The sequence below is a fragment of the Mytilus trossulus genome, chromosome 14 (genome assembly GCF_036588685.1).
Source record: "Mytilus trossulus isolate FHL-02 chromosome 14, PNRI_Mtr1.1.1.hap1, whole genome shotgun sequence".
Classification (NCBI taxonomy): domain Eukaryota; kingdom Metazoa; phylum Mollusca; class Bivalvia; order Mytilida; family Mytilidae; genus Mytilus; species Mytilus trossulus.
The window spans coordinates 16,968,845-17,108,869 of NC_086386.1; the positions used below are offsets into that span (position 1 = coordinate 16,968,845).

Below are 140,025 nucleotides of genomic sequence, written 5' to 3' on the forward strand. Positions count from 1 at the left end.
TCAAGATATAAGCCATTGAAAATTTGGCGGGAATTTTTTCTCTCTAGACTTTTCATATATTTAACATTGCACCTTATTTGTTTCAAATACTATGAAAAAATAACTAGAATTTTATAAAATTTTGAAATATGGCTTTTTTAACTTTATGTAATAAAATTATAAAAAGAAAAGTAGGGGTTAGTGGGCATTTTTTTTTAATGACAATATATGGATAAAACCAGAGGATTCCGAAGATCTGTCAAAAAGTCCAAAAAGTGGAGGAGCAAACATCCTTAATACTCAGCTATCCAAAAATGAATTTTATTGCACACTAGCTCTCATATTTAAAAAAATCCACAGGGGCCAAAATGCGAAACTACACACCTAACTGTGGAGTGCTACCTTATCACATGCAACTTCGTGCACTTCCGGAAATTTGTTCGAAAACGACAAAACAGTGCGGAAAACCGCAAGTGATTGAATACTTTTTACAAAATAGTTGAGGAGCAAATATATGTTGTGACAAGATAAATAAAATGCTTGTAATATCAATAAAAACAATTAAATTAAAAAAACTTTTAATCAATAGTTTTTGTCTGTATTTCTTCTGCTGAAGTATATGATAAAAAGATCATTACATGTCATTGTTCATATCAGACCCTTTATCGGCCCTCGTTCATGGTATCATTCCTCGAGCCTGCGGCTCTTGGGCCGATATCATGACCTAGGGCCGATAAAGGGTCTTATATGAAAAATGCCATGTAATAATCTATACTTATCTAACGTCATTTTCTATACAAATAATGAAATATATCATGCTTACAAGGTGTATTTGCCAAAAATACCGGTTGAGAGGTTCAAATTTCCAGAGCCGTTAGGCGATGGAAATTTGGTTACCTCGAAACCGGTATTTTTGGCAAATACCCCTTGTAAGCATGATATAATTGTTTAATTCCACCGAATGTTCCACCTCAGAAAGTTTATTATAATCAGGTATCATATGTAATTTCGACTTGAATGTAATTTTTGTATACACTGCAGCTGTGATATTTGCGCAGTCAAATTGCATTGACCGTTTAATAATTTCTTTTCTATTTTTTTTTTTGTACAGTCACTGACTGTATATATCTCTCCCTTTTTATGATAATCAGCTGACTACTACACGTTGTTCATCAGTTTAGATGAAGCGTAATACAAGTTGATTCCAGTTTTATGTGAACGATTGACAATTCGTTTTCATTGAGTTTTAATTATAACGTCATTCCCAGTATTTTTATGCCATTTGCTTCAAATTCAATAATAATGCTTTTTATCATAAATATTTCATCTGGAACCATATATCTAGAATGACCATGACTTTGTCATATTAGAATAGAAATAATTCATTGAGTTATTTTTAGACATGGTATTCCCCATCTGCCATGGTATTTGCTAGGTTATTTCCCATCTGCCATGGTATCTGGCACATGGAATTCCCTGATGGCAAATACCCCGGCAGAGAAAAGAAACTCTCAATATATAGAAATTAATGAAAAGTATCATGTTTCTCATCCAATCAAAATACACCATTATTACATTGAAGGTGGAATTATACATAAAATAGGTCAAAAACAATGTTGATACCCAACTATCTCTCCTTTCAGAACAAGGAATTGCAATTTACGACCTTGACTGCAGCATGAATGCGAGTTAAACTCGTATGGAAACTACTCCTTTCTTATAAATCATAGAGGAAATCATTATGTAACCTTGTGTTGATTCAATGCGAAACGTATGGAAATTTTATAGAAAAGTCACAGTCTTTATTCTTGCACCCTCGTATTTGGCAATTTGATGACTGATAGATGTAGGATTATTGCATGCAGTGCTATTTATATCACTCTCCCAGGTTATGAGGAGGGTTGGGATCCCGCTAACATGTTTAACCCCGTTTAACATTTTCTATGAATGTGTCTGTCCCAAGTTAGGAGCTTGTAATTCAGTGGTTGTCCTTTGTGTATGTGTTACATATTTGTTTTTTCGTTTCCTTTTTTATATAAATAAGGCCGTTAGTTTCCTCGTTTGATTTTTTTAACATTGTCATATTGGGGCCTTTTATTGCCGACTATGCGGTATGGATTTTGCTCATTGTTGAAGGCCGTACAGTGACCTATAGTTGTTAATGTCTGTGTCGTTTGGTCTCTTGTGGACAGTTGTCTCATTGGCAATCATACCACATCTTCTTTATGATAGCATTGATTTCCTTAAAACAAGTTTATTTTAGTAGTTATTGGTTAAAACACATAAAAATATGAACCAAATCAAGTACATCTTTAAGGGTGCGCTCTACTTTAGTGACTCAGCACGTTTTTTTGGAAATTTACAGGTTGGTTTGAATTTTTTGTAACAGATCATAGAAAAGCAAGTGAGTAATCTATATTTCAAAATTTTTAACAAAAATATGTATATTAAAGGCTGTGGATTTTCTATTAAAATCTTGATTTATTTGTCACAAAGTACTCTTTTTCTATTAAGTGAAATAAAACAGAAAATAATAATGCTTTTCATCAAGTTTCCCCTTGGTGTATGTACAAAATGGCCTATCTCTATTATTCGATATATTTGTAGTTTTGTTACAATTGAAGTTTGAAAAATTCGTACAAAAATGGCTACAGAAGGGGAAAGGAGACCGTTTGATTTCGTATTCCCATTGTCCGTTCTTCCAAAAGACTATTAATTTAGCTCGGGTATCTGTGTCCTTTGATTGAAATTGACCTTCGTGAGAAACATCACGGTCGGTTGTCTTGCAAGACACAGGACCTGCTTAGCCTTCTTAAGAACTGGAGATCGTCACCTTTTTTTTTTGGTGAGTCAGAGGGGGGGCGTGTTTTTCATCTGCATTTAGTTTTCATTGTCACGGTCAATGTTTTTGTTTGTCTTGTTGTGTCTTATGCGTATCCAGAATAGTCATGCCTTTCTATTTACGCTTAGGTTGTCGAATCTTCATGATCTTTCCATTTTTTAAATTTATTTTATGTTCTAAAATAACCATGTTTATAAAATAAATAGCAAAGTACGGAACTCACTAACATTTTACTATCGTTTCATGAAATCTGGTAAGAAACAGACTGGAGTTTCCGGGGTATTCGCTTCCCTGGTCAACGTCTAGGGTACTGCCATATGATCCTCAACTAGGTTGCGTCATTTTTTGTCCGACGATTTTCAACAATTTTGCATTCCGCCAGTTACGGAATCAATATATTGACCTTACTAGTTTGCCGTCCAACTGGTTTTTTTTTTTTGTTTTTTTTTTAGACTAGTGGCATATCAAAGTGATTTTTTTTTTTAAATACTTAGTATTAAAAACCTACTTATTTTGTCAATACTTACAACTTGTTTGCTTTAAATGTGTTTTATGATCATCATCATCAATTTCTTCGTCTGTTGAAGCCTGTCAGATTTTTCCTCAACACCTTAATTGTTGTTTTTGTTTGGGCTATTTTTGTAAAGGGACGGAACACCCCTACTTACTTGGCCATGTATTGAAATAAGCCCCGCCTACTAACCTAACATGAAATATACACGGTCTCCGCGCGGTTGTTCAAGTTATAGCCAAACTTTTTCCTAGAAATGTATAGAAGGGAAGATAAAAGTTCCATATTTCCTGCCCAAAGATATACATTTAACTAACCTGTACTTGTGTACATAAGATCCATTTGTTTCTTGTTGATAATGCTATAGTAAAAAAGATTATCAATTTTTTTTCTGTTTGTGGTTAATATGCTTGACAGTGACGCTGCTGGGAAATGATGATCGAACTTATCCCTTACTGCTTTTGGTGCAATATTGCTAATCAATTTAAACATTCGAAGGAAATTATCCTCTTCTTCAGGTAAAGAACCCATGGTACGTTTATCTGCTTTGGTTAATGAATCTCTGTTACTTTTCTCTTCTTCGGTCAAAGAACCTGAAGTCGACCATTTACGGATTTGTTTTCATTGTTGTTACTGGATTATACTGTTAAAATAAAAGACCTCATGAACAGGTAGAATAAGGTAGCAATGATAATAATAATATGTTTAAGTTATGCACGGTGCTGCTTGGGAATATCTGACAAGTTTCTGGAAGCGGTACACTTATCGTGTAATTAACTCCTCTAACAGTTGTCAAACTAATACTCTTATTAAACATAACAGCGAAATTGTATGGAACGCCATGACTGCCTTATGTTAATGATCAGCATTATATGCAGTGCTTACACCATTATATGCAGTGCTCACACCATTATATGCAGTGCTCACACCATTATATGCAGTGCTCACAACATTATATTAAGTGCTCACAACATTATATTAAGTCCTCACAACATTACATTAAGTGCTCACAACATTATATGCAGTGGTCCAAACATTATATGCAGTGGTCACAATACATTAAGTGCTCACAACATTATATGCAGTGGTCCAAACATTATATGCAGTGGTCACAACATTATATGAAGTGGTCAAAACATTATATGAAGTGCTCACAACATTATACGTTTTTTGTTGTATGATGAGATTGTTGTAAAATGAGATTGATGTATGATGAGATCATTCGGTAAACTTCGTATATTAGCGGAAATTACCGAATCCATAATTGGTAAATTACGGTAATGCCCAGCAAACAAATTAAAAAAGTTATTAAAGTCATGTTATCATAAGGCAGTATACAATATTTAAAACTGATTGAAATAAGTAAGGAAAAGATGAAACTAAGAGGTGAATGATTGAAGTTGTTCTGTTCGTCGTAAGAAATACGAATGGCAAAATGTAAGTTAAATAATAAAAAGTTTATTTAATGAAATATTGAAGGAAACTTTGTATGATATATTCCTCGAGTTCATTTCCTACTGTAGAACTCAAGGTGCCACTTTATAGTCCGTACTCAGTTTTTAAAAGCTTAATTTATAACCTTTTAAATAAAACAGTCAGCTTTCTATAACATATAAGTGCCATATTACGCTAGCTTATATATGTCATGATAGAGTCATTTTTGGCATCGATTTTTCAGAATTTGTCATTTTTACATGAATAAGTATGTAACAGATATAGAAAATGCAGTTTGAAGCATTTCATTGTAGGTGCTTAAATTAACTTCACATCAAGTATTCCAAATTTTTTTACAAGCTTTTTAGCACGCCAAGTAGATTGTCTTCTTAATATGATCAGCAGTCTTATATAGAAATATAAACTTTCATAAGAAAAATTTTCCCTTTAAAGACCCAGTTTCACATTTTCATTTAAAGTTATCATCTTTTATGAAAACTGAGTTTATGGGGTGAATAAAACGTTAACTACGTTTGTTCGTCAGTTTGCACGGTTGATATATATTAAAAAAAACCTGGTATGCTTGCCAATGAAACAACTGTCCACAAGAGACAAAATGACATCACATAAATTAACAACTAAACGGCCACAGTACGACCTTCAACAATGAACAAAGCCCATACCGCATAGTCAGCTATAGAAGGCACCGACATGATGAACGTAAAACATTCCTAATTTATGTACAAACAAAAGATCGAAAAACTAACATGTATATAACACATCAACAAACGACAACCACTGAAATAAAGGCTCCTCCTGACTTGGTACAGCCACATATATACAAAATGTGGCGGGTTTTAACATGTTAGCGGGATAACAACCCTCCCTCTAACCTGGGACAGTGGCGTAACAGAACAACATAAGAACGAACTATGAAAATCAGTTGTAAAAGGCTTAACTCATCAGATGGGTACAAATATGAATACATCTAACTAGAAAATAAAGTGAACGTGGGCGGGTACTTTTATATCCGAACAACAAAAATACACTATAAGTACTGATCTGAAAGTACTCGCAGTTACTGACAGCTAGTTCAAAGCTTCTAACAACTTATAAAGAAAACATGCATCTAAGTTTTGCACTTAGGTAAAGATTGAAACAAACTGTGAGTAAAAAAGAATGATTTACTATTGTTGGATAGTAACGATTGTCCATGAAAAAAGAGTCATTTTCAATGCTCTTCAATTTTGTACTTGTTTGGATTTATAAATATTTTGATATGAGCGTCACTGATGAGACTTATGTAGACGAAACAAGCATCTGGCGTACTAAATTATAATCCTGGTTCCTTTGATAACTACTTGACCTTAATACATTCTAGTTAAGGTACATCATGGAAGTAATATTGAAAGGAATAACATCGTCGTCACTTCAAAGGTTTCATCTGCGTTACCGCCCATCTTTCAATAACTCGTTAATTGGTTCAATATCTGGCATGGAAGTTTATTCTCCGCATGTGATCGATCAAATCACTGACACTTATCGGTCATTTTCGTGTTCACGGAGAACTACGAACAGACAAGTTTTTGTCGAATATACATGCGAAGTAACCCGAATAGTCCATTCGTTACATTCCGTTGATGTACGCTGCCGAAATGAGTCATTCGTTTAATTTTTATTTTAGTCCAATTTTTCCCTATTTTTGGTTAGTTTGAACTTAATAGTTAAAACCGACAGTTATCACATACGAAATTGGAGAACAAAGTTGTATCATTTCAATTTTAAAATTTACAGACAATTAAAAAATCATTTCCGTATAAAGTTAAGAAGATGACTGTACAAAAAATACGTTTGGACACCCTTTATCGAATACGAAAAATCTAAATATCTCGTGTATTTATAGTCAATTAAATTATTAACAATTCTAAACGGTTCTATCCTTCAATTGAAGTTCTTGATACATAAACTAATTTGTGTAAAAATGAATTTACCGTAAGACAGATAGATTCAAGCCCATTTCGTCGGTTTGTTATATTTTCTGCTGTATAGCTTATTATATGAATACAAGCATTCCACAATAAACACTTTTTAAATATATATTTACGAAAATATTATCCCCGTTTTAGTTGTCCAGTTTCAATAATGCAATCAATGACATTTATGACATATACATAAATTTAGAAGACTTGAAAGTAAATATTATTTCATTCAATCTCGATAAACTTTGCACATTTCAACAGTAAAAAAATCTATGCCTACATTTGCCTACATTATTTTGTTAAACATCATGTGAAACCTGATCGATTCATCGGTATTTAACTGTTTAACTCGGGTTTCGCTTTTAACCGGAAAATACTTTTAGAACAGTTTAAAACAAACGGTAAAGAGCAAAAATATGCTAAATTAAATACAATTTTCCATGTTAAACTGCTGTAGTTTGAACAATTCTCGTCAGTTTTTCAAGTTTTTTTCACCATTCGATTTCTTTCTAAAGGTAGATATTCTATGTGATACAGCGCTACCTTGTTATTAATAAACTAGGGATTTCCCACTGGTGCGCTATAATTACCGGACTCGATAAAACCACGTGACTGATAAGAAATTCCAGATGCCTTTTACAACCGCGGTAACGCAGATAGTAACCAAAGTGGTCTTACCGCTGAGACTATAATTGGATGAAATCGTATGACTTTAGTACAGAGCTCAGCATGCTATAAATACATGCTAATTAGTCGTTGTTAATCCTTTTAAATATTACTTCCATGGGTACATTAAGATACAAAATATAATCAACTACAAGTCTTCTTTTAGATCGCACTTCATTGATAACAATGGACCTCGAAAAAAGATTCAAATTTGTGTTTAGGTCCAGATGATAGCAACAACATCTAAAAGAGGAATGCTTTTTGTTGCTGAGCACTTCTTTGATTTTTTTTTTCCACACAATTTTATTTATTTTTTTTTTTTGTTACAGAAGCACAAAAAAAACGATACTCGTTATTATGTCAATATATAATTGTAATATAATTATATCAATGGAGAACTTCTAGTATTGTTTTACTGTGAATTCTTCTCGTTGTTGTTATTGGCGTTCTAATTCTTCTCACATACAAGCTTGTCTATAGTCTGGGGATTTCTGTTATTTTTGCTACCAATTTTTTCCCCATATCCCATGTTAGGATCAATGTAAAAGGTTGAAAATTTCATATCTGAATATATTTTTCTTATCTGTGAAGTTGCTTTTGACGACGGATCTTGATTGTTTCTGTGAGGCTTCTTTCTCATGGGTATAGATCACTCACGGGAAAATAAATGGAAAATTTTCGAAACTAATTTGACTTTTATGTTTAGCATAGTCTGAATTATATTCTTAAAAGAATTTAAATTCACAAACTAGTTATTTTGCACCAAACATTGCTGTGACATGTCTTTTAAAAATATGATTGAAAATCGTAAATGTAAAATAATAAAATTCTATTTGCAATTGCTGACCAACATTGATAAAAAAAAAATGCAATGAACAGTATACTTCTGATAGATATTTGGTTCTCCTAGAAAAATACTGGGTCATAACATATCTTAATTACAATCCCGAGTAATCTAAATATATGTATTATTCAGAAATGCACAATATATGCGCATAAATCTACATGTTTTAATACGACTGCAAAAAAAAAAAGGAAAACAAAATGGTCGTACATTGCTATGTTTTCCGGATAATAACTGTTGTATAAGTAAATAGAAATCAATTAAATTTTAACACAAGGTTTTTAACCACTAAAGAAAGGTTGGGGTTGATTTGGGGGTTATGGTCTTAACTGTTGAGGAATTAGGGGCCAAAAAGGGGGTCGAAATAAACATTTTTATAGTTTCCAGTCATTAAGTGTATGAATCTCTCTGAAATTATACCACAAGTTTCCAAACTACTAAAGGGATGGTTATGATTTGCTTGGAGGGATGGTTGGGAGAGGTGTTATGCATGGCTCAAACTGTTTAAGAGTAAGAGGCAAAAAAGAGGGAAAAACAAGGGTTTCTTGGTTAATGGTCAATTAAGACAATTTGAAACCAGCAAACAAATTTAAAAAGTTATTAAAGTCATGTTATCATAAGGCAGTATACAATATTTAAAACTGATTGAAATAAGTAAGGAAAAGATGAGACTAAGAGGTGAATGATTGAAGTAGTTCTGTTCGTCGTAAGAAATACGAATGGCAAAATGTAAGTTAAATAATAAAAAGTTTATTTAATGAAATATCGAAGGAAACTTTGTATGATATATTCCTCGAGTTCATTTCCTACTGAAGAACTTTAGCAAGGTGCCACTTTATAGTCCGTACTCAGTTTTAAACAGCTTAATTACCTTTTAAATAAAACAGTCAGCTTTCTATAACACGTTATACTATTACCTTAGCTTATATATGTCATGATAGAGTCTTTTTTGGCATCGATTTTCAGAATTTGTCATTTTTACATGAATAATAAAATTGAGAATGGAAATGGGGAATGTGTCAAAGAGACAACAACCCTACCAAATAAAACTAGAGACTCTAAAGAGCCTGTGTCGCTCACCTTGGTATATGTGAATATTAAACAAAGGAAGCAGATGGATTCATGACAAAATTGTGTTTTGTTGATGGTGATGTGTTTTTAAATCTTACTTTACTAAACAGTCTTGCTGCTTACAATTATCTCTATCTATAATGAACTTGGCCCAGTAGCATCAGTGGAAATGTTATTTAAAAATTTACAAATTTTATGAAAATTGTTAAAAATTGACTATAAAGGACAATAACTCCTTAAAGGGTCAATTGACCATTTTGGTCATGTTGACTTATTTATAGATCCTACTTTGCTGAACATTATTGCTGTTTACAGTTCATCTTTATCTATAATAATATTCAAGATAATAACCAAAAACAGCAAAATTTCCTTAAAATTACAGATTCACGGACAGCAACCCAACAACGGGTTGTCAGATTCATCTGAAAATTACAGGGCAGATAGATATTGATCTGATAAGCAATTTTACCCCACGTCAGAATTGCTTTAAATGCTTTGGTTTTTGAGTTATAAGCCAAAAACTACATTTTACCCCTATGTTCTATTTTTAGCCTTGGTGGCCATCTTGGTTGGTTGACCGGGTCACACCACACATTTTTTAAACTAGATACCCTAAAGATGATTGTTGACAAGTTTGGAATAATTTGGCCCAGTAGTTTCAGAGGAGAAGATTTTTGTAAAGATAACTAAGATTTACGAAAAATGGTTAAAAATTGACTATAAAGGGCAATAACTCCTTAAGGGGTCAACTGACCATTTCGATCATGTTGACTTATTTGTTAAACTTACTTATTTGAACATTATTGCTGTTTACAGTTTATCTCTATCTATAATAATATTCAGGATAATAACCAAATACAGCAAAATTTCCTTAAAATTACCAATTCAGGGGCAGCAACCCAACAATGGGTTGTCCGATTCATCTGAAAATTTCAGGGCAGTTAGATCTTGACCTGATTAACAAATTTATTTCTGTCAGATTTGTTCTTAATGCTTTGGGTTTTGAGTTATAAGCCAAAAACTACATTTTACCCCTATGTTCTATTTTTAGCTGTGGCGGCCATCTTGGTTGTTTGGCCAGCTCACGCCACACATTTTTTAAACTAGATACCCCAAAGATGATTGTGGCCAAGTTTGGATTAATTTGGCCCAGTAGTTACAGAGGAGAAGATTTTTGTAAAAGATTACTAAGATTTACGAAAAATGGTTAAAAAATGACTATAAAGGGCAATAACTCCTAAATGGGTCAACTGACCATTTTGGTCATGTTGACTTATTTGTAGATCTTACTTAGCTGAACATTATTGCGGTTTACAGTTTATCTCAATATATAATAATATTCAAGATAATAACCAAATACAGCAAAATTTCCTCACAATTACCAATTCAGGGGCAGCAACCCGACAACCTATTGACCGATTCATCTGAAAATTTCAGGGCAGATAGATCTTGACCTGAAAAACATTTTTATCCCCGTCAGATTTGCTCTAAATGCTTTGGTTTTTGAGTTATAAGCCAATAACTGCATTTTACCCCTATGTTCTATTTTTAGCCGTGGCGGCCATCTTGGTTGGTTGACCGGGTCACGCCACACATTTTTAAACTAGATACCCCAATGATGATTGTGGCCAAGTTTGGTTTGATTTGGCCCAGTAGTTTCAGAGGAGAAGATTTTTGTAAAAGTTAACGACGACGGACGATGGACGACGGACGCAAAGTGATGAGAAAAGCTCACTTGGCCCTTCGGGCCAGGTGAGCTAAAAACAACAGCAGAAGGTCACCAACAGGTCTTCAATGTAGCGAGAAATTCCCGCACCCGGAGGCGTCCTTCAGCTGGCCCCTAAACAAATATATACTAGTTCAGTGATAATGAACGCCATACTAATTTCCAAATTGTACACAAGAAACTAAAATTAAAATAATACAAGACTAACAAAGGCCAGAGGCTCCTTACTTGGGACATGTATGTAACAGATATGGAAAATGCAGTTTGAAGCATTTCATTGTAGGTGTTTAACTTATCTTTACATCAATTATTCCAAATTTTTTACAAGCTTTTTAGCACGCCAAGTAGATTGTCTTCTAAATATGATCAGCAGTCTTATATAGAAATATAAACTTTCATAAGAAAAATTTACCCTTTAAAGACCCAGTTTCACATTTTCATTTAATGTTATCATCGTTTATGAAAACTGAGTGTATGGGGGGGGGGGGGGGGGGGGGGGTGAATAAAACGTTTACAACGTTTGTTCGTCAGTTTGCACGGCTGATATATATATAAACTAGAGGCTCTAAAGAGCCTGTGTCGCTCACCTTGGTCTATGTGCATATTAAACAAAGGACACAAATGGATTCATGACAAAATTGTATTTTGGTGATGGTGATGTGTTTGAAGTTCTTACTTTACTGAACGATTTTGCTTCTTACAATTATATCTATCATGAACTTTGCCCATTAGTAACAGAGAACTATATTTGGTAAAAATTTACATAAATTTACCAAATTAATGAAAATTGTTAAAAATTGACTATAAAGGGCAATAACTCCTTAAGGGGTCAATTGACCATTTAGGTCATGTTGACTTATTTGTAGATCTTACTTTGCTGAACATTATTGCTGTTTACAGTTTATCGCTATCTATAATAGTATTCAAGATAACCGAAAACGGCAAAATTTCTTTAAAAATTACCAATTGGAGGGCAGCAACCAAACAACCAGTTGTCCAATTCATCTGAAAAATTCAGGGCAGATAGATATTGACTTGATTAACAATTTAACTCCTTGTCAGATTTGTTCTAGATGCTTTGGATTCATAGTTATAAGCAAAAAACTGCATTTTACCCCTATGTTCTATTTTTAGCTGTGGCGGCCATCTTGGTTGAATGGCCAGGTCATCGGACACATTTTTCAAACTAGATACCCCAAAGATGATTGTGGCCTAGTAGTTTCAGTGGAGATTTTGTAAAAGATTACTTAGATTTATGAACTAGAGGCTCTCAAGAGCCTGTGTCGCTCACCTGGTACTGTATTTACTGATGTCGGTCATCTTGGTTGGTAGGTTGGGTCATTAGACACTTTTTTAATAGATACCCTAGTTATTATTGTGGCCAAGTTTGGTTAAAAATAGCCCATAGTTTTAGAAAAGAAATTTTTGTACAAATTACAAAAATGACGAAAAGTTGTTCAATATTGACTATAAAGGGCAATAACTCCTTAAGGGGTCCTCTAACAATTTTGATCATCTGACTTATTTGTAGATCTTATTTTGCTGAACATTATTGCTGTTTACAGTTTATGTCTATTTATAATAGTATTCAAGATAATAACAAAAAACTGCAAAATTTCCTTAAAAGTACCAATTTTAGGGCAGCAACCCAACAACGAGTTGTCAGATTCATCTGAAAATTTGTGAGGGAATAGATCTTTTTCTGATGGACATTTACATCTTGTAAGATTTACCCTAAATGTCTTAGTTTCAAATATATAAATAAAAAACTGCATTTTACCACCATGTTCTAATTTTAGCAATGTCGGCCATTTTGTTTGGAAGGCGGGGTCATCGGACACATTTTTTAAACTAGATACCTCAAGGATGATTGTAACCAAGTTTGGTTTAATTTGGCCCAGTAGTTTCAGAGGAGAAGATTTTTGTACAAGTTACAAAAAATGACGAAAAGTGGTTAAAAATTGACTATAAAGGGCAATAACTCCTTGAGGGGTTGACTGACAATTTCGGTAATGTTGACTTATTTGTAGGTCTTTTTTTGCTGAACATTATTGCTGTTTACAGTTTATCTCTATCTATAATAGTATTCAAGATAATAACCAAAAATTGCAAAATTTCCTTAAAATAACCAATTCAGGGCAGCAACCCAACAACAAGTTGTCATATTCATCTGAAAATTTATGGGCAGATAGATCTTGACCTGAACAACAATTTTACCCTTTGACAAATTGCTCTAAATGCTTTGGTTTTTGAGTTCTAAGCCAAAAACTGCATTTTACCCCTATGTTCTATTTTTAGCCATGGCGGCCATCTTGGTTAGATGACCAGGTCACCGGACACATTTTTTAAACTAGATAACCCAAGGATGATTGTGGCCAAGTTTGGTTAAATTTGGCCCAGTAGTTTCAGAGGAGAAGATTTTTGTAAAAGTTTACGGACGACGGACGACGGACGCGGGACGACGGACGCAGGACGACGGACGACGGACGCCAAGTGATGAGAAAAGCTCACTTGACCTTTCAGGTCAGGTGAGCTAAAAATGGTTAAAGATTGACTATAAAGGGCAATAACTCCTAAAGGGGTCAACTGACCATTTTGGTCATGTTGACTTATTTGTAGATCTTACTTTGCTGAACATTATTGCTGTTTACAATTTATCTCTATCTATAATAATATTCAAGATAATAACCAAAAACAGCAAAATTTCCTCAAAATTACCAATTCAGGGGCAGCAACCCAACAACCGATTGACCGATTCATCTGAAAATTTCAGGGCAGATAGTTCTTGACCTGATAAACATTTTTATCCCATGTCAGATTTCCTCAAAATGCTTTGGTTTTTGAGTTATAAGCCAAAAACTGCATTTTACCCCTATGTTCTATTTTTAGAGGTGGCGGCCATCTTGGTTGGTTGACCAGGTCACGCCACACATTTTTTAAACTAGATACCCCAAAGATGATTGTGGCCAAGTTTGGATTAATTTGGCCAAGCAGTTTCAGAGGAGAAGATTTTTGTAAAAGATTACTTTAATTTACGAAAAATGGTTAAAAATTGACTATAAAGGGCAATAACTCCTAAACGGGTCAATTGACCATTTTGGTCATGTTGACTTATTTGTAGATCCTACTTTGCTGAACATTATTGCTGTTTACAGTTTATCTCTATCTATAATAATATTCAAGATAATAACCAAAAACAGCAAAATTTCCTCAAAATTACCAATTCAGGGGCAACAACCCAACAACCGATTGACCGATTCATCTGAAAATTTTAGGGCAGATAGATCTTGACCTGATAAACATTTTTAACCCATGTCAGATTTCCTCAAAATGCTTTGGTTTTTGAGTTATAAGCCAAAAACTGCATTTTACCCCTTTGTTCTATTTTTAGCCGTGGCGGCCATCTTGGTTGGTTGACCAGGTCACGCCACACATTTTTTTTTAACTAGATACCCCAAAGATGATTGTGGCCAAGTTTGGATTAATTTGGCCCAGTAGTTTCAGAGGAGAAGATTTTTGTAAAAGATTACTTTAATTAACGAAAAATGGTTAAAAATTGACTATAAAGGGCAATAACTCCTAAACGGGTCAACTGACCATTTTGGTCATGTTGACTTATTTGTAGATCTTACTTTGCTGAACATTATTGCTGTTTACAGTTTATCTCTAACTATAATAATATTCAAGATAATAACCAAAAACAGCAAAATTTCTTCAAAATTACCAATTCAGGGGCAGCAACCCAACAACCGATTGACCGATTCATCTGAAAATTTCAGGGCAGATAGATCTTGACCTGATAAACATTTTTACCCCGTCAGATTTGCTCTAAATGCTTTGGTTTTTGAGTTATAAGCCAAAAACTGCATTTTACCCCTATGTTCTATTTTTAGCCGTGGCGGCCATCTTGGTTGGTTGACCGGGTCACGCCACACATTTTTTAAACTAGATACCCCAATTATGATTGTGGCCAAGTTTGGTTTGATTTGGCCCAGTAGTTTCAGAGGAGAAGATTTTTGTAAAAGTTAACGACGACGGACGACGACGACGACGACGGACGACGACGGACGACGGACGCCAAGTGATGAGAAAAGCTCACTTGGCCCTTCGGCCCAGGTGAGCTAAAAAGTGGTATGCTTGCCAATGAAACAACTGTCCACAAGAGACAAAATGACATCACAGAAATTAACAACTTAACGGCCACAGTATGACCTTCAACAATGAGCAAAGCCCATACCGCATAGTCAGCTATAGAAGGCACAGACATGATAAACGTAAAACATTCCTAATTTATGTACAAACAAAAGATCGAAAAACTAACATGTATATAACACATCATCAAACGACAACCACTGAAATAAAGGCTCCTCCTGACTTGGGACAGCCACATATATACAAAATGTGGCGGATTTTAACATGTTAGCGGGATAACAACCCTCCCTTTAACCTAGGACAGTGGCGTAACAGAACAACATAAGAACAAACTATGAAAATCAGTTGTAAAAGGCTTAACTCATCAGATGGGTATAAATATAAATACATCTTACAAGAAAATAGAGTGAACGTGGGCGGGTACTTTTATATATAAGGTACATTAAGATACAAAATATAATCAACTACAAGTCTTCTTTTAGATCGCACTTCTTTGATAACAATGGACCTCGAAAAAAGATTCAAATTTGTGTTTAGGTCCAGATGATAGCAACAACATCTAAAAGAGGAATGCTTTTTGTTGCTGAGCACTTCTTTGATTTTTTTTTCCACACAATTTTATTTTTTTTGTTTTTTGTTACAGAAGCATAAAAAAAACGATACTCGTTATTATGTCAATATATAATTGTAACATAATTATATCAATGGAGAACTTCTAGTATTGTTTTACTGTGAATTCTTCTCGTTGTTGTTATTGGCGTTCTAATTCTTCTCACATACAAGCTTGTCTATAGTCTGGGGATTTCTGTTATTTTTGCTACCAATTTTTTCCCCATATCCCATGTTAGGATCAATGTAAAAGGTTGAAAATTTCATATCTGAATATATTTTTCTTAAAAAACATATGAAAAACCTGAGGACAAAAAATCCGAAGGAATATTGGAAAATTTTAAATAGGGGAGGGAAAAGAAAAAAACCTAATATAGCATTAGATGTATTGTTTGATTTTTTCAAAAATTTAAATAACGCCGAGATTACAAATGACGTCACAACTGAGCCGAATGACATTCAAGGTGTAAATGAAGTTTTGAATTCAGAAATTACCGCAGATGAGATTATTAAGTGTATACGAGACTTGAAAAACGGAAAGGCTAGTGGCGATGATTTAATAATCAACGAATTTATTAAAAGCACATCACACATTTTTATACCCGTTTATGTGAAACTTTTTAATATGATTTTTGATTCTGGTACTTTGCCTGAAATATGGCTTATGGGAAATATTATACCTTTTTATAAAAACAAGGGTGACCAATCTGATCCCCAAAATTATAGACCAATTACTATACTCAGCTGCCTGGGAAAACTTTTCACATCTGTTTTAAATCTTAGATTGAGTTCTTTCTTAGAGGATTATTTATTATTAAATGAAAACCAGGCTGGCTTCAGAAAAGGTTATTCCACAGTAGACAATATATTTGTTATTCACATCTTATTTGAGTTGCTAAAGAGGAAAAAGAAGAAACTATATTGTGCTTTCGTTGACTTTGCGAAAGCTTTCGATACTGTTTGGCGGTCTGGTCTTTGGTCAAAACTTATTAAACATTCGATTAACGGAAAAATGTATAACGTTATTGTCAACATGTACAATAATATCAAATCACGTATTCATTTTGGATCAGATTTTTCTGAATTTTTCCCTTGTTCTATTGGTGTTAGACAGGGAGAGAATCTCTCTCCTTTGCTTTTTTCCATTTATCTTAACGATCTGGAATTGTTTTTACAGAATAATAATATAGAAGGTTTGTGTACTATCTCTGATGAGTTAGAAATAGAGTTAAATGTTTATTTAAAATTGTTTGTCATTTTATATGCTGACGATACTGTCTTAATGGCAGAATCTCAGATAGATTTACAAAGACAACTGGACTCCTTATATGAATATTGTGAGTTATGGAAACTAAGAGTAAATGTGGAAAAAAGTAAGATTGTAATTTTTTCACAAGGTAGACTACCGCAAAATATTGTTTTTAAGTATAATAATATAATACTAGATATTGTGAGTGAATTTACTTATCTTGGTGTATTACTGTCTAGATCAGGAAATTTTTCAAGAGCTAAAAAAAAGCAATGTGAAAAAGCAACACATGCTATGTACGATATTATTCGAAAAGGTAGAATACATAATCTGTCAATTGAATGCCAACTTGATCTATTTGATAAAATTGTTAAACCAATACTTCTGTATGGGTGTGAAGTTTGGGGTTTTGGAAATAATTCAATAATCGAGAGGGTTCATATTAAATTTTGTAAAATATTACTTCGAGTAAAAAAGTCTACTCCTGATTTTATGATTTATGGTGAATTGGGAAGATATCCATTTGATATTTCAATTAAGTTACGAATGATAAATTATTGGTTCAAGTTGGTAACCGGAAAACCTGACAAATTGCCTTTTATTTTGTATAACTTAGCAAATGCCAAATATGGTACAAATATTTTATGGTTAAAACAAGTCAAGTCAATTTTAGACACGTGTGGCTTGTCATATGTATGGGACAATATCTTTTTTGTAAATAAAACATGGCTACATGTAACCATCAAACAGAATTTAATAGATCAATTCAAACAAAAATGGCTAGCAAGCCTACATGAATCACCAAAAGCATTAAATTATCGCTTATTTAAAGATACTTTGGAGTTTGAAAAATATTTTAATATTTTGGATGATAGGCAAATATCCTTATTTTTTAAATTTCGAACTTTGAACATGAAATTTCCAATAGAAACTGGAAGATGGCAAAAAATAGAAAGAGAAAACAGAAAATGTGTATTATGTAATTCAGATGCCATTGGTGATGAATACCATTACATTTTTAATTGTTCAGCTTTTGATAACTGTAGAAAACAATGTATTGCATTTTACTATAGAAATAGTCCAAATACATTGAAGTTTTATGACTTAATGAATTCAAAAAAATGTTCAGAACTGAACGAACTATGTAAACTTATTAAGGAGATCAATAACAAATTGAATTTTTCTGGGTGAACAATTGTGAATGCCTCTATCTACTTTCGTACATTATTTATTTATGTAATTTTGAAATATGTATAATTATCTCTATACCTTTGTAATTTGGTTTGTGAGAATAAAGATATATATATATATAGATAACATCTCGTTGTTGTTATTGGCGTTCTAATTCTTCTCACATACAAGCTTGTCTATAGTCTGGGGATTTCTGTTATTTTTGCTACCAATTTTTTTCCCATATCCCATGTTAGAATCAATGTAAAAGGTTGAAAATTTCATATCTGAATATATTTTTCTTATCTGTAAAGTTGCTTTTGACGACGGATCTTGATTGTTTCTGTGAGGCTTCTTTCTCATGGATATAGATCACTCACGGGAAAATAAATGGAAAATTGTCGAAACTAATTTGACTTTCATGTATAGCATAGTCCGAATTATATTCTTAAAAGAATTTAAATTCACAAACTAGTTATTTTGCACCAAACATTGCTGTGACATGCCTTTTTAAAATATGATTGAAAATCGTAAATGTAAAATAATAAAATTCTATTTGCAATTGCTGACCAACATTGATAAAAAAAAATGCAATGAACAGTATACTTCTGATAGATATTTGGTTCTCCTAGAAAAATACTGGGTCATAACATATCTTAATTACAATCCCGAGTAATCTAAATATATGTATTATTCAGAAATGAACAAAATATGTGCATAAATCTACATGTTTTAATACGACTGCAAAAAAAAAGGAAAAAAAATGGTCGTATATTGCTATGTTTTCCGGATAATAACTGTTGTATAAGTAAATAGAAATCAATTGAATTTTAACACAAGGTTTATAACCACTAAAGAAAGGTTGGGATTGATTTGTGGGGTTATGGTCTTAACTGTTGAGGAATTAGGGGCCAAAAAGGGGGTCGAAATAAACCTTTTTGTAGTTTCCAGTCATTAAGTGTATGAATCTCTCTGAAATTATACCACAAGTTTCCAAACTACTAAAGGGATGGTTATGATTTGCTTGGAGGGATGGGTGGGGGAGGTGTTATGCATGGCTCAAACTGTTTAAGAGTTAGAGGCAAAAAAGAGGGAAAAACAAGGGTTTCTTGGTTAATGGTCAATTAAGACAATTTGAATCCAGTGTAAGTAAGGTAATCCAAATATATTGAGGTAAATGAATCCATACATGTTTGATCATATCAGATTTCAGAAACTAAAAAGAAAAAAAGTGGGGGATACATTTTTCTTTTCTTGAGGTTGGGGTCAGTATTCAACAGCATAGTATATTGCACAAAACAACAAAAAAGGATGTATTTTTTAAAAATATTTTGAGGGGGTGGGACAATTCGCAACAGCGTAATGCAAAAGCAAAAAATTAAGTATACATTCAAATTATATAACCAATTTTTAGTTCTTTGACTACAGTTATTCTTCGTCAAAAACCTATTATGTGTCAAATATTTAATTACATTCCAAATTCAGATCTGAATCAAGCGTGAATAGTGTGTCCTTTTTTGTCCGAACGGTTCAGGATTGGACCTCTGCGGTCGTATCCAACTGCGTTCGGCGAAGCAAGTTAATAAACACTTCTATAATACTAAAATAACGAGGTCCAATTTGTCAGCCGTCATCACGTAAAAACGATGAATCAAAGAATTCAACTTTATATATAACTAATATAGTACAATGCTGTTAATTAAAAATTACACCACTCCAGACCCTTTTGTTTTCCACATATTTTATATTGCCAATAATTAAGAAGTTCCGGGTCGAATCCGATACCGATTCCAATAGTATATTCACCTGTTAATTATTACATTATCTGTACGTTCCGCATCTGACAGGCGCACCACCAAACGCTGTATTTAGATGATTTTGCTATATACACGGGTCGTAATCACAGGGTTGAAACTACTAAATTCAATCATTGTCACATTGTTCCCGATTGTAGTTTTTTAATCAGTATGACTTTCTAAGATGACAATACGAATAATAGAAATCTGGACTTAAAATAAGGCGCATAGGTATAGCATGTACAGTTTTCAATTTTTTAGCCGGATGACGTAAAACAGCGAATCAAAGAATTCAACTTTATTTATAACTCATATATAAGGACAATGCTGTTGATTAAAAAATACTCCTTTCCAGGGACTTTTGTTTTCCAAATAAAATTAATAATACCAATAATTGATAAGTTCCAGGTCAACGCAATCTGTAGTAACGTAGTATAACGAAATCAGAGATCTATATTTTAATTAGATTGAGGTCGACGGGTTCAAACAGAAAGATGTTGAAAGCAGAGAAAACTGTGCATCTTATAATCGGCACGACTTTATCAGATGACAATATCAATATTAAAATAAGGCTTACGCATAGTTATATTCTTTAATTCAGTCACAGACCCGCGATATCATGGGTGTGTTCTTGTAGATATATATACATATTAAGTTGTGAATATGGTGAAACTGATCCTCAAAATAAGTTCAAAATGCCCTGGTGTGGAATACATTTGTGTTAAATTGATCATACTTCTTAATTAACTTATTTCAATCAGTTTTAAATATTGTATACTGCCTTAATGATAAAATATATAATAATAACTGTTTAAATTTGTTTGCTGGGCATTAATTTACCGTAATTTACCAATTGTGGATTCGGTAATTTCCGCTAAAAAACGAAGTTTACCGAATGATCTCGGCATACATCAATCTCATCATACAACAAAAAACGTATAATGTTGTGAGCACTTCATATAATATTGTGAGCACTTCATATAATATTGTGAGCACTTCATATAATGTTGTGACCACTGCATGTTATGTTTGGACCACTGCGTATAATGATGTGAGCACTTAATATAATGTTGTGAGCACTTAATATAATGTTGTGAGTACGGCATATAATGTTGTGAGCACTGCATATAATGTTGTGAGCACTGCATATAATGTTGTGAGCACTTAATATAATATTGTTAGCACTTAATATAATGTTATGAGCCCTTAATATAATGTTGTGGGCACTGCATAAAATGTTGTAAGCACTGCATATAATGATGTGAGCACTGCATATAATGATGTGAGCACTGAATATAATGCTGATCATTAACATAAGGCAGTCATGGCGTTCCATAAAATTGCATATGAGCTGAAGTTGTGCATCTGCAATTATGGAAATGTTTTAGGAATTTCCACATTTTATATTTTGAATATTTTAATGTTCAGTTTAGAGCATTCTCCATTGTTTAAGAAATATTCTGTGAACCCGGCCGTCTTTGATCTTTTTAATTTTATTTTCTTATCTTTATATTAGTAATTAGGCCTCTGGTGGTAATTCGTCTCATTAAAAATCATATACATGTACCACATCATTTTACTTATATAAGCTCACATGAGGAATGTGAACGTTGATTTGTATATGAATTTTGTGTTTGCATCACTATTGTTGTGACAGAAATGAAATATTGCGTTTAATATAAACTGTTATCACAGAGATATGTCTCGCCTTTAAATAATTTTGATTATGCAAATGTTGACATCAAAATAGCAATACTTTTTAAAACATCTTACACAAGTTATGCAAATATTCAATGAACCATGACTGAGTTACATGGCTAAACAATCTCCATGTAAATGAAATGGGCCAATGCTAATACAACTGAATACCAAATACCATTGACTTATTATAAGTCGTTCCCAAACTTAAAACAAACATTTACTTGTATACTATGTAAAAGTTTCAAAATCAATGAACCATGAAGAGGGGGGCTATACGATCTCCATGGAAACGATGACTTGCAAATGCAAATAAATTTGCACACCTACCAAATATCATTGACTTACCATTAGAAGTTCATCTTAAACTCATCTAATCACAAACTAATACATGTAAACTAAGATAAGTTTCAAAGTCATTAGACTGTGACCGAGGAGCGAGGCCAAATATTTTCCATGGATATGAGATGTGCCAATGCTTATACAACTGAATACTAATTAGCATTGGCCTATACCACTTATGGTTCCCATTCAACTGATTTAACCACGAACTAATACATGATAACTTACAAAAAATTTCAAAGTCAATTGACTATGACTAAGGGGGGAAGCCAACTTATCTCCATGGAAATGAGATATGCCAATACTTATTCAACTGCATACCAAATATCATTGACCTTCCACTTGTGGTTCCCTATAAACTGACCTAATCACAAACTAATACATGTAAAATAAGAAAAAGTTAAAGTCAATAGACCCTGACTGAGGGGGCAGGGCTAAATAATCTCCATGGAAATGAGATGTGCCAATGCATATACAACTGCATACCAAATATGATTGACCTAATACTTGTGGTTCACCATAAACTAGACCTAATTACAAACTAATACATTGTTGACGCCATCGCCGCCGACGCCGACAACAGCATACACATGTCTCGCTTTATGGCTCCGTCAAGGCGAGACAATTAGTAAATGCTTAATGTCATCATTATGATATACTCACAAAAAAAAACCTGCTCCACCACCTGAACAAATTCCTTTTCCAGCTAAATTAGCACAGTGCATTTATTATAGCAATTGTAGTAAAGGTACTCCTACAAATAGCGTAGTAGGTTCCATCTTGATGTATTCAGATATAGTGTTTGATCCTACAAAAGAAGTGAATATATCATTGACTATACAAGAATGTGTCCAAAGTACACAGATGCCCCACTGGCACTATCATTGTCCATGTTCCATGGATCGTGAAATTGGAATCAAAAGTCTAATTTGACTTTAAAATTAGAAATATCATATCATAAGCATCAAGTGTACTAAGTTTCAAGTTGATTGGACTTCAGCTTCATCAAAAACAACCTTGACCAAAAACTTTAGCCTGAAAATACCACTTTCATTACGTATGTTCAGTTGACCGTGAAATTGGGGGTCAAAATTCTAATTTGGCTTTAAAATTAGAAAGATCATATCATAAGCAACAAGACTACTAAGTTTCAAGTTGATTGGACTTCATCTTCATCAAAAACTACCTCGACCAAAAACTTTATCCTGGGGACTAACGAACGAACGGACGGACAGACAGACGAACGAACGGAGCCACAGACCAGAAAACATAATGCCACTCTACTATCGTAGGTGGGGCATAAAAAATACCTCTTGAAATTGCAGTTATATGTTTAACTTTAAAAGCAACTTGCATGCATTACCAACATTTATCACTGATAAAGAAAATTTATACTGTCACCAGGAACATATATATTGTTAGGTATACTGTTCCCAGCTGTCACATTGTATTGGATTTTGACATTAAAATTTGTCAAAAAGTAATTGACTATATAATACATAAAGTACAAATTCGGAATCTTAACAGCACAAAAAAAATGATTAAATTCAAATTAGTTCAAATAACTAATAGCATATTGCTGTGTTAACATTTTTTTTCAAAATATGCAATCTTACAAACACCTAATAATGATTTTATTTGAAATGGTGTGCCAGCTGGTGTTCGATTTTGTCCATCCTGTTACTTTTTTAACTGACAGTAAAAGTGATAAGGGGAACGAAAACATCCAATGAAAAGTATGACTCGTACTTATAAAGCAGTGTACATTTGAAATCACATTTACATTTATCATTTATGTACGTAGTTTACTAAAAAAAAAATCAGATATTCTGTACGTTTAAAAAAATCCTCTACACAATTTAAAAGAAATAGTGGAGACACCAAGACAGTGTCAGCGAAAACTTACTAGTATGTCCGTTTTTTACTGCACTTAGGTTTATTGTCGAATTCATTTTACACAATTTGGGGGTTAACAGTAACGAACAAAGGCAGTGACAGAGTGAACAAGGTTGTATCAGTAGAGACAAAACAATAAGGTCACACAAATTAATAACAAAAAACATTTCGGAATTTCCTAGGGATACACAACCCGATTGATAAGTAAGGTAACATTTTAAACGAACTATCCATCCATGTTTTATCCCTGCCCAGGTCAAACAAAGAAAATAAATACAACTGGAACATGTTTTTTCGATAAGAATGAGATAAAATCTGGTTACCCAAAGTCGTACCAATCAGTGTCAATAAGATGACATGACTTTCTGTGAACTAGCGTTGCAAAGATCAAGTTCAGCATGTTGGTCTTTATCTTATCGTCATATTCTCTTTCTGAATATGCTTTTAAGTTTCCACTAAGCGTTACCAGTCTCTCTCTTAGAAAAGGTTAAAAATGTAAGATTAAAAAGGAAACATAATTGCATACGTTTGTAAAAAGACATCAGTAAAGAAATGTTAAAGAACATGACCATACAACTGAACAAAAATTTGAATGGAACATTTTATTGGGAATGATTCCGATATACAGGATTATGTTTCTAGTTTCTGACACTTTTTAACACTGTAATCTTGCCAGTCTTGATTTCTGGATCCACTTCATGATTTCACGAAGAGCCTTTGATTTTGCTTGGTTTTTGATTGCTAGACGATTTTCTGGAAGTTGTTTCAGCAATTATCTATCACTGCCATGATTTTAGCCAATAAAGCACGGGCGGCAAAAAAAGTGGGGGTCAATTCTTATAAAAAGGTATACACAGAGTGCCGCTAGTATGGATAATTTTTTTTCAATCATATCAATGACCTGCAACTTCAATGGGGCAATATAACATATGTCAATTAATAGGTCATACATGTTCACCTACTGTTATATTTTTCTTATCTTTATCTCATAAAATGACCAGCTCTTTGAAAAAGATATCGATGATAGATTTTTGTTCTTGACACCCGTGTGAATCGTTCTGAAACATAAAATGCATTTAACCTTTATATATATCTAGTGGATGCCTTTACTTTTCTACTATACTCATACAGGTGTACAGATAACACGAAGGGTCAAGCGATATGTAATACGTTTTAATGGGATATAGTTTCCGCGTATCCTACTTTTTTTGCGAGCGATCGGTTATGTTAAATTACTGTTTACGTCACAGTTCAATTTGGGGTCCTCTGTGCGGTCCGCGTTTAAGTTTGGTCGACAAATTCAACGATTGGGATGAAAAAATATACAAATTTATTTGCAGAATAAAGACAATATCTGTTTAGAGTCTCTATTGTCTACGAAATTTGGTATCGTCCGGTGGTTTTTTTTCTCGAAAGAATGACGTATCGTTCAGAAAGAAAATAACTCCAAATAGGTAGATGTCAGAGATGTACCTTATAGTACGGTGACAAATAAGGTAAATTTGAAAATATAATGGATCGAAATACCTCACGGATAATTTTGTTCTTATTTTGCAGATAATTATAATACCCTTTGATTAGACTGCTAAAGTGGCGCAGATTTTTGAAAAGTGCGGTCAAAGGTCAAAAGGGGGATTTTATAAAATCGCAAATTTCAAACATTTTGGACAATTTCTCGGTAGTCTCTCGTTTTAACTGAGATTTTGTTTCTGTGGAAGCACGCTCTATGAGTGCTCCACAAATGCAGCTAGTCATATTTATGTCTGATTGTAAGAGATTAGTAATACATACGTTTGCTTGCAACATGTCACTGAGAAAATCGGGGGAAAACAAAACATTTTTATCTACGAGAAATTATCAACAAAAAAATATTCATGGTTAAGATTTAGTTATGCAATAATATATAAGTATGGTCAATTGGTCACATAAAGATATTTTTGGGATTTTTTTTTCAAATGCCATAAAGAACAGAGGAGAAAAAATAACTGTCAAGTTAACACCCGATCCATGATGTAATAAAAAGAAAATAATGAAAATCTTGGCTGTTTATTTAAACTTAAATGAAGGTTATAGCACTAGTCAAAATAATCTTTATTGGTGATATATATTGAGAAATGTAACATTAAACCTTGACAGACGGTAAGATTGAAAAACTCACTCAATTTATATGTTCATATGATATGAAAGTTTGATGTCAAATAATATCAGATTAGCATATACTTAGACTAAATAACATATGATTTTTACTGCATTATTATAACTTTATATTAACGTTAATTCCATATTTTTCGAATTGATGCTTAGCGGGCTGATATGAAAAGTTTTTTTTGTTGATTCGTCAATAATGAAATGTTTTTCTTTTCTGTTGAGGCATATGATAGAAAGATTTACTATCGAATGTACTAAATTTGGGGTCCAACGTTCATGAACTTTCACTCTTTTAACTTCTATTTGGGAAACACGTAAAAGGATTATTTAATATATCAATCTGTTATTTTTTTGCGATATGAAAAATGCCATGTATTTATCTGATATTATTGCATAGCATTTTTAGCTCACCTGGCCCGAAGGGCCAAGTGAGCTTTTCTCATCACTTGGCGTCCGTCGTCCGTCGTCGTCGTCCGTCGTCCGTCGTCGTCCGTCGTCGTTAACTTTTACAAAAATCTTCTCCTCTGAAACTACTGAGCGAAATCAAACCACACTTGGCCACAATCATCATTAGGGTATCTAGTTTAAAAAATGTGTGGCGTGACCCGGTCAACCAACCAAGATGGCCGCCACGGCTAAAAATAGAACATAGGGGTAAAATGCAGTTTTTGGCTTATAACTCAAAAACCAAAGCATTTAGAGCAAATCTGACATGGGGTAAAAATGTTTATCAGGTCAAGATCTATCTGCCCTGAAATTTTCAGATGAATCGGTCAATCGGTTGTTGGGTTGCTGCCCCTGAATTGGTAAATTTGAAGAAATTTTGCTGTTTTTGGTTATTATCTTGAATATTATTATAGTTTGAGATAAACTGTAAACAGCAATAATGTTGAGCAAAGTAAGATCTACAAATAAGTCAACATGATCAAAATGGTCAGTTGACCCGTTTAGGAGTTATTGCCCTTTATAGTCAATTTTTAACCATTTTTCGTTAATTAAAGTAATCTTTTACAAAAATCTTCTCCTCTGAAACTACTTGGCAAAATTAATCCAAACTTGGCCACAATCATCTTTGGGGTATCTAGTTTAAAAAATGTGTGGCGTGACCTGGTCAACCAACCAAGATGGCCGCCACCGCTAAAAATAGAACATAGGGGTAAAATGCATTTTTGACTTATAACTCAAAAAACAAAGCATTTTGAGGAAATCTGACATGGGATAAAAATGTTTATCAGGTCAAGATCTATCTGCCCTGAAATTTTCAGCTGAATCGGTCAATCGGTTGTTGGGTTGCTGCCCCTGAATTGGTAATTTTGAGGAAATTTTGCTGTTTTTGGTTATTATCTTGAATATTATTATAGATAGAGATAAATTGTGAACAGCAATAATGTTCAGCAAAGTAAGATCTACAAATAAGTCAACATGACCAAAATGGTCAGTTGACCCCTTTAGGAGTTATTGCCCTTTATAGTCAATCTTTAACCATTTTTCATAAATCTAAGTAATCTTTTACAAAATCTCCACTGAAACTACTAGGCCACAATCATCTTTGGGGTATCTAGTTTGAAAAATGTTTCCGATGACCTGGCCATTCAACCAAGATGGCCGCCACGGCTAAAAATAGAACATAGGTGTAAAATGCAGTTTTTTGCTTATAACTATGAAACCAAAGCATCTAGAGCAAATCTGACAAGAAGTTAAATTGTTAATCAAGTCAATATCTATCTGCCCTGAATTTTTCAGATGAATTTGACAGCTGGTTGTTGGGTTGCTGCCCTCCAATTGGTAATTTTTAAAGAAATTTTGCCGTTTTTGGTTATCTTGAATACTATTATAGATAGTGATAAACTGTAAACAGCAATAATGTTCAGCAAAGTAAGATCTACAAATAAGTCAACATGACCTAAATGGTCAATTGACCCCTTAAGGAGTTATTGCCCTTTATAGTCAATTTTTAACAATTTTCATTAATTTGGTAAATTTATGTAAATTTTTACCAAATATAGTTCTCTGTTACTAATGGGCAAAGTTCATGATAGATATAATTGTAAGAAGCAAAATCGTTCAGTAAAGTAAGAACTTCAAACACATCACCATCACCAAAATACAATTTTGTCATGAATCCATTTGTGTCCTTTGTTTAATATGCACATAGACCAAGGTGAGCGACACAGGCTCTTTAGAGCCTCTAGTTGGTTATTATCTTGAATACTATTATAGATAGAGATAAACTGTAAACAGCAATAATGTTCAGCAAAGTAAGATCTACAAATAAGTCAACATGACCTAAATGGTCAATTGACCCCTTAAGGAGTTATTGCCCTTTATAGTCAATTTTTAACAATTTTCATTAATTCGGTAAATTGATGTAAATTTTTACCAAATATTTTTCTCTGTTACTAATGGGCAAGGTTCATTATAGATATAATTGTAAGAAGCAAGAACGTTCAGTTAAGTAAGAACTTCAAACACATCACCATCACCAAAATACAATTTTGTCATGAATCCATTTGTGTCCTTTGTTTAATATGCACATAGACCAAGGTGAGCGACACAGGCTCTTGAGAGCCTCTAGTTTGTTATTATCTTGAATATTATTATAGATAGAGATAAACTGTGAACAGCAATAATGTTCAGCAAAGTAAAATCTACAAATAAGTCAACATAACCAAAATGGTCAGTTGACCACTTTAGGAGTTATTGTCCTTTATAGTCAATTTTTAACCATTTTTCGTAAATCTTGGTAATCTTTTACAAAAATTTTCTCTTCTGAAACTACCAGGCCAAATTTAAACAAACTTGGCCGTAATCATCATTGGGGTATCTAGTTTAAAAATTGTGTGGCGTGACCCGGGCAACCAACAAAAATGGCCGCCATGGCTAAAATTGAACATAGGGGTAAAATGCAGTTTTTTGCTTATAACTCAAAAACCAAAGCATTTAGAGCAAATCTAACAGGGAGTCAAATTGTTAATCAGGTCAAGATCTATATGCCATGTAATTTTCAGATGGATTGGACAAACTGCTGTTAGGTTGCTGCCCCTGAATTAGTCATTTTTAGGAAATTTTGCCGTTTTTTGTTATTATCTTGAATATTATTATAGATAGAGATAAACTGTAAAGGGAAACAATGTACAGCAAAGTAACACCTAAAAATAAGTCTACATGACCTAAATGGTCAATTGACCCCATAAGGAGTTAATGCCATTTATAGTAAATTTTTAACAATTTTCATAAAATTTGTAAATTTTATCTAACATTTTCCACTGAAGCTCTTAGGCCAAGTTCAATATAGATAGAATGATTGTAAGCAGCAATAATGTTCAGTTAAGTAAGATATACAAACACATCACCATCACCAAAACACAATTTTGTCATGAATTCAAATGCGTCCTTTGTTTAATATTCACATAGACCAAGGTGAGCGACACAGGCTCTTTGGAGCCTCTAGTTCATATCGCAAGAATTATCAGCCCTAGGTTCAATATCAGACCAAGAGACGCATGGATCGACGGCTGATAATACATGCGATATGAAAAATGACATGTTATGATCCTTTTATCATATGCTTCAACAATGGAGAAAAATAACAGATTGATATATATATATAGAGAAATAGAAAAAAAGCAGTTCAAAGGGTGAAAAGTTTACAGACGTCAAACTTCAAAGGTAGTAAATCCAAAATGAAATGTTTTTATCAAATGCCTCATCAGAGAAAAATAACAGTACGATCTATTCTTATAATAACGATTAAAAAAATAATTAAACAATATACTGTTTGAAAAAGTCATCATATTAAAGTAACTTTTTGCACCCTACTTTGTAATGTTTTTTTCATTGAAAAGTACCATTGACACGCCTGGTAAACCATCTAATCTCAACCAAAATGTCTGAAATTGAAGTCACAATCACTTTTCTCCTACGAATTATCATGTTTACTTTCTTTGAATCCGATAAAACTGCTATGGTTTTAATGACCTAGCAAGAAAATATGTCAATTATTTGTGGGTTTTTTTATGCTTTACGATAACCACGTCTGTTAATTGCAAAAAAATAATTTGTCAAGCCTATTCTAAGCAGGAAAATTCTAAATTCAAAATGGTTGAGATATAAAGGTACTGGTTGAGTCTTTCTGTCACAATGTTGAGTCTTTCTGGTTATTTTGTGTCATAAAGTATATTATTGTTAAAATATGGGCGCTGAGGTTTCAAAGTTCAAATTAACTACGACTAGCAATCCAACACGCGTGCAATATTACTATATAAAGACAAAAACTGCTAAAACAGCTATGCTAAAGTTTAATTAAATAATTAGATGTAATTTCTATTGTAAAAATAAAGTTATTTCCCAAAATGAACAACGAAACTATATCAGTGAACGGTACTATTCTAGTTTACCTTTTTGCGGTTAACCTGATATATGTTTTCTGTATGTGGTAAGTTAAAATCTAAATACTGATACAATTTTTAGAATTGTCGATAGAAAAATGTACTATGCTTTATAAGTATAAATAAGATTATTTTATAATATTTATTTATTATTATGTTTTTATTTAGATGATTTCGATTCCGTAATTATGTGTAACGCTAATTTCAATACTCATGATTGGGATTTGATTAACTGGAAAGATCGGTACGAGATACTCAAAAACCGGCCAACTAACAGTAAGACCATAGACTCAAAACATCGAATTAAGAGTATTTGCAATTACTGGAAGTTTGTTCAAAGCTAGTTGCAACTAGTGCTGAAATAAATTTTGTTCTCCCAGACTGAAGTATCAATCCGTACACAACCAACTGAAGAAATTTATTAAAAAGAAAAGTATAGGAGACGTCTGGTTTACGTTGCATACTAACATATGGATCGATATATAATGAAAGCAATTGAATAGTGGTAGTCCGAAGGCTTTCATCATCGAAATTTTGCATTAGAAAAAATAGTAAGGACCTGCGAAGATTTTCTCTAAGGACCACCAGAAAAAAAAAATGATTTGAGAACTTTCTGAAAGCTTTGCTTTATACAAAAATAATCCAGGTCGGTTACTTTAAAAAAAAAATGAATAAATAGACCAAGGATTTGTATAGTTAGACTATACAAATCCTTGGATAGACTAAGATGTCCTTTTTGTAAATTGATCCGAGTCATATGCCAGACAAATATTAACATCCCAACCCTCCCCTAACATTGGACAGTAGAATAACAGTACAACAGAGGAACAAACTATAAAAATCAGATGGAAAATGCTTAATTCATCAGATTGACAAAAATACAAGTGGACCTATATATATCAATTTCAACATTATTGACTTTCTAGCTTCTGTGCAAAACTGTTTCTCAAACGCTAGACTATTAATCTTCAGAGCTAGACTATTAATCTCCATCGCTAGACTATTAATCTTCAGCGCTAGACTATTCATCTCCAGCGCTAGAACTTTAATACATAAAAAACACAGCTATTAATTATTCACTACCAGTATTTACTTTATTATAACCAAAGGTCTCTTTAGAAGCTGCTGCCATAACTATACAGATACGATAAAAAATGACAGTTGAAAAAGACAAGATTAAAATGACAGTTGAAATGTCAAACAGTATACGGCAAGTTTATGAATTTTGGCGGTTGTTCATTTGTATGTATAATTGATACTAAGCTAGTTGAAAATTTCAATCACCAGAAGATCTCAACATTGTTCCAGAATATCTCAACCGATACCAGAAAATCTCAACATGATCTACTTTATAACATATTAAGGTTAATAAAATTATATTAGTAAAGAAAAGAGCAAACTGTAATTTTATGTTTATAAGGTTTTAGAAAAATACTAATTTACTGATATATACGTTAGTTTTATCAATGATTTCACTGTCATTTTGTCAAAAGCTGAGTGCACTGGCCACATTTACCTGCAGGAGAAAAGTAATTCCGATGTCATTTTAAATCATATTGGTCCGTGTTATACACGAAACAAATCCTAATTCAATTATCTATGGCATGACATTCTCCTATTTTAATAAAAACTCATCGATTTTTAGTATTTTGACGAAAAGTCGACCTACCCTATGTTTATTTTGGATATTTTGAACCAGAAAGACTCAACAGGAAGTGCCAGAATACTTTTTTCGTCTCAACATTTTGGTTGAGATTAGGTAGCACTCCACAGTTAGAAAATGAAATTAAAAATGAGCCACAAAATGTTTTATCATCTCCTATTCCTGGATTTCTAATACATAAACCTAACTGTTTGTGTTGTACATGTGCATATGTATGTAATCAGTATCTTCCATAGATTTGATTTTCAAAAGTGAAAAGGGTGAAAATTAATTCCTTTTTATTTGTATCCATGGCAACATTCTGCATTTATTTCCCATAAAATATTGCAAAAAGGGGGGTGAACATGTCACATTTCACCCAAAAATTTGGATCAAACTAGAATTTTAATGCCTTTGAGTGATAACTTTTCAGAAACTGTTTCCCTAAATCTTCCTAATGATCAAATAAAAAATGGGTGTCTTTCGCCTCATTTTTTCGTAAAATCCAATCACAAAGTTCGTGCGATAAAAAGTTGGAAAAAAACATTGCAATAATTACCGGACCAGTGTATGGTAGGGACATGCAAATACGGACTGTCATACAGAAAACAGCCTATATTACATACATTACATTACCTTGATGTTCATATAAACCCAATACAAAGGTTATTTTAATACTCAGCTATCCAAAAATGAATTTTATTGCACACTAGCTCTCATATTTGAAAAGTTCACAGGGGCCAAAATGCGAAACTACACATCTAACTGTGGAGTGCTACCTTAAGGTGAAATTTTTCCCCTCCTGCCTCAATTTTTGTTATATTTTCTGTGTTCTGCTAGCTGTTACGATGAAAATGGTATCTTAGTTTTAAAAAATGGTTCATTAATAAAGATTTTATGAAGGTAAGCAGTTGATGTTGAAACGCGACAAAAAGTGATTTGAAAATAAATGATGGATCATAGTGAAAAACTGCAAGTCTGTATCAATTTTGGGGTAAATTTCTAAAAACTTCCCCTTTATCTTATTTAAAATCATAAAATTACCTTAAAAGAGGACAAAGTGTACAATTTTTAGGTATTTAAAAGTACTTATAGGTCAATTTTGCTGTAAATAGCATACCTAACCTTGGTTTAGAAGCTCTCAAGCAGGGTATAAATTTCTAGCCATACTGGCATCATTAAATGTAATTAATGCCAAATTATTATATAAAATCCTGCTAAAAATGTTTATTTGACTTATTCGCATTCAAAAATATAAAGCGATACATTCTGAGGATATCATATAAAGCGCAATCTTTGGTTACAAGGGCAAAGCTAAAGGAGTACAAATTTAAGACCGCAACATGTCTAAGTGTCAAAATGTGTATATTTGGTTGCTAAGGAGAGTAAACAATGAAATAAACATAAATTGCTTCCCTAGCAGACATTTTACCTTCAGAACTAAAACAAGAACATAACAGACTAAAGATTTGTGGTAATTTTTATCTTTAAAAGTGCATTTCTGTACTTTCTGATGTGCCATAAGGTAGCACTCCACAGTTAGAAAATAAAATTAAAAATGAGCCACAAAATGTTTTATCATCTCCTATTCCTGGATAATGGATTTCTAATACATTAACCTAACTGTTTGTGTTGTACATGTGCATATGTATGTAATCAGTATCTTCCATAGATTTGATTTTCAAAAGTGAAAAGGGTGAAAATTAATTCCTTTTATGTGTATCCATGGCAACATTCTGCATTTATTTCCCATAAAATATTGCAAAAAGGGGGGTGAACATGTCACATTTCACCCAAAAAATTGGATCAAACTAGACTTTCAATGCCTTTGAGTGATACCTTTTCAGAAACTGTTTCCCTAAATCTTCCTAATGATCAAATAAAAAATGGGTGTCTTTCGCCTCATTTTTTCGTAAAATCCAATCACAAAGTTCGTGCGATAAAAAGTTGGAAAAAAAACATTGCAATAATTGCCGGACCAGTGTATGGTAGGGACATGCAAATACGGACTGTCATACAGAAAACAGCCTATATTACATACATTACATAACCTTGATGTTCATATAAACCCAATACAAAGGTTATTTTAATACTCAGCTATCCAAAAATGAATTTTATTGCACACTAGTTCTCATATTTGAAAAATTCACAGGGGCCAAAATGCAAAACTACACATCTAACTGTGGAGTGCTACCTTAAGGTGAAATTTTTCCCCTCCTGCCTCATTTTTTGTTATATTTTCTGTGTTCTACTAGCCGTTACAATGAAAATGGTACCTTAGTTTATTATTTATTTTAGACTTTTAATAGTTTGGATAAATGTTTTACATTGTTGTAAATAAAATATGAGAATTTGATAAAAATCGGCTGAACCTGAATTTGACAGCCAGTGTCCCTTTAAGAGCATAACATTAATAACAACACTGTGATGTTATATGACATAAACTAACATTAAAGAAAAATAAAACAATAAATGCATGAGGAAAGGGTCAGTGGTCAATTTTGCTATCTTTTAAGAGTATTTAACTTTTTTCTGATTTAGGTGCTTCAATTGTCACAATTGACACTTGACACTCATTCGGGGCCAAAATGCGAAACTACACATCTAACTGTGGAGTGCTACCTTAGATGGTTTACCAGGCGTGATTGATGTGTATTTTCCGAAATTTTCCGAGTATCACCGCAATGACACGCAATAACGTTACGGAAAGGCATGCGATAATATTAGAAGCATGTGATAAATATTTCATATCAGCCCGCTAAGCACCAATTCGAAAAATATGAAATTTGACGATGTTATAATATTAAAAAACAAACTGCACCGTGGGAAAACTATTTTCGCTAGGGCTAAAATCAAAGTATACTGTTTGCTCTAATGTGGATTTTTAGCCGAGGTATTTCGGTCCATTAAACTCTTAAAATAGGCGACTTTTCCCGATTTGTCACTCCACTATTTATATTTAAAAATTAACCTGTATTACTAAACTATTTAAACATAAACACCTGTATTGTATTACATTAGTTAGAGACATTGGCCAACACTTCTAGAATAATTTGTTCAGCCGAAATAATTTCAGAACGATCCTCTTCAATTTTATCAGATTTCAACTGAATAAGTCTTAATTTTTAACGATTAAGGACAAATGCCCTAAAAACTAAAGCTATGTATGACACTTATACGAGGAAGTTTAGAACACCGGTTTTAGATTCGAAACTTCTTTTGAAGAAAACAAAGTAGAATATTTGTCAAATCTATCAGTTCATCTGTTTAGAAACATAGTCGCTTGAGTTTAGGTGATGAAAATAAAAAAAAAGAAGAATATAGCACTAAAATATGTTACTGTGATGCACGAATGCAAGTTGAAAAAGTGTCACGTGATTAAATCAACCATAGACACCTGCAAACAAATATCTTGATACCAAACAAGTTAGAAATCCCAGTGAAATAAGTCAAATAAATCAAAGTAAAAAAAACCGGCTATATATAAAAGATATACTGTACCGGACTTAACTTGTACTGTAAATTTTTTATATAGCATTATTGTGAACATAAGTCCGAGTAATGATTAAATATAGAAATCCATAATTGGATTTAGTAAATTGTGTCTTGAAACAGTATAATCTAATATATATGTTTCTGATTATGCCTACTGTATCTCAACTTCCATGATATCTACGTCATCTGACACCACACAGCTCTGGGCATCTTTAAATACGTTTTAATAGAACAATCCCTAACAAATATCAATGCTTACACCAGTAATTTTCCGACCAAATGAACGTCACTGAAAATTTCCAATTTCTATTTTTAGACGAAGAAAAAAAAAGACGCAATAGATCCGTTGGTCCCTTCAATTTCTATTCGACCTAGAACGGGTGTTCGTCCTGAAATTTCAAAGGATATCAGCAGCGATAATTTCTATTAGATATACAGAAACGTTGAGTGAAAGCTCAACATCAAACTTGTCTGTAATAGAAAATTTAAAGTTAACAGAAACTAAATAAATAACATTTCACAAATTATTTAAATGATTAAATTGTTAACCGATACAAAAATACATGCATATCAATGTTAGTCCGAATACCTATGACGCCTTAATTGAGAGGCTATTTCACTTTATTCTATTTTTTATTTTATTTTGCCTAAAGGGCTTTTACATTTTCAATTCATTTTTTTGTTTGAAAATGAATAAGATTTGAAGACGTCGTAACTTTTTGGACTACCTCCATGTAAAAATTGATATATGTTATTAGTCCCATAAGAAGACAGACTTGGTCACTGTCACGGTGTTCGATAGGTTTGGGACTCGCCGGTACATCTTTAGCTTTATTGATATATATGTACAATATTTTCATTTTTCCAATTTAAAGGGCCCATTTAAGGGACATTTGTTTTTCATCTATAAAATGAAATTAAATAGACCTAGAATAATCCAGCAGCATAAAATGAATTTGACAGCTAGGCTTGATCTATTTATATCTATATTTATGTTTACATCGCGTACTATATGGTCTTCGCATGACTTTAGATGTCAACTCGATAATTAATTACTTTAGATGGCGTCTGGACTAAAATACACACGAAACGAAGCTACGTATTTTCATGTTCGTGCCCTGTTTATTATTTATTTTAGACTTTTAATAGTTTGGATAATGTTTACATTGTTGTAAATAAAATATGAGAATTTGATTAAAATCGGCTGAACATGAATTTGACAGCTAGTGTCCCTTTAAGAGGATAACATTAATAACAACACTGTGATGTTAGATGACATATACTAACATTAAAGAAAAATAAAACAATAAATGCATGAGGAAAGGGTCAGTGGTCAATTTTGCTATCTTTTAAGAGTATTTAACTTTTTTCTGATTTAGGTGCTTCAATTGTCACAATTGACACTTGACACTCATTCGGGGCCAAAATGCGAAACTACACATCTAACTGTGGAGTGCTACCTTAGATGGTTTACCAGGCGTGATTGATGTGTATTTTCCGGAATTTTCCGAGTATCACCGCAATGACACGCAATAACGTTACGGAAAGGCATGCGATAATATTAGAAGCATGTGATAAATATTTCATATCAGCCCGCTAAGCACCAATTCGAAAAATATGAAATTTGACGATGTTATAATATTAAAAAACAAACTGCACCGTGGGAAAACTATTTTCGCTAGGGCTAAAATCAAAGTATACTGTTTGCTCTAATGTGGATTTTGAGCCGAGGTATTTCGGTCCATTAAACTCTTAAAATAGGCGACTTTTCCCGATTTGTCACTCCACTATTTATATTTAAAAATTAACCTGTATTACTAAACTATTTAAACATAAACACCTGTATTGTATTACATTTGTTAGAGACATTGGCCAACACTTCTAGAATAATTTGTTCAGCCGAAATAATTTCAGAACGATCCTCTTCAATTTTATCAGATTTTAACTGAATAAGTCTTTATTTTTAACGATTAAGGACAAATGCCCTAAAAAATAAAGCAATGTATGACACTTATACGAGGAAGTTTAGAACACCGGTTTTAGGTTCGAAACTTCTTTTGAAGAAAACAAAGTAGAATATTTGTCAAATCTATCAGTTCATCTGTTTAGAAACATAGTCGCTTGAGTTTAGGTGATGAAAATAAAAAAAAGAAGAATACAGCACTAAAATATGTTACTGTGATGCACGAATGCAAGTTGAAAAAGTGTCACGTGATTAAATCAACCATAGACACCTGCAAACAAATTTCTTGATACCAAACAAGTTAGAAATCCCAGTGAAATAAGTCAAATAAATCAAAGTAAAAAAAACCGGCTATATATAAAAGATATACTGTACCGGACTTAACTTGTACTGTAAATTTTTTATATAGCATTATTGTGAACATAAGTCCGAGTAATGATTAAATATAGAAATCCATAATTGGATTTAGTAAATTGTGTCTTGAAACACAGTATAATCTAATATATATGTTTCTGATTATGCTTACTGTATCTCAACTTCCATGATATCTACGTCATCTGACACCACACAGCTCTGGGCATCTTTAAATACGTTTTAATAGAACAATCCCTAACAAATATCAATGCTTACACCAGTAATTTTCCGACCAAATGAACGTCACTGAAAATTTCCAATTTCTATTTTTAGACGAAGAAAAAAAAAGACGCAATAGATCCGTTGGTCCCTTCAATTTCTATTCGACCTAGAACGGGTGTTCGTCCTGAAATTTCAAAGGATATCAGCAGCGATAATTTCTATTAGATATACAGAAACGTTGAGTGAAAGCTCAACATCAAACTTGTCTGTAATAGAAAATTTAAAGTTAACAGAAACTAAATAAATAACATTTCACAAATTATTTAAATGATTTAATTGTTAACCGATACAAAAATACATGCTCATCAATGTTAGTCCGAATACCAATGACGCCTTAATTGAGAGGCTATTTCACTTTATTCTATTTTTTATTTTATTTTGCCTAAAGGGCTTTTACATTTCCAATTCATTTTTTTGTTTGAAAATGAATAAGATTTGAAGACGTCGTAACTTTTTGGACTACCTCCATGTAAAAATTGATGTATGTTATTAGTCCCATAAGAAGACAGACTTAGTCACTGTCACGGTGTTCGATAGGTTTGGGACTCGCCGGTACATCTTTATCTTTATTGATCTATATGTACAATATTTTCATTTTTCCAATTTAAAGGGCCCATTTAAGGGACATTTGTTTTTCATCTATAAAATGAAATTAAATAGACCTAGAATAATCCAGCAGCATAAAATGAATTTGACAGCTAGGCTTGATCTATTTATGTTTACATCGCGTACTATATGGTCTTCGCATGACTTTAGATGTCAACTCGATAATTAATTACTTTAGATGGCGTCTGGACTAAAATACACACGAAACGAAGCTACGTATTTTCATGTTCGTGCCCTGTTTATTATTTATTTTAGACTTTTAATAGTTTGGATAAATGTTTTACATTGTTGTAAATAAAATATGAGAATTTGATTAAAATCGGCTGAACATGAATTTGACAGCTAGTGTCCCTTTAAGAGCATAACATTAATAACAACACTGTGATGTTAGATGACATAAACTAACATTAAAGAAAAATAAAACAATAAATGCATGAGGAAAGGGTCAGTGGTCAATTTTGCTATCTTTTAAGAGTATTTAACTTTTTTCTGATTTAGGTGCTTCAATTGTCACAATTGACACTTGACACTCATTCGATGTAGCACCTATCTATTAATTTTCTAAAGCTAGTAGTATAGGTAGTATCTTTGTGTTCTTATATAAAAGCATTAAGTGATGAAGAACTGTCTTTTTTCTAGTAGGTTCATTCCTCCTATGCCCACTTTTTATAAATCTGGTAAGAAAAGTGTGCATCGATGTAAGGAAATACACACTATGATGCATTTCGGATGGCAACTCATTAGTCATTAAGGATAGTCGAAAGCTGAAGTTGAAATTGGTGTTGGCGACATACATCTTGAGGCAGGAACCTTGTGTATACGAGTTCGCTTTGGCTGGAATTATCTGATTTCAAGTGGATACATTGCGCCGTCAATCATTGCATGAAATGTGTATAACGTTTAAAGAATAGCTACTCTGTTTCAAAATAACAAGCTTTTATATATTGATAGCACATAGAAAAAGAAACGAAAAAGCAACAAAAAAGGGGGGCCGTGTGCGTGCTTCCGATATATATAAAGGTAAGGTAACACATGGCCAGCGAAAGCTCTATTATTGTAGAGCCCAGGTGGTCGTGTGGTCTAGCGGGACGGCTGCAGTGAAGGCGATTTGGTGTCACGATATCACAGTAGCATGGGTTCGAATCCCGGCGAGGGAAGAACCAAAAATTTGCGAAAGCAAATTTACAGATCTAACATTGTTGGGTTGATGTTGAGACGAGTTATATATATATATATATATATATGGGTTCGAATCCCGGCGAGGGAAGAACCAAAAATTTGCGAAAGCAAATTTACAGATCTAACATTGTTGGGTTGATGTTTAGACGAGTTGTATGAAAATTTGGCGGGAAATAATTCTCTCTAGACTTTTCATGTATTTAACATTGGATGCATCTTGGCATCTGTTGTCGTTCAAAAACTATGAAAAAATAACACGGATTTAATAAGATTTTCAAAAATGACATTTCAAACATTTTTTATATATGGCATTTTTTATATTGGCACAACATGAATAAAACCAGAGGATTCCGAATATCTGTAAAAAAATCAAAAACATGAGGAGCGAACTTCCTAAAATAACCATCTATGTTGTTTTCATCAACGTTTTTTAGGTAAAACTGGTAGATTCTTCTTGCACATTGAAATCTTGTTAATTTTGATGACATTTTTTTTGGTTTAAACATTAAATGATTTTTTTTATCTTACTTCTATTTATCTGATTAATTCTTTATTCTATGGTAATTTTTGAAGAAGAAAAAACATGATATTTCATATAAAAAGTGTATTGTTAAATTTTGTTATAAATAATATACCTTAACAGTTTAAGAAATATGTTTTCTTTTTAAAAAAAATACATGTAGATCTAAAGTTAATTTTTAGTTAACCTTAATCTTATAATAACAAATTATTTACAAAAAAAACCCATCTATTATTATTTGCATGTGGGAATAATAGGAATAGTGATTTTTAATCAAAGTACTGAAGTACTGAACATCGGATGACCGCAAGTTCTTATGGATGGCAAAAAGCACTTGTCTCAGAAAAAAAAAAACCATCTCTATACCTGAAACTGAGGTTAATGTGCAGAGACTATTTTGTCCTGAGACAAGTTCGTGCGTGGCTGATGAATAAATGACAAGAAATTCAACCTCACCGTATACGTAATAACTATTATATTGTAGTGATACAAATCAGTCACAGGCACTTGTCTCAGAAAAAAAAATTTCCTATATACCTTATTTTTTTTTTCTGAGACAAGTGCCTGTGGATATAGGTTGTGAATCATGTCTTGTGCTAGACTTACATGCAGAGTCAGAAGTTGTACGCACTGGTTCACAATGTAACAGTGCCCATGGAGTCAAGAACCGAACACAGGTCTCACATTAATCTCTGTTGTTGACCATAAATACCGCACGATTATCGGGAATCAGACATATCAATATTTAATGTCTGGTTTAGCCCTAGAAACATGGCCTTTTGCACACGGAGAGATCACAGCCCAATCGTTAAACAGCAATCTGATTGAAATAGCCAAAACTACCTCTGCTAGTGTCACATAGAAGCAAGCTCATTAAACCATGCTTCTTTCTGATTTTAAAAGTGCCCTATTCCCTGTTCAAGCTATCTTTTTGGTATCTGAATATGATTTACTTAACGACATATGGACAGAAGTTGGCAAAGGGTGATGTAGAGCACGTAAATGTTTTAACTGCAACACAATTATTGATATAGGTCCGTGTAACACTTATCATTTCAAAGTTTTAAAAAGTTTTCAGATTTTAGATTGTCGGAATTTTGATCAAAGTTTTAAAATATCAAAAGTTTTGAAATTTAGAAATTTTAACCAAATAATTAGACTTCAATTAATACCGTTTAGATAGTTTAAAAATTGCATCAAACTTTAAAAATACTAAACTTAACGTGCAATTTTGATTATTTCTCTTTTAAAAGTTTGATTTTTATAAAAAAAATTATTAAGATATCAAAAATAGAAAAGGGGCGAACAGAGGGGTACCTGTAAACTTCAAAACGAAATAAAAGCGGAACGAAACGAAACAAAATTAAATAAAACATACTGATACTTAAAAGTTAATGTATAATATAAAACCTTAGGCAGACAGTTATAGGGTGCGAAAAATGGATGACAAAAGAAGAGAATTCAATTTAAAACAAGACGCACAACTCTAATAATGATAATTTTACTTGCTGGTTGTCCCAGCCCCCATTTGTAATTTCTCATTTGATTTTAAATTTTTCTGTTTTGATCTATGACTTTATCTTCAAAAGTGGGAATATGGTTGTTTTGTTGAAGTGGATTTTTTTTTTCAAATTGGGGATCAGAATATTTTTATGTACCACTATTGAAGCCCTCGTGGAAGTATCCATGTAAAAAAACAACTTTCAAAAAGTGAAATAATCAAAATTGCACGTTAGGTTTAGTATTTTTAAAGTTTGATGAAATTTTTAAACTATCAAATTTAAAAACGATATTTAGTACTTTAATATTTTAATTATTAGGTTAAAATTTCAAAATTTCAAAACTTTTACACAATTTGGAATTTTGATATTTTTAAAACTTTGATCAAAATTCCAAAAATTTGAAATTTCAAAACTTTTTAAAACTTTGAATTGATAAGTGTTACACGGACCGATTTAGTGCCGATACCAAGTATGGTTGTCTTTCCGTTGTTGTTTGTCTTTGTTCGTATGTCTGTTGCTCCTTTCAGCGGAGACGGGTCACTATATGTTTCATTGTGAAATACTGTTTTATGATTCCTACTGTGACTAATACACATATTATAGTCATTAAAGATCACAGATTCTTAATTGTTATCAAATATCAACAATATGGATTTAACATCTTAGAATTGAGATGATTATATTAAATCATATCTGTATATCACAGGCACTTGTCTCAGAAAAAAAATCTTATAATAAGGTATATAGGAATTTTTTTTTCTGAGACAAGTGCCAGTGCTGTAGATGATGTATATTAACATTATTGTGTCAATTACCAAAATCATTGTTATAAATTACTTTGCTCTTCATGGACCCTTTAATAGGAATAAAACTATCTTATCTTATCTTATGGATATTTAAAATGATATTTTAGTAAGCTTTATTCGGAAGATACATTTTGTGGAAAATGACTTATGATGATATGTTACAAAAATCCAGAGCGTATTCCAGAACTAACTGACAAATTCATTACTAAAAAATGGAGTTATCTCTCTTTAGTCAAAATGGATGATCTACTTCATTTTTACATTATTATGACTTTTTACAACCAATACAATTATATTCTAATCTCGATTCTAATAGGCTATTATTGTCTGTTTAGTTAATTACTTAAAGATTTGTGAAATATCTGTAAGATTTTCAAGGTATTTCATGAATGTTATCATCCCATTGGCAAAAAAAAATCTTCATTACCGATATCATATTCACGAATTGTGTCGCAGTCTTCTTCTTGTTTTAAACAGACATACAGATAAATAAATTATTACATTACATGTATATCTCAGAAGAAACCGTTATTTTGATTGGATAACAATGCTTGTGCGTCATACTAAAATTCACCTTCATATCCCAATGAAGTTTCACATTCATGATAACAAGTGCTATCACAAAAAAGTGCACATATTCTGCTGTAAAGAGATAAAAAAAATAAAATCGATTTTTTTATGATGATAGCGAAAAAATGTAAATTAAATTATAAGAATTGAATGCATTTTTCAGTAATTTCATAGTTCGGGTTATAAAAGCGTTGACAGTGCCCACATTTTTAGAATGAAGCGCTTCCAAGCTTCGTACAAAATGTACTTCGGTTAACGCTTTTACACCCCAATGAATTTACAAAAAGAAGCATTCGATGACTCTTCAATTTTAAAATACAGAGTTTTCCGAAATGCAATTGAGAACAGATTATGTGTCAAAGAGACAACAGTACCAGAGACCAGAAAACAGCCAAAGCCGCTAATGGGTCATCAACGCAACAAGAAAAGCTCGTTCGGAGGTGGGGTTCAGCTTGCCCCTAAAAAATAACGCAACAATGAAATCATAAATATATAAAACTTAATTTAGAAAACGCACAAGACTAACAAAAGCTTGATGTTCCTAACATGGGACAGGCGCATAATTTAAATGAAAATTGATTAGTTTTTTTTTTACGCTAATGAATATAACCTTATAGTGTAAAAGAGACACGTATACAATATGAATATATTTATAAAAAAGACTCCAATTCATTTTTGAATCCGAAAGTTAAAACATTTCAGATGACCAAAAATGATGCGGTTTATCATCGGACCATGCAACAGGACCTCTGAATGAAGCATAAATGTAACTACAACTTTGGCGGAAATACTGATGCATAATTGTTTAACAGATTATAAATGTAAACGGACAATGATCCCTGTGCTGAAATAAAGCAGAAAATGAATTACACTTTACCAAAAAATAAACTTCTAAAAGAATTCACTTTTTTTGGTTATCTGTCTTTCTATTTGTATCAATCTGCATGGTGAGTTGAGCCTTTTTCAACTCATTTTTTTAGTTCGTTCTTACGTTGTACTTATGTAACATAATATTTGTTCCAGCGTGACATTTGTTCCGCCGGAACAAATTTCATATGAAATATGTTCCACCGGAACTTATGTCACAGAAAATATGTTCCAACACTATAAAATTTGTTCCGGAACTAATTTTTTAAACAAGTATGAAATAAGTTCCGGAACAAAAATTACAGCACCATGAGTTTGTTCCAATACTAAAAGTTAAGAGAAAAGGTGAAATAAGTTCCTGTGATATTAGTTTTGAACAAAGGTATTTTATATTATTATACTTCACGTTAAAATGCCATAATTTGATTGGCTAAGACGAGGGTGTCAATTTACTCTATCACATGGCTGAGAGGGTGACAATTTTTTTGAATGTTACCCTCTCGTCTAGACCAATCAGAAATCGATAATTCAAAGAACAATGAATTGCATTTACATCAAGGAATTAAAAACAATGTTTTGGCTCAGATTTTATTATCGACTGATAAAATAAATGAAATAAAACATTTTGTTTGACTTTTGTTGTTTTTTTCTAATGCCCGTAACGTTGTTATGAACGTGACGTCATAGAAAATACTTTTAAAATAAAAGTAATCTGTAAAAGCCAATATGACAATGTTTTCTCGGGGTACCAATCTGCTCTATCACCTTATTTTATCTGTGAAATTAGGTCCACTGGAACTTTTTTCACAGGAACAAATTTTGGCTCACACTAACATGATCTTACATAACACCACCGTACCAGGTTAGGGGAAGGGTTGGGATCCCTTTAACATGGTTAACCCCGCCACATTCTGTATGTACATGTATGTGCCTGTCACTCAGTGGTTGTTTGTTTCTGTGTTAAATATTCGTCTTTGAACGTTCATTTTTTTTTGTACATCAATTAGGCCGTTAGTTTTCTTGTGTGAATTGTTTTACATTTCTCATTTCGGGACCTTTCATAGCTGAATATACGGTACGGGCTTTGTTCATTGTTGAAGGCGTACGGTGACCTATAGGTGCTCATTTCCGTGTCATTTGGTCTCTTGTAAAGAGTTGTCTCATTGGTAATCACACCACATCATCTTTTTTTTTATATTTACCTGCATATTTAAGGTATTTCACCCTTCAATAGACTTTCAGACCTTGAAATATTCTATCTCATATTTGGAAGTAATGATTATGTTGTCCAAATATGTCCGACGGCCGGCCTGCACATGTCTTGTTGTAATGTATTGCCATGGTGAATGATGTATCAATGGTACTCAGATCGTTATATTTATTTAATTTATTCCACGTCATAGATTATGTCTACAGGATTACAAATATTAAAACTCAGAAACGAGGCTTAATAATCATTTAGGTATCATATATTACAAAGGCACATAACAATATTTAGATTTGTTTCTGTTATTTTGAATTGTATTAGCCTTTTAGCACTAATATCGGTCTGAAGATATGATATATTTATTAATGCAAGGGTCCACGTGCTTAAATTTCTGGCCTGCTTTAGTTTACCATGATTGTTGAAAGTCTATGACAACGTTACCATTGATCTACCTAATGAGATCAAAGCCAGAGGTACCATGCCAAACAGACATATGTTCCGTGCAAACATTCTAGTCAGTCCATTGCTTGCATTGTCTAAGCTGAATACACAATTAACCATTAAAATGAGGGCAAGGTCAGACGAACCTGCCAGACAGACATGTACATTATGCAACTCACTCTAGTAGTTGACCTAATTAATATAGTATCTGAGAAATAGACAACCATAAAAACTTAACCTTGAGTAATGAACCATGAAAATGAGGTAAAGGTCAGATGAAGCCTGCCATTTAGACATGTACAACTTACAATCAATCCATATACCAAATTTAGTTGAAATATTGCTTATAGTATTTAATAAATGCAGAAAAACATGAACATTAGGCCAAGGTTAAATTAAAGTGTTTAATTTACAAATTATGAATACATACACCAAATATAGTTGACTTTTCACTTATAGTATCCGAGATACTGACCTGATCATGAACACTTAACCTTTAAGCTGTAGACTAGCTGTATATCATGATAATGAGGTCAAGGACATGACAAAAATAAACATTTTTTTTCAAGTAGTCCCTTTATGATGATAATGAGGTCAAGGACGATGAAACTATGACAGACAGAATCTGCTTAAAAGGTGTGAAGCACTAAGGTCTTTGAAACATCACCAGGCGTTGTAAATTATGTGTATTGGTATATATACTATATTCTTACACTAAGGTATTCTTCTTTCTGACATAAGCTTTGTTCAGATATCCTCGACTTCATTACCAGACAGATATCACTAGATGTCTCGTTTTACAATATTTGTTGCATGACAGACAAAAACAATCATTTTTTATCCTGTTCTAATGAACAGTCATTTGGTCACCAATATTATGGTACCACAATAGTGTACAGAAATTTTGCATTTAACTAATACCCAATCTATTTCCAACTTGATGATAGATTAATAGTTGCTTACTTAATGTCCAGCAGCAACTATTTCAGACATATTCAGGACGAAAACTATTCACAATTACACAATAGATCATGGAAGGTCGTTAGAAAGCAGGAATGAACAGCTGGAAATTAGGACTGCCTATGGAAAACAATGGTATATTGGACTGGGTTATTTTTGTGAGAAAAAAAATCTAAATGAAGTACAATCATTGTAACTCTTTAAACTGTTAGAGAAGTGCAACAGATAAACCTTCTACTGCGGATTCATTATTTTTCGTTTGAAACCAACTTCCTGGATTTACATATTTGCTGTATGATGTTATACAGATTTTGAAAAACCACAAAATCAAAAATCCACAGAAGTGCAAGTTTCCCATGAAAATAAATGAATCCACAATACCTTACAGGTGAACAGATAAGAACAGATGGACAGATAGAGAGTTGTCTCATTGGCACTCATACCACATCTTCCTATATCTATCTATAGACAAAATGACCAGGGTAAATAAATACCTACCCAATTAAATATAAAGGAGAAGGTCCGGTAAGGACCGATTTTGGCCTCAAATTTCAGTTTCATCTGACGAAAGATTTTGACCACTTTTTAAACACTTAAGTGTCCATTTCATTTGATTCAATTATTTTTTGTGAAAGATTTTAACTCATTTAGTCATAAAAACGATCCGATTCAAGCTAAATATGAAAAATCTACCAAATATGTGAAAAAATGTCACTTTTCAGATGGTTTTTGTCAAAAATGAAAGTGGTTGCATCCGTGTTCATTCTCAATCTTTATATATGTTATGTATAATCATCAAATACAACATCCATTTTAATATTTTGGATGAACACAAATGCGGCCACTTTCGTTTTACACGGAAACCGTCTGAAATTTAACTAAAATGCTTGAATTTTGATGATTTCAGTAATTTAGCATGACTTAATGGTGCTAGTACTCAATATATGTGCATTGTTTTGCCAAAAACAGCCAATATTTATGTAGCAGAACCATTCTACTATCAAATAAATATCTAAAAGTTTACATTTTAACAGTTTTGTAAAACTGCTATATTTTGGGGCCAAAAAGGGCTCTTACCGGACCTACTCCTTTTAGGAAACCAGAAAACATAAACACAACATTCCAACAATGTTGTTTGGTGTGACCTGATCTTTGTTAAATCATTACAATAGAAGGTTCCAAGTTAAAATCGAACAAACTTCATGCATTGTCAAATTCTAATGGTGCAGGATGTGTTGGATTTCAAAATGTAAGTGTATTTTATAATAGGTAATGTATACAATGTGTCACACAATTCTAGATTTTCCAGCTGACTTTTTTTTTTTATACAACCTTACATCATAATACAGAATCCTTCTGAAGATGTATGTACTGGACAATCATCAATCAATCAAACAGGTCCTTTAATTTTTCTTTCGGGCAACAAAAAAAAAAACAACACAATTAAACATGAATTTTTTACTGATAATATTCGAAAATATGAAAATAAATTAAAAATGTTGGAACAAATATGCAATAAAATGAAATGACTAGGTTTGGATTTTTCAATGGAATTCACCAACAATATAACATAACAGCACTAAAAAATAACAATCACATTGATATTCACAACATTTATATTAACAGATGCAAATATGCTGAGAATTAACTCAAATATTTTTCTGAAAGCTGAACAAAAATTTTAATGGTCAAAATATATCAAAGAACCCTATTATTCTCTTCTCTTTTTCTCTTGCACTTGAAATAATTTTCTACTAATCTTTGGTTATTACCACATTATCAATCCTTCAAAAACATAATTGTGCTCTATAAATTTGCAATCTTTTTAACAGAAGTTAGCAACTCTTACAAGAAAAATTGCTGTGATATGGTCTGAGAAATAAAAAAGATGAACTTCGAGAATAAAATGACTGAATCAAGCTTTCAACACATTTTTCAGGATCCTTGTCCCAATTTCAGTGACACTTTATATGAGTTTGTGAAACATAAGTTTGTTCAAACCTTTTGTTCTACCAGAAAAAATATTTACAATTTATACCCAACTGAACATAAGTGAAATAAAACTTCAGTATAAAATCAGTGTTAAATCTTTAAGAGTTAGCTCCCTTATACTAATGAAGTCAAACCTGATACATACAAAATTTACAACATATTCAGCCTAGTTACGAGTTTATGCATAGTTTTGTTATGCTTGCAGCACCAAAATGCTATTTACAAAATTGCACTTGAATTGTTTCACATTAACACAGTAATATCTGCTATATTGACATCCTAGTATATATAAAAATCTGAAATATCATAATGCACACACAACATGAATGTTAATACAATGTGTTTGAATGCTGACAATAATACACATTGTGTGTTGTATGTTGTGTATAAAAATCAAAAGAATAGATGTGTAATATGGAGAAATCAGTATTTTGAATCATCTGTTCTTGGTCTAGGTCTATTAAAATATATTAGTTCCAGCTTTAGAACAATTAGGTTTGGCTATTGATTGTTAGAATTTTATAACTTCCTATATCTTGTAAATGTAATATGTAAATACATGTACAACAAAAATAGCTGTTTTTAACATATGTTGCTATATATGAATTTTATCCTTGAGGCTTCAGAGGAAATGTATGCTACCCTTTCTTAATATATGACAATTAAGATCTACAGGTTAAGGATATTTTGTCTTGATATTAAATATATTATGCAGGCCTAACCATCATTTGTAAGCAACTGATCAATCAGAATTCACTTGAATGTGCCAGAAAATAAACCATTGCTATAAATACACAACACATATATCACAGAATATAAACAGTTTACAAGGTTATGTAATGTGAAAAGTCACATGTCATTGCACTAAATCTTCAATCTTCCCTCTAGCTTGTTTTCAGTCTGAATGATGTGTATCCTAATATCTGAAATAGAAATACAAACTGGTCAAACTAACTCTGATAAAGTAAGGCAAGGCCCATGCAACTAATCTGAGTATATAACAATAAGAGCATAAACATAAGAAGATGTGGTATGAGTGCTAATACAGTCCAGATATTTACTCCAAGTTTCATAACTGCAAAAACTTTTGAACAACTTTTGGATTTCATATAAAATAACAAACAAAAATATTAAAACTATGATTGTTTTGCTTCTGCTTTTCATGTCATATCTAAATATAATCAATGCACACCTCCAGACAGCAGAGTTATTTGTTAATTGTATCCTACTGTATAATAAAGTCTGTATTGCATAATTACGGTAGGCATATGGGGAAATTTATGAGTTGCCAAACATTCTAAAGGCAACATCAAACTCAACAGTGATGTTATCATCTGATTCAGCATGAAGCTTTGTTATTCTGGAGGCCAGTATTGCTGTCTGTCAATATTGACAAGCCAAATACAAGCAACTCATTTCAGAATCTATTGGAAATGTGCAATTTATGTAAAGAACAAATAAAACATGTAACTATAATATTGATTAGCAATGTAAATCAACAAGCCTTACTAGTGACATATCTATACTTGTAAAAATTCATAATATGAAGTCTGATTTCTTAATGAGAAGAGAAACATACCTAAGTTAACTTACAGTGGAGTCTCTTTCTTTAAAGGAAGCCCATTAGGTCTAGGAGGTCCAGAATAGTTTGACCCAGGACCAACACTAATACTCATAGGTCCATGACCATTCATAATCTTCTCCTCTCCAGTTAGGTTAGAAATCTTGTTGAAATGTCCATTCATTGCTCCACTTTTAGTTATTTTAGGATTAGTAACGATCCCATTCCTCTTACGTCTCATTTCAGGGGAACGCATTTCTAAAGCACTTTGTCCCATTATAACATTTGACTGCTCTGTGTTTGTTTTTTGATGAAGTTTTAACTTTTCCAAGTCATTTTTCATACTAATGAAATGTTGTGGATTGATCTGCCAAACAGGTTCATCAGAGAAATCAGGATTAGGATTCGTAATTATATTAATGGTTGCAGAAATTTCTTTATCCTTCAAGTTAGAAAACTTAACTGGAGATTTGGCAAAAATGTTCAAATTCCTTTCTGTAATCGGTGAGAGTTTATTATGTTCATTATGGACCATAACCTCAATACTAGGAGTAATATTTGGAGACTGAACTGGGGACTGAGGCTCGCTAACTGGAGACAAAATTCTACTGACAGGCCTAGCACGGTGCCTAGCCATAGAGCACTGTTGAAGTTGTTGTGTAAATGTCAGACATTCGTTACTATTAGGAGCACTTTGATTACTTTGGCTTGTTGATGATGTCATATTACTTGATGATTTCGACGAGTTATTAGACGCAAAGGATTTTCTTCTATCGAAAGTTGAGTCGGGAGATTCTGATGGCGAACTGTTCAACTGATTACCATTGACAATAACACCAGTGGTGACTGTAGCATGTGTATGTGCAGAACCAGCAGCAGACGTAGGCCTGGTCTCATTACTAGACGTAGAAGAATTGCTTCTACTCTTTGTCATGGGCGTTGCACCATTCTCTTCCAGTAACTTACAAATACCTGAATGACCTGATTTCATGGCAACTTTGATCGGTGTCCTTCCAAACTGGTCAGCATGGTTTGGATTAGCATGATACTGAAGCAATACACGTACACAGTGTTCATGTCCTTCTTGTGCAGCAATACACAAAGCAGTAGCACCTTGATTACATGTATGATCAACATTAGCTCCATTTTCAAGAAGAAGTTTAACAACCTTCTCATGACCTTGCCAAGCTGCTGACTGCAATGAAGTACGATTGTCATTGTCAACAGCATTTACTTTTGCACCAAATTTCAAAAGAAGTGAAACAATTTCGAAATGTCCCTGCCATGCAGAAATGTGAAGGGCAGTACGTCCTTCAAGATCAGTAGATTCTACATCAGCTCCTATTTCCAATAAATATTGCAATATATCTACTTTGTTTTCTAAAGATAACATATAAACTGTTGATCTCCCATCAGCATCTTTGTAGTTAATGTTTGATCCCTGTTCATACAGATATTCCACTACTTTCCTGTGAGATTCCAAAGCAGCCACTCGGAATGCTGTTTTCTGGTCATGTGACCTGTGATCTATTGTTGAACCGTTTTCCACAAGGGAAGTAACAACCTCAAGATGTCCTTCTTGTGCAGCAAGGATGAGTGGATGGCGTCCATCATTATCAACTTCATTTACTTTGGCACAATGTTCTATTAGACAGTTACAGACCTGAAAAGAAAAAAACAAAATTAATTAATTTATAGAAAAAATTAAGTTAAAAAACAATTTTAAGTAAATGTCAAACAAAATTACTAGCAATTAATGTAATCATGTGAATAAACCAAAAAATATCAAAGGCTTTTTACCAATTTTACAATAAAACTAACTTCTAAAGCAGGCTGAAGATTAAAGCAAGATTTTTTTCTGACCCACTGTTATGCCAGTAAGAAAATATAAATGGGAATATAAATATTTTAAAAATTGACAAACTTGGATAATCTCTTATATATACATACAATACATACATGTATATACATGTAAAACAAACGAAGTTAGAAAAATCATGTTTAATTTTGCAAAAACAGGTTAAACACAACTAAAGTATCCCAAAAATAACTTGGTTTACAGCTTATCACTACCCTTGCAGACATTCACATTTGCCAAAATAGCAAGCTCTTTGTACACTCCATCTATGAAAACTTTAGTATCATGTACTTGGCACTATACCTAGATGTCAAGAAACTGTCTTAATTTTGAGTCAAAAATAATAAAGCCTTATTATAGACTCTTTATTTTTTTTTAATCTATGTAAAACATTTGAATAATGTGTCAAATTAAAACATATCAGAACAGTTTCCATAGTTTATTTACATAAAAATAAAAACAAATTTATTCAGGAATCTTAAAGAGATTACACTTATATGTAAATGTTTATTTGACTAATTTTGTTCAATGGCACAGTTTCAAAATGAATCAATTTTACATTGACACATTCTAAGATTGTATAACATAAAACACTTGGTTATACTTTAACAACAACACAAAAAGTTAGATATGAATAGAGTCATTACACAATCAAAACATGGGGTTACACATTTAAAGACCTAAAGGGGATGGTTACTTATAGGGGGCATACTTAGAGCTCAATCAGTTTCAATTGGAAAAATCAGTGTCAAATATAAAAGAAAATCAGAAAGACTCACAATGGATTGAAGAGTTATAAATTTATTTTACAGAATATGGCACTTATTCATTATTGACCATTTAAAGGCGTAATCTAGCTTCTTTTTAGAAGTTTTAACTGAATAAGATAACAATACTCTAAATATCATTGCGGTTACTAGTATGTTGTATTTTGTGTACCGGTAACCCTACATCTTTTTTTATAAAAATTCACAACAGTAGACTGTCTGATATAGAAGGTATCAAACGAAAAGTAAATGTTCAAAAGTACTAGGTGGATATTTTCCATCAATAATAATAATCAGTGTTTCACAGTAACTCATATTTTCCCCTAATTTCTAAATAGCTAAACAGACACATGACAGAGCATTATTTGATTCAACATATATATAAGATGATGTGGTAATGAGTGTCAATGAGGCAACTCTCAATCTGAAGTTAAAAATTATGAATCAATGTACAGTCTTCATTTCACAAAGCTTTAGCTGAGTCCCACCAAACAGCAAGCTATAAAGGGCTTCAAATGTGACTTAGTTTTAAACCATTTAAACAGGTTTACATCTTAAATAAATCATATTAGAAGATCCATTACTCCACTGTTAGTATTAAACTTATAACACTATAAAAACATAAAGCTGACTAATAAACAAATCTAACAAAAGTTGGTCAGGGTTATCAGATGTCTAGGTGAAAAATGACCACAAGTAGTCATTGCCCAAGGGAAGATAACTCTACTAATGAAAACAGAATGGAATGCTTTGTTGTTAATTTTATACACTGAGACCACAAACATTGACAAAATCTTGTTCAAGTGGGAAAATCTGTCTGAAAAACATTACTAATAGAACTATTTATTGTTCATTAATCCTTAAAATAAGCGGTACTTTTCATACATTTAGTGAAAAATGTCAAGCGATTAAATGGATAAAATAGCCTTCATTTGAAAAGCAATTTAAATAACTATATAATACCAGTAAATGCTTTTACATTCAATTGTAAATGTAGGAACATTTAGAAATCACTCCATGCATTAAAGACCTGTGTATGACAGTGTCTGATAAACAAAGTTACTCTTATACTGTATACTGAACAGTTAAAACTATTTCTATCAAGAGAGCGCCTCAAAGATACATTTAAGTTCCAACATGTAAGCAATAAATACACAACTTATAACTCCTTAACATTCTGTTTCTGCTTCAGTCATTATTCTACAGTGAAAATTATCATTTCTTTAGCAGTTTAGTTAACCCTTGCCGCAAAACTTAACTTTGGTACAAGTTTCTGTAATTGACATGACTTCGGAACCAGGTAGTTCACAGTGGCTATATTTTTCCTTCGTTTTATTAATTGGAGGTCAAAATGTGAATATCCGTGAAATTGCATGCTTTAAACTTTTTTGATCTTTTTATGTGCCAAGTTTTTTCTATCCCCATGGTTCGAGACAATGTTAGAAATTCGTTCTGTGGAGTTAAAACAGACCTTTACATTGACTTGAAGCATGAGATGAAGCTATAACTTAATAACATCATGAGTATCATCAGAATAACATTTATAGGGTTAAACTAAGTGTTAAAATTTCACAGATAAAATCTACTGTGTCAATGACTGTCCATTTGGAATTTTAATTTTCATGATAAAAATCTAAATAAAATAGATGTTCACCCAAAAAGGTTGTCACCTTACTGGTAAAATATGTTTCATTCACCTCATGGCTTATTACACCACATCTTTATAAACTATTTCCCTTACAAAGTAAAAACAAATTAATAGCACTAGCAGTGAAATAAGGTTTCTCAGAATCTAAAAATTGACATTTTTTTAATTTCTCAATTTTGCAGGATTGTTCAATTTTCTGTGGCCATATCACTTATTAATGACCTTATTGTAAAATGTATTTTCTACAAAGGTACCCCTGGGAAATTCTTGTCAATAGTAGTGAATGAATTACTTCATATACAGAAGGTGATATTAGTTAACATTTATATTGACTAGATGGCAAACTCATTCAACCAGCCTCATACATCACTGCCTAATTGATATTGAAGATCATATAATATTGAACTGATCTGTATTAGTCACCAGCTGATGCTCAATACATGGCAGCATGCTCCAGTTAACAATTTAGTCATTACTCCAGACAAACCAAGTGTTAATGTGAACCAAGGAAAAGTATTTCAGGTTTCAAATGTGTTTTTTTTCTATTAAATTTGTTATAGAGCAACAAAACCTAATTAGTTAGCAAGCTAACTTCCCCTGTGCTAGCAACCCCTCCCCTACCCCTATATTTTTGTTGTTGCATCATTTCTTTCTTATTACTTTCAGCCATGACCCTTTTCTGTAGACTTGCTACAATTCCCTTTCTATTATTTTTCTCTTACTAATTTATATGTTTACTGATAAGTGCTAGCCTACTGATTGCCCTTGCAGATGTCAGTATAATTGTAATCTCCTAGTTATAGCAGTAAAACTATTAAAGGGGCAAAATTGAAAAAAAGAAGAAAAAACATAATTAGGAAGGGACATGTAGCAAGTCTACCTTTTCTGTTATACTATAATATAATACATATATAACTATCTATGACCTTGTGACTAATCAAAAGCAATAGGAAACTTCCTCTCATGTATTTTCCATATATATATAAATATTATAGAATTTGATATATCCTATGGAAACCACTTCTTGACTATCTTTGACCTCCATCTTTGACCTCCATCTTTGATATGATGACCTCAAGAGCAAATTGCTAAGTAGTAGAGAATTTATCTTCTAATTATATGTGACAATATTATCCAAGTAAGCAGATTGCATTCTGATATATAATAAACTAAGCATTCAGAACACTTAGATTGACCAACACAGTCTGGCAGGCAAGAACCAAAAGATTATGAAGCAAGAAAAAAAAAGAAATCTTTGAAAATCTAAGAGATAAACTGGCATTTGCTCCATTTTTGGCAACCGTCTTTTAAGTATGAGTGTATCATTAGGTCCTTGACTAAGAACCAGAGAAAATCAAACCTGAAGGATGTCTTTCCAGTCAAAATATGCAGGTATTATGAATCATTAACAAAATATCCTATGCTCTAACAGAGTTCCCTAAAATACTCTAGAAATGACATATTTTAATGTACTATCAACCAAACTATTATATACTAGTGTCTTTGGTTACAAGATAAATAAGTTAATTGGTATAAAGTAATTTGTAGATATCTATCTATTACAGACAGGTAGTAAGGGGGTTAATGGTCTAATAAAGACAAGATCAATTTCTATGTCTTAATGACCCTGGTGATTCATTTAACTGTCACTTACAAAATTTGTGATGTTTTAACATGAATTGTGAGATTGTTAAATCCTTGCATATAGTTCAATGATTTCCTTACTTTATGATCTTTAAAAAACTTCACACTCACACCACATCTTCCTACATCTATTTAGTAATATTATGGAATGCATTTAGACAAAATAATGAACTCTCAAGAAATTTAATGGTCAAGCTAGAAAATTCCCAACTGTTTTGTCTTTTTTGCATCTAATTTACAATGTTTTAGGGGTAATTAAATGCAAGTTTAATAATTCACACAACTTGAAGGTGCCTAAAAAATGTGTATTTATATATATATATATAAAAAAGAAGATGTCGTATGATTGCCAATGAGACAACTACCTACAAAAAGACCAAAATGACACAAACATTAACAACTATAGGTCACCGTACGGCCTTCAACAATGAGCAAGGCTCATACCGCATAGTCAGCTATAAAAGGCCCTGATAAGACAATGTAAAACAATTCAAACGAGAAAAACTAACGGCCTTATTTATGTAAAAAAAAATGAACGAAAAACAGATATGTAACACATAAACAAACGACTACCACTGAATTACAGGCTCCTGACTTGGGACAGGCACATACATAAATATATATTTTGAAAATCCTAAAAGACCAAAGAGATAGCTAATATTCTTTCAGTTAAATAATGCTGGGTCAGTTAAATAATTCACATTGGGCACATCTTGTATGATCAATAAAAAAATATCACCTTTTATTTAAAGCAATATAAGCTTTAAAATAAAGATTTTTTTGGTTCATATATCAAAATAATCATTCCCATATTTCAGGAGAAGTTATTTTCTCAACTACAAAGCATATAACCTGCAGAGTTCTAGAACCCTGCAGTTAAGAATACACTCAAAACCACTACACTGTTACTTATCTCACAGGAATCATGTAATGTGTGGGGATGATTAGGTTAACAGGGAAACAGTTTATCTTGGTGTGATGAAAGGATTTCATGATACCACTGCAGACCTGGCCCAATTTCAAAATATTTCTAAAATGCACATCCATTTAATCTAGAAAATATGCTAAAGTAAAAAGACAAATTTCACTGGTGAATAATGAAGTGACATTAATACAAGATGCCCCATGTTTTTATTGAATCTTGCCAAAACATTTGATTACTCACCATAATTTAATAAGGAATGTTGGCAAGCAAAGACTACAGTGTGTATGTGACTTATTAACAAGAAGATTCTTCCATGATTTCAATCAATATAGACTATGTGTTCTAAATGAGTTCCATTTGTCTCTTATAATTGAGAAACCTTATTTTGTATACCCAGAAATCAACAACAAGTGAATAAGCGAAAACAACAACAATTTTGTTAATATTTTGCATACTATTTAAAAAAAGAATTCTTGACTTTTTGGTATATTTTATATATAACAGTAACTGTCAGATTTACCAAATATATTGGACCACAACACCATAAACATCAGACTTCAAAGTACAAAGACGAGCAATACTAAACACATGGTCCATAGTAATAGCCAAACTGAAGAGTACAAGTACAAAATGTGTCCACACAAGCGTTCAAAAGTCCAGTAGCCCACTTCAGCATTTAAGGAGCAAAAACTAGCTACACCTGAAAAAGCACAATTTATATTGTTTCCAATGAGACTTTGACCAAAAACAGAACATCATATAAATTTAAGCATAAAGATGTGTTGAATGATTGCCAATGAGACAAAGGTGTGAACAATTACAAGCCAGTGTAAAACCTTCAACAATGAGTAAAACCGCATTGGGTATTAAAAGCTATAAAAGACAAGACAAAAATTGAACCCATTCATAAGATAAACCCAAGTCTTTTAAAGTTATATTGCACCATGCATCATTACCACACAGCAACAAAGAACAGAAAATGGCCTTGACAACAAAAGATGAAAAATTAATTTGTGTGACCTGGACAGTTAAATTAACACCTAAACAGAATATACAAAGAAATCACAGCCATAACTATCTTTCTCAGGAATTGAACTTATTTGGAACAATAATACAAATGTTTGGACTTTTCAATTAAACAAAATAATGGTCCAGCATTATATACTAATAAAATAACCACAACTAACAGCTGGACCCATTGGCATCATCACTTCAGTAACCTTTCTGACCTTGACAGACACATAGAAGTCTTAAATTGTTTCCATCATATCCCACCCCATCCCACACAGATGGCAATGACAGAACTCCTTAGGAGACCAATTCTTTATGGCTGGTGAAAAGTACAGTTAACACCTCTCCAACTTCATATCCCAATAAAAAAATCATTACAAATGTATCAATTCTAAACTACCTCATTACCAACAAAGTAAAACTTTGAGAAAAAGAAACCAAATACTGTTTCAAAAGCAAGACTCAACATAATCATAAAGTATAAATGTGCATATCTTATCCATTGATGAATTCCATTGATAAATTTAAGTGTGTACATAAAATTCTACAAATTTAAGAAATTTGTCATGGTGCGTTATTTGGCTTAAATTTGTGTTAGTGTTATTTTGGATAAAAATATGTTTTATTTTATGAAAGAAAATTTAATGTTTGTATTTTGTAAAAGTTTTAATTAATCTGTTTAATTAATTTTACCTATGCTGTGGCATTAGTACTCGAAATGTCACAGTTTGCTCAAAGCACCTAATTTTGAAAGACTAATTGTAATTAGCATATGTCACTTGGAAAGTTTACGTTTTTTATCAAAGCTGTAATCAAAACATTATAGGATTAGGCTTTGTTAATTAATGTCTATTTTTTGTTAATGAGAGTAATATTTACATGTCGAGTCATATTGATTTATATTTGGTTTTAATATAAATAGCTTGTAAAATTTAGGAAAATCAGTCACCTTTCGGAAACCTAAACTTGCACTGCTAAAGTCTCTTATACCAGTATACTGGGTCTGTAGGACTGTCGATCAGTCTCCCAGTTGACTTTGTAGTGTTTAGACAAAAAATGTATTTTTTGACTCACCTTTTATTTTTGAGAATTTTTAAGATAACAGTCAGTGTTTCGGAAGCGTAACCTCACACTACTCATGTCATTATACTGGCCCTATAAGACTGTCTACCAGTCTACCAGTTGACTGTGTAGTGTGAGACTAAATTTATCTCTGACTCATAAATTTAACTTTAGAAAATACTTTTGAGAAACTTTTATTTTGAGACTTTTATATTTTGAAATTGAGATTAATTACATTTTATGTTTTAGTAGTTTTGGCATTTATTTTGGATTTTACATTTAAGGAGAAATAGTTTTTACTTTGGATTTGATATTTAGTTTTGATACTTTGTACTTTAATTAGATTATTATTATTATTTGGAATTGTTTACTAATTGATTTGTTATCATCATTCGTTTAAATTGTTACAGTAATTAAATTATGAAAACCTTCCTTGCGTTTTAGCTATGCCTATCAGAACATTAAGTCTAGCGATAGACTGACCCCCTGTCCCTTGGTTCCAGCACATACGAGTTAGCTCCCCCTTATTTAACAGTGCTCTGGAGTGAACCTTGGTGACAGATATGGCGGAGTTGACCCGAGGCATGATAGAAAAGAGATTCTGAAACTGCATAGCTAGAATGTAGGTTGGCAAAATTAATTCAAAATTATTTAAAACTTAAAATTTCAAAATTGAGATAACAGTAGGAGGAACAATGAGAGGAAGAGAGAACCAGTAGCAGGAGAGACAAGTTGCAGATTAAACAACACATAACTAAAAGATAAGTACATCTTGCCTATTATAATACACTTTAATAACTTTTAAGTGAAAAGTATAGATGTATGTTGATTCTTGGTGTGAATCTGTTAACTTTAGATAAATATTTATTTGTGCAAAAACTTTACAGGAGTTAAAATTCAGTTCAGGAGAAACTGTACTTGTGCAAATAATTTTATACGATCTGGAAATTTGACTCATAGTAGAGAGAATTTAACATTTAGTTCAGGAGAGATTTCATTTGCATAATTAATAAAGTTATAACTTAAGGTAGAGAGAATCGAACATAAACAATATACTGACAAAAATACTTTAAGTTTCAGTTTGGTAATTGGAATAGAAATATCATCATGGGAAGAGAAAGAGAATCGCAAAAGGATGGTGCTGCCAAAAAGACAGATGTGCCAGGCTATCCAGTGTAATACAGGGAACAGCGGGTTTTCAGTTTACTACAACCGTGGATAGGAGCTTTGTGTAGATTGGACTGGAGAATCACAGAGTGAGCTATTTATTTGACAGTAGAGCATCTTGGAGCTGTATCGGTCGACGTCAGTTGCGTCATCTAGGCGCCACTGCAGCGGTGCACGGATCAACGATCAAGGATGCAATAGGTGTCCTTCGACAGGTGTTTGCAATAATCGGAGAAAAAGTGCTTTAACTTTTGGACATCTTACCAGAAATTAATAATTTTGAACATTACTTCCTAGAGCTAATTTATGGGATTAAACTTTTTGTGAAACAACAAAGAGAAAACTGACTTCAAAAACAGAACTTTGACAATACCAACTTAGACATCAGTGAATATCATGAGTGTGCTTTTCATGTAACCATAGGGACCTTCCAAGACAGTTGGATTTAAAAAAAAAAAAAACAATCGGTTTCTATCTTTATTTTTTTGTGGTTCTAGGAATTAGTAGGAGTGCACGCCTGTTGGTTCTTTTCACCACATCAATTTGAATTTTGGATTACTAGAATGTTGTTTTATTAAATTCATCTGTTAGAGTTAATTATACAAGGAATACAGGTTGCTGGAAGCTAGCAAGTTGAAATAAATTGTTGTTGATGTATATACATATTTTTGGGCGCTAGGTTATATATAGTCTATTGTAGTGTAAGAAGATTATTTTAGATATGAATGTATAAATCATGTTTGGGGACAAACATATAAGAGTAGCGGGGAATATGTCATGGTGCGTTATTTGGCTTAAATTTGTGTTAGTGTTATTTTGGATAAAAATATGTTTTATTTTATGAAAGAAAATTTAATGTTTGTATTTTGTAAAAGTTTTAATTAATCTGTTTAATTAATTTTACCTATGCTGTGGCATTAGTACTCGAAATGTCACAGTTTGCTCAAAGCACCTAATTTTGAAAGACTAATTGTAATTAGCATATGTCACTTGGAAAGTTTACGTTTTTTATCAAAGCTGTAATCAAAACATTATAGGATTAGGCTTTGTTAATTAATGTCTATTTTTTGTTAATGAGAGTAATATTTACATGTCGAGTCATATTGATTTATATTTGGTTTTAATATAAATAGCTTGTAAAATTTAGGAAAATCAGTCACCTTTCGGAAACCTAAACTTGCACTGCTAAAGTCTCTTATACCAGTATACTGGGTCTGTAGGACTGTCGATCAGTCTCCCAGTTGACTTTGTAGTGTTTAGACAAAAATGTATTTTATATGAATTTGGTTAAATATACTTACCATGAAATTACATTTATATTATATAGAATATGTTTGCTTACACAACATGTTCTCATCGCAATTAACTAGGTGATTAAAAATTACATCCATGAGATGTACTCACCTACGTCATAGTTTACCTGTGTAACATACACTAGCTTTAGTTTTAATTTTTGCGTTCAAGAGAACGCATGTTTCTCGTCGGCAAGGATTCTTAACAGTTTACTGTTGAAAATCCTTATGTTTTATAAAAGACATTTTTTGTTTTCGGAATATCGGTATACGATTGATTTAATGTGAATCAGAATACATGCAGCGCTTCTGCCAAGTTTCTGATATGCACGTTTTCGTCATTTTTACAGCTTACGAGTCTGGAAATACGACGACATAGAAAATGACCTTTGTTTAGCCGCCATTTTCAAACATTAAATCGGGTCCGAGGAAAGGCAGAATTTAGCTGTCAAAATCGGACATGTTACGTGAGTACTACGTTTTTTTTGAAAAAGATATATTTTTAAACGGATGTTTATTTCTTTTTTCACGCTCAGCTGACCGGATTTTTCACTGCATTAGAGCAATGCTACGAAACGGGTCGAGTGTAAAGTTTGGATAAAGTCGATTGTTTGCAGTCTGTACACGAGACTGTGTAAACACATCACTATATTAAAATCAGAATAGGTATTTTGACCAGATCTGATTGTTTTTCATGTGGAAAACGTCTGTATGGGAACGTATACCACTATTGTCACTTGTTTACAATTTGCAGTCTGTTACGTGTACACCTGGTACACGAGACTGTGTAAACACATAACTATTGAATCAGAATAGGTTTTTTGACCAGATCTGATTATTTTAATGTGGATAACGTCCGTATGGGAGCGTATACCACTATTGTGACTAGAACCTTAATTGGTTCAATAAATTTCAATCAGAAAAGGGAATCTGCCCATTTCTGATTGTTTTATTTGGAAAACGTTTCATACAGGGAGCGTAGACCAACAGTGATAATGTTTTAACAGTTGATAAATACATCACAATCAGAATAGGGATTTTGCCCACAACTGATGATGTTTATTTGGTTAACATTCCATTCAGGGAACATAAACCATATTTATTGAAAATAAAACGTGCTCAATGGATCACTATAGAATTAAAATAGAATAGGGATTTTGCCCAAGTCTATTTGATTAATGTTGACATGTTTCATACAGGAAACATAGGATCTAGAACAACATGCATGATTTAGAATCTGTAAGTTGCTTTCATTCTAATAAAATACAGATTTGATATCTTACATAAAATTAAATCATAACTATTTATTGATTGCACATTGATATTTATTGAGCATAGAATTGCACGTGGATGATTGTTGCAAATAAAATAAATTAGAATCAGACTAGTGAATTTAAGTACAAGTCTATCTGATTTTTTTTTTTTCTAGACATCCTTCCACCCAGGGAAAATTATGTCTACTTTTTATTATATTTTAAAACAACACAAGCATAGCTAATATATGGTTGCACATTGTTTTTTGTGATGAACCAACAGTTTAGTCCAATTAACATATTTGCTCATATTGATAATATATTGAACAAGTGTCGGGAAATAGTCAAGACAGATATTAAAGACACTAAAATAATACATTGTTATCTAGTACAATACAAATGTGATTGCAGTTTAAGCATACCAATACATACTTCTTTGAAATATATAGATATAGGAAGATGTGGTGTGAGTGCCAATGAGACAACTCTCCATCCAAATAACAATTTAAAAATTAAACCATTATAGGTTAATGTCCAGTTTAAATCAGGACAGTAATTCTTAGAAGCCTGAAATATTTTTCCAGAACAGCAAATTGCTGTAAATATTTAATTATTTTTTTTTACTGATAAATAATTCTCCAATGCTCTAACAGACATGGAGACAGTAAGAATGGAGCACTGTTCTAAATACAGTTGATAGCTTGTGACAACTCTTTTTACTAATATTAAATTTCATGGTCAGTTTACTTATGACAAGAACAACATGAATATTTTAAGTATGAACTGCTATAACCAATTGTTTGTTTTTGTCGGCAGTAAGGAAACAAAGGCTTTTATATGTTTTTATGTAAACATAAGATTGTCTATTGAATAAAGAGTTTAGGGGATGTCATGATGCATTTCACAAAGACTCATTCAAGGTAATGGCTTATATATTGATTACATAATTCAGAGTGTACATTGCCAATGCATATAATATAATATGTACCAAATCTGTTTTGTTTTGAGTACACAAAAAAACGAGGTGATAACATAAGACTTAAGAGACTATCTTATCCTCACTATATGGGAATCACTGTCAAATTATACATATATGTATCTTCCAATCATGAAATTAAAAGGAGTTTGGATACTCTTTTAAAGATAGAAAATTATGCCTAATAATTTACATCTTAAGTTTTCTAAGCAATACCAACAGATGGGCAAATTTCTGCTATAAGGATTGATTCATTGGGTCTGTTTTATTCTTAATGTGAGATTGGTAGAACCCAACAGTTTATGCAATGGCTACACATTGTTTTTCCTAGAGTTAAATATTGATTCAGAATTCTGAAGTATAGAGGACTCAAATATGCTGATTTATAGAAACAAGATTATCATTAATTTAGATCTTGTAAAAAAAAAAAAAAATTAGTAAAATATTGGTAAATAAATAAATAAGATTTAAGCATTGTGGATGCCGGATTTATTTAAAATGCTAGACATGATCTAGGAAATAGAAGTAGTTCTCAAGATTTGAAACTATCTATTATACAGCTCTTTATATAAACCTTTTATTTAGTCAGTCTACGTCAGATGCAAAAAAAAAAAAAAAAAGAAGAGGTTTTTTGGAGTAACACATGATGTACCAATATAAACATATAATATATATACTTTTCAATTGGTTCTCAAATTTTAGCACCATTGTAGAAGCAGTTAATCTAACAGCAAAATGTAGGAAAAGCAATTTATTCAAAAGACTGATTAATAGTTAGCAAATAGCTTTCAATTGTCTAAGAATAGTACATGGAAGTAAAATATAGTATGATAATTCCATGATTATATCAAATCAAATACGAGACATTTTCTTAATATTATACCTAAATATTAAAATGTCACTGTTTATTTTTGCTCATTATTAGCATAAAGTTACAAAAATCTAGTCTGGTCAAAGTCAAGTTGTGTATTATCTACATGCAGGAAGGTTTTCCGAATGCATGTGATTTTAATTTCGGAATTGATGGTAATTATTCACTTTTCAATTTCCATATTACCAGCCAGAATATATAAATATATAGCATAGAGTTAGTATCTAATGCAAGAATATGCTACACAAAATTGAAATGTGTTTATTTTTAACAATTACTTTGAATTTTGATTCAATATTGTTTTGAAAGATGTGATTATTTAAATCACATTAATTTTGTTTTTTCCAAATCTGGGGACAAATGCAAAATTCTTCTGAGTGACTAAGTTAACCAAATGGCTGGGTTGAAGTCACAAATATACTACAAAAAGTTGTTTGGTTTCTATATATTGAATCATATCAGAATGTATAGGATTCAGATGAGGTGAACCAAGACAGAAATAAAATGAGCATTTTTGATAGTGAAACCATTTCTGAAATAACTAAGAACACTTAGGATACTGCAAGTTAGTACAAGTGTTTTCCATTTTGTCAAACAAGTGTTTTTCTTTAAATACAACTATAGAACTATATTTGACAAGTTGCATTTAAGTCTTTCTGATAGCGAAATAATTTCTGAAATTAATATAAACAATTGTCAAGAGCAACATACAAGAGTTGTTCATTATGTCAAATTTTTGTTTCTTTAAATTTGGAACTGTGTACATGGCAAGATATTCTAGAAAGTTAACCGTTGTGAAATGTTAATTAGAAATATCAAAACAATTTATTTTAGACAGATTTTTCATAGCTGGAGAAAATCATCTGTTAGCATTCTTTTTGGATTTATAAGGACAACAATTATGGCTTTAATTCAGCTCAACATCCAAATGTTCTGTGGAAGCAGTATATCAATGGAAACATGTATACTGAAACTTTTCCACTGATTTGTCCTTTTCTGTATTTTTACAATTGAGTAGTCCAATACAAAACAAAAATATTGTTCATGGTTGAAATGGTAGACATTGTATTCAAAGGTTCTACCACTCATAGAAATTTTATCAGATTTTTAAAATTTAGTCAGTTTAGAGAAATGTCATTATACAATAGTACAAGACTTCTCTTGAAGAAAATATTTTATTCTTAATCTATAAAATATTAAAAGTAGTATATCTAACAGAGAAGCAAATTCTCAGGGTCTATAACTTTAAAAAAAGTTTAAAGATTAATCCAGATTTAGCATAATCATGAAACAACTTTGGTTTGAGTCTTTAATAAACTTTGATTGTATTAAGGACACCTATTTACAAAGTATATTTTTTAATTGATTATAATTCTTTAATTAAGTAGAAAAGAATTTATTTCGAAAGATATGATATTGAACAGGTTATCAAAAGACGACAGCAATCATATATTATCTGATATAGAGAAAACAATGGAAAGTTAAAGAAAGGTAATAATGTTTCCAAATAAACTTAAGTTTCAAAGTTGAAAGTAAATGAAATTAAGGTTGGATTAGTTCTTGTCGATTTGTACAAGCAACAAGAACAACCTATTCAGAAACAAATGCTTATTTACTGTTGCATAAATATTACAACACATTTAGCTCATAATGAAGGAGCTTTAATATAATTATTTCTATACTGACCTGCAGATTATTTATTCATCAGATATAGAAAGATGGGGTGTATGTGAGTGCCATTGAGACAACTCTACATCAAGTCTATTAATTTTGCATACTTGTATTTATACAATCTGCAAAGTTTGCCATTGATACATATAGTTATGCAGCATAGCTTCATTGTATAATAAATTCAGTAATTTCGGTTTTTACTAATAACCGTATTTACAAAAAAATAATGGAGTTACATTTTAAAAAATTTTCACATTATTTTTTATATGTTGAAATTGTATGTGTGTGAGAGAATTTATCCTCCACCAAATGAAATACTGCTTGTTAATCAGTAAATATTCTATATAATATAAATGTAATTTCATGGTAAGTATATTTAACCAAATTCATATAAAATGGTAATTTTTGAAATCTCAAGAAGAGATTTTATATGAATTTATAGGGTTAAATATACTTACCACAATCCACCACCACCCCTGGAATAAATTCAGTTTTTTGTTCACTTAATTGAAATTATTCAATTAAAAGACAAATTAAAACTAAAGCTAGTGTATGTTACACAGGTAAACTATGACGTAGGTGAGTACATCTCATGGATGTAATTTTTAATCACCTAGTTAATTGCGATGAGAACATGTTGTGTAAGCAAACATATTCTATATAATATAAATGTAATTTCATGGTAAGTATATTTAACCCTATAAATTCATATAAAATCTCTTCTTGAGATTTCAAAAATTACCATTTTTTGACTCACCTTTTATTTTTGAGAATTTTTAAGATAACAGTCAGTGTTTCGGAAGCGTAACCTCACACTACTCATGTCATTATACTGGCCCTATAAGACTGTCTACCAGTCTACCAGTTGACTGTGTAGTGTGAGACTAAATTTATCTCTGACTCATAAATTTAACTTTAGAAAATACTTTTGAGAAACTTTTATTTTGAGACTTTTATATTTTGAAATTGAGATTAATTACATTTTATGTTTTAGTAGTTTTGGCATTTATTTTGGATTTTACATTTAAGGAGAAATAGTTTTTACTTTGGATTTGATATTTAGTTTTGATACTTTGTACTTTAATTAGATTATTATTATTATTTGGAATTGTTTACTAATTGATTTGTTATCATCATTCGTTTAAATTGTTACAGTAATTAAATTATGAAAACCTTCCTTGCGTTTTAGCTATGCCTATCAGAACATTAAGTCTAGCGATAGACTGACCCCCTGTCCCTTGGTTCCAGCACATACGAGTTAGCTCCCCCTTATCTAACAGTGCTCTGGAGTGAACCTTGGTGACAGATAATAAAAACAGTGAGAACCTGCTGGTGTGTAGTCATAACTCCTGTCAAACCAACTTTGAGATGACTATCAAGGCTTAATAAAAACATCAAAAGTATGTCATTTTGACTTGCTAATATTATAATTTATGATAACACTTTCCCATGCCTACAGGAAACTTGGGTGTTTTTAAGTTCTATCAGTTAATCAATTCTTATAAAAACAGTTATGGTATCTTAAATGATATAATTTATTTATCTTTTGACTGAGATATGATAAAAACAACCTTTCCCTTCTGTTCTAAGCAGCATATGGATGAGGAAGTTATTACAGAAATATCAGAGGTGCACCATCTGGTTTGGGTCTAGTTTTGACTCCAGTATTTTTGTAGACTCAACGTGTCTGGCGCACACAGTTTTAAGTCTGGTATCTTAGATGAGATCTTTTAGAAACTCAACAGGACAAACAGTAATAAATTATGAATTGTATGTGTAAATTCCGAAATTACTGTGCGTTTTGTGGATCATGATCAGCTAGACACGTGTTAGTTTTTGCAATGTCAGTAAAATCTGCATTTATAAATAAGTTAAAACCAAGAAATCTACATACAGATATATAATCAAGAATGCCAGAAGACCCCTCCATATCCTCATTGGATATCTTCATTATCATCAGAGTATAGATTTTGTCTAGTTAAATTCTCATTAACCTTTGGCCCTGGTAACAAACCATAACCCATATGTCATAACTAACACTTGCATTCTGACAAGATAACTATTTTTTTCCTTGAAGGTTCACCCAGTATGCATACATGTATGCTTAAGTACTTTCAATCACTTCAGCTAATGATGAGCATCATTACAAAAATGTAAAAGTGCCAATTTCTGTTGTAAATAAAATGATTCAGAGCTCACAGAGCTCATGCTATAATTGCTTAGAACTTCCCTCCCATATATTCATTTGTACCACTTTTCCAGTCTATATATTTATAAATGCTTTTAAATTTTTCACTTTGCACTAAAACACTCTAAATTTAGAACATGTGGTTTAACCTATTTCTTGAAAATGAATTATGTATTAGATAAACTATATCATAGGTTGTAATAAGCATGTGTTAAAGGCCATTCACAGATTTTATTCTCATGGGAAAGATACATATATTTCACTAAAATTACATGTTACAATCAATGGACACAGACAAAAATAATCAGACAGCAAAAATTACCAAGTGAAGGTGTCTCACTCATTATTCACCTTGTCAGTAAAAACTAAAAGCAAATGCAGAATTCTAATGGAACATCAAAAGACACTTTCATTTCAATGCCCATGATATAATATTGTGAAGTATGCTTCTCTCTGTGAAAGACAAAGACAATAGATCAGAGAAAAACTTCAATAAATAATACTGAGGTTGCCTGAGGAATATTAACTAGTGCATGTTTGTCAAAGAGATGGCTTACAAAATAGTCAAAAACACTCAATTATCATATTTATCAAAACTAATTCTGTATGGTCATGATGGTAAAAATATCATTGCCTAACTTATTACTTATATGCACTGGTTAAAAAAAATATTAAGCATTTGTTCAGTCTTTGAGCCAATATTCAATATCTATCTGACAGTGCCAATCTATTTCCTAAAGGACCAATTTCTATCTATCTCATGTACTCTATATATATAGCTATATAACCATGCTAGTAACAATCTATATATCCTATAGGACCAATTTCTATCTTCCACACATTAAGTAGAACTACACCTCATAAAATATTCAGTAGACTTCAATGGTATGTTTTTATTGTTCCCTAAAGAGGGCAGTTGTCTAATACATAAAACAATTATATCTGATTCTTGTGCATACAGTATTTGTTGGCAATGACAAGTGAAAATGTTTGCTTTGAATCATCTGATACAAGGTGTATTATGGCAATAAATATTTGAATTTTGAATTTCAATTTTTTTATCTTCAGCATGCCAAATTTACTTTTCTAAGGCCATATTTTTTTTATTTTTAGTTTTACGAACCCTCCTACCCTAAATTTTGCCAAATAGGGAAAAAAAATTAATTAAAAATGTTGATTTTTATTTTTTTTTCTCCTCCGACCCAGTGTTTTTCATGCAAAAAAAATAATTTTTTAGTTCATAACTGCATGAAAGAAAATTTGCACATTGATTTTCAATTCAAACCTTGTCAAGAAAAAAAAATAGTTGTTACACTAGTAGAAAATCTCCTGGTGAAATAAAAATAAATAAATTTGATATTGACGTTGGTATTAAAAAAAAATCAGCAGCAGCAGCATTTTTTTTAATTTTTTTTTCGTCCTCCTACCAACATGACCAATTGGTTTTGTCATAAAATTTCGTAAAACTAAAAATATAATAACTATGGCCTAAATGAAGTAAAATAAATAAATTAGAAGTGAAAATAACTGCCTGGTTTTAAAAAAATTATAATATATATATTTACATGAAGCCATGTTGTAGAAAGATTGTTCCCACAGAGATCCTCATATTTTTCAGCTGCACATAATTTTTCAATGTTTTTAAGTATTGATTTTGATTCCTGACCTGAGTCTTTACAGGTCACTAGGTAACTAACAGGTTGCCATGGATACACGGAAAACTGACAAATCTTATAATTATACAGAAATATGGCTTTATTGACAAAACCAGTAACTTTTTTCTTTAGAAAAAGTCAATATTTGTCATTGATGGATATTTTTCAGCAGATCTGTTCAAATGGAAACCACAAGTGGGCAGGTCATTTAAATGCATAATAAAATAAACATACAATCCCAAATTTATATTCCCATAAAGTAAAGGATGGTTGAAAATAAATTTGTCTTTCTAGACAAGTATACTTTCGAATTCTGGTTAAGAATATATCTGCAATAAAAAAATCATACGACTTCTTTTTATTTGAGACCCCCAGGTAAAAAAAAGGACGGGTCTTGAATTACTTTTAAAAAAGACATATTTTCAGAAATCCTTCTGTTACTTAAAATACAAATGTATTTCGTTAAATCGTTAATATTTTTCTTAGAAATAGATCTAAGTTAAGTCACTTTGACAATTACTGCCGCACATAAAAGTTATAAACCTAGTTTTTAAATTTCCTTCAACTTCAAATACAAATGGTTCAGGAAATGTAGTTGGAATATAAATCAATTAATAAAAAATATCTTGTTATTAATCTTGACATTAAAGATTTGGTTTGATGAATGGAGGATATAACTGACGTCATTAGGGAATAATAAGAAAGTAAATACTTTGTATTAACTTCTTGATGCATACTTATGTATTATAAGGATGGGTCATGTCATAAACTGTCTTTTTAATTGGTGATTTAAAAAAGGTGTGATACCTGCATGTAATTTATAGGTGTGAAAGCATTTAAGGAATGTATTATTTACACTTTCACTGTCATTACCAAATCAAATCTTCAATCATGGATCTCCATTTATCATGTTGTTAACCACATTTATATAAATGACTTTGAAAAATAATTAGCGGAAGTTACCATATCCACTATAAATCTTCTTTTTTTTCTGTTCTAAAATCAAAATGTCAAATTTTATGATTTAATAAATTAACATTCCATCAAGTAAAACCTTGTGCCAGATGAGCAATGGTGAAAAAGATCAAGGACTCTTATAAATTATCAATCAAGAAATGTTTGTTCTTTCTACTAAACTATTCATATATTCAAATTCCTTAAGTCAGTCAACCCATTGTCACATTAATGTCTATTTGATGATCTTGAAAACTTTAATCTGTACATGTATATTAGAACACATTTAAAATTTATTTTCATTACAGAATTTTTCTGATTCTTTATCACTCAGTTCACTTCATTTCATCAACATAATTATGCCCCCCCCCCCCCCCCTTTCTCCCCTTTGCTCATAGTCATAACTCTTTCATTTGCAGACTGCATACCCTATCCACCTTTCAATGTGTTTCTGACATAAACATGTACAACCCTCTTCCCACACTTCATGTTCATCATGCCAGTAAATATTAGAAACTGATTTTGAACAAAAATGCATGGTATTTAAGTAATTTTTTTCAAAACAGACATGTAGACAACTTTACAATCACAAGTAAGAATTTTTTGAAAAAAGTTACTTTTTTGAATTTTTAAGTACTTTTCTTTTTTATGTTTATTTTCCAAAAAAAGATTTTTGTGAACTTATGAAATTAACTTTCCGTGTAAATCTTTACTACATCTGTAAACAATAAATTCATGACATAGATACAGTGCATGAGACAGACAGTGGACTAAATTAAGTATATATACGCCAGATGCGTTTCGTCTACAAAAGGCTCATCAGTGATGCTTGAATCCAAAAAAGTTAAAAAGGCCAAATGAAATACAAAGTTAAAGAGCATTGACGACAAAAATTCCTACAGGTTTTGTCAAATACAGCTAAGGTAATCTATGTCTGAGGTAGAAAAGCCTTAGTATTTCAAAAAATTCAAAAACTTGTAAAACAAACTTATGTCAGAATAAAGGGGTACCCACTTCTAATATCTTTATTTGGATTTGTGGGAAAAATCATTGCCTATCTTTCTTAATCCACATTTAAGCTTATCAAAATTTGGTTGATAGCCTGAGAAACTCAGATCAGGTCAAATACTTAATTCCTAACCTTCTTAAGTTGTACATGATTTATCTTTGATTTTGATAGGATTCCATCAAATAGATAAAACTTTCATAAAGATTATGATTATTGGTGATTACTAGGTCAACGTCCTTAAAAGATGATTTTCTTTATCCACATAAGAAAGAAGTCAACAACTTTAATAATTTAATCTAAAGTTTCCTACTGAAAATAGATATAAGAAGATGTGGTATGTATGAGTGCCAATGAGACAACTCTCCATCCAAATCCCAATTTGTAAAAGTAAACCATTTTTGGTCAAAGTAATGTCTTAAACACAGAACCTTGGCTTATCCAACAGCAAGCTATAAAGGGCACCAAAATTAACTACACTAATAAACTACATTAACTACACTGATCAAAGTTGTTCCTTTACAACAAATGAACATAATGATATATGTAGACAAATACATGTATATGTAACATTCAAAATATGCTTACCTCCAAGTGTCCTTCATAAGCAGCCATGTGCAAGGGAGACCATCCAGCATTGTCTCTATGCATTTCATCTAATCCACGTTCAAGTAACTGTTGGACAACATTGACATTGCCTTGTGCTGCAGCAATACTAAGAACAATCCTTCCCTCAGAATCAATCGTATCCACAGCACATCCCCAAACCAACAGCTGATTAACTATTTTAGAATGTCCCATTGAAGCAGCGGCTAGAAGAGGCGTACGGCCATTGTTATCAGCATGATCAATGTCAGCATCCCATTCTAACAAAAGTTCACAAACTTCCTGATGACCTTCACATGCAGCAACGAGTAATGGGGTCATACCATCATGATCTTGGTGATTCACTTCAGCTCCGTTCTCTAAAAGTAATCCAACAACCTTTTCGTGACCTTCACTAGTTCTGATGCAGACGGCTGCTACTGAAAGAGCAGTTCTACCATCACGATCTTCTTGGTTGACATCAGCATTGTTTTTTAATAAATCTTGTACAATTTCTGCATGTCCCATGTAAGCAGCAGCTATAAGAGCTGTGCGACCATCATTATCAGCTTTATTGACCTCGGCCTGATGTTCTAGTAGTTGTATCACTATTTCTTCATGACCACCCCAAGCTGCTGCTCTCAGTGCTGTTCTTTTGTCTGTATCAGCATGGTCAACACCGGCTCCTGCTCCTAATAACAATAAGACAACAGCATTATGTCCACCCCAGGCAGCTGATCGTAAAGCTGTCCATCCATCATCATCAGTACGATCAACACAAACTTTGGACGCCAATAATATGGCAACTATTTCTGCATGACCTTGTCTTGATGCTAAGATTAAAGCTGTCTGTCCTTTTTTGTCAACAGCTTCTAAGTCAGCACCATTTGCTATAGCAGTTGTCAGGAGCTGAATATTTCCTTCGTGAGCAGCATTGTGAAGGACTGTTCGACCATTGCTATCCACCTGATTAACAGACACATCCAATGCAGGCTGCTTCTCGTTGTCAACTTCTTCAATCATGCTTGCATGCATGCTAGCAGTTTCTGCTTCATCTGGATCTGAAGGAAGTTTAGCACCTGCATCCAACAGAAGTTTTGTAACTTTTTGTTCCTTTGGAATCCCTACTGATAAACTTGTCTCTATATCTGCACCGGATATCATTAACCATTGCACTAAATTAGTATATTGTAACACATCATAAAAATTTCCACGTAGCATGTGTAAGGCCATTTCCTGAACTTCCAGTGGTTTTAATTTGTCAGCACTCATTGTAGCCCTCATTGCTAACATAGCATGACCTTCAGAGGCATTACACAAGTATTTCTGTGTGCAATGTTTTACATCAAGTAGCCACTCTGCGAAACTGTGGTGGAATAAAATCTTACTTCCATTCTGTCCTTCAATCAGAATTTTCTTCATACTAGTTATTTGCTTTGAAAATTCCTCTTCTGTTAAATCAGTGTTTTTTGTGTGAACACAGTCAAACAAATCCTTCGAGTTCACTGGCTTATTAGATGCCAGAATAACATTGATAATGGGTTGAATTTTGGTAAATTGCTTACGACCAAATATCCTCTGACATAACCAAAGGTATAATCCATTCAAAGTTCCTGGAATCTCACGAATCTCACGCAACATTATAAAATTCTCAGAAACACCATCGAGAACTCGTTCTAAGTATAGAAAGCATCCATTGCTCTTTATGTGTAATTGATTCAACATTTCTGCTGTATCACGACTTAGGTGTTGTCTCAGTCGCTCCTCCTTATCAAGTCGACACAGAATGTATTGCTGAACATCACGAACAACATGAGATTTTCGAAGGTCATCTAAACTAATTTTTCGGAAACCAGTAAACATTCTTGTTACTGTTTTACTTTGTTTCCGAGCAGAACACACAAGGAGAAGCCATGGTGGAAAGTTATGATGATGATTTGCCAGAAGCTCAGCAATTGTACGGCTTTCTCCATTTTTTTCTCCCAAACTTTGGAGATAACATTCGTCAATGGAATCAACAATCATAAATACAGTTCTTTCTGGTTTTTCAAGCATCTGTAAAGGTTCCAAGACAGCTTGATGAAAGACTAGGTCAGGATTTTTCTCAATTTCCACTGGATTGAGAAGCCTCTGTACTTCAGGATCATTTATGATGTCTAAGTATCCATTGATTTGTTTACTTTCTGACAACTGGTTAACCAGGTTAAGGATGAAACTTGTTATGGATAAGCTCTCAATGTCATGAGCCTGACAGAAGTGCCAGGCAATGAGTCGCTGATTGAGAAGACATTGTTTTCCTTGTGACACAGTAGGCCACGTCAGTTCTGCACACACCGCTGACTTGCCACATCCAGGGCCTCCCACTATCAAAGCCCCACATGTTTTAGATGTTGGTCTGTTTTCTAGGCAATGGTTGATTTTACTGAATGTCCATTCCCTACAGAAAAAGTTCTTTTTCTTCAAGAGACACTGTGCCATCTTTACAGGGCAGCCATATGAAGGCATCACATCCTCTGAAAATAAAATAAAGTAAAATATAAACAAACTATTAAGATCTGTATCCCACTCAATTTGAAGCATTGTCCAGAAGACAAAATAAAAGATGTGGAATTATATTGCCAATGAGAGATACCAAACAATCAAAATGAAGTAGATAGGTCACATGATACAGCCTTCTTGACCTGATAATGTTAACAGTATAAGTCAGACTGGTCTGCTTACAAATATTAAATATAAAGAACTGAAGAAGCTTGGCTGACTTGATTTTTCTTTCTTTAGCAGGTTAAATAACTATCACATTTACTTCATAAAAGACTGCTGCACATTAGTTAGACACATTTACCAGTACAATGTAAAAACATGTTTACAGTTTTTACTTCATGAAAGACTGTTGCACATTAGTTCCAGACATTTACCATTACAAATATTTATATTTTCAGTTCACATATTTTCTATCACAATTATGTTACATTATATAATCCTAAAAACAATTATCATGGTGGGAAAAAAAGAGGTTGTGTCTGTGAGAAAATGTTAAAGCTGTGTTACCTCCTGGAAGGTTTTGTCAGGTCAATAGGCAGAGGCTGATGCTAAACACAGCTGCCATCAAAGTATAAAGACAGGGAAGATGGAATAAAACTATTCACATACTTAAGTATGGTAAATGCTGATTTGATATGATGTCCTGTCATAAATATATCTACATATGATCTAAACATTTGGCATGTCAATGAGACTACCACTTGTGTATGTGTTTATACTCTGCTATTATTACAGATTGCAAATCACTTTGTTGGCTATATCACTGTACATCATGTTACAAAAGGAAAAAGAATGCATGCTACATGTATTTACTGACACGACATACTTAACTAAACTGACTTTTGAGGGATACTGCTACAAGGTGGTTATGTCTGTCATAAGAAAAAACTCAAATTTCAATTTTGATAGAAGAGGGTTAAAACCTGGTGCAAAGAAGGACAACATTTCAAAAAGTAAACAAATAAATATTGTATAAACTGATATTTCATCATTTGTGAAATTGGAGCTTGCATACATTTTGCCAAAAAATTAAACTCCTAGTATGTAATTTGTCATTTCTATGACAATGTATGACCACATGAAAGGCAAAAATCAAACATCCAAAACCAATTTGTTTTTCATAAATTATTTCGTAAGGTATTCACACATTTTTTTTCCTACCTGCTATAAACATTACCTTGCAACACCCAACAGACACACTAACTTTTAATTAACAAAGAGGAAAAAAGAAAAGAATGCCCCTATGGCTCTTACTGATTTCAATCTACAACATACATTGCAGGTGAAATTGACATGGAAAACTGTACTGATACAAACAAAATGTAGTTACTAGTATGTTCAATGCAAGGCCATACAAATATTATATATATGTTCCAAGTCCAACTCTGGACTGTTATAGATGTTACCACTAATGGTGACTATTTATGTCTAATAATTTATAATAGGCCACTGCTGTCAACATGGTGAACTATGATAGCAAATTTTATTTAAAGTTATTTGCACAAAATATTACAATATCTAGCCGTCAAAGTATTTGTTTGGCTTTACTTTCTCACATCTAACTAACATCTAACATCTACAATATAATATTGTATTATATGTCTCTGCATCTAATAATAATTCAGCTTACCTATCTCAACGTTATTATTATTAGGAGGCATCCCAAAAGTTTTGTAATCCAATTCTATTTTACATATATTACATTAACACCATGTACACAGCTCAAAGGATAAATTCAATTTGAGCTAAAGGTGTAAAAAAGTCAGCTATAAATATGAATGAAACGAAATCCCCACAAACCTTATATTTAAATACCAGACAATCTATTCTTCGGATTCCTTTGATCTCAGACGCTAGATTATAAAACAAAGACCCAAAGAATGTATTGATCTATTAGTGTATTGAAATCGGTTGACCCGATTGCCCATTGTTGATGACATGCGTTAATTAACGGCATATTTTATAGCTAGTCGCATTCCACAACACTGGAATTTATCCAAACATAAATATACGATCCAAAAGCTCTAAGTCGTGCATGCAAAAATCGACAAAGAATGTATTAAACTTTTCCTTAGCCATACACATCATAGGCATCATTTTCCGTTCAATATTTTGTAATAAAATCACAATTGCAAATATAATCCAGCAAAGTAGGCCTATACTTACATGCATTTTACAATGGCATAATTCCTCACAAAATAAACAAAATAAAAAAGTCAATACACATTCACTAGACGCGTCTCTCACACGTTACATTCACAAATATTTAATCTTCCATGCCTTCATGTTATTTTTATCACTCAGTCGACAAAGCGTGTCAATCATCTTTTATGGGCGGTGATTTATTCGGTTAAGCAGTAACTATTGGACGATGGTTTATATGGAGTATGAATGAAGCCAGATCGAGTTGTGAAAGTAATTTCGCGTAAACTTTTTAAGATAAAAATTAACCCACAAAAAATACATAAATCGAATAAATCAACACAGCATAAATATATTAACTCTATAATGTCTAATGGAGAAAATGTATTACACAAAAAACTTATATATGGCATGTTGTGGTTGTACTTGAGGGGAATACAAGGACCTCACATTTTTAATATTTTTCCAGGTTCAGGTTAAAGATGTTTTAATTTTTAGTTATCATTTCACTCTTTCAAACGTTTTTGTTTTTTTATTGGAGCAAGTCACATGCCGGTTATTTGCCCCCCCCCTTTTCTACTCTAAGGAGTGGTGCATGCATGGTTCTAAGTGTCTCTATCATACCAAGGCCCAATGGCGTTTACAGTTTACCAGTACACAATATTCGTGTTTTTATTTATTTAGATATCTGTGATCATTTGTTTATTGACATTTAAAAAATGTATTTGATTAGTCTGATTGAGGCTCTGCCCACACTCTTAAAAAAAATTAAGTCTAGACTAATCGCAGACCACAATTTACACTAAAATGTGCGAAGAAGAAGAAAACATACACCTTTTCCTCTCTGATAAGGTCAATAAAATGTTGTATAAAGGACTTTAAACCACAATGTAAGACCGGATCCACAAGAGACAGGTATACAAAACGATGATATTCAGTTTACGTTTTTTGGACCGGCAAATTTCTGTCTTTGTGAAACCATGCACAATCGTTTCCCACACAATAAGGGTTAAACCGTAAAAGCAACGCAAGTCAACAGAAATGTGTTTCTGTCAGAACAGGAAATGTGGCAAACCATAGCTTATAAAAACGTCCGTTCTTAGATGTCAATCCCAGAAATTACACGGACTTTTCATGTTTAGCTCAGATCAGTTCGCCACTTGATTTCCTCATTTGAATTGTTTCACTCATCTTGTTATCTCCCCCTGTTATCTCGGGGTCTTTTGCAGATCACTGTATACGGTATGGGTTTTGTTAATTTTTACCGAGGCTCGTTCAGTGACCTTGTAATTGCCCTTGACCTTTTGCCTTTGGTATAAATTTTGTTAGTAACATATAGTAAATCGCTACTTGCATTTCAGATGAATTTTTCGTCGATTTTCAATAATTTCAACGCTCTAAATCAGCCCAAAAAAATCATCATCGGATTCCCATTTAAGTTCTTTTTCACTTACGGAAATTCAAGTCTTAAGTCGAGGTTAGTTTTATGTATAAGTATAAGTCCCAGATTTTGTTTATGCTTATTCGAGGATTTTAATAGATTTAAGTTGTTTGTTTATGCAGAGACACAAAAATATTTTTTATGCATGTACCCCATCTGGCAATACCAGTAGCCTGTCTACCGGCCGTCCAAATTATGTTCGGTGTAGGACTATGGACAAGTGTGTTCTAGAGAGATTAAAGTTCATGCGATCTTTTCTGTGATCCAATATTCACTTTTTGACATGTCTACAGCTCTTCATGCTAAAATTGTCATTCTTCTTTTTACGTACATGGACACCCATGGAGCATGGTTTGAAAAAGCTTGTGGGGTTATAAGTACAACATATTAGAAACAAAGAATAAATTACTTAAATGTATATATATTGACAGTTATAAATAATTTGTATGACAACCGAGACCTTGTCAAACTGTTATTGCAAACGTTAGGCCGAATGATTACATTTGAAATGTATATACTCCAACTCTAATAACAATAAGGAAATAAACAACAACAATAATATGCACTTAAAATTAATCCTTCATTTTTCGTGATTTTAGATAAAATAAAATGATATTTGAACATTTAACAGTTACATTTTCTGCTTGACTTATTAATGCAGCGTACTTCTTACAATCTAGAAGTTTGTTTACAATATGTCAAAAATTTTCTTTTATGTTCAAATGGTGCACTAGCCAATTTTATGCAATTTAAGACACTCAATGTCCGATTAAAAAGTTTATAAAACCAAAACATTTCAATGTATGAGTACACCCTCATGTACTTTTGGCGTTCATTTAATTGTAGTTGAACTAACGATTTATTCAAATATTTGTTTATAAAATCATCTTGAATAATATTTAATATTTCAGCACGCTACTTAAAACTTTCTATTTGTCTGTTTTAAAAGATATACAAAAGTATAAAAGTTTATTGTCGCACAAAATGACATCACGACAAGGTGTAATAATTTACCTACTTTACATTCCTAAAGTATTCACCATACTAGCATCAGGAACATATATATAAACGTTAGATATACTATTCCCAGCTAGCATGGATTCCAAAACGTTATTTAATTCGAACTGCAATTTCCCCAAAATTATGCCGGAAAATTGAGATTTAAAACATCCCGAGGACCAAAGTAACCTTCTATCACTAACTCACTAATTACCATAAGTTTTCTGTATTTCTGATTCTACGCAATAGCCATGAACTTATTTCGTCTACTTCCTTATATAACTTAGTACTTTAGAATTGAAACAATACAGTTCTTATGCAAGACTAATCAAAGACATTCTTGTGGTATATCTGGTCAAATGTTAAAGATTTACATTACAAATATCTATACATATATTCGGTCAACTTGTCTGTACAAATCTCAGTTCAAATATAGATACTTATTAAAGGTAATTCCAATTTTCAGAAATCTTGTTAATGTGTGTTTACGTAGGCATAAATTAAGTACAAAAATATGAATTTTGTCAGACATAAAAGGAAAAAAATCTCGCGCCCTCTCGATATAATATATAAATATTAGACACTTTTTAGGCAATTAAAAAGTTTAAAGAGTTCAAGTGCATAAATAAGTGCATGTAATTAGGTTAAACATTGCACAATATCTTGTTTTTCCTGCACTATATATGGCGATGCGGCAACTTTACTTTTATGGCCTGCAGTTGGAATGCACAACATTTAGAAGCGCGGCAACCGATGTTAGATGTAAAGGGAGGCATGCTTTTTTTACACCCAAACTTTTTGACGTACATTCTTTCTTTATGCAGGCAAATCCACTCGCAAGGTAGGGTGTGGGAATGGGGGTTTACATGTATAGTCCGTGCTACCTATCTTCTATCGCTAACGATCATTTGAGGTAAGCTGTATAGATGTCCCTTCGGGTAAACGAGTCACTGTTGCTGGCTAGCTGTCTCATTCACGTGTACAGAATATTAGGTATACATTGTGTTGGTTTTGGTAAGACATAATTTACCAGGACTTTCTAGGAATTCCCTTTACGAGAACAAATTGAAACAGTACATATATGTTCCCCAAAGTGGGTCACCATAATTAAAGACTGGCAAATACAAGCTTTAATGCATAGAAAATATAATGACAAAAATTAAGTGCTGCAACAGACCCCCTATGGATCCGTAAAGTGTTGTTGAGAGGAGACATTTGTAGGTGAAACATCATACAAACTCGTAGATGTAATAAAATACTGACAAAAAATACTTTATTTTCTTATTTTATAATGAATTATTAGGAAAAAATGTCGCATATATAAGCGATTTATTCAACCACAAACCTTTACTTGACGGTCTGGTCAAAAGATGGGATTTGAACTTGACCTGACTGCGGATAAACTAACCTTCTACGTACATGACATATTTATAGCAACAGAAGGTAAATAAAACGTCACCTATACTATAACCAGAAACCTTAGGTCGAATATCATTTATCAATTTCAAGTACCATTTCAAATACTCTATGGTCACTACTTAGGAATGGTCAGTAATAGTGACCATTAAGGTTGGAGATAAGTGAGAGATTAACTGGGTACTAATACGACACCCCCTTAAGCTTTATCACAACTGCTAGGAAGATTACCGTAATCCAGTTATCTTTTATTATATAATGCTAATTGGCTGGTTTGTTTCCCTTGGAATGCAAGGAATGTGACTGGTCATTTTTTAATTTGTTGTCATTTGAGTAATTCTCATTCCTGTTGGGGTATTCCGGACAAGTTTTTACTTATCATCTTAGAGATGCTACATTAGTCAATTCTTATCTTTCTGATATAATTGACTGCCCCATCCTAAGTAGAAGCCATCATACAGAAGAATGAATATCTCGGGCCACTTGTGGCTTTTTTTCTTCTTGTTTTGGTTGTTTTTTTACCGACTAATATCATTCAAAGAATTTCAATATTTTCATGTTTTTATTTATTTTTTGGACAACCACATTATATCTCCCTACTTCAATATATAACCCTGTGGATTTTTTCAAAAATAACCTGTGATATAGGGGCATGAAAAGGTGTTAGAAGTTTATAATTTTATTCAAAGTTACATGTGTTAACGTCTTTCAGATCAAGTGTGACTTATTCATGTAAGCAATGTAGTGCTCAAAAGTTTTTCAGGGTGCATTAACTCAATTTACAGATTTTAAAAGATGTTTATGTGACACTTTTTCAGCAGTGTTAACAGATTGTCAATATGTATCCAGAACAACTTTACAAATGTAGCATTAAGATTGCACGATGTTTTATCAGCATTATATTATGGAAAGTTCTTCAAAGTGAGTTTGTAATTGTGTTTTAGTGACCCGCTATACTTCTTAATTTCTGAATCACTTGGTCTCTGGCGGGAGTTTTTTTTTTTTTTTTTATCGAAAATCATACCACAAATTCTTTTTTTAATATTTAGTGACTATGGTCTGTAGTGTTAACAGATGAATCAAGGTGTTTTGGTGATTTTGTCCAGCAGTGTTAACATGTGAATCAACATGTGTTAGTGAATATCTCCATCAGTGTTAACAGGTGAATCAAGATGTTTTGGGGATATTCTCCAGCAGCGTTAACAGGTAAATCAAGGTGTGTTGGTGATTTTGTTCAGTTGCGTTAACAGGTAAATCAAGGTGTGTTGGTGATTTTGTTCAGCTGTGTTAACAGATGAATCAAGGTGTGTTGGTGATTTTGTTCAGCTGTGTTAACAGGTGAATCAAGTTGTGTTGGTGATTTTGTTCAGCTGAGTTAACAGGTGAATCAAGGTGTGTTGGTGATTTTGTCCAGGTGTATTAACATATGAATCAAGATGTTTTGGTGATTTTGCCCACCAATGTTAACATGTAAACCAAGATGTTTTAGTGAATATATCCAGCAGTGTTAACAGGCGTGAATCAAGATGTTTTGATAATTGTGTTCAGCAGTGTAAACAGGCGAATCAAAATGTTTTGGTAATTGTATTCAGCAGTGTTAATAGGTGAATCAAAATGTGTTAGTGAATTTGTCCTGAAGTGTTAACAGGTGAATCAAGATGATTTGGTGATTGTATTCAGCAGTGTAAACAGGCGAATCAAAATGTTTTGGTAATTGTATTCAGCAGTGTCAATAGGTGAATCAAAATGCGTTAGTGAATTTGTCCTGAAGTGTAAACAGGTGAATCAAGATGTTTTGGTGATTATGTATGCAGTTAAGATGATACAAGATGTTTAAGGGATTGTGTCCAGCAATGTTAACAAGTGAATCAAGATGATTTGTTGATTTTTTTATTCAGCAATGTTAACAGGTGAATTAAGATGTGTTAGTGATTGTATCTAGCAGTGTTAACATGTGAATCAGGATGTTTTAGTGATTGCGTATAGCAGTATTAACAGCTGATTCATAATGTTTTGGTGATTGCGTCCAGCAGTGTTAACAAGTGAATCAAGATATTTTGGTGATTGTGCCTAGCTGTTTTAACATGTGAATCAAGATGTGTTGGTGATTGTGTCTAGCAGTGTCAACAAGTGAATCAAGATGTTTTTGGTGATTGTGCCTAGCTGTTTTAACAGGTGAATTAAGATATGTTGGTGATTGTGTCTAGCAGTGTTAACAAGTGAATCAAGATATTTTGGTGAGTTTGTCTAGTAGTGTTAACAGGTGAATAAAAATGTTATGGTGCTTTTGTCCAGCAGTGTTTATATGTGAATCAGGATGTTTTAGTGATTATATCTGTAGTGTATAAAGTACAAGATGTTTTAGTAATTGTATCCAGCAATGTAAACATGTAAATCAAGATGGTTTAGTTTTGATATCAGGCAGTGTTGGGAGGTGAATCAAGTTACATTAGTGATTATTTTCAGCAGTGGAATCGGATATAAAAGAAGTTTTAGTGATAATGTCCAGCAATGTTTACAGGTAATACAAAATGATTAAGCAGTTCAACTTCTGTCCAACAGGTGATTCGAGATGTTTTATTGATTACTTTCAACAGTGTTTACAGGTAATCAAGTCACTTTACTAATCATTTCAAGCAGAGTAAATGTATGATAAAAGTTGGTTGAAAGATTATGTCCAGCAGTAATTTTAGATGATGTAAGATTTTCTTTTATTCATTATGTCTGACAGGGTATACAAGAAATTTTATTGTGATAATGTCAAGCATTATTAACAGGAAGTACACACTGTTTTAGTGATAAATTACAGTAGGGTTAAAAGATGTTTCTTTGTACAAAAAAGTTTAAGTGATTATCTTTAGCTGTGTTAACAAATGATACACTATGTGTTAGTGATTATGTTTAGCACCATGTCTGAGTGATTAAGTTTAGTTGTGTTAACAGGTGATACACGATGTCTTAGTGATTAAGTTTAGCTGTGTTAACAGGTGATACACTATGTTTTCGTGATTATCTTTAGCTGTGTTAACAAGTGATACACTATGTCTGAGTGATCTTCTTTATTTGTGTTACCAAGTGATACACTTTGTGTTAGGGATTATGTTTAGCACTATGTCTTAGTGATTATGTTTAGCACTTTGTCTAAGTGATTATGTTTAGCACTACGTGTTAGTGATTATGTTTAGCTGTGTTAACAAGTGATACACTTTGTGTTAGGAATTATGTTTAGCACAATGTCTTAGTGTTATGTTTAGCACTATGTCTTAGTGATTATGTTTAGCACTATGTGTAAGTGATTATGTTTAGCACTATGTGTTAGTGATTATGTTTAGCTGTGTTAACAAGTGATACACTTTGTGTTAGGGATTATGTTTAGCACTATGTCTTAGTGATTATGTTACACACTATGTCTTAGTAATTATGTTTAGCACTATGTCTTAGTGATTATGTTTAGCACTATGTTTTAGTGATTATGTTTAGCACTTTGTCTAAGTGATTATGTTTAGCACTATGTGTTAGTGATTATGATTAGCTGTGTTAACAAGTGATACACTTTGTGTTAGGGATTATGTTTAGCACTATGTCTAAGTGATTATGTTTAGCATTATGTGTTAGTGATTATATTTAGCTGTGTTAACAAGTGACACACTTTGTGTTAGGGATTATGTTTAGCACTATGTCTAAGTGATTATGTTTATCACTACGTTTAAGTGATTATGTTTAGCACTATGAGTTAGTGATTATGTTTAGCACTATGTGTTAGTGATTATATTTAGCACTTACTTAGTGAGTATGTCCCACTGTGTCCAGCAGTGTTATATATAGTGTAATGTGTTGAATGATTTTTAAAGTAGTACAACCCCTCAGAACCCCTTTAATTATGAATATAGAATGTGGAGTACACTGTATACAAAGAGGTATGAGTGGATGTAGAGTTTTATCCAATCCTGGCATATTTCTGTTTTAAATTTTTTTCTGATTATCGTTCTTATTAATCGGCCATTTATAATCAGATGTCTCATGTCCATAATTTGGAGAAATATGTTTCAGTGGTCTATATTCCCTCTTCAACAATCAAGGTGGCCTCAAAGTGACAAAACGAATTATATCACAAAATGATTTCAAGCATACAGAACTGTTTTTTAACATTCCGTAGGTGATAAAATTTAAAGATAGGCTACTTTAAAATCTGTAATTATTGCACTGATTAAATCAGGTGTTTTTGTGCTCAATTTGTGCTGAGTGTTGCACAATGAACCTTAGTTTGTAGATAAAGCATGCAATTGCTATTTTTTTATGTCATGAATTACAGACGAAAAGACCACATGCTAGTTCATTCATGTTAGTATACAAAACCGTCCTTTCAGTAATGAAATAGTGTATCCTGTAATTAACCACAAACAAAATTTATCAACATCTGTCATTTTATGAGTGAAAAAATCAAGACTAGCAAATGCACTATAAAAATCTTAAATTTTGCTTTTTTTACTTACAACGAATTTATGAAAATTCATTCAATGCTGCATGCTGTAAAGTTCCAGATTTGTCAATATGAACACATTTGACCTTGTGTCAGCATGCATGTAAGAATTTGTTTTGTACATAGAATAGTAGATATTCCATCTTTAACGTCCAATCTTCCATTAAACTTGTGTGACCAGATCGACTCAATACTTTGGAGTCTAATGTTATTTCAAATTGAAGGTAACGGCAGTGGCAGATACAGAACTTTTTTTGAGTGGTCACCTACTGACTGCCATAAGAGGGGTCCTGCTACAATCATGCTTCCAGGATTCCCTATATAATCAACCAAATTCTTCCCACAAAAAGGGGAGGGGGAGACCCCAGCCCACCTACCCTTGATTCAGCCTATGAAAAGTCACATCTAATATTTACACTATAAATCATCAATACTTGAATATTAGAAGGTCTTAAACTGTATGCAATTTCAAGGTCAAAGATTTACATTACAAAATAGATCAAAATTGGAAAAATAAAACTTGTAGACATCATTAAGAGCATGTCATCATCCAATCTGCATAAAACATATAAATTGTTTTCTCCAAGGTGAACTAGGTGAACTGTAAAGGCCATAACTTAAAGATAAGAATATGTTTGCATCTTTTCTTCATCCACAAATTTCCATAGCTAAAGAAGACAACCATTGCAGTGGTAGAATCTTCAAGGTCATAAGTCAGAGGTCAATATTCCAACTGAAAAGCTAATATCTTACATCAAATATTGTTCAATCATTAAATGCATGATCATGTAAAGTTTCAAACAGGATCTGTAACACTATTAATTACACTACTTTAGTAGTATATATGTTCAATTGAATATCATAAAATTTTTGAAATTCTTCTGTTTGTAAAACAAATTGTTAATATGTGAATATTATTAGATTATAACTTATAGATTATTTGTTACTGTTTTCAATTATATAATAACTGTGAAAACCATAACAATACAATAAAACCTATATAAGAATAATTTGACAAATATAATATTTCGTATTTTGTATTTTGTAACTATAGTAGCAAAGGATAATAAGATATAATTTGATGTTGTCTGCAAGTCAGAATCTATTACTGCTAGAGCTGGTAATGGGACCTGACATTAAAATATGACATAATCATAAATTTTGCAAGTACAATAAAGTCAGCTGTGTTGGACTTCTTATAGACTGATGCAACAAGAGTGAGTTGAAACTATCCCATTACCTTATTTTTTCCCATTTCACCAGTATTTTTATTAAGAAGAATATTTCTACCATTCCATTTTATTCTTTTAATTGATTTTTTCCTTATGTAGTCCTGTTATTTTGACATGTTTAACTTATTTCTATTTCAATCCTACCATGTGAAAGTATGCCTGATCCATTATTTATTGTGGTGATGCAAATCTGAAATAGTAAGTTCTATTTCTTCCATTAATGCATATGCTTGACCTACTTTTATCATGTTGAGGTATTGTTTTACCTATATCATACATCAATGCAGATGCCTGACCTACTTTTATCATGTTGAGGTATTGTTTTACCTTTATCATACATCAATGCAGATGCCTGACCTACTTTTATCATGTTGAGGTATTGTTTTACCTATATCATACATCAATGCAGATGCCTGACCTACTTTTATCATGTTGAGGTATTGTTTTACCTATATCATACATCAATGCAGATGCCTGACCTACTTTTATCATGTTGAGGTATTGTTTTACCTATATCATACATCAATGCAGATGCCTGACCTACTTTTATCATGTTGAGGTATTGTTTTACCTATATCATACATCAATGCAGATGCCTGACCTACTTTTATCATGTTGAGGTATTGTTTTACCTATATCATACATCAATGCAGATGCCTGACCTACTTTTATCATGTTGAGGTATTGTTTTACCTATATCATACATCAATGCAAAATGCCTGACCTACTTTTATCATGTTGAGGTATTGTTTTACCTATATCATACATCAATGCAGATGCCTGACCTACTTTTATCATGTTGAGGTATTGTTTTACCTATATCATACATCAATGCATAATGCCTGACCTACTTTTATCATGTTGAGGTATTGTTTTACCTATATCATACACCAATGCATAATGCCTGACCTGCTTTTATCATGTTGAGGTATATCTAACACATTTCTACAATGTGGATGTTTTATGCATGATTCATTAAATCTATGCTATTTTCACATATGTCCAGCCAATTCCTACCACTAGAAATGATTAACTAATTTCTGCCATGGTATCATGCTGACATATGTCTGACCTATTTACACCCATAAGATACCGAAATATGTTTGACCTAGCTATACTGGTAAGATGCTAAAATATGTCTGACCTATTTATACTGGTAAGATGCTGAAATATATTTGACCTATTTATACTGGCAACATGCTGAAATATGTCAATGCTAAAATGGATGACCTGTTTCTTTTATGTTGAAACATGTTTAACCTATTTCTACGTTTTGATTTATTAGGAAAGACTAATTTCTATCACTGAAATGCAGTTTTTTCTTCATTTTGTCCTGTTGATGCATGTTTGACATACTTTTTCCTACATGTTTAAAAACTTTTTTTACCATTATGACATGTTTTCTTCATATGACAAACTTTTGTTTCGTTTCTATTACCTAATGCTCTCAATGTTGTACCAATCTGATATGTGTTTGACCGATTTGTACCATGCTTTTTACATGTTTAACATATTGAGAAATGTCATTTATTACAGTCTTACATACAAGAGGTGTTTAAGTCAAATGAGATACCTATATGAATCATCACAAACTATACATCATCCTATATATATTTATTGATAAAAAATACAGAAAATTATGTTTAATTTATTAACTTGAAACACATTTACCAGCTGGAATTAAAGGTGATCCCAAATACCTAGACTAAAATTAATTTAGCGTGTTAAATTTCATAAAATTTTGAAAAAAATTTAACTTAAACCCTGTGACAAAAAAAAAAATGAAATACAAAAAAAACTTGAAACACATCCTTTTTCAGAAAAAAAATCATAAAATGTTTAGCAATTAGACTAACACTAATTTTGCTCATTGAGAAGCTTAATATTTGCATAACAATAGAATGTGATTTAAATTTTAGCTGATTTTCATAGAGTTATCTCCCTGAATTTCAGCTGATTGTTACAGAGCTATTTCCCTGTAGTGTTTTATTCCATCTTAAAATTTTCACAACAAAAAAGATACCATTACTCCAGTATTGAATATAAAAAAGAAGATGTGGTATGATTGCCAATGAGACAACTATCCACAAAAGACCAAAATGACACAAATATTAACAATTATAGGTCACCGTACGGCCTTCAACAATGAGCAAAGCCCATACCGCATATAGTCAGCTATAAAAGGCCCCGATAAGACAATGTAAAACAATTCAAGCGAGAAAACTAACGGCCTAACAGGTTACCCAGTTCATGCTTCAATAGAGGCACCTCTTATGATGCCACCATACAAGTAAAAAATTGCTGGTAAGTCAAAATAAGTGTCAGTGATGTAGCAATTTAAAATATCCCATTAGTTTTGATATGGTGATTCCTTCATGATGATAACTTAATAACTTAACCAAGACAAACCTCATGTTTTCTTACACTTGTTCCACATCTTGTCCTGATTATGCATGAAATATTTGCCACTGGACTTTAAAGCAAGCAAGCAAGCAACATTCAATCACTCAATAAATAATAATGTACAAAGTCAACATGCTCAATGAGATATTTGCACATCTTACAATCAATTTCTATAAGAAATTCATGATGGAAATGAGAGTCATTTTCTCATTACCCATATACCCATTGTACATTAGCCTTCAACATCACAATTGATATTGAATATTCTTTCATCAATATATTAAACAGTTCAACAATGAATCATGAATGGAATACAGATTTGATGTGAACATAACAAGAAAGGTTTTAGCTGTCTAGTATACATATATTATTATGTTCCTAATCTGTTTTTCAAAGTTTAGTTCTTTATTATAGAATTGAAAATGCTTAAATGTGAACTAAAACAAAATTCAGCACATAAAAGGTCAAGGTCATTTTTTTAAATTTAACTATTGGGTTTTGAACCTTACTAGATATATGTGGTCAATAAAATTGAGAGGAATGTTTATATGAAGTACACCCAACTATGTGATATCCTCATATGTAGTCCAGTAGTGTATCACACCTGAGGTAGATTGAAGGCTAAGGTCAATACACAAAAGTCAAGGTCAAACAAAGTAACTTAAAACCCAGAATCAGACCCTCCCCATTAGCATCCATCCAAGCAAGAGAAGTAAAACATACATTTTTATTGCAAAAATTGTGTCAGCATAAGTTTAGCAGAAAAAACCAGGAGCTTTAAATTTTGATAAAATTATTTGTATGCACCATTTCCTGAAATTGCAATAACTAATATTGCAGTTTGCATCAATTATTCAACCATCACGATAGTTAAAAAAAAGATTTTTTACAGTTACTGGGACATTGTAGAGAGAATAATTGTACTGTTAATTTTTAACAAAAGTTTGATCTAATTATATGACTTGGAACAATACAATGATATCATATATAAAAGCAGAACTAATTACTATCCATAAAATGTGAAGAATGCCTTCTATATTATCTTAAGCTTTGTAAAAAATGTATGGCGAATTAAACTTTGTGAAAAGCCCAGATTACAGACCTAGATCCTTATGACATTAAATAGTACCACAGGTGTTAGTAAAAAATATACACTGCCAATCAGCTGTTCTGATTATCATTATTATACATAAATACAATTAACCCTAATTTGCATAATCCAATACCTCAGAATAATAATAACTGTAAAAGGTGTTCAAAGTATTGTGTGTAAAGGCCACGTTCGTCATTACATAAACTAGAGCAATAATGGATCTAATGATAGGCAACACGACAAGAATGTGACCTAATCCAAATTTATTATGTATTGTAAGCCATAAACCTTTCTTGGTGAATATGCTTATCCTCAGCTACAATATTAGATCAAAAAGCAATGTGATTATTCACTCTGATTCACAAAGCCATGAGTAACAACTGTCTGTATGTCTGTCTGTCTGTCTGTCACTTTGTTTCAGAGTATTCGGCTTCTGAACAGACGATAAAGGGTTAATATTTTCCTGTCAGGTATTTGCAATTTTATTTAAGTTGTCTTTCTGCATGAAGCCAACTATTTGTTTTGTTTCATAAATATTGAATAAAGCCAAAAAAATAAGCTGGTTTTGTATCAGGTTTTTTTAACACATATCCCCCTTTTAAAAACCTACATTTTGTTTTTCAAGAATGAATCAATAAAAGGTCATGTACTTTATATTACTGAGTTGAATTGTAATGTAATCTGCTGGACCATGATTTGAACATCCCTTTTGTTTAAATGTTCTTTGATTTTTTATGATACCCACTAGGAATGTATTGTTTCTTCAATGTCTTATAAAAAGTGGGATAAACTTTGCTCAACATCCCATGTAACTTATTGTACAGTGGACTTGACTGGTTGACAACTAGAAACAATTGATGGATGGTTGTATTGATTGTTTACTGATTGGTGAATAATCTAGGAACAAATTAGCTGGAAATAAATGAAATATTTGTTTCACTATAGTCTATAGATGCATGATCCTGTTTGATTGAGTTTCTCATAAGTTTACTTAAAAGTTTAAGATATTATATATATATGCAACCATTGATTTGGTCGTTATGTATATTGGCATTTCATTGTAGCATTTCTCTTACTCAGATGACTGCAAGGTGGTCCAATTCTGGGATTTTAGTTACTTTGTATGACCTTGGCTTTAAAGTATTGACCTTAAACTTCAAACTGCTATGGAGGTGTAATATTACCTGTCCAGACTGCCCTTCAGGGTATTACACAGTTGTTTAAATTCATATAAACATCCCTCTATATAAGCAGGGACATAAGTCCTTGATATAAGTGACGAAATATCTGGTTCATTTTCAAACCTAATAATTTAACACAATTTTTGGTATCTATGACCTTGACCTTTTATGTGTTGACCTCAAAATCAACATTGACCTTTCTCTTTAGCACTTTAGTTTGGGTCCAATATCCTAAAGGAAGATCTGTTTTTCACTTGGAAACCCCTTTGATATATTGTTGATAATGTAGTCTCTGAAATTGTAACCCTTATTTTGAATGGTTAAAAAACGAAATTGTCCAGAAACCAAAATTGACTGATAGACAGACAAAAAAATAAGGCAATGTTGTATGATTGCCAATGAGACAACTACCAACCAGAGTTTTAATGTTGAAGATAGGTATATATAGATACTTAAGCAGCATTGGTTAGGGGCACCTGTTGACAAAGAACACTTATTTGACTCAAGTGGCTTTTATAGTGGATATACTGATACAGTTTGACCATATACACTATTGACAGTTAATTTTAGATAACAAATGTCAAGCATTATGCTTCTATTTCTAAAAAATCAAAACCTACCAAAACTTATCCCAAGGTCTTCTTAGCTTTCTTTGGTAATCGTCTAATTGCTTCAATGCTGAAAGTACAAAAACACAAATTGCAAATTATTATAATCAACTATAATGAATTAATTTTGCAACTATATTACAATTCATTACATTTAATAGCTACAAATTAACTTTTAAGCTGTTTAGTTTAAAACCTAAGTTCACTGAGTTAAATTGCTGATCATTATTAAATTAGACCTCAAAACATGGAGAAAATTGTTTATCTTTCAGTATTTTAAAATTTAATAAAAACAGAATTTTTCGTCTTTGACTTTTATTTTTAAAACTACTTTACTTGATTAAAATCATATCCACTTTTAAAAGGTCTCGGCCAAAGAAGAAAGATTTCGTTTTATCCTACATTTCTTTCTTTGATCTTGATAATTTCTTAATATAGAAGCCATAAATTAGGATTAGTTCCAGCTGATACCACTGCATGAAAAGACAATCAGGGAGCTTACACGATTGACTTTACTACAATCAAGGAGCTTACCTGATTAATTTTACTCAATAACTGTATGTTCATATTATATAAAAACTATGTCAGTGTGTTAGTGATACAACAAAAAGGTTGAATATGAGTAACTCTTAATCGAACAGTCAAATCAGTTGCTTAGCTTTCATTTCACACAATTAATGGATCCAATTAAGTTTTTTTAGAGATTTTTAATAGCACATAACTTATAGATAGAGAATAACCTTATCATCTTTCAAATTTAAAAGTTATTTCATATCAATCGTTGACATTCATTGTGATACCTTCTATGGCCTTCTGAAGGTCGTCTGTGACCGAGCTACTTCCAGACAAAACCAGGTGTTTTACAATAAACAGGGTATTATACCCCGTACTATTGTGTGCTACCTAACTTTAGTGTGTAATCAACCAAACCATCTTTATCATTAATATTAACATAATACAACGATCAAATTCACTTTATCTTTTATCTAAAATACTTACGCATGTAAACTTATATACAAACAAAACTTTCAAATACAGTTCTCAGTACATATAATCATAAGCTTTCAATTGAATGTAAGTGCCTTTGAACAATTAGTATAATACTTTGATTCCAAACATTTTCTTTGTGCACAATTTTTTGACTTTTAATATCAGATTTACAACCAAAAAAACTATCATTCCAAATTTCTTCTATAGATTGCAAATCCTTCTTCCACTATAAGATTACAATATCTATTATTTAACAAGTGCAAAGACATGTTTATAATCTACTTGAAATTAAGAACTTAAATGTGATCAAATGTAAATCCTTTATTTGCAGTCAGGGTACTCTAATTGCCTTCAAAATGTCTCCTTTCTTATTCAAATACCAGTGAATACACGTGAAATTCCCCTCCCCCCTTTTTGAAAGACCGTTGCATTTAAATAGGGACATATGGTTGGAACCCCTGTTGAAAATTGCTGGATCCACCCCTGTCATTTTCCAATCTTACACTTCAAAATCATTTTTTAAATTTTAGTTCATTTTGCCCTAGGTTCTCTATCCTGTACACATTTTAGCCAAGTAATTTTGAATAAAAACATACCACAATTGTAGGATATTGAAAAATAAATAAATATTAGACCATTTACATAAATTATGAGAAATATTGTAAAGATATCTCTGCATGGTTGAAGGATAAAAACAATATATTTTTATTGTTGGAACTATTACATGTATTTGTTCTCACTACAAAACTGTGGTTGAAAATCTTTACAAACATTACTTTTCATCCTGTTTTTAAAACTCATATAAATAAATTTGATAGTTTCCCATAATGTTTATAACTAAATTGTATGTATAATCTGCCAGTTTCCATAATACCCATGTCAAAATATAGTGTTTTTGCAAATACATCTACTATGTTAAATGTCAATAAAAAAATCAGCCTATTAAAAGTTGACTCCAAACAAATTTAAATACATGCCATCTAGATCTCAAGGCTGCCTACCAAATCAAACATTCTGGATGCCAACATTTGAAATAAAAGCTGCTTTCTTATGACATGGGTGACAGTTTTTGTGCTTTTGTTTCTATTTTTGAGTGATGGGCCAAGGCATATTTCAATTTGCATTGTCTAGTGACACTGTTTTTTTGCTTTTAATTCTATTTTTGAATGATTTGGCCAAGATATTTTTCTGTCTGCTTTGTTTAGAATAGAAATGATTTCATTATATTATGTAACACTGTGTCATCAGAAAAGATTACCATATGCTGAGACAGACAGATGCCAAGGTGGCATTCTAACAGGACAGATATTTGGAAAACTCAGAAAGGCATAGTGTAAATTAAAGACATTATAAGAAAAATAACCAGCCAGAAATATGTGAATACAGTAGCATTACTTATTTTCTTTTAAACTGCCTAGTTATTTTCTAATTAAGTTAACTATAAACAGACTACAAAGATAAACCTTATCAGGGGCAGATCCAGCCATTTTTAAAAAGGGGAAGGGGTTCCAACTATATGTCCCCATTCAAATGCATTGATCCTCTAAAAAAGGGGGTTCCAAGTTCCAACCACCAACCTCCTCCCCCCTTTTTTTGCATCTGCCACTAAATATATTAATAATTTCTTTATTTTCCATCTTTTGAAAATTCAACAAAACTTACTAAACATATATCTGTATATACTATATTTTCTTGCTACATTAATTGAAGATCTGTTGGTGACCTTCTGCTGTTGTTTTTTCTATGGTCGGGTTGTTGTCTCTTTGACACATTCCCCATTTCCATTCTCAATTTAAATGTATTATATCACTTATATGTTGAGAAATGTTTGCGACTGAATGTTTCAAGCATTAATCAAGCATGCATAAGCCCCACTTAAAACTGTAACTTAAGTTATATTTTTCAAACAAAATCAAGCAAATACTTGCACCAGACAGTTTCAAACAGACCCATATTTTCCAGCGTTCTCATTTGCTGCACAATAGTGCACATGTTTGACAAGGAAAACAATGCAAAATTCATGTAATACATTACACAATAATGTCAAGCTGCATATTACTGTCACGTCGGGGACGGATATACCCATCTGCATAGTGAATGACCCCTGCGTGTCTGTCGCCAAATCTGATTTACTGTTTCCAGACAGATGGGGAAAAAAACTTAACAGGATATAATTATTCTCTTATTATAAATGATAATATGACATTTTAAAATATCTATAAAAAGATAATAAAATGAATAATAGACTTAATTATATATCCTGGTACTGTTTCATAAAAAAGTCTGACATTTATATTTTTTGCTGCATGCACACATTTTTTATATTTGTAAAAAAATCTGATTTTCCCCTTAATCTGTATATGAGATCAATAATGGGATATATTTCTTCTTTTCAATGTGATTCTTCAAATGAACTATTTTCACCTCATAATTTTACTTTTACTAATCTACCTCTACTTAAAAAAATCAAATTTGTCACATTTGCATAAAATAGCATAAAAATCTGTTCTGCATGCTAGTTAACTTTTTTTTTGTTACTTATCTTTACTAATACATGTAGCATCTTGCATGGTATCAAATTTCATTCTTTAAGGAGCACTTTTGTACAGGCTTTGGTCTATGGTAATATTTGCATTCCTCTACAAAACCCACTTTCAGACTCACATTAAGTTGTCACTCTCAGGGAAGGGGGTTTCGGTACATGATGTGAAGATAATAAATGTTGAAAACTTAAGTGGTATTTCAAACTTCCAAAAATAATACTCCAACCCCTTGAAAAGTCTAGTTTGCTACTAGTAAGAGAAATCCCTAAAATATCATTTAGATATAGAAAAGAAATGGTAGGTTCAAAAGTACATCATGTGGGTAAGATTCTGTGAACGTGGTACAGGGGAACAAACAATCTGACAGAAAGATGAACAAGACCCCACCTCCATCCCCAACCCCCATCATTATATATAGCCCACATTAGAAAATTGGTGGTATATGGTGTACAGACCCTCAGCCAGGAATTTCCAAGGAGGGGTTATTTGAACTCATGAACTCAACTTTAACAGTCACAATTTGAACAGAATGTTGACTTCAACAGTGCTTATTTGTTTTCTAGGGGGGTTTGTCCAAAACCCCCCTGGCTACGGGTATGGTGTATTAATTTGTCTACAGAACTTTTGGAAATGAACAATGAAAATGTATATTTATGAAGCAAGGTCTCAAACAATTATAATCGTCCATCTTAACACCGCTAATTGAAAATATTTTTTTGTGTGGAAAAATCCTGCTGCCCTGAGTGAATTCCACCCTAACCATACATGTAACCAGAATATTAAATGTTATCGCTCAGCACTACTTTATTATTAGTTGACTATACATTATATTACTTATAAGTTTACAAACTAGACTATTTCAAACATTATTAATCTTCAGATAAATACTTATTTGTCACTTAAATGTCTCAAGTTCATAAAACTAAATATAACAAAGCCTCATGATATATCCCCGACAGAAGCGTGTGGGGTCATAATTGAGGTCATAAGAGGTGTTAGATTTGGTATCAAATGGCCATCTCACCTTTCTGATGTGGTGATACTCTATCCACTACCAATGATAACTGATACTAAGATATAGAGACCATATATCTGTCTCTGTGCCATCCATTCTCACCTGTAATGTACAGAAAATGTTCAATGTTATAGAGGTTTTGTCAAGCTCCCTTCAAGCAGACATAAAATGTCTGGGTCAAATGCAATCTACACCCTTCTGCTGAATCATTAACTGTTAAATTTAAATCATTTAATTATTTCCTTCATTGTTATGTAATTTCTTTAATTTTTGTCATGATGACAATTGCATTTAATTATTCTTGGTTCCACTAAGGGACGATTTATAAATTAGGTAAATCCAGTTTCTCTCATATCACCTAACTCTCTGACAATATATATTTATGTTGTAAAACTTCTCATAGGGATCTATTAAAACTCTGAGTGAAATAGTATTTTACATATGAAAAGCCTCTTGAGTGAAAAGCAGCCAAAATAACATTGTTGCAATTGAAATTTAAAAATTAACTGACAAGCAATTAGAAATGGTTTCATCAATGCCAAAATGTCAATAAAAAAGCTTGCATCTACATGTTTTCATATAATTTTTTTATATAGATATATATTTCTCAGGTTCACTTTGAATCAAAAATTCTATATATACTTTTGGTTTTTCTTTAAGACTAACTGACTTAACACAGGTACAATATAAGTAGCATGGACCCTTTGTAGTCCCTCATAATATTCTTATTAAAACCTATAATTAGGAAAACTAGAATTACCCATAATAAGTTTGTATTTAGATACTTATGTAAGTAGAGTATATTATCTATATATAAATCAACAAGTTAATGAGTACTTATAAAATACAAGTAGAAATCTAACAAACAAATTCAACAATTAAATCTGATAAAAAGTTAAATAAAATGTAAATACATAGATTTGTGGTGACATTCGATAAGAATCTGTCGGTCTTGATTTCAGTTTAGATTTAGTTTTGTCACATGGGAACAAAAGAAGAAATTGATCGTAATCCACTTACTACATCTATGTTGCTTTAAGAAGTCCTTAAAAAACCATTAATCAATGTTACTTGCTTCATGTATATTTTAACCTGTTTTTTTTACAAAATGTCAGTGTCTAAGGATCTGCAATTAGTTTTAAATCTTTATAACATGTATATCCAATTTACAGAAAGTTGTAATAGCCTTTAATAATGAAATTTAAAATGGGAAATTAATTATAAAAGTCTGTGATAAAGGACAAAAATGAGAAACCCATGTCAGTGTAATATAGTTAAACCACAAAAGCACCAGTTTTGTGGTCTAATGTGCTGATACAACACATGGTGGACATATGTACTGAATTTAACATATGGTGAAAATAGGTGCTGAATTGCTGATACAACACATGGTGGACAAGAGATCTACAACACATGTACAACAAATGAGTTGATACAACACATTGAGGATAAATCAGCATATAAAACACATGATGGACAAATGAGCTGAAACAACACATGATAGACAAATGAGCTGATACAATACATGTACAACAAATGAGTCAATACAACACATTGAGGATAAATGAGCATATAAAAAACTTGGTGGACATATGTGCTGATATAACACATGGTGGACAAATGTACTGATACAACACATGGTGGACAAATGTGATGATACAATACATGTACAACAAATGAGTCAATACAACACATTGAGGATAAATGAGCATATAAAAAACTTGGTGGACATATGTGCTGATATAACACATGGTGGACAAATGTGCTGATACAACACATGGTGGGCAAACATGCTGATATGGCACATGGTGGACAATTCAAATGATATAACACATGATGGACAAATGTGCTGATACAACACATGGTGGACAGATGAGCTGATACAACACATGAACATATGTGCAGATACAACACATGTACAACAAATGAGTCGATACAACACATTGAGGATAAATGTGCATATACAACACTTGGTGGACATATGTGCTGATATAACACATGGTGGACAGATGTGCTGTTACAATACATGGTGGTCTAATGTGCAGAAACAAAACATGATTGACTAATGTGTTAATTCAACACATGGTGGACAAATGTACTGGCCAAATTAACAGGGTTTCTTAAATACACCACCAACAGTAGGAGACCTAAAACACTATCACATCACAAGTTCTGTTAAAGAAAATATTTCAAACTCTTATACACAGTCATAATTTAAGCATCAATGAACAATCAAAGCATGAGCTCTTATACAGTTACAACATATTTAAGTTCACAGGGTCAACACCATTCAATAAATCTACTTATGGTATAACCCCTATTAACAAGAACTACAAACTTGAAGAACAGTTGCTACATGAATCCATATAAGAGATAGAAACCAATCAATTTTTCATAGAATATTTTTTATTTATAGCTTGATGATCATGTTTTGGTACAACAATCATGTATCTTACATCTGAAAGTAATACTTATTGAGGCTTATATCATATATCAATGTTTTCCATTTAGATGAAACTATAGAATGTCATTTATTAATTGATCAATTGATGGCTGTTTAATGTCCAGTGGCAAATGTAACATACATATTCTCAGTGCTAAGATTGTAATACGATATGAGTACCATCTATGTACTTAGAGTGATATGCTCAGTCTTATTTTTATTGTGGCAGCACTTTATATTCAGGAAATACAATACCCAAAAAGGACACAAGTACAGTAGTGCCCAATGCTTCAGGGGCGGATCCAGCCATTTTAAAAAGGGGGTGGGGTTCCAACCACATGTCCCTTAAGCAAATGGATTCTTTGTCCAAAAAAGAGGGGGTTGGAACCCCCTGGATCTGCCACTGTGTTTAACAGATATTCAGCTCTGCCACTGTGTTTAACAGATATTCAGCAAAAACAATAAATGTCTAAGGTTAGACTCAACAAAAAAAGCTAAACCTGAAATCAGAGGCTCTTAATTGAACTTCAATAATGATATAAGCAAAAATCAAAAAAATTGAACTTGACATTCATTTAGTCACAGGAAACAACATACTAGAATCTAAATTTGAAAAAAAATATTGCACTGTTAAACCCCCTGTGAATATAATAACCGATATTTTCCTTTGGAAATCCAGTTAAAAACTAGTTTCCAAACTGTTGCACAAGATATATCATTCACAACTAAGGGCTACGAGTTCATATATATATAAAAAGATGATTCACTGTGGGTACCAGCTGGGGGTACCTGGTAAAATATCAAAAGAAACGAGGAAGTTCCCTATAATTCAAGGTTAGACCTTTATGTTTAAAGTATTTAATGAACCTAAATTACCAGAGATCATCTAATTAACCTCTTACTTAATGCTCCATGAGTCAACTAATTTAATGAACCACAAGTAAGTACCTATGCTGTATATAGACAAATGCCATTGTGGTTATAATATTAAACAACTTATATGCACCAAACCAAGACAGGGGTGGTTGTTTAACTGGGAGAATGTCTTAATCAGTTCTGTGGCCACCTCTTGAGAATACCCATTTATCAAAAAAGAAATGTATTTGAGTATTTGCTATGCCAAAAGCACTTTTTGTTCCTAGTAATAAAATTGTAATTTGTTTCAATTATGTCATTTATATACATGTACTGTTCTGAAATCTATCTAAATCAGTGTTCATAAGAATTATCAGAGGTCGGTCATTTAAAGACGTATCAACCGTATCATATACGTTGACGTATCCGCATCTGCAGATATACCAAAAAACAGTATATGATCCAGAGCTTTAATTTTATGTACTTTCAATAATGCAAATGGGTGACTGATTAATTTCTAATGCAGAAATTTACAAAACTATAAGGAAATATCGAGTTTTTGTGGAATATGTAACCCTACTTTTAAAGATATTCCGGATAGTTGGAACAGTTTACAGGCATGATAGGAGTGAATACGGTAAAATCGTTTGTTTGTGTATGAACTTCTGCTCACGTAGAACCAAATTGTTAATTGAAAAATAGAGTGATACTCAGTACTTTCTATTACCTTTTATGACAAAATCGCAAATGAACAATATTCAAAGTTCTTTACATGTATATAAGTAGTACATTTTAATTTTTTTGGTGTTTATTCGTATAAGATCTTGAAATATTTTTTAAATTGATTTTTAAAGGGTTGTGTACAATATTCGCGTACCTGCCCTACATTGGCTTTTTTTTAAGGGCATGTAAAAGTAGTTGATAGAACCCCTTATTTTTGTTTTACAAAACACCACTATCACAAATATTGAAAGTGTATGTTTGATTGTTTCGATGAGATTCCAATTAGTTTTTTTTAAATGAAGTAAGGTCTTATTTATAAGCTCGGGATCACATAGTTTCTGATATATCTGGAGATGCGTATATGTCAACGTATATGATACGGTTGATACTTTTGTAAATGACCGACCTCTAATAAGAATTATCAGAGAAGTCAATGATTTCTGAAATCATTTCTGTCTTTTACTTGTTTTATTGCCTGAAAAAAACTTTGACCTTTTTGTGACTGTTCTAAGTTAAATTGCAATATTGTTATCAAATGGAAAGTTAAACACAAAAAACAGCTTGCTCAAGTGACCTCATCTTAGTTTTTGCATTCCCAAAGAGAATTTACCAATTTCAGGGAAAACACACTAGCTGCTTTAAAAGGCAGCTAGAGTTCAATGACTAATATTTTTTTTCATATATAAAATTCCTTTTCAACAGATCAGGACTTATATTTTAAGAAGGTGTACTCCTAACCCCAAAAATATATGACAAAGATATTGGTTTACTTACATTAACGGAAGATACAAAAAAAAAAAAAACCCTCACCAGTTGCTTTGCTTTATCAATATGTAACTTCCTCTGACAAACTAAAATCTTTGATCTGGTTAAAAAGTTTAAAAATCTGCTCTCTTCTTCAAATACAACTTGCTTAATCTTCTTCAATTTGTCATCTTCTATTCATGTAACGTAACCACAAGTCACCAAAGAAGTACTTATTAACAATAGTATGTAAAAGACTGCTACATTGTACTCCTGTTCTATATAGTCTACCAAAGTATTGAATTTAAGTGCAGTTTATACTCATTATAAAGTACACTTTGGGATGTGTTTATAGAAAAGTACAGATTATCCTTTTAAAAAAGAATTTAAAATACAAAACATTCTTTTATAATAAGGGTGGACAAAAATGTCGAGTTATCATGTCAATAAGATACCATGTCAATTTTAATGTGTGTTTTAACCATAAAATGAATATAAGCATGTTTTAAAATACTCTGCAGATGATAAGTAAAATTAAAAATACATTTTTTTATCTTTAAAGACTGATTATAATAAGCTTTCATGACAAAATTGTAAAAGTTGCAATCAATGCTGAATTCAGGTAGGGTGTTGAGAGGGCATACTTCTTTTATAAAAATAAACAAGAGGCTCTCAAGAGTCTGTATTGCTCACCTGACTCTACTTGGGTTTTGGAAATCATATAAAAAAAGGTAAAATTTGGCTACAAAATTAACAACACTTGGCCAGCACCTGATTAGGAAAGGAGCATTCATGTTATGTTTGGTTTCAATTCAGTGGTTCCTTAGAAGAAGACTTTTGTATGCATTTCCCATAGGGTCCTATGTTAAACTAAGTCCACCAAACTGGCGGACGTTGGATTGGTGACAAAATTATAACACTTGGTAAGCATCTCATTAGAAACATTCATGCTATGTTTGGTTTCATTCCATTTCTTGGTTCTCTAAAAGAAGGTATTTGTATGTATTTCCAAAAGGGTCCTATGTAACAGGGTAGTTGTACAGTAGATGCAACACAAACCACCAGGCCACAGAAGGCTCCTTAATAGTCTCAATTGAAAAGAAGGGAGATACCATATGTTTGTCTACCAAACCCCCTCACTTTACAGTCTAAATTATCCATTAGAATTTCAATAATCTTAACTTTAAATTCTAATACAGGCATTCAAGTTTTACCTATTCACTGTCATACCCACTCTTATCCTTATGCAATAAGTACTTTTAGAAAACCTGAAACCTACTTTTTTTCAACCCTGACTCCAAATTACATGTATTTATTGTCACCATTGTAACCTTTCTATAGATGTTAGACTAATGAAAAATGGTCTTTGTTGTGGGACTGATCTTTAATATCATTATACTTACGTATATTATAACGCTTTCACTGTCAACACAAACTATTGGTAAGGGGGAAAGTGTTCAAAAAGCCATTTATCAATTTAGAAAAAACAGTGCATAACACAATGGGAATTAGATGTCTGAAATAGATAGGCTCATCATGTCTTTTATATACATACCAAATTACCTCTCTGACGTTATAAGGTATTTTAACAATAGTTGTTTTGATGGGAAACAGTACATTATACAGTGTTATACTATAAGGTATTAAATCTTCTTATGTCCTGTGAGAACACTGTGGCCTTCATCTTATACCTTACTAAAGGTTAATCTCCTAAATTAATGAAATAATTTGATACTTGGTTACCTGAGAACAAGTCACAATACACTCTAAGGGGGCAAGTCAAATTGACCGATATATCTCTTTCTTTGTTGTAAACTTTCCATCCAGTAGAGTTAATTTCAACCACATGGGTAGACAGGTAATAATTAATAAAAGTACAACTGATTAACCTTGGCTACTTTTCCCGTAATTTGTAGTTTTTTCATTCTATATAATTAATGGTTCCTGAAAAAGTTGTTAGAAAATCTTTATAGTAGGTCCTGTGATCATCAGACCTATAGAGTTAACCAGCATGTACCATTAATTTTGTAGTAGCTTAGGCATTATCCATTTGTATTGTCTATTGTTATCATGTAAGCTAGTAAGTCTAGTGATAATTATTTAACAAAATTAGTCTTTTTTTTTTGCATAAGTGTTTTGTGGGTACTGACTGTATGAAGTTGAACTGTCTAACCATATATACTGTCTCGGGCCCAGAGCTCACATGCGTTCCGTTCTTACTTCTTATCACTACACTAAATGTGTATTGTAGTGTACTAAGTATACAGAAAGGAAACGAGCAATGTTTGGAGATTGAACCAGATACTGAAACAAACAAGGAAAAAGTCTAGCACTTCAAGGATCATGCATCTAAGATAATATGATGATACAACACGTTACCTAAGGAACTGTGGATCTGATATCTACTTTTCAGTAAGCAGCAGCTAGGGGAATCAATATCTTATTTAGTGAAATGGTTTCGTTAGGGTGCTGCCTTACATCTATTTTTCAATTATACATTTGAATTAACCAATTTCAGCATTTTTACAAATCTTTAATTGCTTCTTTTCATATTCTATCTCTCAGACCTCAATATACCAGTCTTAACTTTTGAGAAATCCTGTCAAATTGTCAATCATACTGTTTGTTAATTATATATACCACATCTTCTTTCTTTCTATTGTAATAATACAACATAAGACTAAAATGCACACTTTGTAACCTAACAGGAAAAGAATTTCTATAATTCAGCTGTCTAGAAAAAAACTTGAACAAAGAATTCAAAAAATGATTGGCATGATTAAAGGGCAATTGTTTTCTGTCAAATTGAAGAAAAAACTCTGCCATGATGACTTATTCCAGAAGAGTGTTTAGCTTCAGGCATGAATAAATCAGCAGATTAAGAAGTTATTTAAGCTTAATCTGCATGTCTGTTTTCATATAGTTATAAAATTCTATTTGAATATAGAAATTGATTTAAAAAAAAGTAAGAAGAATAACAAAAACAGCTGCCCTCATTCAGATTTGGTTGTATTTTAGAATTGTGAGTCACACAGAAATAAATTCTTTCATCCCTAATAGAATTGTCCCTAAATTAAGAGTCCTGCTTAATTATGCCCCCATAAAAACATCAGAATTTGTTTTTTTTACAATTTTGAATTGACTAGTCTGATTTTAAATAAAATATTGAATAAACACAAGTCTTTATAAATTGTAGGTGTCCAAAAATCTTTTTTGAATTAACCTTCATCATACAGGAAATCTTGTGTATAAGAACTGTCAAAGTACATAAAAATAATAGTCAATGATCCTCTAAGGTCAACTTTGCATGAGGGAGTTGAAATTAACAAATAATTCAGGAGGCACAGTCTCTTTACTTGAAACTCAATTTCTTTGGTGCTAACTCAAAAACCTTAACCATTACAGCAATGGTCTATCACAATTACTTCCTACTAAATTCCTCTAATCAGAAATTAAATATTTGAAAAATGTACTAAAAACTTTACTCACTAGAACATATCTTATTTGGCCTTCACAAACTCTAAATAAACCCAAGATGCAAGTCTAACTGTAAACCAACTATTCAAAAACTTCTTATTACAGGAAAAAGCAACACAAAAATCCATGTGACTGAACCAAAACAATTACATGTACTCTTCCTTGAAAAAGATCAGGAAGGAAAAATATGGATACTTTTACAACTATTACATTTAAAAATAATTACTGGTACATAACAAAATTGGCCTGCATAATAGCTAAAAAAAACTACAGATAAGGAATGAGTTGATTCATCAACCATAAGGAAATGGTTTACCACTAAACAGTTCAGGTATATAACACCTGCAAACCACAAAGTACATTTAATCTGCCACTAAATGCATGTGTGCATGTCTAAAGGTAATTAAGCTCTTATCAAACATCAACACCAAATGCTATTTATTTAGAGGGTGGTAATGAGCTACTTACTTTAATGCTAAAATTTTCTACATTTTTGTGAAATTCTTTTTTTCCAATTCCAAAAAAACTGTCTGGCTCACCTTTGAGTGGGTTTCAATGAGGTATAAGCATGACATGAGATTGGTTATTTTTTTGGAAAGCGTGAGACATGAAAATCAGATCATAAAGAATGAAAACAGTAAAAAAAATCCGGTAGGTCGACACATGAAACTACAAACAGTATTAAATCAAAGAAATGCGGGATACAGGAATCAGACAAACAATAAGCAGGCTCTGGGCTCAGACAAAACAATAAGCAAGCTCTGGGCACAGACAAAACAAGAAGCAGGCTCTGGGCTCAGACAAAACAAGAAGCAGGCTCTGGTATCAGACAAAACAATAAGCAGGCTCTGGGCTCACACAAAACAATAAGCAGGCTCTGGTATCAGACAAAACAATAAGCATGCTCTGGTATCAGACAAAACAATAAGCAGGCTCTGGGCTCAGACAAAACAATAAGCAAGCTCTGGAATCAGACCCCCCAATGATACCTCCCTTCTAGACAAAAGGAGAATTGGAGGAAGTACTTTTAAGTACACCTTCTACATACCATACCTAATATTGTATTGGCTTAAATTACAGGATATATTGATTCTAAGAATGAGATTTCTAAAATTAGATGTTATGAAATATGATTTTAAGGTATGTTCATAACAATAAATTAAATATTTCACATACCCACTCCCAAAAGATTATATAGAAAAAATGTTTAAATACTGTTAAAAAATGTGTACGCACACTTAGCATGTTGAAATATTTCAGAATATTGTCATCTGTTCAGAGTTAATATCATAAATAGAAACAGACAACTAAAGTCAGCGTCTATTTTTGTCTTTGAGGCATGGGGTGTCTGTTTCTATAAGAATAAACCAAAATTATTAAATCTGAACCTATTCAATTCTTAATGCAGAAATTTGAAAAGTAGAGTGCATGATTTGCTTTTGCAGATACTTTGTTCACTAGACAATGAAAAAAACATTCATTTTTCAATGGAAAAAAAAATAATTGCCAATGAGAAAACTATGCACAAGAGAACGAAGGAGGAGAATGTGGACAACTATAGAGCACTGTACAGCCTTCAACAATGAGCAAAACTCAAATATATTATATAGTAAGCTATTAATTGATTAAAGATTGAAATGTTAAAACATTAAATTGCAGATGAAGAATGTCACATGTAGTTGCAAAATCTAGTCCGATTTTGAAATCAGTATTTATTTCAAAATTTTAAAGGACCTTGAACTCTTCAACTGGCTAAATTAAATTGATTATTCAATGATTGGTTACTTCCAGTGGCAAATATTTCATACATGTTCAGGATGATGAATTTAAGATTCTAAAGCATGCATCAGTGTAAAATTAGCATATAATTATAAAGTTTTAAGATGAATGACATCAACTCTTACAAAAGATGATGTAAAGGTCAAATAAAATCTTTGAGAAATTCATGTTCTTTGCACCCCTGATCATTTACATTTTCATTTACTTTTAGTTTAACTTGCACTCATTTTCTATAATTTCCATTATATCTGTCTAGAACTGGATTTTTTTTTTTAATCTGTCTGCATCAGATTTGCTGACTAGTCAATGAAAGAAAATACATCTGTTATCTGAAAAACATGGGATTATATCTGTGTGCTTCCTGGCACCTAAGAAAATACTTGTTCAAACGAAAACAGAAAATCTTGAAATACATGTATCTTCCAACTTCCTGTTTCAACATTTTTAAATTATTTTATATACAGAAATGCACTTCCAATGTCAACAAGAGCACGTCCTTTTTAATTACTAGATTTCAAGGTAAAATGACAAAGAAAAGAAATAATGATTTTTCCTGATATTTTGTAATCAAAGAATTAATTTTGCCTCAATGGGCTTCAGTAGGATACACATGGAAAGAGGAAATGATTAAAACTATAAAAAGCACATACAATTTTAGGTCAGTGTTCGATTACAAAAAATAATTTCTTTCAATGCATTCATAACATAGATAAATATCTGATTTAGATCATAAAGTACGAAGTTGTTTTTTGTTACCATACAATATTACTTTGTATATAAATACAGCTGTGACATTGTCGGGCTTTTTTTTTTTCGGTGAATGGGGATCAAAACATGAAAAATGACAATAAGTATTTACTTTTGCATGAAATAAAAAATTTCCACTGGCCATAAACCAAACACCAACTAAATAATCGCTGAAAGCTGTTGAATTGTGAAAATTACCCACTGAAAAAAATGGATATAAAATATGCTAATTCTTATATCATATTGAATCAGATGTTTATATCATCAAATGAATTTTAGGGGGACGTAATTTCAAGAAGTTAAAAAAAATCCATGTTGCAGCTTACCCTTTTTTAGCCTTTCTATTTATAACTATGTACTAATTTACTTTATGCTATCAAAATCTTATATATATTAATATTTCATTCAAAAAAGTTTCCTTTGAAGTCCTATCAGACAAAAGTATCACAATACATGTGGGAATTCTTTGTGGTTCAAGGTCATCTAAGGATCATCAGAGGTCACCACAAACTATCAGCTAACAAAACTATACATGTTAATGATATAAAAGAACCAGACATTCCAACAAGGAGGTACATTCATGTAACTTTTTATCAATTTTCATCAAACATTTTCGACAAACCATTTCAATGGTATTAAATTGTCTCACAGTAACTGAATAATTTTATCAAGATTGTATCTAAAATGTATATGTTATCAAAATAACTTTATAATGCAGTGAGGTGTAAAACATGGTGTTATAAAGCTATCAAAGATTCTTTAATATAAACATTATAGCTCTGATATTAGAATATTCAATTCCAAAATTGAAAAATTTATTATTACATAAAAATGCTAAAATATTCAGCTTTTGAATGGGTCTTTGTATTTTTTCTACCTTAAAAAGTTGTTAGTTTTGATCCTATCATATATTCAAAACATTTTTTTCCAAGTTTAAATCAAGATATAATAGCTCAATTTACAAGATAGATTTATTCCATATAGAAAGCTATAACCCTGTATAGCACTCTAGACTAATCAATAACAGAACACTTAGCCTTATAAGATACTTCCACCTACAAAGCATCATCATCAGCCTATATTAAATCAGTCTTTTTTCCTGAGTTTAAAATAACCTGGAGTCAAAGTAGCATGTTGAAATCTATCATCATTATTTTCTTATCTGTTGTAAAAATGATCTTCTGCTTAAAGAGATAATGAGCTAAGCACCATAGAGCAATAGATCTTCCTTTCACCTGATTCGACTTTAAACTGTTACTAATAAACAAATCTGTCATCTTCTTTTATTCAATAATAAGAACATCAAAAACCTTCCTAGAAACTGGAATAAGTCCAATAATAAAAAGCTCAACAGCAAATGATATCTGAGTGATATTTCATACTTATCCAGCCATTTCAAAAAGGGGAGTTCCAACTAAATGTCCCCATTCAAATGCATTGATCGTCCAAAAATAAGGGGGGATCCACCACTGTTATCAGTACATAATAGAGATGTGTTTCCAACAACTCTTGATACTCTGTAAGGACAAAATAGACATTAAAGCTTTGCCTTTTTTTAGTTTTTTATTCTGCCAAGTTGATCATTCCATTTCTTTTAAAGTAAACTTACAATTATGTTAGAAAAAAAAACAAGCTATACTTCAATCATAAAAGTCACACAAATACAAGATGATAAATTGGTTGTCAGATTTTCTAATTACTAATAGATAGAAGCAAGAAAATATCAGCTGCTTAACAATTTTGGAAAGACTTTGAACACTTATTGTGATACTAATTACTGCTGATACGAGTTGTTACAGAATAACTGATAATAGGTACATTTCATTGATGCGACTGTCATACAAGTGAGAGGTTTAGCTAGCTATAAAACCAGGTTCAATCCATCAATTTGTACATAAGAAAATGCCTGTACCAAGTCAGGAATATGAAAGTTGTTACCCATTCGTTTGACGTGTTTGAACTATTGATTTTGCCATTTGATTTGGGACTTTCCTTTTTGAATTTTCCTAAGAGTTCAGTATTTTTGTGCTTTTACTTTTTTCAAAGGTTATTGGTATATAATTTAGAATGAAACAGAGGCAAAAACCCAACCTATTAACATAAAACAGCAAAAGGCCACCAATGGGTCTTCAACACAGTAAGAAAATTCAGCATCCCCTTCAGCTGACCACTAAACAAACAAGTTTACTATTTGTTAATGTGTGTCATCCTGGTCTCTTGTGGACAGTTGTCTCAATGGCAATAATAACACATCTTCTGTTTTATAGTTTAAGGAAAAAAGACGCAATACTACATAAGGAATCATATCAATGAATCAACGTTGAAAAACAGAAGAGTAACAAAGGCTAGAGGTTCCTGACTTGGGACAGGCGCAAAAATGAGGCAGTGTTAAAAACATGTATATGAGATTCATCATTAAAATAGTAAATAAGAAACTATGCAATTGCTAAACTTTTTAAAATTCAAATGGAACCCAATTCCAACATCCCTCTATAATTCATGTCAACCCTAATTTCAATAAGTTGTTGAATTAAAGTACAACATTTATCAGGGCATTAATATGTTCTTGTGATTATAAAAAAAAGATGTGGTATGATTGCCAAAGAGATAACTCTCCACAAGAGACCAAATGACACAGAAATTAACAACTGCATGTCACTGTACAGACTTCAACAATTAGTAAAGCCTATACCACATAGTCAGCTATAAAAGGACCTAAAATTACAATGTAAAACAATTCAAACAAGAAAACTAACAGCTTGATTGATGTACAAAAAAAGAAAAAAAAATATGTAAGGAACTATAAAAATCAATTGAAAATAGGTGGTTGAGCACTGGAACAGACTGGATAAACTTGTTTTCATCATTCCTGCACAATACTTCACATTAATTCACTAATGCAAAAAAAAGAAATTCAAAAAACAATATATGTAGGAGTGGATTTCTTTGGATGAAAGTTATTTCCAAATCTTAACATTTTAGAATCTTACTAAATTCTAAAGAAAAAAAAAGGATATATTATACAATAAAAGGTTTTATGATGGATGGAACTGACGTCTTTTCTCAGAATCAATAAGCATTACAACATGGTAACAATATAATACCAATAAATTTTGGTATACAAAACAGAATATGGCTCGTCAGAATGTCTACTATGACATTATAAACAAATGAATGACAGTTCTTATATAATAGTCAATCTCAGTAGACTGCTTCTGATTACCATATATGTCCATATCAAAATCCCAGAACACTCATGTATAATTCCTTATTTATGGCAGACATCCAAGATTATATTCTGACTAAAATAGGCAAGAAAATGCTATAACACACCTTTTAACACTCAATTTAGAAGAAAAAATAGTTAGACCATGGTTCCTAATGTAGCCAACTTATTCAACAGGTCTATAAAAGTTTTCAAAAATAAATAAATTCTACTAGTGTTCCAAAAGGTGAACTTTTTGGGTTGCATTTTCTAGGCTTTATTACACATAGAAAACAAAGGATTACTCACAATTGGTGCCAAGAAGGGTGCAGAACCTAAATCTGCACAAAGGAAATTTATCAGAATTCAAATAACCAAAGCTGTATCAAAAACTGTACAACACTTTTCAACCAAAACAAAGGAAATAACATAAATTCTGCAGCATGAGGGGAGGTGATAAAAATTTCAAGCCGACTACAAAATTCAAGTAAAGAAAATGGTCATAAAACTTTCTTCAGTGGTTGGAGTACACAAAAAATGCTCAAACATCAAACCCTGTATTTGATTGGTTGAATTTTGAGTTTGAGTAGAATAATCATACTCCAAAGGTTTATTACAACAAGGCTTGGTCATGGTTTCTGATAATCTGTTCTAACTCCATATATGGAAAGTTAAACAAATTATCAAATAAGATATAATAGCAAAACATTATCGACATATTTGTTATGGATAGTTATGGCAACATGTTATTCCAGTTTAAGATGATTAGATATACAAAACATGAACAGATAAATCAAACAACCAGTCTGATGTATTGCAATCAATATCATAATATATATCAGGAGAATATACTTCTCCCATAAAATGTTGGAATTTCCAAAATTGGTAGTCTTAATGGCTGCAGAAGTGCCATTACATAATTCACCAGACAGGGTTTACATTTTCTACTTGTGTTATTTTTATTGCTTATTCTCAACTGGACAGTTTGTCTACTTTATGCTATCTTTATGTTTTAAATACCCCAGTAACAGCAATACTAAAAACACTTTAAAGAAACAACAAATGGATATTGATCGCAATTATCAATTATCTACAATTTACTTTCTACAGAAATATATATATATATATATACATAAGTACGTCTGAGTCAGGTGGTCGTGTGGTCTAGCGGGACGGCTGCAGTGCAGGCGATTTGGTGTCACGATATCACAGTAGCATGGGTTCGAATCCCGGCGAGGGAAGAACCAAACATTTGCGAAAGCAAATTTACAGATCTAACATTGTTGGGTTGATGTTTAGACGAGTTGTATATATATATACATATTCCAGAAAAAAAGTGTTTCATAAAGATTAAAAGGAATTTGTCTGCAAAACTGCTATTGTAAGGAAATTTGACTGATTTAATTCTTTTATAGTTTCCGTTCTGTTGCTTCAAAGTTAAAACTGGTAATAAGAGTACAAATTCAAATTTCACAACATCATTACTCTGTAAGAATGAAATTTAGTCTTTACTCTATAAACAGTACATTAGCATTAATTAACTTGTTTAAATGTTAATCTTAAAATATCTTTTCTAGGTATCAGTCAAATGTCAACCTTATAATTTAAGGTAAAGCCTGTAAGTCATCTTTATTCCTAATAATAGTGCAAAATCAATACTTTGAATATATATTATTAAGTATTAGAAAAAAAATCTTTTAAATATCTAAATTCTATGTAGTCTATTTTTAAAAATATCAGCAATACTACTGTCAATTCAGAAATAATTCTGATAACCAGATAAAACATGAATTTTGTGTACAAAAATCAGACCGTAATTTTTGTGTATTTATACATTCATCATCTTAGCCTTTTTATACCTTGCTATGGGTATGGGTTATGCTCACTGTTGAAGGCCTTACAGTGACCTATAATTTCTAATTTCTACATAATTTTAACTGTAGATCTTTGTAAAGTACTTATCTAAATATTTTCCATAAGAAATGAATTTCCAATAAAACATATCTACATCAAAATATATAGGTGATCATATCCTTTCACCATAGCAATACATTTTGTACTTATATATATCTTCTTAAAGACATATTTCGCAAAAAAATATCAAAATTTCTCATAGAAGAATATTCCCATTAAAACGGTATAACATTTCTCTTTAAAATCAATTCATTTTAATCTCCTTTTTCAAACTAATTATCCATCAAATTAAAACTATTGTGAAAAATGTTCTTTGCTCAAATTTATCCATAATTGGACAAAAAAACTGCAGCTTAAATCATTTATCATCATATTGATAACATTTAGAACATCTTGTTTCTTGAGAACAATTCATTGGAACAAAGACAGATTGAAGTATTTTAATGAAATCATTTGTCAGTTGTAATTCTATAGAGAGAAATAAACTTGAGACTTTCAATGGAGCAATACTGCTACTGAAGTTACAAATGGTATTTGAAGATAAATTGTATTTGGCACATCAAATGAAGCATAATCCAATTTAAACATATCTAAGAAAGGATTTAAAATTTAGTAATGTTTACATTGTTTAGTTAAAACATTTTCATTTAGTACAGTAATAATATTCATTACTCTGCAATCAATGAGATATAATAAGTTCTAATTAAAAAGTAAATGCATTGCTAGAATAAAGAAGAATGTTTCACCTTAAAGCTTTGCAATTTTTCAAGTTAAAAAAGGGCATAACTCTAAAATGGTAAAGGACTCATTGCCTAAATTGAAACTCTGTCTGCTGTAGTTCTTTGCATTGTGTATGAGTTTCATAAAATTTGGATGAGACAAACACAAAATTAGAGTGTGGAAAACCAAAACTGGGATGGACAGACAGAAGACAAAAGGACATAAAGACAGAAGGATGGTCAATGGTAACACTTCTTGTCCCAAATGTCTTTTTGGGTTTGGGGGGAGGGGGGTCATAAAAACAGCCATATCAGCAAATTTATTTCATTGTCACTTAGGACTTTTTGAAATATCATATTAAAAAAGCAAACTATTAAGTTTTTTGTATTTATCATCACTTATTGTGATTTTGTTGAAGAATGCACTTTATAAAAGTTTTTGTTTTATTCTTTGCTTGATTGAAGTCTTACCTTGTTATATGACCAACAGATGTATTCTTTGATGCAACTTGATGTATCTTGGCTTAATGGTTTCATCTCAAACCAGTTGTAGGGACTTGCATGAGGTTGCTGTTAGCTATGAGAATTTGCTCCATACTAAAGGCTATAAATTTTTTTTTGCGCCTGTCCCAAGTCAGGTGCCTTTGGCCTTTGTTAGTCTTGTATGATTTTAATTTTAATTTTAGTTTCTTGTGTATAATTCGGAGTTTAGTATGATGTCCATTATCACTGTACTAGTATATATATTTTTAGGGGCCAGCTGAAGGCCCATTGGTGGCCTTCGGCTGTTGTCTGCTCTATTGTTGTCTCCTTGACCAATTCCCCATTTCCTTTTTCCCCAATTTTATTTTTATTTGATCTTAAGATGAGGAATAGTAATAAGAGTACTGTTCATTTGCTTTTTGGTCTTGTCAAGTGCATGTAGTGATTTTGTCATAAAAGATACACTATTTAATATCTCTTTCATTAACCCTTTTTTTTAAATCTGAAAAACAGACCACCCAGAAAACATAATTTGTCTCACATATTGAATACATCTTTATAGTTATTATTTCATATTCTGTTTCATAACTTTAATATTTGTCAGGCAAGGTTGGACAAGATTAAGAAAATCTATACTACAATGGTTTGTACTTCCCTTTATTGCATGCTATAACATTTTTGAAGTATTTGATCCTTGCGTGTTTTCTTCTTTTGTAATATGATCTACATGATTAAGACCTGTAATTAACAGCTCCCACCTGTTCGTAGCTGAATCACCAATATATAGTCGATACCAATTTTCCAGACTCTTTTGTTCAGTTCTTATGAAATTAGTCTGTTCTATTTTTTTGTTAGTTTTTAATTCCTTGTTCCCTACTAATGGTTACAAAATGAGTGACTAGACAATTCAGGATCATTAAGAACTTTACTTGAAATGACTGAAAAATTTAAAAAAAATAAGAAAGCAGAGCATAAAATAATCAAGGAAGTTGTAAAAGGGCAGATCAATGCAGTAAATGTTCTCATCAAATTAACCAATCAATGCAAAGCCATCTCGTGCTGCACACTTCTTTGTATTACTTCAATTATCTTCTTTTTTTTTCATTATAGTCCCATTTGTTCAATTGCTTGTAACTTATTTTTTTATGCTAAATATAATGTTACAGAATAAAGACTTCTTTGTAATGCTAAATCAAAGATACAAAATTTGTACAAGGGACATAACTGTCTCTTGTATGCCTTTAAATCAAGGGAGATAATCAGCATGCATATCTTTAATAGGTACTATTTTCAATTTTTGGTATAGGAAGGTATTACGTAAGCAAAAAGAGATATCAAATTTTTGTTTTAAGTTTATAACTTAACTTATTTGATTATCATATAAATCACTTACTTAGAATTATTAAAGTTTCTATAAACAAAATGTTGTCTCTCTTTTTTTTTCAATAGAGAGGGAATTTCAAATAAGTCATACTTACATTACTGGCCTTTGAGTTAGAAATATGACAGCAACATTGACTATAACCTTCAGAAAACCAACACAATAGAAACAAAGTTTTCATGAAACATTGTGTTTCCATGGAAGCTGTCTTTCATCATTTACCATATATCTGAATCAACATTTTTTAGTAAGATAATAGGATGACACTATTTTTCTTAAAAGCATCAATTAAATAAAATACAAACCTCCATCATCCAATCGAAATACAGTTGGAATGAAGTCCACTAAATAAACAGTCTGGCAAACACCAGTACAGACAACCACGTAAATATTCTATTTATCTGTACCATTAGGAGGTTGTACAAATGCTTCTATTTTCTGCAACAGATTAAGATGAAGTGAAGTAATTATTTACCAATGAGAAATTGTCAGAAGAAGAAGAAAGAATTAATTCACAGATGGGAATTTCTCATCAGAATCAATATCAACATTAAATCAGAAAATAATATCTCTGTAAAGCATATTTACATATTTCAAAGTATTATTGTGTAATCTGCAGTTAAAAAAAAGCAAACTTGTAACAGGTTATACAGTGTGAATTTAATGGGAATGTAATATGGCAGGTAGGTAATCAATATTGATGAATTCACAGTTTAGTTACTGAGTTATCTAAATCACCAAAAGTTATTGAAAAAAAATAAAAGTTAGAATGGAAATGGGGAATGCATCAAAAAGACAACAACACAACCACAAAACAAACAACAGCAGAAGGTCACCAACAGGTTTTCAATTCAGCTAGAAATTCCCACACCCGGAGGCGTCCTTCAGCTGGCCCCTTAACAAATATATATACTAGTTCAGCAATAATTCCAAATTTTAATTTGTGTTTATAATCACAAGTTACAAGATTCCAATAACAAACAACTTTTTAGTGAATCTCAAAATTTTTTGCACTTTTGCAATGTTGGCTAACTTGGAAAAAATAATATTATTTGCTTAAGAAATAATTTGAACACTATCATTATTAAAACATCACTATCAACATATTAAACCAAACAAAATATAAAAATTCACAAATGAAACCTGTTGCCTCCAGTACAAAAAGGAGGCAGATGATACAATAAAAATTATTATAAGTTGAAAAAAACATACAATAACTTCTTATTAAAAAAGAACAAACTTCTGATACTGACATGCCTTTGTATAATTTTGATAGAATAATGCAATTGTTGAAATAAAAAGGCAAATACTTGATCATTACATGTAAACTAAGATACTTAATCTATAAGCTACTTAATTCCAAACCATTCAAAGTCAATGAACCATGACTAAAGGTGCAAAGCCTGAATAATAATACAGTAAAGGAGTTAGTGATATAGAAACCATGCCATTCTTTACTCTAATATTGGCCTCTGAACTTCAATGTAGATCTCAAACAGAACCATCATATACATTCAAGAAAGACACAATTTTAAATCATGCCCATAATAAATCTATGCTGACTTTCAAAACAGAAAAAAAAATTGTTTTTATTGTTTATCAAACTGATTATATTCTAGCAACTAAGATTTAGCTACTTGTTATAGCATCAGTCACAAGAAAAGAATTCATGAACTGGAATGACTTAATGCTTGAAAAAGGCTGGAAACTATAATTGATTACCTTACCCTCAAAAACACTTATTTATAATATGAAATATCCTTTTACAGTGAAACAATTTATGTAAACACATACAAATTGTAAAGTACATTTTTTCTTTAATTAGTAAATTGCCTATTATTGTTAACTCTAATTTGTAACATTTTTTTGTTATTTTCACTGACAATTATATATCAATTTACTATAATTGTTTTCTGTCAAGTTTAGAACATAGTAACAATCGAACAAGCCAGTATTCTGTCAGTACAATCAAATACTATTTGGTGAAATAATTAGAAAAGTGCTTGACATGAAATTTGTATCGAATATTCGTCACCATTATTTAGTTAGGCTTGGCATAGGACAGAAAATAATCTATTCAAACTCTTCTCTAGAAAATATGCATCCCAAAGGTATAATTGTTGAAATCTAATGTTTCTTCTGAAATCAACGCAGTTTGTCGGATATTTCACACATCCTAATACAATAATTTGAGAGATGGTACATAATTTGCAGTCAATCTACGCATGGAAATAATATCATCAACAGATCACTGGACATATAAAATATAATACCCACTTAGGATATCTCAATTATCCTTCTTATTATATGTCAATTTTTCTAGAAAACTTTTCCCCTACAACACAGCTAAAAGAGTAAACCATGATTTAATTGGAACTGTCACCATACTTTCTTGCACAGCTGGATTTAAATGAGATCTTACTTCCCTACAAATAGTGGACATGAAAAACTGTGTCCCTGCTTTACTGATTAAAATAATAGTTGAAAGTCTTGGAGGACAAGGTATTATTTCAGATGTCATAAAAACTCTAAATTTATCATTGAACATATGTCAAGGTCAAGTGAACATGTCAAGGTCTCGTGAACATATGTTTTGCAGTGATTGAACCAAGAAAATGTATTCAAGGACAAAACAAAATCATTTAACCATTAAGGCATCTGTTCTCAAAATAAGAATAAAAGTCTCTTTTACATTTTTATCTTCAACAAAAAGTTTCTGGGATCCATGCCTCAACCCCAAACTAAAAGAATCTTTGTGTCATGTTGTCACAGGATGGAAGTTCCTTCATAATATAATTTCCAAATGAAAAAAATATTCTGGAATATTATTTCCACAGGAATAAATATTACAGTAGATGTTCCTAACGGAATAAATAGTATAAAATATTTGTTCCATTAAGTACAGGTATTAAGACATTGTTTATAATTAAGTTTCCACTGGAACTTCTGTTAGGTGGAACAAATATATGTTAACAATGCAACCAAAAACATTTATCAAATACATGTATTTTCATGGTTACCAATTTTTGTGTTTTGAAAAAAAATGATTTGAATATCTGATTTAATGGTTTTTCCAAAGTTTGCCTCTAGAAAGAGTGTAAATTAGCTGAACTTTCAAATTCATTGTTCAACTATTATACTTATAAAATTCAGACAAATTGGTATCACATGAATAATACCGAATCTACAGTATACCATCCCATTTGTTCAAAATATAGGGGAGCGATTAGGTACTCACAGTTTTCAGCCAAGAAAGAAGTGCCACTATCTTTGTCCGCTTACCATGCAGTGCCACTATCTTTGTCCACAGCCAATACCAGACAATCAATGCTGGGATGAAAGTCTAGGAAATGTTCTATAATAATCATTAAAATGGGAATGGTAAATGTTAGTACTTTGACATATATCAATATTTATGTCTGATTATATAATCCTTCATATTAGTCAAGATACACCAAACATAGTATGGGAAAATATCGACTATGAAATGTATCAGGATAACTAAAGTGCTGTGGAACAAAGCCAATTACACGATTGCTGAAAGTATCCTGGAACAAAAACAATTAAGGCAAATCTGTCTAAAACCATTATTTATTCTTTTTTAAATTCAATATAATTACATATGCTGCATGGTGCAATTAATGCTGTCTGTACATTCAAGTCAACATAGGAGAGAAAATATTCTATTTTCACCTAGTCACATTTTCATGAGCTTGTTCCAAGTCAAGAAACTCCTAGTAGTTGTCGTATGTCACATCTTTATGTTTTTGCTATTTGTGGAATTGGGTGTTGTTGTATTGCAGAGATTTGATAATATGTATTTGTGTAACAATTATAGACTAAGGATGATTTAGAACTTGACATATCTTAAAAAAACATGGGGTCTATTGTTTAAGCATGTTTGTTGTCAACTAAATTTCTTTTGGCTTCTTTTTGTATCTTGTAGCTGTTTCATTGAAGTTTATTTATATAGATTAGATTGTTGGTTTTCCCGTTTGAATGGTTTAATATTAATCATTGTTGGTGCCCTTTTTAGCTTCCTGTTAAGTGTGAGAAGGCTCCGTGTTCAAGACTGTACTTTGACCTATAATGATTTACTTATACAAATTGCGACTTGGATGCAAGCAGTAAATTCACAGGCACTTGTCTCAGAATTTTTTTCCCTATATACCTTTGGTATGTAAGAAAAAAAAATTCTGAGACAAGTGCATGACTGTGAGTAATTTGAATTGTCTCATTGAAACTCATACCACATCTTCTTCCCACAAAAAAAAAAAGTTGTTTCTTTAATTATAAAATACAATAACATGCTACACATTTATCTAGAAATGCCTTCCCAACCCATTACCAATTAATATCTTATCTAAAGTCTTGACGATTCTCCTACACAAAAAATACTAAACGGTTTAAACAAGGATTTGTAAAGTAATATCTTACTATACAAATCCTTGGTTTAAAAATTTATGAGTGATTTCTTTTAGTTTTTCAAAAATGGTTGTGGCATCTTTGTTTTCAATTTATACAACTGAATGACAGTGTGTAAAAGGTTAGTATTCAGAACACCTAAATGGATGGCTAGTGATCTTCTACCACAGAAGAAAAATGAATTCAGTGATAACTTATTGCTCAAATCAGTTTAATCCTTTCAATGCAATATATTTCCCACAAGAAACCATTCCCGCTATGGTAATTCAAAGATAGGCTAATGGGAATATTTATTAAAACAACTGGGACCTAAATTAAAATGGAATCAAATTATTTAAAAGCTCAAACTTGTCTACCAATAATGCAAATTTACTTTTATCAATTAAGAAATGTAATATATTATATATTTCAAAGCTTTTTAGGGGGGGTTTTAATTCCACTGGTAACTGAATACCCAGTTTTAATTACGCCATCACATGAAGGTATTAACTGCATCTGTCTGTATTGTCCATTAAATCAGAATAAATGTCATTGCACATGTAATAAATGTACTTTTATTAATCAATGTTAAACCTTAGTTTTTTAATAATGAATTTTTAACTTAGTTTTTCAATACAGACTTTTAAAACAAAACAAGACTATTGAGCTCTTTTTGTTTGCTAATAGATGTATTAATTCCATATACTTTTAATTTATTTGTTTAGCTTTATTGCAAACTTCTATAATTGATTATTGAATAAATACCCCCTCCCCCATTTTTTAAATACCAAATGATTATAGTATTCTCTAAGTCTAATAAACAAGAGGCTCTCAAGCTCACCTTAATTCTTTTGGTTAAATCTCTCATCAATGATTATTTTGGCTTATCAATTTATTTAAATGTTTTTTGGATCGTCCTATTTTCTTCAAAAGCCAAAAAAAATAATCATTTTCTCCTATGTTCTATTTTAGCCATAGTAGCTATGTTTCTTGACATACAAGGAAATAAAATATAAAATTTATACTAGATACTCTGAAACTCATTTAGCCTAAGTTTGGCTGAAATTGATACAGCAGTTTCAAAGGAGAAGATTTTTTAAAGTAAGTCAACATGATGAACAAATTGTGAAAAAAGTCTTTAAAGGGCAATAACTACTTAAGGGGTCACTTGACAGTTTTGGTCAAATTGACTTAATTGAAGATCTTACTTTGCTAAACATTATTGCTGTTTACAGTTTATTTCTATCTATAATTATATTCAAGATAATAAACAAAAAACGAAACAACATGCAGATAACCTGATAATTGGTACATGTCAGATTTGCTCTAAATGCTTTGGTTTTTGAGTTATAAGCCAAAAACTGCATTTGACCCCTATGTTCTATTTTTAGCAACAGCGACCATGTTTGTTGATAGATCATAACTTCGGATACAATTTACAAACTAGATACCCTAAGGAACATTCAGTTAAAGTTTGGAAGTATTTTGCCCAGTAGTTTCAGAGGAGAAGATTTTTGTAAAAGATTACTAAGATTTACGAAAAATGGTTAAAAATTGACTATAAAGGGCAATAACTCCTAAAGGGGTCAACTGACCATTTCCGTCATGTTGACTTATTTGTAAATCTTACTTTGCTGAACATTATTCCTGTTTACAGTTTATCTCTATCTATAATAATATTCAAGAAAATAACCAAAAACAGCAAAATTTCCTTAAAATTATCTATTCAGGGGCAGCAACCAAACAACTGGTTGTCTGATTCATCTGAAAATTTCAGGGCAGATAGATCTTGACCTGATAAACAATATTACCCCATGTCATATTTGCTCTAAATGCTTTGGTTTTTGAGTTATAAGCCAAAAACTGCATTTGACCCCTATGTTCTATTTTTAGCAACGGCGACCATATTTGTTGATAGATCAAAACTTCGGATACAATTTATAAATTAGATACCCTAAGGAACATACAGTTAAAGTTTGAAAGTATTTGGCCCAGTAGTTTCAGAGGAGAAGATTCTTGAAATAGTTTATGACGACAGACGACGACAGACGATGTCAGACGACGGACGACGACGGACGCCAAGTGATGGCATAAGCTCACTTGTCCCTTCGGGACAGGTGAGCTAAAAAAAAGTAATGAAAGGCTAATTTTTACTCTGGAGGATTATTCAGGTTTTTTCAAAATCAATAGATATATTCCTGTCAATTTATGTGATCTTATACTAGTATATGCAATCAACCTATACACAATAATATAGGGTTATTGCATGAATATTGGGGAATATTGTCCCGAGTAGAATTTTATATTGCACGAGCTTGCGAGTGCAATATATGTTCTACGAGGGACAATATTCCCCAATATTCATGCAATAACCCTTTTATTGTATAGCAATATAATATTTGAATGTAAAAATCGGTTTAAACTAAGATTTAAACATTGATGAAGTCATGAATTTGAAGATTTATTGCACTAGTGCAATATTAGAATTTATTGCACGCTAACTTTTGGTTACGTTCTGTGGAAAATATTATATTGCTATACAATAATACTAAGTATTTGAGACAAACAGTTGAACATACAGAGAAGTCAAAAGGTAAAAAGTTATATCCTTTACCAACTTTAAAGAGAGGGGTATGATGAACTTTTAAAAGAAGAGGTTAAGTTAAACTATATAAAGATGCAATGAGATGACCTTTAGAGCTCATGTGGACATTTGGTTGTAATTATCAATTTTTAAATCTTGTTTTTCCTCCCAGTGACTAGTTTGTATCCTTTTTTTTCAATTTCTATTATTATTTATAAATTAATTATGTCAACTTCATACTGTATGTGTAGCAATTTCAAAATCAATATCAATTTTCTTATGACACCCATCTGTTCAGGAGAATGCTACCAAAATCACTTAACTCACTACTAATTGAATCAATATCATAACAGTTGCTGAAAACATGGCTTAATTTACAACATCTCACCTAAAACAAGTCATGTATCTTAATCATTAAAATCTGATCAGGACAATCATAAACTGGACAGAACTACAATAGCTTCTGGTACCCTGACATTATCATCGTAAACCTTCCGTTAATGAACAGAATCAAATTACCCAGTCCAGTCTATAATTATCATGCGTGGTTAGGGAGACCAATGCCAAATTTGTCGATAGAAATTAATGAATGATTGCTAAATAAAGAATTCTACGATTTCTCTTTATTCCAGTAAGGTTCATTAAAATTCTGACACTCGTCAGACAGATTAACAGCCTAAAGGCACTCCCATAATCCTTAATTATCACCATGTACAACATTGCAAGGAATGAATTACAATTGAGTTTAAAACTCATCGTTTTTATGGGCCATTTATAGTTGAACAAAAGGAGGAGGAGCACACTTTTTCCCGTTATCTCCTGCCTAATGGCCATACTTTTTCTTTAGATCAGATAATACAAAGTATAATTTTCTCCATATCAGATCACAATACCAATAATTCTCAAATGTTTCATTCCAATCCAATTTCCTCTCTCCCTTAATATGAAAAATAAATCTGAATAATTCTTAGCACAATGTATTGATAGATGCCTGAATAGCTAACGGTATTTATTGATCATTTTCTTCACAATTAAAAGCTGATTTTTTTGTATATCAGTCTGCAAGTAAAAGAATTCTCTTATTAAAATGGGGGGAAAATTATGCATATGATATTATAATGCTAGTAAGAAAAGACATTCAGTAAAAAATAAAGATCAATCACAATGACAAAAAAAATTAAATCCCCGCATCCTGAAATTTGAAAAAAGAAATCCTGGATCCCCAAATCTCGAGCTTAAAAACTCCTGATCCCAACGTCCTGAAAAAGGACCTGCCTCCCCTATTTATCTATATTTAAAAAATGGAAAAATCGTAAAATAAACTATTAAATGTTTGTACAAATGTATAGTGATCTACCACCACTAAACCAGGGTACTGTACAAAGAATAAATCACTATAGTCCATACCCGCTTCCAAGACTTCTCTAAAGAGAACTAAAATTAGAGATTTCTATTCCTTATTTTCTTTGTTGGTTTTTTTTTTTTTTGGGGGGGGGGGGGGGGGGAAACATGTCTTAAAGAGCAAAGATACCTTTTGGTTGAATTCACCAAAGGAAGAAATGGTTCTCACTGACAACATGATATATGTAGCAAATGTATACATTATACATTACATCACATTGTAGGTATACAACCATATGTCATAGGAACTATTCATTCAATGCTTACCCTCATCTAGGGATATTAAGCAATATTCAGATGTTATTCTGAAAAACTGTGGTTGGCTTATCCAGTGACAAATATTTCAGAAATATATTCATGCTGAGAATAATTTAACAACAAATCAAAGGTTCTCCAGTGGATTCCAAAGAATTAAAAGTTGAGAAATGTTGGTCAATTATGTAATTATGTAGACCTAAAACAAATTTCTTAATATGCCAAGAATATTACATAAGATTTACTATCCCCATTCTAATAAACTCCCACCCTCAACACTTGTCATATTGCTTATGCAGGAGTCCAGTTTGAGGTTAAACCTTAGATGCAGTTCTGAATCAGTCTGAAAATGCATATCAAACACCTTGGACTTAGTAAATGTTTGACTTTTTTTTATAGAAAAGTGATATCCCATTAATATTGTATCATTTATATACATTTATATTAATAAAAACCATCTTCAATCTTCAACCAAAAATTTGAAAAGCTCAGCAATAATTTGAACTTCTTTTATTGCAATTTAATAGCCTTATAACCTATTTAAATAATTTTCCCTCAATTACAACCAAAGTTATGATTTGTCAGTAGTTATAGAGTAATTTTGTCAGTATACCACAATACACCTAAGTCATTCATTACCTTTATCTACCTGATTATAAAACACCTGGGGGAAAGGTGGCGTAAAATCAACTTTCAATTTCTCTCACTGACCTATCTAATTCTATATGTTTAAATAAAAATGTGTTGTTATTGCCAAAAGCCTTCTTTTCTATGTCCTCATTATCTGTAGGGTAGTTCTCACCTATTTATATGTTAATTATAATCTATGTATAAAGGTATGTCAGGTTCAATCAGATAGGAATCTAGGAAAGTTAGACCAGAAGTTAAGTCTTTTTGATTGCTGGATCCTTTAGGCTTAGATCCTAACAGGCTAGATCATCTTGTGACACTCATTCATTTTAACACTTAACATACCTTTACATGAACTATATACCTGCCACTCTGTTCCCCAATTTTTTTTTATTAGGAAGCAGTTGATTTTAGCTACAACTGTAACTGATCTTACAAAAAGATACCATTCCTTATACAGGTTATAAACTTATTACCAAATACTGAATAAGAAAAAATTTAATATTGTCCCCTCAAACATGTGGAACTTGCTTTGTTCCCTTATGCACATCATTCGGAAGTGTTATACAATAGGTTATATTTGATCAGCTTCCTGAATTTCCATTTTGCAGTTTAGAACAGGTTAGCTTAGACAGATAAACAGACAGAGTAATTGCTAAAACTGATTGTTGGTTGCTTAGTCAAATATCACATACATGTTCAGAAAAATACATGTGTAATGAGAGGTTCTGAATAAACAGAGGAACAGTCACAAAACATATATGTAGCTCCATCAATATGAGGTCCAGTCACCCCAACCCCATCTCTAGGTGGTATGAATGGAAAGAGATGTGTGGTCTATGTCAATGAGACATTACATAAATTCAGACTTTCAGAGTAAAATGAATCATGAAATAATATTTTACCAATTATCTTTTAGAATCACATATCAGTTCTTTCAATACTCTTTATTTTTTCTGTTGCTTCCTGCATCTTTTTCAGTTTTGGAATACCTGTAAATGAAATATATACATAAGCTTCCTGCATCTTTTTCAGTTTTGGAATACCTGTAAATGAAATATATACATAAGCTTCCTGCATCTTTTTCAGTTTTGGAATACCTGTAAATGAAATATATACATAAGCAACACGACGGGTGCCGCATGTGGAGCAGGATCTGCTTACCCTTCCGGAGCACCTGAGATCACCCCTAGTTTTTGGTGGGGTTCGTGTTATTCTTTAGTTTTCTATGTTGTGTCATGTGTCCTATTGTTTTTCTGTTTGTCTTTTTCATTTTTAGCCATGGCGTTGTCAGTTTGTTTTAGATTTACGAGTTTGACTGTCCCTTAGGTATCTTTCGTCCCTCTTTTATATACATCTTTAGACCTAAACATACGATTTATTAATTCTTATCTTTGTTACAATGTTTGAATTTGTTATTCCAATGCAACTCTTATAAACTTACATTAATTGTTTCCTTATATTTTATCAAGATAGCAGTCTATGAACTGCCTAACTATACAAGTTGCTATCAGACATGACTATGACTATAACAGTAATAAGTTTGAGGACCATTTATGAAGGGTGGTCTAAATCTACAATAAAAAGCATTTAAGGGGGTGTTTCAGTAGTTCTAATACTGCCAATGTTATAATTCATTATGATTTAAAACAAATGCATACAAAATTTGTTGTTTGAGCTGTAAAGAATTATTCTCTTAAAAATCTAAATTTCAATAAAAAATAAATAAAATACTAAATCACTGTGACAGAATTACATCATTAAAATGTAAAACAATTGTTTAACACTGACTTTTAATGCTGTTGGTATTGAAAATGAGTGCAAATTAATCATAAACTTCAAAAATAATATCTCTTATCTCGTTTATGACCTTGGCTTATATTGTTTTAATTCTTATCTATAAAACCAATAAAATTCTATAAGGAAGTCCTGACTGAGTAATGCAACATTTACGACAAACAAGGGCATCAAGAAAGCTTTCATGCTGTAATTAGCATTGCATTTAAGATTTTAAAACTGTCACTTGCAATAGATAATGTTTTCTGCAAATCATATCTGAAAATTTCTTGTGGGCAGGTGACACTGTGGTGAGCTGTCAGCTGCTGCTATTTCACAATATTGAGGGGCAGCAAATGACTAATATTCTGCCTCAGTGAAAAAATACTCATTAAGTTGGTCAAATTTCAACAAAACTTTACACACTTTGAAAGGCGGACCTGAATTCAGGGGCTGTATAGCCAGTCAAGGTCGTTAAAACATCAGCAGCACATTTTTTTGTGCATTTAATGTTATTTTTTTAATATCATAGATTAATTGTTGATGACTGCAGACATCTGTGTATTTTACTGGTTTGTTTTCCTAGAGAGATAAAAAAAAATACAGGGAAATATAAATGCCACTTAAAGCAAATGTCATACATTACATAATTCGCCATTACTTAGTCATTACATGCTAATGTTGCATTTAAAATCAAATAATCAATCAATTGTAACTACAACAAATCAACATTATAACCATCATTTTTTTTCTCAGTAAAATGATCATCAGATTTTCATGTTTTTGCCTTTCCAATCTGACAATAATATTAATCAAACCCTGTTTTTCTCTGTCTGTGTGGGTTTGGATTTAATTAAATGATCTGCTTCCTGTCAAGGTTGTTTCAATTCATCATTCCAATGTTCCTGTGATGTTCTAGGTTCTAGAAATACTTGGATATCTGAAGAGAAAAAATACAAAATTATCAAACAAGTATAACCAAATAAATCATTTGAGTTTTTCCTTTACTTCAGTTTTCAATATAATTTAAATATATTCTCCTGAATTACTTTTGAAAATCAAATAGAAATTTATTTGCTTTCTGCTATTTCTCTTGAAAATATCTGTCTGAGAGAGCTACCATTTTTCAGGGGGAAATTGGGTTGATTACATAGTCTCATTGGCACTCATACCACATCTTCCTATATCTCTATACACACTCTCTAAAGATGAAGAACTACAACAGAAAAGCATTTCTGATACAAAATATTATCCTGGGTACTATAGTAATTTATTTGTTCTTCTATTTCTATTCCACTATTATGTCTCTCTTTTGTTTTAGAATAAACAGAAAACTAATCTACCAGTTGCATTGGCACTCATACCACATCTTCCTATATCTCTATATATACAAACTCTCTCAAGATGAAGAACTGCAACAGAAAAGCATTTCTGATACAAAATATTATCCTGGGTACTATAGTAATTTATTTGTTCTTCTATTTCTATTCCACTATTATGTCTCTCTTGTGTTTTAGAATAAACAGAAAACTAATCTACCAGTTGCATTGGCACTCATACCACATCTTCCTATATCTCTATATATACAAACTCTCTCAAGATGAAGAACTACAACAGAAAAGCATTTCTGATACAAAATATTATCCTGGGTACTATAGTAATTTATTTGTTCTTCTATTTCTATTCCACTATTATGTCTCTCTTTTGTTTTAGAATAAACAGAAAACTAATCTACCAGTTGCATTGGCACTCATACCACATCTTCCTATATCTCTATATATACAAACTCTCTCAAGATGAAGAACTGCAACAGAAAAGCATTTCTGATACAAAATATTATCCTGGGTACTATAGTAATGTATTTGTTCTTCTATTTCTATTCCACTATTATGTCTCTCTTTTGTTTTAGAATAAACAGAAAACTAATCTACCAGTTGCATTGGCACTCATACCACATCTTCCTATATCTCTATATATACAAACTCCGTCAAGATGAAGAACTGCAACAGAAAAGCATTTCTGATACAAAATATTATCCTGGGTACTATAGTAATTTATTTGTTCATCTATTTCTATTCCACTATTATGTCTCTCTTTTGTTTTAGAATAAACAGAAAACTAATCTACCAGTTGCATTGGCACTCATACCACATCTTCCTATATCTCTATATATACAAACTCTCTCAAGATGAAGAACTGCAACAGAAAAGCATTTCTGATACAAAATATTATCCTGGGTACTATAGTAATGTATTTGTTCTTCTATTTCTATTCCACTATTATGTCTCTCTTTTGTTTTAGAATAAACAGAAAACTAATCTACCAGTTGCATTGGCACTCATACCACATCTTCCTATATCTCTATATATACAAACTCTCTCAAGATGAAGAACTGCAACAGAAAAGCATTTCTGATACAAAATATTATCCTTGGTACTATAGTAATTTATTTGTTCTTCTATTTCTATTCCACTATTATGTCTCTCTTTTGTTTTAGAATAAACAGAAAACTAATCTACCAGTTGCATTGGCACTCATACCACATCTTCCTATATCTCTATATATACAAACTCTCTCAAGATGAAGAACTGCAACAGAAAAGCATTTCTGATACAAAATATTATCCTTGGTACTATAGTAATTTATTTGTTCTTCTATTTCTATTCCACTATTATGTCTCTCTTTTGTTTTAGAATAAACAGAAAACTAATCTACCAGTTGCATTGGCACTCATACCACATCTTCCTATATCTCTATATATACAAACTCTCTCAAGATGAAGAACTGCAACAGAAAAGCATTTCTGATACAAAATATTATCCTGGGTACTATAGTAATTTATTTGTTCTTCTATTTCTATTCCACTATTATGTCTCTCTTTTGTTTTAGAATAAACAGAAAACTAATCTACCAGTTGCATTGGCACTCATACCACATCTTCCTATATCTCTATATATACAAACTCTCTCAAGATGAAGAACTGCAACAGAAAAGCATTTCTGATACAAAATATTATCCTGGGTACTATAGTAATTTATTTGTTCTTCTATTTCTATTGCACTATTATGTCTCTCTTTTGTTTTAGAATAAACAGAAAACTAATCTACCAGTTGCATTGGCACTCATACCACATCTTCCTATATCTCTATATATACAAACTCTCTCAAGACGAAGAACTACAACAGAAAAGCATTTCTGATACAAAATATTATCCTGGGTACTATAGTAATTTATTTGTTCTTCTATTTCTATTCCACTATTATGTCTCTCTTTTGTTTTAGAATAAACAGAAAACTAATCTACCAGTTGCATTGGCACTCATACCACATCTTCCTATATCTCTATATATACAAACTCTCTCAAGATGAAGAACTGCAACAGAAAAGCATTTCTGATATAAAATATTATCCTGAGTACTATAGTAATGTATTTGTTCTTCTATGTCTATTCCACTATTATGTCTCTCTTTTGTTTTAGAATAAACAGAAAACTAATCTACCAGTTCCAAACAGGCCAGAGCAACTGAAAGATGTAATATGAGCTATTCCTCACTATAAAACCAATGCTATTAGTGCATGCTTAGGAACAATACAAAGTGGGATGATAAAACACATCACAAAGCTTTACCTTCAAGAGTTTAAGGAAGTTTTACTCACAGTTTGTTAGAAAAATGTGAGAAAAAATTGCCAGCATGCAAGAATATATAAATACCTATAGTCCGCAAGTACTATGTAAAAAGGCAGTTGATGAGACTAGCAATGTGAGAATACAACAGACTGTATAACATTCTCAAATGAAGATTGATATTAAATTTCAGGAAGCTCAATCTACAGTCAATCATAGAAAACATCTTTAAAACATGTCATGTGATAGACAGCCAGAGGAAATTCAGTATTGCAACCACAGAAAACATTTTATTCTTTTACAGCATCTGAAGTTCATAAAAACTACAAAATCAACCAATTTTAGAAATGTTTTACATGAATAAAAGTTCCATCCAAAATGAATATAACTTGTACAATGAAAGTCTAGTTTGTCCTTGTAAGATGGGACATAGGCATGGTAAAAAATATAAAGCTTTGAGGTTTATTGCACTTTTACTTATTCTCACATTCTTTCAAAATTGCTTCGCCTGTGATCTATTCATTATCCTATATCTACATGTTTGCTTCAAGGATAATTACAAATGATCATGTTAATGTGCAAGAAATATGTAATACAACATTAATGATATGTTTATGTTGTTTTAAAAGTAATAAAACTAGAGTATGTTATTACTACTTCAAATGTATATTGTCTGCTTGGCTTAGTTAAATTGCATTTAAGTTCTGACACAACTTGTTTAAAGCATAAAGGTGTTAACATGAAACTTTGGGGCTTTTCTCCAAAATTTCATTTTAATGAAGTTTAATTTATAAATTGAAAGCCAAAAAATTGCATGCCATTTGAAACTAGTTCAAGCAGATAAAAACTGAACCTCCATAATATATAAGCACTGCTATACATTACCAAAGGTGTACACTGTGATCCTATACTAAGGGATCAAATTTGATACAAAAGGTAGGACAGGAGTTTTTAGTCAAAAAAGGCAGGATGACAATTTATGTAAAAAAAAGTCAGGATAAACTAATTATAAACAAGAATGTGTCCACAGTACACGAATGCCCCACTCGCACTATCATTTTCTATGTTTAGTGGACCGTGAAATTTGAATAAATTCTCTAATTTGGCATTACAATTAGAATAATCTTATCAAAGGGAACATGTATACTAAGTTTCAAGTTGATTGGACTTCAACTTCATCAAAAACTACCTTGACCAAAAACTTTAACCTGATGCGTGACAGACGGACGAACTAACAAACGGACGGACGGTACGACGGAGGGACATACGAAAGGACGGAAGGACGAACGGACGGACGGACGAAGGGATGCACAGACCAGAAAACATAATGCCCCTCTACTATCTTAGGTGAGGCATAAAAATGCAGGATTGAATAGACTGAAAATAAAAAGACAGCCCAGAGATTACAACAAAAATAGAATGCAGGACAAAAATTTTAATCTTAGGGATTATCATATTGTCAGATCCATGATTCGTAATAACTTCTGAATTTTCAGTAGTGCTTTTACTTAAAGTAACCTTATAGCAAAATTTAACCGTGATTTAATGCAAAACAAAGTTTAAAAGTAAAAACATAAAGGAGACAAAGCAAAATAATTTCCATGTAAATGAGATATGGCAATGTTATCATATCAATGATTTACTATAGTGGTCAACCTAAGCTAATCGTATCACAAACTTAAACAAATTGTTGGTGCCACCACCATCGGTATAGCTTTGTTTCGTCAATTACATGTAGGACTTAATCAAGGCAAGACAAAACAATTATAATTGAACACTCAAATCAAGATGCCATAAAAATTTGTATTTTTCAAAGCTGCAATTTATTTTGAAGACTGAATCAATAAGCAGAAACTTTTAAAAATTACAGCATTTTATGTAGTGGTTCCTTCAAGAACTTGTAAATCAAGTTTTTAAGTACTACACATGAAACTGTTCTAGAGGATGCAAGTGTGTAACGAAAACTGAGTAACATAAATAATCTAGAAATTAAAATAATTGTATTGCGATTGATTGTTTCAGATAAAAGACACAGTGTCTATGATCTTACATTAAATTTTTAATATTCAGATATTTTACAATCAAGTTGTCATGTTTCAAAGACTAACTCTCATTTTAAATTTATTTTTAACTTCTAATAAATTATCAAAATACAAATTGTTTGGGAAAATCACTGAGTTGTAGCTTTGAAGGGCATAAACTTACAATTACAAAGTTCAGTTATAAACCTAATAAAATCTAATTTTCAGTTATATTAAATCTGGACAATAAAATTTCTCTGATATCAAATTGTATTATTCATTGAAGGAACCAATTTAATATCTCTTTGTAGTTCACAAATCAGTTTTCTAAAGAAGAAATTTTCAACTACCTGTTATTCTAAATTGTAAACTCTTTATGTATTCTTAAAAGGCAATGCAGTAGTCATAAATGTATAGAATATATGTATATTGGTGATCATCATGATCATGGGTTGTTTTCTGCACTTTGACACATTCCCCACTTCCAATCTCAATTTTTCTTTTATAAAAAAGAATCATCATATATTAAAAGGTCTTCTGAGAAATTTGTAATTCATTCTACCTCCATTTTCTGAGAGAGAAAAAAAACATGCAATTCATTTCGTTTTTACATATCATAATCCCACTGAGATCATTTAGAACATTTTGTGCCAAATCTCAATTGTCCATTCAATTTGGACTATGTATTCCAAATAGCCATATCCGTGAGATTAGTTACCAACTTCAAGGGAATATATTTGCCCTTACCCATCATGTACTTTAATTCCTGAGATGGTATGGATTTCATCCCATTCCATCTACCTTATAGAAAATGCCCAGGTATTTAAAAATTGTTTAATTCGTTTTTGTCGTTCACATGTGTGAAATACGTTCCACGAGACTTTCAATGATCAAATTGATCAATCAGTGTTTAAAGACACACAATGAATACTTTTATTAAGGAAAGATAATTCCAGTATATGGAACAGGTATTTCTCCCTTCTAATTTATCCCCAGTATTTTTGAAACGTTCCTGCTGCTCAATCTTTCGTTTTCAATGCATTGATCTATCCCTTTTTTTTAGTTTTTCATTACGACATTTAGTTGTCTGTCATTTGACCTTTGATCTTTTTCCCACACTGTCAGCATCTTCAGATATTTTTTATAAAATTCATTCAGTATTTTCTTTTTTCATTCATATTTGCTAATTGTCCATTTCTAATTCATTCTTGTGTAATAATATTATATTATGTATAGATTATTGTGGGCTTTATGATGTCTGACTTATAGTGATATTAATTAAACAAATGGACCAACGTCACCACACTCTCACTGTACAAATAGTCAATGTCACAATGATATCATCTTAGATCTAATATAAATCTATATCGTTCAATTATCAACAATGCACAGGAAACAACTAATTCAGTTAAACTATTTGAACAGTACCTGAGAGTCAGTGCAAATCACTTTTATATGCACATTTTCTTCCTTTTGAGGTTAAAGTCAACACACACCTTAATACAAAATCAATAATTGGCAACTGAGGAATGAATTAATGTATTTTTTATGTTTTCTTTTTTCACAAAAGTGTTAAAAGCTAGGTTAAAAGATAATCGTTTTCAAAATCATTAAATCAAAGTAAACCACATCATACAAGAAATCTGGTTCACAGTATATTCAAGGGGAGACAAGTCAAAAGAAATTCTACTTTTTTTAATCGTTAAAAACAGTGGGTTTGAGTTCTGATTGTTTTCTATGTCATTCATCAACAGGATCAATTATGTAAATCTATAACTGCCATCATAAACTTGGTAATTTTATGTATCAATACATGTATATGGTAGAGTTCTCTTCATCCTTTCAGCATAACACAAGAGATTCCCATGTGAAACAAATGTAATGAATGCATAGCCATCTCCTACCTATTGGGAACATATTCTTGAAAGAAGACAGATAGACCACACATATTTAATTAACAATATTTACATTTTATATAATCTTAGACCACAATTTGGAATTGACATATTTTACTTACTTAATTTTTATATTTTTCCTAATGTTTTCTATCAGTTTTCTCCTCAAATTACTGTTCCAAAAAGTTAATTTACATATGATACTTCACTTTGAAATGTCAAATATTTGTTTGTCACAAGTACACAGGAATCATTACTGTTAATTCTTTTTACATTCCAGGTATCTACATGTACATGTATCAGTATTCTTATGTCTATTTGTATCTCATTCATTTCAATAAAATATTTTTTCCACACACATGTCAAAATTAATAAGTAATTGTCTTCAGTTTTATAGAATGTCTTTATTTAGAAGAAAAATAAATACTTTTCCATAAATTTTATGGAATGTCTCCATTTAATGTCAAATGAAAAATCTACTGATAATACAGACTTACAGCTCTCCTTTCTCAACATATATATGTCTGCTGACTTAATCTCCTCCTGGAAACTGGTACACCACTTCAGTAGACACTCCAGCAAACTTCAGATAATGATAAGTCTGATCCCAGATCAAAATTAATTGATGTTAAATCTGAAAATATCATAAATTGATAATACTATGATACATTACGTTAGTAAATTTTTCATCAGAGTCAATAACTAATATGACATTGTTGTTCAGGTGAAAAACTACATGAAGCAATGATAAACCTTTCAAAAATCTTTCAAAAATCTTTCACATATATAAGTTATAACTATCAAACCTCTCTCTCATTAATATGACCATAAAAACAAAAGCATCTAAAAAACGGTACAAATATATCATTTAGCAGCTTTCCTCCAAGTACAACCATTTATCTTTAAGACAGGGGGTAATGGAAATACATATTAAAATCATATTATTAATTACTACCTTTATGGTAGATTAGGTGTCTTGATCTGTGCATTCGTTCAGGGTATGTTGCAAAAACACTTTTTCTAAGTATCATTCCATATACTTCTGATTTTTTTTAATCAGAAAGATTCTATTAAAATCAAGGGCAATTAATTATATTTATTACATTGGTTGCAATAAATTACATTGATTTCCCAGTTAGATAAAAAATGATAATTTCACATGTGAAATAAACATGGTTATTTCACTCTCTGACGTCATACAACAATAGTTGTTGTCAAGACGTCGATAACGTCGGATCAAAACAAATTGTGAATGCGTAGGAAAAACATATAGTTCCTTACATTTTCTACAATAATTTCATAAAAAAAAAGGCCATAGGGCCAATGTAATAAAAAGGAAATAAATTAAGGACCTAGACTATTTAAAAATTATATAGGCCTTGAAAAATATTTATTGTTAAATAATTGTAAAACATTAAATGAGTTAACCAAATTTAGAATTAGTGCCCATGAACTTGAAATAGAAAAGGGAAGACATAAGGGAATACCCTCAGATAAAAGATTTTGTAAATTATGTAATAATGACAGTGTTGAGGATGAAATTCATTTTCTTCTTCAATGTCCATCAGTTAAAACTGAAAGGTCCAGTTTTATTTCAGATTTATCCTTCAAATTTACTTATTTTAAAACTTTAAATGACCAATCTAAATTTGTATGGTTGATGTCAAATGAAGATCCATTTGTTAATAACATAATGATTAAATTAATAGATAGTTTAATAAAGACTAGAAGAGTTAAATTAAGCATTAAGGTGGCTCGTGGGTACAAAAATTTTAGCAAAAAATTAAACCTTTAATTTTTTCATTACAAATTCTATTTATTACACTACTAGTTGTTACTTTATGATATGGTACAAAAAAAAAACCAAAAAATTGATTTGGTTTGGCCCCAGATGACTTTAAAAATTGAAAAAGCTCCAAATTATCTCCCTTTGGTGCAAAAATGCCATTTTTTGGCCTTAAATTTGAAATATCTTTTTCAACTCATCGGTGACCTATATTTTTTATTATTGTTTTCAAATAAGCTGTACATAAACTAAATAATTGTAAAATTTAAGCGATTTCTTATATTAGGTTATTTTTTTATTACTATATTTCCTCTTTTTCTCCTATTAGTTCAACAGAAAAAAAGGACATTAACAAAAATGTATGCTTCTTCCAGAGGCAGATTTTAGCTTAAATAAACGGTGACTCCATTTTTTTATTTCATTTTTCTTTTAAGTAAATGATAAAGTTCATTTATGAAAAAATATAGCGAAATCCTATATTAGGATAAAAAATTCATTTATACCCAGGAGCCCCCTTAACACATGAGTAGTCTACAGCTCTTCTTCTAATTATAAAACAGTATTGATTGTGTTCACTCACTCATTATCTTTGAGAATATATACTGTATTTGTTGTCTCCCTTCTCATATATAATATTGTTTTAGTTTTATTGTCATGTATTGTAATTTCAATGAAAAAAATCAACACAATTATTTGTACACTTTAATTTAAACTGTAATTGAACTGCTCCTCAGGGCATCTTGATTGACAAATAAAAATTGTTGTTGTTGTTGTTGTTGCTTTCAATGTTGACATTCTATTCCTTTAAATAACCTTACACATACAATTCACATGTTATCCAACTGAAGCTAAGGGGTTAAATTGAAGTTCACATGAACACAAATTCAATGATGTTGAATTATTCACTTGCAAGAAAATAATTCATAATCATTGTTTTTTTTAGCTCATTTTGACAAAACTGAACTATACTGGCTGCTAAAAGCTAATTATTATTTTACTTTTTGCATTTCATAGTGATTGAGCAAAAAAATTTATATTAGATTTAATTCTAAATCTAATAGCTAGTGCCCCTTTAAATAAATAATTTAAAAGTAGTGTAAGGGAGATAATCCAACTTCTTCTTCTTCCTGAAGTCCACCCTATCTGCAGGGTCATCGCATTTAAAAATTTTGTTTATTTTTAAAATTGCGTTATTTATAATCTTATCTACTAGTTTAAATTTAAAATAATAGTAACAGAGTTAGAATAGGATAAAACTAAACATTGTACAACATTGAACATCTTTTTTATTTGGGTTACCTCCCTGAAACTGCTTATGAATATTATAAATTGTCCATTAAATGTATATGCAGTGTAAACATATATACATATTTCAGTGCCAAGCAAAATCAACCTATTATAATCTTATATAAGATGCATGCACATAAAACTATAAATTTAGAAACAGGATTAAAAACTCATATGGAGTCAGTACAAAGAAGGATAACTCTATTTGTTTTTGCTTTGCAATCTTGTTCTCCCTCTCAGAGGAAGGCAAATTATGATCTCTATTTAAATACCATTTGTGACAGTATTAAATTAATTTTGTGTATTAAACAGACTTCGTCCTATCACATGTAACACCTGACTTGTATAAGTTATCTCACTCAACCACTTAAATGATTCTTACAGAGAAATGTGAGTATGAATTCGAAGAGCAAACCATTTCCCGGGAACTAGGTTACACTAAAGACCAACTCAAATTTCTAACATACACATTTTATTGACCAACTAATTCTTAATAGTTTTCATGATTGATTTTATATGGATGAACATTGAATTATTTAAGGATAAAATTGGTTTGAGTAAAACAACTAGGATACAGTCATTACACAGTAGTTTCTTTTAACTTATAAGGTCTTTGTAGGTCCATGGTTAGATCTTGTATCTTTTCGGACCTTTTCAGTATTTACTATTGAAAAAACTGTAAACATTGCCGGTGGTTTACAGCTGGGTTTACAAGCGCTGTCAAAAATTAACATGAAATTGTAGACAACACGAGAACCTTGAATTAGTGTTTCTTGATATTAACAAGAGACCAAAGAAAAATAGAGGGAATAGGCGAAACTTATCTTGCACTTGTGCTTTGATTTGCATGTTAGTATTGTTACAACTTACAAGAACAGCTGACCATAAACTTAGTAAGTAAAATTATATTAATAATTTCTCATCAGACATCACTGAGATCACTCTTTGTCACAGACATATATGCCTTGGTGAATGTTACTAGTTTGAAACCAAATAAATACACGACACATTATAAATGTATTATTAAAGGAGATGGGGTATTAGAATTACAGTTAACCCGTACCACCGTAAACTCGTACCAACGTTAACTCGTACCACAAAAAAATAACTCGTACCAATGTAAACTCGTACCACTGCTAACTCGTACCAACTTATTTAAATGTATTTGATTGGTGTTTAAATTATGAATATATACTGTTATTTATCTCTATACCTATATAAAATGTATATAATTTTGAAAGTACAATGACCAATGTTCCACGTTTTTTTTTAAATCGAAGATAGCGGGTATAGTACTTTACAACGTATCGTGACTATATATAAAACAACTTTTAAATCCTAAATCTGAGCTTTAGGATTTAGGATTTAAAAGTCACGATACGTTGGAAAGTACTATACCCGCTATCTTCGATTTAAAAAAAAACGTCTTTTTGTTCAAGTTTTCATCACAATCCAGTATAAAACTTCACTAATTCAACTTCTTTGTATTAAGTTTAGAAAGAAAAAACACCACAAAACATTCATATTTTTTAATTTATTTTTAATGGTACGACTTCCCAGTGGTACGACTTTACGTTGGTACGAGTTAACTTTTTTGGTACGAGTTAACATGGTACGAGTTTCCGTTGGTACGAGTTAACTTGCTTCCGGGTATTATTGGCAATATGTGGTCTCACTAATTTGCGACAAGAAGAATTTTAGTGAAAAGAAGAATACACCTTATTGCTAATCCCGGCTGACCCGGCCGATTGAACTTTTGACGTCAACAACAATCACTTTTCTATTGTGGTGTCAGATATTTTGTTTTTTGACGTTAAATTTTATGGGAACCTGTGTTAAATCAAGTAATGGCGGACAAATAGCAATAAGGTGTATTATTTTAGCGACAAGAAAACATTTTTTTTTGTCAATTCTTGATGCTTCTTGTCGGTAGATAGTGAGACCCCCAATATGCCTTATTGCTATTTGACACTGTTTGACTGCCATTAATACATTCATTACTGGACATCTGTCATCACACAGCCTGACACTGGTTCCTGTAAAATTTTGATATCATAATTGCAAAACATTTAATGCCACATTGTGGCAATGGTAAAGTGATTGTTGTATGACTTAAATACAATCTAGTTCAAATGGGACAGATTCTTATGTCAGCTTGGAATAGCTGTAAGGTGTCACCTTATTGCTTATTTAATTGGAAATCTGTTCCACTTGAACTATAGACATCATACATTGTACAATAATTACTTTACCATTGTGGCATCAGATATTTTGTATTGTGATGCCAAATTTTTTCAGAAACCCATCATGCCATGTGATGTTCATTAGTGGTGGACAAATACGGATAAGGTGTATGGAAAAGGGAATGTGTCAAAGAGACAACCTGACTAAAAAGCCGCTTTCTAGCCATTTACACCACACTACGAGTATGGTACAGTATTCTACAATTCATTGAACTGACAATTTTTTTTTTTATACTAGATAAATATTTTTTCTTGATTGTATTCGATAATTATATAATTGTTCTGTCAATTCAATCAATTAATCCACATAACTAGTCCCCCTACCCCCCCCCCCCCCCCCCCCCCCAAATCCTACCTACAATGTATATATTACTCCCTATTCTATTTTGGGAATACTTAGATGCATTCCCTTTTGGGGCCCGAACCAAATGCTGAAAAGATACAGTGCAAATGAAGCATATGTTTTACACTAATCAGAGATCAGTAAGGGGCCAAAGATACATGTATGTTAACCGGTTCTTACATGTAGTTAGAAGTATAAACTGAACAAACACAGGTTTGGACAAAGAACCACAGTTTGATATT

The 140,025-nt window shown here is 31.8% G+C and overlaps 1 protein-coding gene and 1 long non-coding RNA gene across 7 annotated transcripts; both read right to left on the reverse strand.

Moving 5' to 3' along the window:
- Nucleotides 1-3,661: 3,661 nt before the first annotated feature.
- Nucleotides 3,662-35,906, reverse strand: LOC134697436 (uncharacterized). Its single transcript, XR_010103114.1, has 3 exons — nucleotides 35,793-35,906; nucleotides 22,732-22,876; nucleotides 3,662-3,975 (listed from the first exon to the last, which is right to left on the reverse strand). It is a non-coding gene; the product is annotated as an uncharacterized LOC134697436 (long non-coding RNA).
- A 13,431-nt stretch (nucleotides 35,907-49,337) lies between these two features.
- LOC134696163 (ankyrin repeat domain-containing protein 50-like) lies at nucleotides 49,338-97,190 on the reverse strand. Of its 6 annotated transcripts, XM_063557818.1 has the most exons (5): nucleotides 97,074-97,190; nucleotides 92,529-92,586; nucleotides 72,984-75,493; nucleotides 50,480-52,110; nucleotides 49,338-49,809 (listed from the first exon to the last, which is right to left on the reverse strand). In XM_063557818.1, the coding sequence occupies exons 3-5, from the start codon at nucleotides 75,483-75,485 to the stop codon at nucleotides 49,803-49,805; spliced, it is 4,140 nt and encodes a 1,379-aa protein (XP_063413888.1). In that variant the 5' UTR covers nucleotides 75,486-75,493; nucleotides 92,529-92,586; nucleotides 97,074-97,190; the 3' UTR covers nucleotides 49,338-49,802. The 6 variants fall into 6 exon arrangements, with proteins under 6 accessions (XP_063413888.1, XP_063413887.1, XP_063413889.1 ...); XM_063557817.1 differs by lacking the exons at nucleotides 92,529-92,586; nucleotides 97,074-97,190 and adding an exon at nucleotides 77,688-77,834; XM_063557819.1 differs by lacking the exons at nucleotides 92,529-92,586; nucleotides 97,074-97,190 and adding an exon at nucleotides 77,322-77,453.
- Nucleotides 97,191-140,025: the final 42,835 nt, after the last annotated feature.

What these genes read in the sequence shown, in the direction of transcription:
- LOC134696163 (XM_063557815.1), bottom strand. Translation starts at nt 77,182, where the DNA reads ATGCCTCCTAATAATAATAACGTTGAGATAG. An exon ending in TAATAATAACGTTGAGATAG is followed by an intron (nt 75,494 to 77,151) that starts GTAAGCTGAATT and finishes TTTTATTTTCAG; the next exon opens with AGGATGTGATGCCTTCATAT. An exon ending in CTTATGAAGGACACTTGGAG is followed by an intron (nt 52,111 to 72,983) that starts GTAAGCATATTT and finishes TTTTCTTTTCAG; the next exon opens with GTCTGTAACTGTCTAATAGA.